At 37.8% G+C, this 144,179-nt stretch overlaps 1 protein-coding gene across 1 annotated transcript; it reads right to left on the reverse strand.

The window, feature by feature from the left end:
• Nucleotides 1-7,518: 7,518 nt before the first annotated feature.
• On the reverse strand, nucleotides 7,519-121,575 carry LOC149159277 (uncharacterized). Its single transcript, XM_089436436.1, has 5 exons — nucleotides 121,055-121,575; nucleotides 106,729-106,790; nucleotides 9,317-9,407; nucleotides 9,051-9,165; nucleotides 7,519-8,918 (listed from the first exon to the last, which is right to left on the reverse strand). Exons 1-5 carry the CDS (start codon nucleotides 121,375-121,377, stop codon nucleotides 8,073-8,075), a joined length of 1,437 nt encoding a protein of 478 aa, XP_089292562.1. The 5' UTR covers nucleotides 121,378-121,575; the 3' UTR covers nucleotides 7,519-8,072.
• Nucleotides 121,576-144,179: the final 22,604 nt, after the last annotated feature.

Raw genomic sequence — 144,179 nt, forward strand, 5'->3', positions numbered from 1 at the left:
AACAAAGGTCAAGTGAGACCACCGTGAGCAACAAGCCTCCTAGATTCAACATTCTAAGAAAGGTTGCTAACTCTGGCAACAGCAGCAACCAACCAGCCAAGCCTGCGCAGAGCTCGAACGTTGTGTTGAATGTTGAGAGTATGGGCATGGATCAATATTGTTCGTTTCATCAAGAGTATCATTCAGAAAAAAACATACCCTCAATGTAACCATAGCATGAATGCTCTTGCTACACACATTATTGATACAGTGCTTTCAGATGAACAGACAGAGTTGGTAGAAGAGAAGGAAGAGAATGTTGTTGCCGAAGAAACCATAAATGTCAGACATGCAATGAATGCATTCAATTGTTTTTTCACAACTGAGAAGAAGAGCACTGAAGAACAGCCACTGAGTAAGGCCCCGGCTCAACAGCAGAACACTTGATACAACCTGAGAAGCTAAGGGTCAGCCTCCGCACAAAATTTGCGAAATAGAAATTGAAAAAACATTTGCTAAGGAAGATCACACCGCTCGTCAACTCATCCCATAACACTCAAAGCAAGTCTAGCAATGCAGCTACAACAAAAAATACTTCGGCGAACAACAAAAGTAAGCCCATCTTTCTGAAAGTAGTAGATAAAGCAAATCCACTAGACACTTTGGCAATGTCTCCAGCACTGGATTATAACATAGTTGATGAGATGAAGAAAGCTCGCACGAATATTTCACTCTTCAAACTGACAAAGATCGTGAGCCAACGGGAACTGCTTGTCCATGCACTCGAACAATCTGCCTCAAGTAATGGTGCTTCTTCATAGAAGGGATTTGGTACGTCCTCTAGTTCCCTCGAATCTGTACTTAATTCTTTAACGTTAGATGCAAACACACTCTGCCCTCCATTTATGTTAATGTTCAAAAATTTTAATTATAATGTGCACAATTGCTTAGTTGATTTCAGTGTATTTGTAAACATAATGCCTTTATCAGTAGCAAAGAAAATCAATGCAAAATGGGATAAAACAGATGCACAAATCATTCAGCTAGACAGGACTCTTGTCCATGCGATTGGTGAACTCATAAATGTGTTTATTCGCTTATCATCTGACCAACAAGTTCACCAATGTATAAATATAGTAATTGTGGACATTCTGAAAGCATACGGTGTATTGTTGAGCAGAGACTGGTCCAGCAAGTTACAAGGGTATTTTGCTACGAACTAGTCACATTTGTGGCTTCTGTACAAAGGCAAGAACAATTAGATCCGAGAACTAAGAGTGGTACATGAAACACATGGTTACTCCCTTCGATGGAAAAAATGAGTCAATGGCTTTTCCAAATCTTATCTTTGGAAATTGCTTTCTTGAAACTTAATCATATTTTCAAATTATCTCCTTATAAGTTTACTCAAATTTCAAGTGTAAACACATATTAGATGCAGAATTAAATTCCACTTCCAAGGGGTACCCAATCTACACGCTTTTGATGGACCCATTAAGATAAATTGAAAAATACATGAATAAACATTTTCATGTATTTTCTAGTTTAAATTTGTTGATCCATCAAAAGTATGTAGTGAATTTTTAGTTTATCTCAATATGGTTCTCTCAAAAGCATACAAAGTGGATATTCCTTGGAAGTGAAATTTAATTATGCATCCAATGAGTGCATACACTTGAAATTTGAATAAACCTACAAGGAGATAACTTGAAAATATAATTTAAAAAATTCCTTCCCTCCAAACCTATTTACCATTATAGTTGATATCAACTTGAATCCTATTAGTTCTTTGAAAGCTAATGTTAATAACACAATTTTTCTTTTGAAACCCATTTTTAACCTCAATTCTCTAATGAAACTATATACATAAAGTTTTGAAATTTATACAAAACATGATTGAGCAACATAAGTCATTTAGTGGTTAACCTAAATACATGATCCAAAATGTAAGGCACTGCAAGTCAAGATTTTGTGCAACCTGCTATTGATATTCAATCTCATCATTTATATTAGTTTCTATCTCATAGATTTTTTTTATTAGTGTTTCCAGAATGACCAACTTGACAATTAGCTCCATTTCAAATCTAAGGTTTTTAAGGGAAAATATATTAACTTTATATATTTTTCATGATTCATCCCCAAGGCATCTACCATGGCATCTTTTTTTCCTCCAATCAAAAGAATTGCTTCTCATCTGGGACAAGTGCCCCAGCATCACATTAGTCTCTTCTTCATCTACTCTAATGTTAAGAAGCAAGGTTGTCTCCATCCACCTCAACAGCTCTTAGCCCCAGCCTCCATTGTTCGAAGCACACCAAGAATGAGCAATAGAGAATTGTTCCTCAAGAAAGTAATTTCCAAAATAAGAAAATGGCATTACATGCACCAATTAATGATGGGTAGAAAATGGCATAATGGTATCCTCTTTTAAATGAACCATCAATCAAATATTTCTTAAGACTATGCTTACAATGTTAAGTAACTTTCTAGTTAGACTTGAATGAAATTAATGAATATATCTTTATTTAAGACAAATTTCAAAGCTCTTAAAATTTCAAAAGACATCCCTTTTTGCCTTTCATCAACTTCTCAATATATATATATTATGTAGGAATTTTCATTTGTAGATCAAGATTGCAGCTTGAATGTTTACACCCAAACCAAAGATCATACCACAATACCATGCTTCAAACAAAATGTCTTAAGAAAATACTATACACCTTTGAAGTAAAGTTTTCGCTTCATGTTGACCACTGTTAACTTTTACTTTAAAAAGATATATACCTAAATGCAATGGTTTACTGCAAAACTATACTTCGATGTTAAATTATTATGAACTTTACCAAACTATAGAATCCAGGCAAAATCTTCACAGAAAGATGAATCACTTCGATGTTAAATTATTATGAACTTTATCAAATTGTAGAATCCATGCAAAATCTTCATAGAAAGATGATTCAAGCAAATTACTTTTATCAAGGTTTCCCGGCCATGAGCAATTGTAAGGTTAACATACTATACAATGAAATTGTACCCAAAGAACTCCATGGGCAAGGATAGCATCTTCCTTTGTTGTAGATCTCTTGCATTGCCAATTTCAAGGCACCAATGTCAAAGTTGGATAAATAGTTTTCTTCAATGCAGTGAACATATTGAGAATATATTTTTGTCACCTTTGGTTGGGCTAAGCATGTCTAACGCACACACATCAATTCAATCGCTGTAGTAAATGTGCATTCCAAAATTATCATGTGCATAAACTCACATAAACAAGCAAGTTTATATTGTTACTTGTTTTGAGAAAACGTTTAGCCATTTCAACAATTTATCTAGGAGCGTGTCTAGATCTCACATAATAAATGAGAAACAAGTCGTAACATTCAATCCAATAAAGCTTGAAGGCACCCAAGCTAATTGTTATTTTTTGGGCTAAATTGTGTCAATTGTTCACACACTTCAATTCAATCACTGTAGTAAATGTGCATTCCAAAATTATCATGTGCATAAACTCACATAAACAAGCAAGTTTATATTTTTATTTGTTTTGAGAAAACGTTTAGCCATTTTAACAATTTATTTAGGAGGGCATCTAGATCTCACATAATAAATGAGAAACAAGTCATAACATTCAATCCAATAAAGCTTGAAGGCACCCAAGCCAAGTTAATTGTTCATCGAGAGGCACTCTACAGCCGAGTATAAAGTAGATGTTTAGTTGTTAGATGTAAATATTTTTTAAATTCATTTTTTTTAATTCTAATTTTATTTTTTTAATAAAATGACTAAGAATGTTATTTACATAGAGAAAATCATAATATGCATAGATAACATGTTATAAATTAACATTCATTTTACCATATAAATTAAACTAATGATACGATATAAATTAAAATAATGATACCATATAAATTATTTTATAAATTAAAATTCATTTAATGATACCATATAAATTATGTTATAAATTAAAATTCGTTTTACCATATCAATTAATTAAAATAATGATTCTGTTTTTTTAAATCTAATGAATAAGCACATAAAAATGTAATATTTACAATAACATTCATTTTACCATAGGTATTACTAACTTCTAAATAGGCACATTTTTAGGCATTGTACCATAGATATTACTAACTTCTAAATAGACACATTTTTAATATTTACAATAATGGTCATTTTACCATAGATATTATTAACTTCTAAATAGGCTTTGTTAGAATACCACTACCATGGCTCATCAATACCACATGTCCAAAACCAAAACTTATTTCAAAACAATTTTTTTATAATAATTTATTTTAATTTAATTTTGAAATATTTTTAAATTAAGACTTAATACTTACAATAAATTTCCAATATAACAAGATTGTTGACATTACTAACTTCTAAATAGGCACATTTTTAAATCTAATGAATAAGCACATAAAATTTTAAAGTTTATAATAACGGTCTTTTTACCATAGATATTATTAACTTCTAAATAGGCTTTGTTAGAATAGCATGGGCCACTACCATGGCTTATCAATACCACATGCCCAAAACCAAAACTCATTTCAAAACAATTTTTTTATAATATTTTATTTTAATTTAATTTTGAAATATTTTTAAATTAAAACTTAATACTTACAGTAAATTTCCAATATATTCATCTCAGGCTTTGTTAGAATACCATGGCTCATCAATACCACATGCCCACAACTATAACTTATTTCAAAATAATTTTTTTTATAATATTTTATTTTAATTTAATTTTGAAATATTTTTAAATTAAAACTTAATACTTACAATAAATTTCCAATACCATGGCTCATCAATACCACATGCCCAAAACTATAACTTATTTCAAAACAATTTTTTTTATAATATTTTATTTTAATTTAATTTTGAAATATTTTTAAATTAAAACTTAATACTTACAATAAATTTCCAATATAACAAGATATTCACATCAGGCCTTGTTAGAATACCATGGGCCACTACCATGGCTCATCAATACCACATGACCAAAACCAAAACTCATTTCAAAACAATTTTGTTTTTATAATATTTTATTTTAATTTAATTTTGAAATATTTTTAAATTAAAACTTAATACTTACAATAAATTTCCCATATAACAAGATTATTGACCAGAGATATATCAATAGCACTTGCACAAAAACCATAATTTATTTCAAAATCTATATATGTTGTTTTGTTTTTATTTTAAGAGATGTTAAATAGGGTTTGTTACAATACCATAATTTATTTCAAAATCAAAATATTTTATTTTAAAAAATGTTGTAGTAGTGTAAATGTATTATTAACTTCTAAATAGGCTTTGTTAGAATACCATGGGCCATAATTTATTTCAAAATCAAAATATTTTAATTTTATTTTATTTTAAGAGATGTTGTGGTGGTGTAAATGTATTATTAACTTCTAAATAGGCTTTGTTAGAATACCATGGACCACTACCATCGCTCATCAATACCACATGCCCAAAACCAAAACTCATTTCAAAACAATTTTTTTATAATATTTTATTTTAACTTAATTTTTAAATATTTTTAAATTAAAACTTAATACTTGCAATAAATTTCCATATAACAAGAGTATTGACCATCGATATTCACCCTCATTTTATCATGAATTTTATTAACTTATAAAGAGTCTTTGTTACAATACCATGGGCCAACACCATGGGTTCCAATATAACAAGATTATTGACCATGGATATTCACCCTCAATTTATCATGAATATTATTACCTTATAAATAGTCTTTGTTACAATAGATGGGCCAACACCATGGGTTATCAATAGCACTTGCACAGAAACCATAATTTATTTCAAAATCAAAATATTTTACAAATATTTTATTTTAAGAGATGTTGTAGTGTTGTAAATGTTTAGGATTCGATTAAGTTATAAAAAGAGTGGTGTAATTGTATTATTAACTTCTAAATAGTCTTTGTTAAAATACCATGGGCCATAATTTATTTCAAAATCAAAATATTTTAATTTTATTTTATTTGAAGAGATGTTGTAGTGGTGTAAATGTATTATTAACTTTTAAATAGGCTTTGTTAGACTACCATGGCTCATCAATACCATATGCCCAAAACCAAAACTCATTTCAAAACAATTTTTTTATAACATTTTATTTTAATCTTATTTTTAAATTAAAACTTAATACTTACAAGAAATTTCCAATATAACAAGATTATTGACCATGGATATTCACCCTCATTTTATCATGAATATTATTAACTTATAAATAGTCTTTGTTACAATACCATGTTGTGGTGGTGTAAATGTATTATTAACTTCTAAATAGGCTTTGTTAGAATACCATGGACCACTACCATAGCTCATCAATACCACATGCCCAAAAACAAAACTCATTTCAAAACAATTTTTTTATAATATTTTATTTTAATTTAATTTTTAAATATTTTTAAATTAAAACTTAATACTTGCAATAAATTTCCAATATAACAAGAGTATTGACCATGGATATTCACCCTCATTTTATCATGAATATTATTAACTTATAAAGAGTCTTTGTTACAATACCATGGGCCAACACCATGGGTTCCAATATAACAAGATTATTGACCATGGATATTCACCCTCAATTTATCATGAATATTATTAACTTATAAATAGTCTTTGTTACAATAGATGGGCCAACACCATGGGTTATCAATAGCACTTGCACAAAAACCATAATTTATTTCAAAATCAAAATATTTTACAAATATTTTATTTTAAGAGACGTTGTAGTGTTGTAAATGTTTAGGATTCGATTAAGTAATAAAAAAAGTGGTGTAAATGTATTATTAACTTCTAAATAGGCTTTGTTAAAATACCATGGGCCATAATTTATTTCAAAATCAAAATATTTTAATTTTATTTTATTTGAAGAGATGTTGTAGTGGTGTAAATGTATTATTAACTTTTAAATAGGCTTTGTTAGACTACCATGGCTCATCAATACCACATGCCCAAAACCAAAACTCATTTCAAAACAATTTTTTTTATAACATTTTATTTTATTTTTATTTTTAAATTAAAACTTAATACTTACAAGAAATTTCCAATATAGCAAGATTATTGACCATGGATATTCATCCTCATTTTATCATGAATATTATTAACTTATAAATAGTCTTTGTTACAATACATTATTGACCATGGATATTCACCCTCATTTTATCATGAATATTATTAACTTATAAATAGTCTTTGTTACAATAGATGGGCCAACACCATGGGTTATCAATAGCACTTGCACAGAAACCATAATTTATTTCAAAATCAAAATATTTTACAAATATTTTATTTTAATTTTATTTTCAGAGATGTTGTAGTGGTGTAAATGTTTAGGATTTGATTAAGTAATAAAAAGTTAAAAGTAATTTCCTCTTCTCTAGCCCAGTATGTAAAGCCAAGTATGTAGAAATGTTGTAATGTCATATAAACATTTTCCTCAGTTAAAATAAAATAATTAATAATGATAATTATCAATATAACATTTTTCCATGATCAAATTACATAGAATTAAAAATAGAAATAAAATAAAATTAATAATTAATAATAAAAACTAGTCTAGCTCCATCTTAACTTTGGAACTATAAGGGAAAGTGAAATGAGATTTGATCCCAGATCCGAGATTAAGATGGATCTAGGCTGATCAGTAAATGGCTTATCCCTAGTATTAAGGACAATGATGATATGTCAAAATACATGTACCCTGGTTCAATCAAAGGGAAAAACAAGATTTCCACAGAGATAGCTTAACTCAGATTATATGAGCAAAATTTACTCCATTCTTGTCCAACATTTCTCTTAAAAATTCATTTCAAATACTTGTGCTCAGGCTTTTGACTTTTCTCAATTTGGAGACTTACCCATTCTAAATAAAAGGGGTTTCAGAGACATGGCAAATTCTGTAGTTGAAGAACATTTTAGTAGTCCAAGAATTTCATCTTTGCATCTTTTAAGGCCTGTATAGCAGCTTTCCGCAACACCGTGAATAGTATTTGATTTCTGCAGAAACCTCTCGTGTCGTTGAGTGAGGATATGATGTTGTAAATGATACAAGTGAATCAGCCTTAGAGTTCTGCTATATCCTTTATTGATAAAAGTTCTTTATGGATATGCTGACTTCTCCCCTCGGAGATATTTATTTCTGTCCAACCTTTTATGTATATCTCTGGATTTGAAAAGAGCTGCATTTGTTGTCCATCAAACAAGCCACCACATTCGGAGCTTCTCTCTTCTCCGACCCATTCCATTGGTGTAGGTTCATTCTCAGGAAGACTTGCCTCAGGCATACCTTCTTGGCCTTGTGAACTGTAAATTTCTTCAGAAATATTGGTGTTAATTGCAGACCCCAATATATCCTTCCCAAATGTATGTTTGTACATCTCAATGCATGCATTTACATCCTCTTGATTCCGAGCTTTACTCATTTTATCAAGAAGTGTACTAATCAAAGAAACCTTTTTCAAACGCTCCCTTCCTATGGCCTTTGGTTTCTTCACCTCAACACAATCACCTAGTGTCACTGCAGAGTTATTTTCATCATCATCAACTAAATTTCCATGGTCACCTCTTTTCAGCTTCTGTAAGCCTTTTTCAATAAGCTTTCTTATCCTTTGTCTGTGTTTCTCTGACCTTTCAGTATTTGATTTCAACCGTACTTTCAGTCCTTCCACAAGCATTTCATCACTATAATCTTCAGATACACTATTGGCCTGTCCTGATAATCTGCATGCTAATGTAACATTGCCATCTTCAGAAAGCCCTTCTAAGGGTTTTGTAGGCAAGGAAAAGACATCCTCAAGTAATGACACATTCTGCATGTACCGTCCAAATGCTTCATCTTCAGCTTCGATCTTACTGTCAGAGTATTCTTTTAACTTCACAAACCTCCAGTTGTTTATTGCTGCAATTTCCTATAAGAAAACAGTAAGCATGTGCACTGTTACTTGTTATTTTAAATTTTTAAGCTGTTTACAGAATTGCTCAGTGTAACACACTAATTTTACAGCAAGCTTTTAAAGGATAGTGAAAAGATCCTAGCGAACCTTCCTTGACAAAGGTCTCTTCACTCTTATGTGAGCCAGAGATCCTGACATGTAAGGATGAGTATGATGCAAAACTGGGGTAGGATATGGCCTCGATGAGCCTGAAGGTGGAAGCCTGTAACAGCAGTAGTATTTCAGTAATAATTGTTATTCATAAGATAAACTCAAAATCATATGGTCTGTAGTAGTATATATTTGCCATAGCCTCGTCCTAAAACTTTAATCACTTGTATATAAACATAAAATTATACAGATCAACTGCATACTTGTTTGACAAGGCATTTGTTCGCTGCTGATCAAACATGGGAGAGCTTTGAGAAGGCACCTTTTCTTGATGGCTGGCACTTTGCTTCAGAACTGAGTAGAACCAAACAATCCAGAAATTTATCATTGAGACAAAAAAAGACATCACTAAACAGCATAATTGAGTATGCTCACAAAAGTAATCCGTAGACAAACATAATGTGAACCAAATCAAATCTGTTATTGTCGTTGATATAGTTACAGAAATAGGACTAGCAAAACACCAGTGAAATACATTTTCTAGACACTTGGAAAACAATGGATGGAAAAATATCTCTATAAGTTATGTATGATTCATGTGACAAAGTAATACAAACGTGAATATCTGTTCAGCAGTAGTGCAATTCTGAAGGTAGATTTAGAAATTATGAGTGAGCATACAGTAATCCCATAAAGTTTACAAAGAACAGAAACTCATTCAAAATGTTGTAGAATGTAACTAGGTTCAGTCTTCATAATAACTTGTAATTATTATTTTATGTAAAGAAGAAACAAATGTATTTATTGTATTCCTTGCATCATGGGTTTAATAAGCAAGAAGTGTTATTCATAGGTCAAAGACTTCTTCTTGATGCTTTTAGGAGTTTGTCGTCTTGTCATAAATATAATTAAGAAGTCATGTATATGAACTCATGTTAGACATAAAAGACATGTCGTTTATGTAAAAGTTGCACTCCAAGACATTGTCACTATCCCTCTTGTGGTCGGCTAAAAGAAGGCAATATTCTCCATGTGAAAAATTCGGCTTATCTCCAAGATCTCACTTCGGCCTAGATAGCAAGGATAAGTCACTATATAAAGAGTGACTTGACCTCATCGTAACACCAAGTATTCGGACACATTTGATCTACAGCAGTGCGGATCTCAGTGCGAAGTGATAAGGGTAATACAGTGAGGAGGAAAGGCTTCAACAGTGCGTAAGTGTCTCAAAAGGTTTCGGACTAAGTCTGTCTCATCTCTGCAATATTAATGAAGGACCAAAGACTGTTCTAGGACAGTAGTAATTCAATTAAGGGCTATATCAAGTGTGGAACAGTGCTGGAAGGAGACCGAAGTCAGGAGACTTGTGAACCAAAGAAAGAGATCAGTGGAGGCCGAGAAGAACTGTGTTAAGGACTGCGAGATAGAGACCGAGACTCTCTAGGTGACAGTGCCATACAGTGCGAAGGACTGAAGTATGAATGCCAAGTGCAAGAGATAGTGACAAGAGGCTTGAAGGTGAACTTGTGTCAAGTGTCTTTGTCAAGGGTCTTGGTATTCATCAATTGAAGTATCTATAAGAAGAGATTTTGTGGGTTTTCCCCTCAAGAGGAGGGGTTTCAGCCCTGGCTTGGAGCCTAACTATTGTGTCACTGATGTTATTGTTTTGATAGTTGTTTGATGTATTGAACACTGTAATAATGATGAACAAAGATAATAAGTAATGACATAACACAAGCAGTTATCATGTAAGAGAATTTGAATTAATCTTTGCCCTACCCAATTCTCAACATGGTATCAGAGCTATGGTTCAGTCAAGGGCATTCAGTTACAGTGACACTCCAAGAAGGGCATCTAATCTAAGGGAACAAGTCTTCAAAATGGCATTATCTCAAAACAGCTTGATGTATCTTTGAAGTTGTGATCTCGGCATACATATCACAATAACTAACTTCGGATTTCTGTCACCCTCTCGGTTCAAGTCACACAGAGTATGGTGCAAATATAATTGATACCACAGTGATATGCCACAGGAATCTTCAAGTCAGTGATAAGCTCGGATCACAGTGCCACAGTTCGGTGAATGCTACTGATAAGAAGAACAGAATTTAAACTGTATTACAGTCACAGAAAAGTGTAATGTTCGGTATCTCATTAACACAGTCTCAACATACTTCATGCTGAAGTTTCAATGGTGACCACACTCTTCCTCAGCTTGATAACTCATACTTGATCTCAATCTCGGATTACCTCAGTCACAATTTGGAGAAATGCTGCAACTAGGACAAATATCCTCGGGCCTCCTCAAGAAAAGTATCTCAATGTTGATCTACTATAACAACACCTCTATCCTGGGCAAGCAGTGCCAGGTCTCGGTGCTATAAAGTGATTATCAGTGTCTACACGATGCTGCTAACTTCTATAGAATGCTACAAGGTTCCATAGTCCACTTGTGTGAAACAGCACCTCTATCCTGGGCAAGCAGTGCCAGGTCTCGGTGCTATAAAGTGATTATCAGTGTCTACACGATGCTGCTAACTTCTATAGAATGCTACAAGGTTCCATAGTCCACTTGTGTGATAGCAATACAGTGCCATCTCAAGTATATCAATAATCACAAGAACCAGATATGAAAGGAGTCAAAGTATCTTGAAGACAAAAAGGCTCAAGTGATGATATGCTATGGTAGTATAAGAAGGTCTCAAAGAAAGTCTGATTTCAGTGGTGTCAAGGAAGTATTAGTTCATCAATCAAATCAAGCAAGGATCTCATCCTTACCCAGTAAAGAAGATCATTCAAGGAAGCATCAAGGTGAAGATTTCATCTTCACTTGCCAAGTAAGTATCTTCCATTCTATAATCAAGTTTGGTTAAATGACTTTGTGTTTGCAAGGAGATCTATAAATTGTTTGGGTCATAGATATAGTCCCCGAAAAAGAAGTCATAGATATCTATGGAAAAGTCTATGAAGTGTTGAAGGAAGTGTAACTAGGTTCGGTCTTCATAAATGTACTCTTGATATTTGTATTTATTCAAGAAAACAAAATATTACTTTTATAATATATGTCAATGAGTTTATTGCTCATTGAAGTAGGTCTAGCACATGTTAAAGTACTATTGGTAAATCAAAAGGTCAAAAGAATTATGTTAAAGACCTTAAGGGTATGTTACATTGTGTAAGAGTCAAGGAAGTCACCTCCAAGCAAAGTCAAGTCCCCTCCTATGCAAAGGCACCATCAAAGAGTCTGCTTCAAGCATGTGACACCACCAAAGAAACCATCTGAAGTAAGCATAACAAGTCGGCCTGCAAACAGTCTACATGTCGGCCTTCTAGTCGACCTAAAAGGAGGGAGAGTCCGTCCACTCCATTACAACATCCACCAAGCAGCTCTGAAATCTGTGAAGAGAAGAGGCTAGAAAAAGGGTAACAAAAGACGAAGAAGTGGTCTTCTAGGGCAGCGAAGGGAGGAAAAAGACTGAAGTGGAAATGACTGTTTTCTAGGGTTAATACAGTCACACGTGGGAGAAAAGATAGGACAGTCTATGGTTATATCAGCAGTAAGGTCACAGTCATATGTTCATCATTGTTTGGGTTAGAAATTAGGCCTTCAATGCCTCTCAAAGCAAGCGAAGAAGACACTCTCTCTATCAAAGGTAAATAGACCCTAATTCTCAAGGGTGCCTCTCTCACATGCGAGTTAGGGCTGCAGTGTTGTCACACTAAGCCTACCACCATACATCAAGAAGAAACTTGGATGATCAAGAGAAGGAATGAGTATCCTTAGGTAAAGGATATCACTAAGTAAAAGTATCTCTTCTAGAAGATCTACTAACAGTGGAAGGAAGAACGAAGTGTCGGAAGGACGAAGTGTCAGGGAATGAAGTGCCAAAAGGAGGTGAACAAAGTACCGAGAAAACATAGTGCAGAGAAAAGGAAGGACTTGACTTGTGCTTGAAGGATCTTCTAGTCAAGGGTCTAGGGTTTGACATTGATCAAAAAAGAAGCTTCAATAAGAGAAAACTTACCAAAGGGTTTTCCTCTCAAGAGAAGAGAGGTTTTGGCCTTGGCAGAGAGCCAACATCTTGTGTTCTTGTTTTTATGTTTTGATAGCAGTTTGATGAAGTACACACACATGCATTAATAATAAGAAGAAGAAGATTAAGCTAACAAGGAAAAGTAAAAAGACTCCACAAATTGTTATCAAGTCAAGAAGAATCACACTACACCTAATTGCCCTAGATTCTTCAACATCGTATCAGAACTAAGGTGACATATCAAGGAAAGGGCAACTCAAGAACACTCATCAAAGAAAGTCATCTACAAGGTTGAAGCATCAAGCCAAATCTACTCAAGGAAAAGAAGGCCTACCATCTATCATTCAACAAGGAAGACTACAAGAAGAAGAACCTTACACAAAGGCACCTACAAAGAAGAGCAGATCAAAGAGGGGCCTACATCATCTACAAGTTACCAAGCAAATCTCATCATCAAGCAAGTCCACTTGGAGAAGGCAACTTGAAGAACATCAAGATCCTAGGAAGGCAAGCCATCAAGTCTTCAAGGAGAAAGCAAATCCACTACATCTCAAAATATATCAAGTATATGTCCCCTTTTGAATATACATCAATGTCTTTTTGCAAGGAAAGCAACAAATTGGTAGGTACCAATAACTTTCTTGCATGGAAAAAGAGGATTGATTTACTTCTCAAGGAGAATGAGCTCCTAGAACATGTCAAAAGGAATATCACTATCCCCGCTAAGGAACAAACTCAAGCCTTAGCCAAGTACAATAAGGATGAGACAAGAGCTCAAAGGATTCTAATAGAATCTATCAAGGACTCGCTCATTCCTTATGTCTCCAAATTTGAAACATCAAAAGAAATTTATGATAAGCTAGTAGAGCTATTCTTGGTATCCACAGCTACAGAAGTGATATCGCTAAGAAATGAATTGTACAAAATGAAGATATCAACGTCATTTCTGACAGAAAAATGACAACTGTGGTACTCAATGCTCTACCTGAGGATTGGGGCAACTTCACATCAAGCATATATGCCAAGAAGGAAGCAACCACACTCAGTGAAATGTGGTCTCTATGCAAGAGAGAGGAAACCAAACTTAAAGCAAAGGAAGATGTGGGATCAAAGGAGCAAGCATTTGCTACCATGGCCAAGAGAAAGGGTAAATTTGGAAAATTTGGTCCACGAAGAACAAACAACAAAGACATGTCCAAAATTCAAAGCTACAGATGTCAAGAATATGGACACTACAAAAGGAATTGTCCTAAGCTTAAGAAGGACAACAACAACAAAAGAAAGAGGGAAGAAGTTCACATGACTCAAGAGGTGAAAGAAGAAGAAAAGAAGCAAAAGAAGGAAGATCCTCCGGATCTCTACTATGACTAAGTCAAACTCTTTACTTCAAGTCTTCTTTCAAGGTTTTGAGTAGGATAGGAGCATGTAGGAATAAAATAAAATTGCATAACTAGAAACATCTTCTAGAATCTAGAAGCATGAAGTACATAGAGTTCTCGATAATCATGAAGAAGTAGCATTTATAATGAGAATAAAATGCATGGTTAAAAATATCCTCTAGAATATAGGAGCATAGTAGACATAGCTCAAGATATTCATGTAGAAGAAGCATACCTAGTATAGGACCTCATCCACGATGAAAGAAAAATCGATCATGATTAAGAATCTTAGAAGACCTCCATCATGAAAAGAAAGGAAACATTTGCAAGGCAGGGGTCTTTAAGATCCTATGATGGAATCTTCAAAAGAAGGTTCATGAACCAAAGAAAAAACTCTCATTGGGAATCCCATTCATGGGATTCAAGAAAAGGATGATATGCAGGCAAGCTAAGATGAAGCAAGAAGGGCCACACCAAGGACAACCAATTGAAGCTAAGCTGATCAAAGCAGAATCAAGATGAGGTATGTATTCATCATAGTTTAGTCATGTTATCATATGTATATTATTGAGTTATGGGAATAGTTCTATAACATGATCAAGTATGAAAGAATCTCTTTCACCGAGGACATGCTCGAAGGCATGTACTACAATGCAATGAAGGTCAACAAAAGGATATGCTCACATAAGGAGTATACGATTGCTAACTAAGCAACAAGAAGAAATGTTGACTAGTCCAAGAAGCAAGCAATGAAGAAGTGCTCTTACAAGGAGCATAAGGTTATTGACAAATCTATCCAAGAAGAAGCAAATGAAGAAAGAGATCAAGCATGTGAAGAACACCATGATCATAAAGAATCACTATCTGACAAAGAACCATTGAAGATATCTCCCGAAAGAAGGCAGGAAAACTCTGACAAAGGTAGGAAGGACCCTTGACACCTATGACGGCCTTGGAGATATGAAAGATGCAGATAACTAATTCTACTTTACGAAGATGTCATGATGAAGAAGCCATCCAGCAAAAACACCATTTAATGTTGAAGCAATATCAAGATGAAGTCATGATGGGATACTAGATCAAAGCATGTAAACAAGCAAGTACAACGAAGCATCCATGGGAAGAGTATTCCGAAGCATGGACAAATGCCAAAGGAGTAGCCAAATGACAAGAAAACCTGATATATGACAAGAAAGCCACTTTCCACGAATAAAGCAATGACATGACAAACCAGGAAGGAAAGTGATCAATGGATGGTGCCCTACCTAAAAGAATTTCGAACAAAGACTTCGTGACATCAAAGAAAGGAAGGAGATCAAGTAGGTGAAGGACCCACGAAGAAGAAATTGTTGATGAATGAAAGAGTCCCTGGTTAAGAGGGAGCTCTAACTAGTCCCTGGTCAAGTGGGAGTTTTGGATCACCCCTGATTACAAAGGAGTGACAATTGTGTCTTTCCATCTCATGTATCATGCACTAGACCAGGACTAACAGTAGTAAGTCTAGATGAAGGCCATGAATGGAAATGTAGACACATATTAGACACGACATTCTTGTCTTCACTTGGGAAGAAAGAATGGGAGGATTGGGTAATCATCTGGCATCCGATACTCTTTGAGGATGTGTAGGGCATCCAATACAAGAGTAGGCAAGAGGATCGATATTCTTTAAAGGGCTGGGAACCCAAAACAAGAATATTCCTAGAAGGTCATACTCAGAGAACACCCAAGTGGGTATGTACCTTGAGAGACAATGATGAAGGTGTCTATAAATCATTGGTCTTGCCAACATTGTAGCTCATGATCTCATGAAGAGATGGAGTTGTTAGTCAAGGCCTTGCACTATGACAATGCTGATTGATATGATGCTATAACAAATGGATTGCAAATTTGGTTTCTCTTATGTGAATTCTTCAAGATTGAAACATAGCCAAACACCTTGTAATGTTGTATGAATACCTCCCTAGTTAAGAGGGAGTGTTGAAGGAAATGTAACTAGGTTCGGTCTTCATAAATGTACTTTTGATATTTGTATTTATTCAAGAAAAATAAATATTATTTTTATAATATATGTCAATGAGTTTCTTGCTCATTGAAGTAGGTCTAGCACATGTTAAAGTGTTATAGGTAAATCAAAAGGTCAAAAGAATTATGTTAAAGACCTTAAGGGTATGTTACATTGTGTAAGAGTCAAGGAAGTCACCTCCAAGCAAAGTCAAGTCCCCTCCTATGCAAAGGCACCATCAAAGAGTCTCCTTCAAGCATGTGACACCACCAAAGAAACCATCCGAAGTAAGCATAACAAGTCGGCCTGCAAATAGTCTACATGTCGGCGTTCTAGTCGGCCTAAAAGGAGGGACAGTCCTCTATAAATAGAGGTTGTCCACTCCATTACAATGTCTACCAAACAGTGTTGAAATCTGCGAAGAGAAGAGGCTAGAAAAAGGGTAACAAAAGACGAAGAAGTGGTCTTTTAGGGCAGCGAAGGAAGGAGGAGAAAATCCGAAGTGGAAAGGATTGTTTTCTAGGGTTAATACAGTCACACATGCGAAAAAAGATAGGACAGTCTGCAGTTATATCAGCAGTAAGGTCACATTCACATGTTCATCATTGTTTGGGTTAGAAATTAGGCCTACAAGACCTCTCAAGGCAAGCGAAGAAGACTCTCTCTCTCTGTTGAAGGTAAAAGGACCCTAATTCTCTAGGGTACCTCTCTCACGTGCGAGAATTAGAGCTGCAGTGTTGTCACACTAAGCCTACCACCATACATCAAGAAGGAACTCGGATGATCAAGTGAAGGAATGATTATCCTTAGGTAAAGGATATCACTAAGTAAAAGTATCTCTTCTAGAAGATCTACTAACAGTGAAAGGAAGGACGAAGTGTCGGAAGAAGGACGAATTGCGGGGGAACGAAGTGCCGGAAGGAGGTGAACAAAGTACCGGGAAAACATAGTGCAGAGAAAAGGAAGGACTTGACTTGTGCTTGGATGATCTTCTAGTCAAGGGTCTAGGGTTTGGCATTGATCAAGAAAGAAGCTTCACTAAGAGAAAACTTACCAAAGGGTTTTCCTCTCAAGACTCAAGAAAAGAGAGGTTTTGGCCCTGGCAAAGAGCCAACATCTTGTGTTCTTGTTTTTATGTTTTGATAGCAGTTTGATGAAGTACACACACATGCATTAAGAAGAAGAAGAAGAAGATTAAGCTAACAAGGAAAAGTAAAAGGACTCCACAAATTGTTATCAAGTCAAGAAGAATCATACTACACCTCATTGCCCTAGATTCTTCAACATGAAGGTCAAGCATTGTTTGAATGCATGGAAAAGGATCAAAGGGACTCATAGGATTCTTATGAGATTAGTCAACGGTCCTCTCATCCCTATGTAGCAGGTGAGGAGACATCAAAAAGATATATGAAATGTTAGAAGATATATTCTTAGACTTGATCTACACAAAATTGAACATATCAAAGGATGAAGGGATATCTTCATAAGATCTCAATTGGGAAATCTGGTAGAGATGATAAGAAGATAATCATCATTGTTCTTAAATGCACTAACTGATAAGCAAGGTAACAAATGTCCATGGACAAGAAAGTTATCCCATTCGACAACTTGTGGTCTTTGTGCTAGATAGAAAAAGAAAAGTTGAGGGGAAAAGTGTTGAAGGTTAAAGGACTTAAACATTTGCAGAAAGGAAAGGGAAGTTTGGTTCTCAAACAAGACAGAAGAGTATAGCTAAGATCCAATGCTAGATGGAAAGAAAGCTCATATCTCCGGAAAGATGGAGAAAGCTAAAGAAAAGGGCCAAGGAAATAGGGAGTAACAGATCTCTACTATGATTGAGACATTATCCCTCACAAAAGGGACTTATCATAAACTCCTAAATCTTTTGTTATAGATATGACCATGATAAATAATAAGATGCATCGTGGCATCATGGAAGCATTAGAAACAAGATCTTGTGACATCACCATGGGAATCATGAAGGACAGAAGGAACAAAATCCATGGCAGTCAAACATGAAGGATATAGCTCTTGGGAACCTCATTGAACATTGAAGGAAAGGATGAAGTCATCCAGGACAAGGCTCATCATACATCAAGTCAATAAAGAAACATCTGCCATATGGGGATATGCAAGATCCTAAGGATTCTCAGGTGGAATCCTCATCGAAGGGTTCACTAATCTAGAGAGGAAGCAAGTGTTTCATTAGGAACTCCAACTTGTGGAATTCATGGATGATGGTATGATGACATAAGAGATGAAGCAGATCAAGGGGTTGAAGACACTTCAATCAAGGAAGTTGTTGAAAGAAGCCTAGATGACCTAAAGATAAATGAGGTATGTATGCTTGTGTTTAATATTATAATGTCATGTCGTATGGTTGCAGGTAACATGGATCACTACTTCTATCTTGAGAAGCATGATCGAAGAAAAGAAATCTCCTTCTCTGAGAAGATGTAGAAAGGAATGAGTCACACCAGACGAAATCAACATAATATGTCCTCATATGAAGTATGAGGTGGCTGACTACAATTAAGGAACTCTATTTGGAAGCTCCTAGGAAGAGATCGTGAGAGATGCAACCATGATGAAGGCGGTCAAAATCCAAAAGGCCAAGAAGATTTGACTAGGAAATCTCTCAGAAAGATATGAAAACTCTGATGGAAGTTTGAAAAAGATGGAGACCCATGACAATGGATATCTTTGGGAGATATGTCAAAATGTATGCAGGATGTTGATACCTACAAGAAGATGTCATGATAGAGAGCCATCTCGTAAGGTACTATTTGATTTAATGTTATGTTTTGATTTCTTGAATAATATCTAGATGGGTTCATGCAGGGCTACTAGAACAAGAGTTGTAAGTGCAAGTACAACTAGCATTCTTGTGGTGGATGGAAATTCCTGAAAGAAGCATGATGAGAAAGAAGTAGCCATATGAAGAAGGTTCCAGTTGTAGGGCATCAACCATCGATCACTTTCCTTCTTGGTTTTTCATGACATCAAGAAAAGAAATTGATCAAGCAGCTGAAGGACCCACGAATAAGAAGTTGTTGATGAAAAGGAGAGTCCCTAGTTGAGAGGGAGCTCTAACAAGTCCCTAATTAAGAGGGACCTTGGGCAAACCCTGGTTAGAGGGAGCTTGGGCATATTCCTTTATAGGAATAGGCATATCTTCACTAGTTGAGAGGGAGAGATAGACACAACATTCTTGTCTTCACTTGGGAAGAAAGAATGGAGGATTGGGTAATCATCTGGCATCCGATGCTCTTTGAGGATGTGTAGGGCATCCAAGATAAGAGTAGGCAAGAGGATCAATATTCTTTAATGGTTGGGAACCCAAGATAAGAATAGCCCTAGGGTCATACTCAGTAAACACCCAAGTGGGAATGTACCTTGAGAGATAATGATGAAGGTGTCGATAGTCATTGATCTCGCCAGAGTTGTAGCTCATGGTCTCGTGGAGAGATGGAGATGTTAGTCAAGGCCTTGCACTGTGACAATGTCGGTTGATATGATTCTATACAGATGGGATTACCAATCAAATTCTTCTTATGAGATTCTTCAGATTGAGAGTGACCATGTACCATAATGAATACCTCCCTAGTTAAGAGGGAGTGTTGTAGAATGTAACTAGGTTCGGTCTTCATAAATTTGTAATTATGATTTTATGTAAAGAAGAAACAAATGTATTTATTGTATTCCTTGCATCATGGGTTTAATGAGCAAAGTGTTATTCATAGGTCAAAGACTTCTTCTTGATGTCTTTAGGAGTTTGTCGTCTTGTCATAAATACAATTAAGAAGTCATGTATATGAAGTCATGTTACACATAAAAGACATGTCATTTATGTAAAAGTTGCACTCCAAGACATTGTCACTATCCCTCTTGTGGTCAGCTAAAAGAAAGGCAATATTCTCCTTGTGAAGAAGTCGGCTTACCTCCAAGATCTCATGTCGGCCTAGATAGCAAGGATAAGTCACTATATAAAGAGTGACTTGACCTCATCGTAGCACCAAGAATTTAGACACATCTGATCTACAACAGTGTGGATCTCAGTGCGAAGTGATAAGGATAATACAGTGAGGAGGAAACGCTTCAACAGTGCGTAAGTGTCTCAAAAGGTTTCGGACTAAGTCTGTCTCATCTCTGCAATATTAACAAAGGACCGAAGACTGTTCTAGGACAATAGCAATTTGATTAAGGGTTATATCAAGAGTGGAATAGCGCTGGAAGGAGACTAAAGTCAAGAGACTCTTGTGAAACCGAAGAAAGAGATCAGTGGAGGCCGAGAAGGACTGTGTTAAGGACTACAAGATAGAGACCGAGGCTCTCTAGGTGACAGTGCCATACAGTGTGAAGAAGGACTAAAGTATGAATGCCGAGGATGCAAGAGATATGACAAGTGTCTTGAAGGTGAACTTGTGTCAAGTGTCTTTGTCAAGGGTCTTGGTATTCATCAATTGAAGTATCTATAAGAAGAGATTTTGCGGGTTTTCCCCTCAAGAGGAGGGGTTTCAGCCTTGGCTTGGAGCCTAAATATTGTGTCACTGATGTTATTGTTTTGATAGTTGTTTGATGTATTAACATTGTAATAATGATGATCAAAGATAATAAGTAATGACATAACACAAGCAGTTTTCATGTAAGAGAATTTGAATTAATCTTTGCCCTACCCAATTCTCAACACAAAATGGTAAGCTTCACTTCAGCTAAGGCCAACCTCATTATTATATTTAGGTTTGGTTAAGGCCAACCTAGTCAACATGGGTTCACAACCCCTCTTGGTGAAAGTGCCCTACCCCTTGAGTTGTGTATATACACTAACTCTTATTTGTATAATTCATATCTTGTGATCAACCATTTATTCTTTAGAAAAGTGATTTAGCCTTCAACCACCATAAGCTATAGCACTCTCTGGTTCTTGCATTATGTTTCTCTCTAGTACTCTTGTACTTGTGTGGTCTTTCTATCTTGTAGGGTTGCACTATTCTATCACTGTCATAGTGCAGTTATTTCTTTTATTTTGAAAAAGACATTGAGTTTGTTGGTTGGTTCATGCTACCCACCACCAGTGGGTGACATCCATAGGAGAACTTTTGCCTAGATTTGACTTCAACCAGCAACCAACAAGCCCTTGTAGCCAGCAGATAGCTCAATGTGCCACCATTCTCCACCACCTGAGCCAGCCATTATGTGCCCTTGCCCATTTGTAATGATCGTATGTTTGAAAGTGGACCTTCCAACCCCAATGGTATGGCTTTTCATTATGTAATTGGATATTTTTGCTTGCTTATCCTGGACACATTTGGACATGGATTAGTGGGGGAATCCGGTGAAAAGAATGGGCTTGGTCTGTACTCTTGTTCCCTTGTCCCAAATTGGTGGTTAATCTTGTATCCTAGACCCGTGGGATCTCCTCTATTGGCTACTAGCTTTAGGAGTGGCACTATATGGGAAGTCTTGATTTTGGTTGTGTGGTCCCGCTTCCTAACATCATATGTACCACTCCCCTCTGCTCATTATACCCCCTTTGCACACTTTTTCCATCTGGGTCCACATTTGTCCATTGGTTCCACAAGGAGTTAGCCTCCCCCTTCCCTTGTCCACACTTTTGGTCGGGCCTGGAACAATGCCCCAGAGGTTGATGCAGCTAAAAAGAAATTTAAAAGCATAATTTGGCCACTTACAATAGGAAATGTACCATAAAATGCAAAAGATGGTCGAGACATAAGAAATTAGCATGTGGACAAAAGCCAAGAATGAGCTCTATCCCCTATCATTATGGCCATCACCCTGGTTCCTAGGGCCCCTGTGTGTGCACCTTGCATCATTAAGGAACCCATGATTGTCCCAACCCCTAGTGGGTAATTAACTGCCCAACCTTAAAGGGGTATTCACTATTTTATCATACACATCATGCTCTCATTCCCTAGAGCCCTGAGCAGTTAAAAGAAAGAAAAATCAATAAAAGGAAAAAGGCATATGAAGAAGGGTGGAAAAACAAAGGTCGGGGGTAACCCATGTACCATGATTGATCCCTCCTACATCTAAACACCCATGTGTGGGCTTCCCTCATTATAGCTACCCTTATACCATGGCATGCGGCTTGGAGGAGCCTTCCCTGCTGCCCCACTTCGTTACATCATTATTTCACATGACACCTACCATTTGATAGATGTACCATGGACCTGTCGCTTCCTTAGAGGTTGAAACCACCTAATAGGGTCATTTATTAACCTCTCTCTTGAGCCTGGGGACACCTGTACATTCTAAAGCCCCTTTGGAAGGGCATGCCACTATGAAGTATCCACTTGGGCCCCTGATTTGTAAACTTATTTACTCAATTGCACTAATAAATTGTTGTACTGGAAGGTGAGGAGACACATTGCATCTTATACAGGATTGTAGGTGGGTTTCCCCTTGGATTTGGCCTCCCTATACGGGATCCAAACCCTCTAGAGGGTCATGACGGAACTTGTAGGGTGAGTGTTGAGAGCCGTGGGCCTCCTCCACAGTGAAGAAGATTGCCACACCATGGGTTACTTCAGCACCACATTATGCTTGTTCGTGACCCACTCATGCAGAGATGATGATGCACTTGGACCACATTGCCTAGTTGGCCACATACTTGCACCAGACACTTGGCATTTGATCCAAGGCCCAGATGGGGTTTTGTCTCACCTAGGGAGACATGGGAAGGCTTGTATCATCATTTTAGCCCTCATGATCGAGTATCGACATGTTTGATCCAGTTGGAAACCCATGTGAGACCATTCGTTGTGCCCCACAACCACTTGGGAGCACCACAAATGTTTTGCTTGGAAACCAAGGGGCCAACCCCTTGGTCATCATTATGAGAGCCCTCCTCTTCATCTTGGCACATGGAGGACTTATCTAGGCCTTCCAACAGCCCTCTTGCACCATTATTCTATCATTTCAGCCTCATTAGGAAGGCGTGTTGAGTACTTTTGAGCTATTTGGTGGGCTTTCAACAATTATATTGTTATTTTGCACATTAGGGTCATATTTAGGGGCTCATTAGGCTAATTATGCCCATTCGAACTATTGAAGGCTCATATAAATTAAAAAGAAGCCTCATTTGTTGAACATCATCATTTGGATTAGATATCTTTTCTCTAAAAGAATTCAAACCTACAATATTGGACGAAATTTGGAGTCTCTTAATGCATTTTGATGTATGGATAAATTTCGCACTTTTTTCTTGGAGCTTCTTTGGCATTTTCATGGTGGATGGATATATTCTCTCTGTGTTGTAAGTGAATTATGTTGCTATTTTCCGTTATAATATATGCCTAATGCATGCTATTTTTTACAAGAGTTTGAGATGCCCTAATTTATGTGAATTTGTTTAGAGCATTGTGTTGAGAAATCTAGGGGCGAAAAGTGTAGGCGATTTCTCTTTCAATGATCATTGTTTGCGATGTACTCTTTCAACGATAATTGCTTGTGATGTACTTTTACTTCACTTAGTTAGTTTCTTTCTTTCTTTTGTTTATTATTAGTGTTCTTTTATCATCAAACAACTATCAAATTATAAATATCAATGAGACAAAGGACACAAGATGTAGGTGATCAGCCAGGGCCAAAAGCTCTCTAATCTTGAAAGGAAAACCCAAACGAATTATTCTTCTTATAGAGACTTCAATTGACGAACTCCAAGACCAAAACCCTTGAAAAAGGATCTCTCCAAGACCATGTCGCCGAGTCTCTTAAGTCAACGATGGTCAAACTAACTTTTGTACCATTGTCCTTAACTTCTCTAGAATTTTGACCTTCTATCATAGACCCACAATCCTAGGCCTTCTTGTAACTATCAAGATGCCACACGTGTGTGCTTAATGGAGCATATTTATAAGTTTTTCCTCCTTTGCTATACTTGCACACTTCTCCTTATGACTTCGGCTAGTAGAAATGCTTCCTTCTTGACCCTTATCTCAACTTCCTTCAAGATCTGGTGTAACCCTACTGCAAAAACCCTAGGCTACTTGTGTGACCTAGAATATGGACAAGACCTTCTCCTCTTTTCTTTGCTTGAATAGAGGCTCCTTTTACACCAACTTGACTTGTATTTCCAATCTTCTTGACCCTTGAAACACCTTCTAAATCTGATTGTGATTTTGTCCTTCTGTAGCTAAAAGTGTGCCCTAACAACAGTCTGCACGTGTGAGAGAGAAGACCCAAAACAGACTCAAATAGTTCTACTTTTCCTTCTTTTATGATTCTCCTTTCTTCACTAGAGTATGAGGCTCTTTCTTGTCCCTTGATCGAACTTCTACAATGCTTGATTGATGATCCGAGAATGAGGTCGAGTCTTCCTACATATAGACTTCCTCATCCATGTCTTGAGGCCGACTTGAAGTTGTCCTTAGGCCGACATGACCTTTGAGAAGGCCAACTTGAAGTTGTCCTTAGGCCAACATGATCTTTGAGAAGGCCAACTTGTGTTTTGCTTTTATGACTTGGTCTTGGAGAGTTCTTTGACTAGACTTTGACTCGAATAAAATTTTCTTACAATATGTAACATGCCCAAATGGGTCTTTTCATATATGACAATGACTCTAATATTGAAAAATGTAACTAGGTTCAGTCTTCATAATGACATATGTAATCATGATTTTATGTAATTGATGTAAAAAAGAAAAAAAAATTATTTTGTAATGCTTGAGTCATGGGTTTCATGCTTAAGGAATTTTGTTTTTAGTTGAAGCTCTCATTGTGAGCTATTAGGTTTGGTCATCAAGTCATAAAAGTCTAGTGAATCAATGTCAAATATTGAAGGCCCATTTGGGCATGTTATATATTGTAAAAGAAAATTTTCTTTGAGTCATTTACCCTCCAAGACCATGTCACAAGCTCTCCTTGAAGTCGGCCTACAAAAACGTATAAGGATGATTCTAGAAAGGCATGTTGGCCTAGGCACAAGGGCAGTCCACTATATATAGAGCAACTCGACATCACTTGAGGTACTAATTCAATCAAGCATCCAAGGCAAGAGAAGAAGCACAAAAATCACAAGGAGAGCAACCTCATAAGCAACAAGAAGAAAGAGAAGAATAACGAAGATCTTAGGCACTGTTTTTGGGTTAGTCTCCTCACACGTGTGACAGAAACTAGGGTTTTTGCAGTAGGGTTACAACATCCCTTAACGAAGTCAAGTAAAGGGTCACCAAACCAGCATTATGTTGAGAAATCTAGGGCATTCGCATTAGGGGATTTCTCTTCCATTAGTGACTACTTGTGAATGCTTTTTACTTCCTTAGATTAGGATCTTCTTTACGTTAGATTATTAGTGTTCTTTTCCATCAAACAGTAACCAATGCATGTACATAGATACACAAGAGACACATCATGTAGGCTATAAGCCAGGGCCAAAACCTCTCACTCTTTGAGAGGAAAACCCACACAAATTCTTCTTCTAGAGATTCCAATTGACGAATACCAAGACCGAGACCCTTGACCTATTAGTTGCTTCCAAGATCAAGACACTAACCCTCTTGACTGTCTTCTCCTTCCTCCTTTCGGTTCCTCTTACAAACTGAGATCATCTTCTTTCATAACACACTTGAGATGACATTGTACTATATCATTGTTTTGTTACCAAACTGTCCTTACTACAACTTTAGTAAGATGTTGTAATACTTCTCTTAATGGAAGCTCTTTCACATCATGGCTTCTATACATCATATTGTCTGAGATTACATACATCATGGCTTCTATACATCATATTGTCTGAGATTAAATACATCATGGCTTCTATACATCATACTATCTAGGATAACATGCATCATGGCTTTTATGGCTTCTATACATCATATTGTCCGAGATATGAACTTCATACCTTCGTTGTCTCTTTGTATGCTGTGATATAGCACCCGAAAACATCCCTCAACACAAAAATCTGAGTATTGTACTTCTCCATCGAGATCATCCGAATTGTTTGACTATAACTAGCACCTAAAATCTCAAAGTTGTCTGAATTCTGAACTTCTGCTACCCAACTGAAATTACCTCAACTTTTCACTATAATTGCTATGCGAAAATCTCAGAGCTGCGAAGTTCTATTCACTGTAATTACCGACCAAAATTGCAGAGGTATCCGAGTTCTGTGTTCTCCTTATGCGAAGATCCTAGCAGGGTATATATAGTGGTTGGTCCTCCATAGATGAGTCAACATGTTGATCCAAATAGGTGTGTCCCTTTAATTGTGAGCCAACATGAGTTCTTTGTTAATCTTGAAGCCAACATGAGGAAGAGAGCTAGTGCTTGTCATTGGAGAGCTGCTAGACATTCCTATAAACTAGAATATTCTTGACATATCTTCATACATGACATTGACTCTTTGACAAATCCTAAAGATCTCAATGGGCGCTGTCTAGAAATAAAAACTCTTGCTCATGAAACCCATGAAGTAAGGCATTACAAAAATAATGTTATTCTTTTATTTCATCATTTACAAAGATCATAATTACATGTCATTATGAAGACTGAACCTAGTTACATTTTACAACACATCATTGCTAGCTGAGATTACAAGGACAAGCCCTCAAGCCAAGCCAAGGAGAAACACATCATAAAGGTCCATAATTCAGCCCACAGATGTGATTTTGCAGAAGTTTCAGGCAGCCGAAATTTGCAGTGCTAGAAGTCAGTTTGACCAGTGTTGAATTTGACAAGAAGGAGAAGCATTGAGAAAGGGTCTTGTGACTTGGTCTTGGAGAGGTCGTTGTGTCAAAGGTCTTAGTCTTGGTATTCGTCACTTGAAGTTTCTATAAGAAGGGGAATTTGTTCGGGTTTTCCTCTCAAGTTGGAGAGGTTTTGGCCCCGTTGATCGCCTACATTCTGTGTCTCTTGTCTCCTTATTGTTTATAATTTGGTATTTGTTTGATGAAGAAGAACATTATACTAATCTAAATCAAGTGAACAACCTAATCTAAAAGAAGTAAAATGCATTCACAAGCAGTTACAATTATAAGATAAATCACCTAATCCTAATGCCCTAGATTTCTGAACATCTAATGACTTGTTGACTCTGACAAATCCTAAGAGCTCTCAATGGGAGCAAAATAAATCTCCTTGAGCATGAAACCCATGCCTCAAGATCAATAATAATAAATTTATTTTTCTCATTACATCAAATACATAAAATCATGATTACATATGTCATTATGAATACTAAACCTAGTTACATATTTCAACGATCCCTCTTAACTAGGGAGGTATTTATAATCTATACAAGGTGCTTGGACATTCTCAATCTGAACAATTCTCATAAGAAGAGTCAGATTGGTAACCCATCTACATAACATCATATCATCCAACATTGTCACATAGCAAGGCCTTGACTAACAACTCTATCTCTCCACAAGATCGGATCACAATGTTGGCGAGACCAATGATTTATAGACACCATCATTGTCTCTCCAAGAGCATACCCCACCCAGGTAGGTGTTCACAAGGCATGTCCTTCCAAGACTATTCTTATCTTGGATTCCCAGTCCTCAAAGAATATCGGTCCTCTACAACTACTCTTATCTTGGATGCCCTACCACATCCTCAAAGAGTATCGAATGCCAGATGCTTACCCAATCCTCCATTCTTTTCTTCCCAAGTGAAGACAAGAATGATATGTCTATCTCTCCCTCTCAACTAGGGAGGATATACCCATTCCAATGAAGGAATGTACCCATTCCTATAAAAGGAATGTACCCAAGCTCCCTCTTAACCAGGGACTTGCTTCCAAGTTTCTACTAAATCAAAAACTTGCTTCCAGGCTCCCTCTTAACTAGGGACCTATTTCCAGTAGCAGTTCTTTCTTCATTGGTGGAGATCATGGGATCTTCAGCTACTTGTAGCGCTCCTCCATTCGATGTCATGAATTTCATTTTTAACATTATGGAGCCTTCATCTTTGGGACTTCTTCGTAGGGCATCGACCATCCATCACCTTCCTTCTCAAATCAGGGTAGTCATGTCTTTCTTCCTTTTATCGGAGAGTGATCCATTAGACCATATCTAGATTTCCTCATATGTATCCTTCAAGATCTTTCATCCCAGCACATGAGTACCAGTTGTAGACGACATCCACACCTTTCTTTCGGTAGCCCTGTATAAGCCCATCCAGATATTGTTCAAAAACTCAGAAATGAACATCAAATCAAAAATTACCTTTTGTGATGGCCCTTCATCATGACATCTGCTAGCTGCAACATCAACATCCTACATTCATATTAACACATCTCCAAGATACTCATTTGTCAAGGGTCTTCTTTCTTTTCAAACTTTTCCAAGGTCTTCATATCTTTTCCATGGAGATATCATAGTCAATTCTTTTAGTCATAGGATGTTGATTGCCTTCTCCATAGTTGCAATTTCCTTTCTCTTTATTCACATATTACTTCCCAGGAACTCCCAATCATAGTTCCTTCATTTTGTCAACTACCTCATATTCCATATGAGAACATATTATGTTGATTTTATCTAGTTAATATGTGACCCATGCTTTTATGTATCCTTTAAATGAAAGGGATCCTTTTCCCTTGATCATGCTCATGCATTCTTACTATCTGCAACTATATAATGACATGACTCATTGAACATATGCATACATACCTCTTTTCTTCTTCTTTAGTCGTCTAGACTTCCTTCAGCAGCTTCTTGTCCTTGATTGAGAGTGCCTCAGTCATCTTTGACCTGCTGCATTCCTTTGTCATCACAACATCATTCTTCTAAACAATGAATCCCATCCTAAGTGGAATTCTTAGCGAAGCATCTTTCAAGAGATGAACCTTCTAATCAAGATTCCAGCAAAGGATCTTGATTATCCTCATCTTGTAGATGCTCCTTCCCAATGATGTATGATGAGTTCTATACTAGATGACTTAATTCTACCCATAAGTGCTACTTATGCTTCTAATGAGGTTACCAAGAGCTACTTCTTTCTAATGATGACTGTCATATAATCCTACTTCAGCTATCTTTCAAGCTTCCTATGATGATGTCATGAGCTCTTGCTTCAGTCATATGCTCTTATGATGCCATCTCCTAAAATGATGCATCCTATCACACTTCTAATGATTCCTACCATGATAGCCATATTTTACAAGAACTGAAAAGAACTAGGTGGAGAAGACTTATCTCAATCATAGTAGAGATCTTTTATTTCTTCCTTCTCAGCGTCTTCCACTTCTTCGGTGACATGGGCTTCTTCTCTTCCTCTTTTGATGTTGTCCTTCTTGAGTTTGGGACAATCTCTCTTGTAGTGCCCATATTCTTGACATCCATAGCATTGAACCTTCGCCATATTATTCTTCCTTTTTGAGGACCAAATTTCCCAAACTTTCCTTTCCTCTTCGCCATGGCAGCATATGATTGTGTTTGTTCGTTTGATCCTACATCACTTTTTGCCTTTAACCTAGTTTCTTCAATTTTTCATAGTGACCATAATTCATTGAATGGAGTAGCTTCCTTCTTCCCATAGATGCTTGATGTGTAGTTACCCCATTCCTCCGGTAGTGCATTTAGTACTATAGTAGTCATTTCCTTGTCAGACATGATTTCTCCCAACTCTTGCAGTTGGTCCCTGTCTGAGACACCCTCATAAAGTATGAGGTTATTCCTTCTTCTTTTGATATCTTCATCTTGTGGAGTTCTTGTCTTAATGAGATCACTTCTCTGTAGTGCTTACGGAGAACAATTCTACAAGTTTTTCATATATTTCTTTTGACGTTTCTAATTTTGATACATAGGAAATGAGGGTATCCTTAATGGATTCTATGAGAATCCTTTGAGCCATTACTTCCCCTTTCATGAATTTTGCATGAGCTTGAGCTTCTTCCCTTGGAGGTTTATTGATTGAGCCCTTAACATGTTCCATATGTTGATCAGTGGTTGTCATTGATGTCAACCCAAGAAGCACCAGGGGTTACCCCGATCTTGCATGGGCATTTTAACTTGACAACTTACTCTATTCTGAGTCAAGGATCTTATAGATGGATTCTACTCGTCGAGATGTTTCCGTTGATATATGGCACGCCAAGTAATTCTTCACAGTTTAAGACATATTCATGTTTGAAGTTAGTAACCTCAGTTGGTGGGCTAAAACCCTATGGGGTTGTGGCATGGCACTCACAATTGGTTGTGGTCATTGAATAGTCAATAATTAATAATAAAGAATTGCTCCTAAAATCCCTCCAACATCCGCTTGTTGAGGACTCTCTCAACTCAAGACATTCATATAAATAATGACCTTCATATCTTCCTCTAGTAGGGATTTTGTGGCTTCAAACAGGTCATCGCGGCATTGTCGCTATAACTTTGTTTCTGCGAAGATTCAGAGGCTGAATTAGAACCCATTTGAGCCGAAATCTTGATGAACCTCGTGACCGAATTTCAAATCTTGGTTCGCTATATTTCGAAGATATGATCTGAGGAAGTTAGGGTTTTTGCAGGCTCCCGAATTCCATGTCAAACAGGTGACGTTGGGAAAATCATCGTAATTTTCTCTCTGAGCATTGGATTCAAATTTCGTAAATAGTCACAGAAAGAAGGATCGACTGTAGTTTGTTGAGTATCATTTTCAGGGTCAAAGGTCGCAATAGTGACACATGGAACTTCATACAAGTTCGCTCTACTGAACTAGGCTATAATGAGGTCATCGTGGGAGATTTGGCATAACTCTTCCTTGAAGAATCCAAGCTTAATCAGACCCCTGGGGTTGATAAGAGGACTCAAAGGGCTACCATAGGACGAAATTTTAGACCCTGGAGATCTGAAATTACATGGATACAACATATTCAATATCGAGCTCCTAGAAGGCAAGAAAAAGCATGCATTCAAGGATCACTGCAGTAAGGACCACACATCAACAGTCAAGGGTAAGTCTCCTACAACAAGGTATGTATGATTAGTGTTTACATTTGAATTTTGAGTATCATCTCTGACATATGTTTTTGCAAGACAACGTAAGTATATACAATGTCTCAGTTATATCTCTATGTCTCTATATGTCACAATTAGTTTTTCGGATGTCCTATTCTTGATACTACACATTTGATGCTACATATTCTTGATGCTACACCAAGTCTGTTAAATCTATATGATGTTGTAAGTTCATGTTACTTGTCTTGTCATAGTTGATAGAATGGTCTCTGTTGTTGTACTTAGAACTTGGTCCATCACAAGTCTAGGGTCTGTCATCAGTTTTTATTGTATATATCTTTAGGTCGGTTTTGGATATAGTCTTGCATAGAGTCCAAGCCTATATCAAGATTGGAAGTCTTTGTCTATTGTTGCAACAAGTCAACAACAAAAGTGACAAGCACACTTCAGGTACGCATTGTAATTTTAATTTGTATTTATTCATTATTATGCACTTACATGTGTTTTGCAGGCAAAGGTAAGTTGAAGGGTATTTTGTTTTGTTTTGGGATTTGGTTTCGCCGGGCAAATTTTGCATGCAAGTAGAAGAAGATTCAAGTACGACTTCAAGCAAGAATTCAAGAGCAGAAGTATCAAATCTGTCAGGCCAGGGTAACTCCAGAATGAGCGGGAGAGAAACTGATATTATTATTCATTAGCTAACTCATATTTATATACATAAATACAACGGATCAGTTCATCTTCCTAATGACTGTCCAGTTCACCCATCCGTTTCGGATTAGGTGTCAACATTCCCCCCCTTAATCTGAAGGGATGTTGGTGAGTCCAAGCATCGTTCTGAATCTTTCAAGCTTTTCTCTTCCAAGCGCTTTGGTGAAGATGTCTGCAATTTGCTCGTTTGTGGAACAATGACGGAGATGGATTGTTTTGGCCTCAACATGATGTCGGATCAGATGATATTTAGTATTGATGTGCTTAGTACGATCATGGAACTTTGGGTTCTTGGCCAACTTTATTGCAGATGTGTTATCAATCATGAGTGGAGTTGATTGTATTTGTTTTACCTGCAAATCTTCAAGAATTTTCCTGAGCCACACAATTTCTTTCGTTGCTTCAGCTGCTGCCACATATTCTGCTTCTGTTGTGGAATCTGCTGGTACTGATTGTTTGCGTGATCTCCAGGAGACAGCTCCTGATCCAAGACTCATAGCATATCCTGAAGTAGATACCCCAGTTTCTTTGTCTCCATCGAAGTCTGAATCAGAGTATCCAATCAAGTTGAAGTCGTCCACCTGTGTATACTTGATTCCAAGGTCTTGAGTTCCCTTCAAGTACCTTAGAACTCTTTTTGCAGCAGACCAATGTCCCTCACAAGGCTTTTGCATAAACCTGGAGAGGATTCCAACAGCAAATGAAATGTCTGGTCTGGTAGTAGTGAGGTAGATGAGACTTCCTACAAGCTGTCTATACTTTGTTGCATCCTCAAATTCCTTTCCTTCAATAGATGTGAGCTTCAAGTTTTGTTCCATTGGAGTACAAAGGGGATTGCACTCTGTCATGCCAAATCTGTTTAACAAATCTCCAATGTATTTCTTTTGGGAAAGAAATATGGACTTTGGATGTTGGGTTACTTCAATGCCAAGATAGTAATGAACATAGCCCAAATCAGTCATTTCAAAAAAATTTCCTAATTCTTTCTTTATGGATGCAATATAGCTTTCATTGTTCCCTGTCATTAAAAGATCATCTACATATACCACAAGATATACAACTGTTTTGCCAACTTTCTTGATAAATAAAGTTGCATCATCAAGATCAAAATGATTGAAGTTGAGTTTCAGAAGATGCTCAGTTAGTTTTTCATACCAGGCTCGTGGTGCTTGTTTGAGGCCATACAAGGACTTCACAAGTTTGCATACTTTATGTTCATGTCCTTTCACAGCAAATCCTTCAGGCTGGGACATAAAAACATTCTCTTTTAGATCTCCATTCAAGAATGCAGTTTTTACATCCATTTGATGGACTTTCCAACCGTTCTGAGCAGCTAGTGCAAAGAGTGTCCGGATGGTGGCCCATTTTGCTGTGGGGGCAAAAGTTTCCTCATAATCGACCCCTTCCTTCTGTGCAAAACCTTTTGCCACAAGCCTAGCTTTGTGCTTGTCAAGTGAGCCATCAGCCTTGTATTTGTTCTTGTAGACCCACTTGCAGCCAATTGGTTTGGTTCCAAATGGAGGATCAACCAGCTTCCAAGTGCCATTCTTTATGAGGGCATCATACTCCTTCTGCATCGCTTCTTTCCATTCATCATGAGAAGCAGCTTCTTTGAAGGAAGTTGGTTCAAAATCTGTAGACAAGTTCAATTCACAATCATAAGTAACATCCATATCAACAAGTGAATTAGAGTTATCTACATCACCTCCATCTTGTCGGTTTGTATTTCTGGTTCCTGTTTTTCCAATTTCATCAGGATGAACACTTTCAAGTGTCTTTGTCAGCCACTTTGGGGGACCTTTCTGAGATGGTCCAGGCTGCTCTGTTGATTGAGTTGGGTCTGAATCAAGATTGAGTCTCCCAATTCTATCAATTACATCACTTAAAGCATCATCCGTTGTTGGAGTGTCATGCAGGGGAGATTGTTCTTCAGAAGAAGATTCCACATGTTGATCTAGTATAGGAATCCCCCCTTCAAGATGTGGAATCTGATTATCAAACTCTTGAAATGATTTCGGTTTTGTGAATTTATCCAAGCGATCAAGTTACCGCTCAACAACACTGTCAGATTTGGATGATTCAAGAAAAATGACATCTCTAGATAAAACAAACTTTTTATTTACTTCATCATAGAGGCGGTATGCTTTAGATGTGTTTGAATACCCTAGGAAGATACACTTACGACTTCTAGCACCAATTTTGTTTCTATGTACCTTTGGTATTAAAGCATAACAGGTGGAACCAAAGATCCTGAGATGTTTTACCGAAGGAACATGTCCATACCACAATTCATAAGGAGTCTTGTTTCTTATAGCACTAGATGGACATCTATTCTTTATATACGCAGCACATAGAACAGCATCAGCCCAAAACATTGTCTTTACATTTTTGAAGAAAAGCATGGATCGTACCATATTCAAGATTGTGCTATTCATTCTTTCTGCTACACCATTCTGTTGAGGATTATAAGGCACAGTTGTTTGATGTTTAATCCCATGTTCGCGAAGATAGTGTTCAAATTCATTTGATGTATATTCTTTTCCATTATCAGTGCGAATAGACCCAATATGAGATTGTGCATCATTTTCAATCCACTTATGAAAATTCTTGAATGTTTGAAAAGCATCAGATTTGTTCTTCAATAAATAAACCCAACACATTCTGGTGTAATCATCAATAAATGTCATGATATATTTATTTCCATTTGCAGAAGAAACAGGCATTGGACCACATAAATCTGAATGAATGAGTTCAAGCTTCCTATGTGCTCTTGAATGTGAATCATGAAAAGACTGTTTGCTATGCTTTCCTAGAATGCAAGCATCACATTGCTTATGTTTTCTAGGAATTGTAGGCAAACCAGCAACACCATTTTTCTTCAACAAGCGGAGACTATCATAGTTTAAATGTCCAAATCTAGCATGCCATAATAAACTTGATGGAAGTGTACCTTCTTCATGATGAGAAATATATGAGAAATATTGTGCATGAGCAGAAGTTCCTTGCAGTTTAAGAAGTCTTTCTTCTTCTATACCCCTCATGACAAGTGAGTGGTCAGATGCCTTTCTTACCTCAAGCTTTCCATCAAACATATGAATGGAGTGACCTTGCTGGCGGATGTGGACCAGGGACAGCAAGTTTCTCTTGAGTTGTGGGAGATATAGAACATGATCCAGAAGAAAGTCTGGAAGACCAGGCAGTTTAAGCCTGACTGTGCCAAGCCCTGATGGCTTGATTTTTGACTGATCTGCAAAGTATACTGCTCCATCAACATTATCAGTGAAATCCTCAAAAAAATCTTTCCTATGAGTCATATGACAGGTTGCTCCTGAATCAAGCAACCAGTCATTTTTCGAAGAAGCAAGTGAAGCATTAAACAAGTCTTCATTTACTCCAATGTTACATTGTGCCTCAATATAGTGAGCGGATTCAGGTGCTTTACCTTTGTCTGTGTCATCAGTTTTACCTTTCTGCTGGTTTCTTCTCTGCTCAACCTTGTCCCATGGTAGCTTGCATGTAGAAGCATCATGTGATCCATTTCGTTTGCAGCGAATGCAATGCAGATCTGCCTTTTCTGCTTGAGAATGTCTGCCCCCCTGCCTCTGAAGTATCTTCCTCTTCCTCTTCGTCCACCTCTTCCTCTTGTAGAATCTTGCGCAGGATGCTTTTCTTTGTGAGCAAGGCAAACAGTCTCTTCAGAAGATTCAGGCACTGTTTTCTTTCCAAAGGCTTTCTCTCTTTCAGCAAACTTTTTCACAAGAGACTCAAAGGTTATGTCTTTAAGATTTCCATTTGCTTGTAAAGACTCAAGATAATTAGAGTAGGTAGGATAGAGTGGTTTGAGAAAGGCAATAAGAGAGATATCCAGCTCAACCTTAGTGGATTTAATATCATGCATTATAGACTTTATTTCAGATGCAAGAGCAAGGGGATCATTATTTTTCAGTTCAAGAGTGAAGAGTTTAATCATGAGTTGAACAACTTCAAGTGCAAAATGTGAGTCATAGAGTTCTTTCAGCTTTTGTAAAGCTTCAAAGGCAGTGGAATAGGATGAAATATGACGACTTACTTCTTCATTTACAGATGCTGCGATCAATGCATAGGCTTTGCTGTTCTTGTTTTCCCAAATGACAAGTTCTTTATCTGATGTAGGCTGCACAGGGTCTTTGTCTTCTTCTCCAACACACACTCCTTTCCACAGCTCATTGTAGATGAGGGTGTGTTTTACCATCCGAGACCATTCAGAATAGTTCTCCTTGCCAGTGAGAACTATTCCGACCATAGAGATGATTGAATGCATTCTGTAAAAAAATACTTCTGCTTGATAAAAAAAAACTTCCTTACAGCCTTATGCACTATATTTTCTACAAATCCCTCTAATGTGTGACAAAAGGCATCAGAATTTCATTGAAATATTATATCACTTTATGCTTCAATACAGCATTACCAAAAATAAAAAACTGTGCAATATCACTATATCACCTCCACAAATGCTTTGATATATAAAATGCTCTGACTGATATGACTTTGAATGCTTTTGAAAACTGCTTATATAAACCCTTTGAAAAATGCTGACAACACAATACTCAAAACTGCCCTCATAAATACATATCAACAGCACAACATTATACCGCCATTAAAATCATCTCTCTTGTCATTCTCAAAGAGTATGTCAAGCAGCATTGAAAACTTATTGGAAAGAACAGGCAGCGTTTAAGATTTATTTGAAATAGCATGACAGGCAGCATTCAAAACTTATTTGAAAGAGCAGGAGCTTTCATAACCATTTCGCTGAGACCTGGGCACACACACCATTCCGCTGCGCACTCTGGTCTTTGAATCCAGCGAATCAAACACCGTTTAACGCATTCTTCAGCAGCATTACTATACCACTCAAATATTTTCCTCACTAGAGCCACGATCAAAAACAAGACATTTGTTTACACTAAACCACGATCACGATCCCCACCGATAACTATAATAAGCACAGTCCCTTGCCAACAACAGAACAATTAGAGCCACGGAAAATATAAGAACCAAAGAAAATCAAGCCCTAAACACTACGCTTATCTCTCGGTTCTCTTACACCAATGCCACAGCTCTTACCCCGTCCTCAACCTCTGCACTTTCTTCCACAAGTTGGCTTTGGGATACACGGAATATCTCTCAGAGCCAAACATTGCAGATGCAATGCCGGAAGCCAGAAGTATACTTCATCCGCAGTTGACGAATATCATAAATCGATTTTAGAAGTCAAAGAACGACTAGAAAGAGAGCATGAGAACCTACCCATAGGATGCTCGACTATTCAGTTTCTGATGCTCGACTATTCAGTTTCTGATGTGGTCAGATACAAGAGCATCATAGAGAGCGTTATAGAGAGCGTTATGAAGAGATTGCAGTGGCGTTTCATGAATCAAAAACGATGCGTTTCATGTATTCATGCGCAGAGAGGGGCAGCGTTGACAGTGTCAGGGAGCGCAGAGCCAGGGAATCAATGTCAGAGTAGCGCTCAGGACTGAGCAGCTCTCAGGACAGCAGGAGTTACAACTATTTCTGGGACCTGTGCTCTGATACCATGTCAGGCCAGGGTAACTCCAGAATGAGCGGGAGAGAAACTGATATTATTATTCATTAGCTAACTCATATTTATATACATAAATACAACGGATCAGTTCATCTTCCTGATGACTGTCCAGTTCACCCATCCGTTTCGGATTAGGTGTCAACAAAATCAAAGGAAGCATTGCAGCGGGACATCCATTCGTATATTGCGAAGAAGTGTTAAGGCCAAGAGTCATCATTGTAAAGTTGTAAAAGAGTTATTTGTATAAGTGTCATCATTGGAAGAGTCATTATTGTAAAAGAGTCAATCTACCTAGAGTCGAAAAGGCATTATTAAGAGGTATATGAGTCTTTGTTGGGATGATGTCATGGTTGGGTTGCAGGTCATAGTGTGATTGAGTGTTTAGTCAAAATCATTGTAAATCATATTGTATCGTATATCGTTGTCCCTGGTACAGGAATCCACAGTCTTGTCTTATTTCAGTCATTATAGGGTGGCAGGGAGGTGCTAGGTAGGTTTATGAAGTCGCCTACAGGTTGGGGTCTGTGAACACTTCAGGGTGGTAGGGTGGTGCTAGGGTGAGTTGTGGCTCGCTAGGATGTTGGGGCATCCATTCAATGGACTACTGAAAAAACTAGGGCGTTGGGGCGTCCTTCCAATGGGAGTTGGAGAAGAATGCTTTTCTATAATTCTAGGAAGTTGTTGCTTTCATTTCAGTTAGGGCTAAAGATTAAAGAATTTATTAGAAAAGCGTTCAGTGGTTTTTGACCCGAAGGGGGTTTTCCACCTAAAATTCTTGTGTCTACTGTGTTCTTTTATTTACTGTTATTACTGCATAAACATTAATAATAATTGAAGATTAACTAATGCTCTGACAAGATTTAAAAGTGCTAATTGCTAAGGAATACTAATTCACCCCCCTTCTCAGTATTTCCAACACCATAACTTCATTTTCTATGAGGTTCAAGTCTATCATTTTCTTCCATGCAAGAAAGTTTGAAGCCCCAACCAATTTGTTCTTTTCCTTGCAAAAAGACATTTTGATAGATTCTGATGTGGACATTAAGGATACTTACTTGAGTAGATACATCTTGATGACAATATCTTCAACCTGTTGCCTTCTTGATCTTGATGACTTCTTGATGGAGATGTCTTCCTTCAAAAGATGATTCTTGCCTTCTTGATGGAGATGTCTTCCTTCAAAAGATGATTCTTCATGGAGAGGGAGATCACCTTGGATCCTGATGATGATGTCAATGCCTTGTTCTTGAAGTGTCCTTGAGACGATAGGTCTTGTTGACCACAGGAATGCCCCCTGAATATTTTCTTATGACTCCATGACCAAGGATGTACAAAAAGTTGCTTGTACCATCAAAGATCATCATATTTCCAAAGTTTTTCAACTCTAGTTTCTTCTTCAGTCCTCAAATTTCGCAACCCTACGAGGACACTGTATAAATGTCACTAGCGCGATGAATAAAGCCATGTAACAGGCCTAGGGTGTTGGGACTCGATCAACAAGCAAGTACACCTTGGAGTGTTTTTTCTACTTGGTTAATTATTCCTGTTTTTAGCAGCAAATAATTTTCTAAGTTATTTCACTCATTGCATTACCCCAAAGTTGGGGTGATGGCTTGAAGGTTGAGCCCCTAACACATCTTAGTGTCTAGAGTCAATGTATATTATCATTCTAGGTCATCTCTAAAATTTCGTGGAATTTGACTAGATTTAAGTAAGATTTTTAATAATTAAAAAAAAAATCCGCAAAACAAAATTTTCTAATTTATGTAATGATGTAAATAAGTAGTCTTCAGAAATGTCTAGGGCATTTGACTACTCGAAATTCATCTTCAGATGCCTAGCATTATCCAAGGACCCACTTGAGGGTCAAAAAATGACTTAGAGACCCTCAAAAGCCAATTTTTCTAATGTCAGTGGCAAAACTGAGGAAAAAATTCAAAAAAATTAATAGTTCGAAAAATTTACAAATTTTTCCAAAGTCAAAATAAGTCAAATTTTGACGTGGAAAATAAGTTGAGAATCAAAGATGATTTGTCAAGCCATGTGGGGCCCAATGGGCAAGGTACAACTAAAAAAAAGAAAAATCAAAGGACAAGACAAAGGCAGTCAACAAACCTTCACATTGATTTCATAATACAACGTATGGCCAAAAGTTCAAGTGTGATTTAATAAAGGATTTAAAGTATGGGTGATGTGAATAGGTGGAAAGTGGACCCCACCTCATTCCTTATCTACGTAAGGTAATCCAAACAGTAATTATTCACATGACAATTAAAATACCACGCTGGACAGTCAAATATTCAATGCTGCAGCAAAGGGAATCAGTGTATCGCATGGAGAATAGTTGTTAAATTTGGTCAAGATGTTTATAAAGATATGTCTCCACTTTATTCCACCTCCTTTACATATGTACGCATCACTTGAGTTCAACGTGTACGCAGTTTAGAATCAGCTACATGCACAGCAGTCTACTCTCACTTGGCAGTGACACGCACAGCAGTCTACTCTCACTCTTGGCAGCCAACGTACAGCAGTTTAAACAGCAGATTGGGGTTTTATTTGCAGTGTTGTCCACACCACAAGTATTTGGCATCTTCTTGTTGAGAATTTCAAGGTGTTTGTTGCCCATTTCACCCACCATTTGGCATCTACAGCAAGGAAAACAATTTTTGCACATGGGCATGATGAAATTTGGCTTCTACACTTGGCATTTGGAGCTCCTATCAACAAATTCGAATTTTCCTTGTGATCTCCTCCCTCTCACCACTTGGCATTTGGTTCTTCATTGGGATTTGCTCCCATTCTCTTATATAATTGAGCTTTGGGTTCTCATTTGGAATCATGTTATGAGCTATTGGGCTGGAGAAAACTCTGCCATTTTGTACTTGCAACTTAATAATATAATCAAAGACTTTGGGGCAGTTTTGGCGGTGTTCTCTTGGCATTTTGAGGTGATATCCTTCCATAATCTTGTTATTATGCTTTAGTTTTCTTGCATAATTGAATGTTGTTAGTTTATATTTGCCAAATATTTTGGATTGATATGTGCAAGCTATTTTACACATATCTTTGATTTAGAGTAGCATTCTAGGAATGAGCTTGCCAATTTCTTTTTGGCAGAATATTTGGTCTATCTTATTTATTATGTTGCTCTAATCCATTTGCAAACTAATACTTGTTTCAACTGTGTAGGGAAAAATCTATTTGAATTTGTGTGAAGGAATCCATTTGGGCGTGGGAAAAATCTCAATTAGATCAACCCACTCATAGATTCAAGGTGACTCAAGACATCGATTTTTCACTCCAAGTCTTTCATCTAAAGAATAGCAAGAGGGGAGTTTTTCTTACTCATTATCTACTTGATCATCTAAATTTCATATTTCTTTGATTTTAGAGCTTTCAAGGTTATATAAGTTATTCAAAAGCATTTCCTAAGCTAAACAAGTATGGGGGGTCACTCCCATTATTTGATATAGTGTCTTGTATATTAATTTGTAATTTATTTTTGTTTACTTTGCTCCTTTTTTACACTAACATTTTGTTTTGTCTTGCATCCCACAGTTGGAGCTTTGACCAACATGAGTGTTGCAGATAAATATTGGAAAACTTCTAACCATTTTTTCCAGGACCTCCAACACACTGGAAGATCAAATTCAAGGATGTCGTGAGCCTTAGAGGACAGTAGCAATTTGGCTAGGTTGTGAGCCTTTTGGGGCTTGTAGATTTTGGACTTTGAGAGTTTTTCATTCGCCATTTGGTTGGCATTGTTTAGGAGACTCTAGCTTTGCTAAGCTCTTACTTTGTAAAGAGCTCCTTCATCTTTGGGCAGCCCTCTTAGAGGTTTTTCTACTCATTATAACCATTAACAAAAGATCAAATTTTTTGCTTGTGGGAGCTTGGGATTTGTCCCATGGCATCACCCTTCCTCATTTAGAGGGAGGACCTTTATGGGTGGATTGATTTTGCTTCTCATTTTTCTAGCTTTTTCACACTTAATCTCATTTGCATGCTTAAGTTAAAATAACCTCACTTCAAATTTCATTTTGCTAATTCTGATATCTAAGTTCTTGCATGTCTAAGTTTCAAAATTTGCAATCTTGAACAATCTCATTTATGTATAAGCACTTTATTTTTGTTGGCAAGCTTTGATCTATTTGCACTTAACTTGTTTAATGGTTTCATAGATGCTTCATTATTTTGTCAACTTATGCTACATGTTTTATTGAAGCATTACACTTGGAGCAATTTTATCTTAAGCAATTTATGTGTCTCATTTCATTTAACTTGCCTACTTTATGTCAATTGGTGAAACACATGCAAAGCTAATTTCCATTTTATTTTCTCAAATTTAATTCATTATTGCAATTTTATGATGAACACTATCTTGAAGCATTGCAATTAGCATTTAATTGGGAAATTAACACAACTTGCATCTCATTTAGGCATATTAGCATAGAAGGCCCCAAGCCTCACTAAAATTAACCTCCAACCTAAGTTGGTTGAATAGACATTTTAGGGACCCTCTAACTCTATGGACTCCTCAATGTGAGACTCAAAGCCTTAGGCAAAGGTGAGGTCTGAGGATTAGGAGTTCAGATTGAAATCTTGTTTTAGAGTTAACTAATAAAATTAACCAAGAGCACTATTTCATCACATTTACTTTACTTGCAAAGTATTCAAATTTTTGCTATCTTGATATGTTAAAATTGGCAACTAGGGCCAAACTCCATATGAGTCACCTTATTTATGGCAGATATTTTTCTTGGATTCCTCTCTTTGAGAGGTGTAATATTGATCTAAAGATCATCCGATTCCGACATGTATTTATGGATATATGAATTTATTTATCTTATTCACAATTTGTCAAGATCGGCCAGCAAGTTAAACAAGCACTTTTACCCCCAACTCATCCTCAACGTTGCATTTAAATAGAGGAGACCTCAAGTCATTTGAAGAGCACATCATCTCAAGATCTCTCTCAACACTTGTTTGGGTTTTTCTTCTCACAAGGAGGACATGGTGGAAAGCAAGATCAGAGGAGCCCTATCCGCAGCGAAATAAGGCCTTAATCCACAGCAAGAAGGAGCCCTAGCCGCAGCAAGAGAAGGAGCCCTAGCCATAGCAAAGGAGCCTTAGCCGCAACAAAGAGAGCAAGCCCTAGCCACAGCAAAGAGTAAGCCCTAGCCGCAGCAAGGAGAGGTCAAGGGACAGCGTGGAAGAAGGTTTGCTTCAAGAAAGCATGGACAGGTTTGTTTGGAGGCCGAGTGCTAGACAGGAGTTAAGATTGGGTTGAGGGAATGTTTTGTGGTCAAAACAAGTCTGAAGATAGTTGTTTCTAGGGCCAAGCTTGCTGGGCAGTAGGCCGAGTTTAGGAGAGGGCAAGATATTGTTGTTTGGGGTGACTGTTTGGGCCTGTTGGAGGAGACCGTAGCTACAACTAGCTGCTTTGCTAGGCTGCAGGCCATAGAAAGCAGCTAAGGTTGTTCCAAGGCAGCGTTGAGGTGAACAATGTTTGCAGGAGGCAGCATGGCATAAGGGGAGACTCTCCTAGGTGGACCGCAGCCCTAGAAGGGCTTAGTTTGTTGACAGTGTGGAGGGTTAAGGGCTGCATATTGTGCCCTAACCAGAATTGCAGGAGCAGCAAGCAAACAGTGGAGGACAGCAGCATTTTGTGGAGGAGTGTTGGGTCAAAGTGTTGACCGGATTGGATCGTGATTGTAGCAGCCTGTTGTTGCCATGTGGAGGATCTTCTGAAGAGTTGAAGGATCTTCCTAGGAGCATAACCAACAGTGTAGTTTTTGGATGCATTGAGCTTACTGTTGAAGGCCGATGTTGGCTAGGTTTGTTCAAGCCATTTAGATGAAGATTTCCATCCTGTTTGACCAGCATTGACTTCTCTGGTCAAGGCTTTACTGCTGCTGTCATAAAATATCAAATTTATATATTTGTACTATCTCTCTCTCTCTCTCTCTCTGCTAAACTATTGAAAAATATAAGAAGAATTAATGAAGGGTTTCCCCACATTGGGGTTTGTCCCTCGCTGGTGCCACATCTTATGTCCTCTTGTCTTAGCTTGTCTTCTACTGTTTATGTTTATGTTCTATCTGCATTTTACTATCATGCTGATGCGATTGCTAATCTAGATATTGATATTGGGCTAATAAGAAAATTGAAGTAAATTGCTCTTAAGCATAGAACATACCAAAAATTAACATGGTATCAGAGTTGAGGTGAAGACAAAGCCCAAGCAAGAGTGATAGCGCAGTCACCGAAAACAGTTGGACAAGGAGAAAGGCTCAATGGGTTCCTCATCCCACTTCCCGACTGAAGACAAGCTCCATGAAAAGTCTAACTATCACGGATGGAAGATGTCTCTTGATCTAACATTGGAAGAACAAGAAGTATTGGATTATGTGAAGGGTAAAATCCCTGAGCCTCCATCAAATGCACCGGCTGCTACTAAAAGCAAGTATAACAAGGCCTAAGTCAAAGAAAAGAAGATTATCAGAGATTCCATTGACAAGCGTCTGATGGCCTACATCTCTGATTTGAACACCTCCAAGGAGATCTATGAGAGATTGGTAGGCATGTTCAAGGTTAGTGATGCAAATCAAATTTTATTTCTCAAAAATAAGTTTAAGGATATTAAGAAGGGCAAGGACGAGGATATTCAATCCTACTTCCTAAGAATCATCAAGATCAAAAATGATCTTGCGATTGGAAAAATCATATCTAACGGGGAACTGACTATCACTACTCTTGGAGGGCTCCCACCCGAATGGTATATATTTAGAACCACTATTCTCAATAATGATCGAATTCCAGGGTTTGAAGAACTGATGTTGAGATGCATTCAAAAAAGAATGGTGGAGCAAGAAATGCCTTTTAATAAAGGAAACCCTACTTCATTCTCTGCTCATGCCAAAAGGAGAAACAATGCAGGATCTAAAGGTCATTTCCATGGAAAGCCTGGATCTAAGGGAGGAAGGAAAGGCAGATGCTTTGTTTGCAATAGGTTTGGCCACTATGCAAGGGGGTGTCCAAATAGAAGGGACACATCACATGATGATGATCACAATCATTCCAAGGGCAACTTCAACAACAACGATCGAAGGAATGGCAAGTAAAATGGCAAAGGAAAAAGGAATGCAGGACATCAAGGAAATGGTCGACCCTCCAAGAAAGCAAGGAACTCCAGGTATGAAGAATCAAATATCGTTAACAATAAGCATAAGGAGTATTATCTTATATTGGCCCTCTCCACTACCTCTCCTCCGGACACTTTGGGGAATTGGCTTATTGATAGTGGTGCTTCAAGGCACTTCACTAGATACAAGGAAGCTCTCTCTAATCTGATAAAGAAGTAAACAAACTTGACGATGATGCCACCTATCCCGTAAAGGGTGTAGGGAATGTTACTCTTCAATTGAAGCAAGGTAACATGATTCATTTACAAGAAGTCCTTTATGTACCTAATCTCAAGAAGAACCTGGTGTCCATTTCGGCAATGGAAGGCAAAGGTTAAAAAGTGGCATTCATCGATGAAAGGTACGTGTTTGGAAAAGAAATTTTAAAGATGCTTTTACTCTTGGGTTCAGGGTTGGCACTTTGTATCAAGTTGCAAGAAGTCCATTGGGGGCCATGTCTTGTGACACATCTCTACAATCTGAACTATGGCACCGGAGGTTTGCACATCTTCATTACAAGGCCCTACCCGATGTGAGACAGATGGTGATAGGGATGCCCAAGTTCAAAGTAGAGCATGAAGGTGTATATGTCGAAGGAAAACTTACAAGGGGACCATTCCCCTCAAGTAATAGCAATACCACAGATATATTGCAGTGGGCCCACTTCGACATATCTGGTATGATGCCCGTAAGCTCTCGGAAGGATGAAGTAAACACCTGGTTCCGTCAGTTCAAAGACTATGTGGAACAACCCGAGGGATTTGAGGTTCATGACCGGGAATCTCATGTATGCAGGTTGAAGAAAGCTCTCTATGGTTTGAAGCAAGCACCCTAGGCTTGGTATGAGAGGATTGATAGCTATCTGATAACGCTGAGGAGTGAAGCCAATCCAAACCTTTACCTTAAGGTTGTGGATGATAAACCTCTCATACTAGTACTTTATGAGGACAACCTCTTTTTGACAAGTGCAGACCCTCTCACTCACAAACGTAAGAGGGAGTTGGATTCTGAATTTGAGATGAAGGACCTAGGACTGATGCACTACTTCCTAGGGTTGGAGGTCTGGCAAAAGCCAGGAGAAATTTTCCTATCTCAAGGAAAATATTTTGTGAAGATATTGGAAAGATTTGGGATGGTGGACTACAATCCTATGACTACCCCGAGGGAGCTTACTTCAAGAAGTTAGGTGGTAGTGCTGTCGGGCCCGAATTGGGAAATGCTTCTGAGTATCATCAACTCATAGGAGCACCACTGTTCTTGGTGAACTCTCGTCCGAATATATGTTTTGCAGTTAACACGTTGAGCCAATATATGGTTGAGCCTCATCACTCACATTAGATTGGTGCCAAGAATCTTCTGAGATATCTTCGGGGCACAATCACTCATGGACTGAGATACACTACCGGAGATGTGAGGCTACTTGGCTATTCTGATGTTGATTGGGCAGGCAGTGTGGTGGATCGCAAGAGCACTTCTGGGTGTTGTTTCTCTTTGGGTTTTGCTTCGATATCCTAGATGAGTAGGAAGCAGAAGTCATTTGCTTTAAGCACCGTTGAGGCTGACTACATAACTACAAGTATGGCCTCTTATGAAGTTGTCTGGTTGAGGAAGCTCTTCAGTGAGCTATTTGGACATGTTTTGGATACCACCATGATCGTTTGGACAACCAGAGTGGGATCTGATTATCAGAGAATCCCATATTTCATGATCGCTCCAAGCACATAGACATCAGTACCACTTTATCCAGGATATGGTACAACGATGAGCAATAAGGCTCCATCACATTGGAACTAATGAGCAGGTCGCCGATATTCTAACGAAGCCCTTGGGAAAGGTCAAATTCTTGACTTTTCGAGAACGACTAGGAGTCGTGGAGAGACCCTCTCCTGAGGGTCCTGTATGATATGAATATTGAGCTCTGGGAGCTTCGAGGGGCATTGGGTACTTCTTGGAACGATGCGCAACCATAGGGTGAGTGGTTCAGCCTTCCCCTAGTGGTTTGCTATGTAGGCAAGATGAGTGGTTCATCCTTCTCTTGCTGAGACACAATCATAGGGTGAGTGGTACAGCGTTCCCCTAGTAATTTGTTGTGCACAGGGTGAGTGGTTCAGCCTTCCCCTAGTGGTTTTCTATGTAGGCAGGATGAGTGGTTCATCCTTCTCCTGATGAGACACAATCATAGGGTGAGTGGTCCAGCCTTCCCCTGGTGATTTGTTGTGTACAGGGTGAGTGGTTCAACCTTCCCCTGTGATACCCCATGGCGACATGTAGGAAGGATGAGTGGTTCATCCTTCTCCTGCTGAGACATCCCACCCATGCAATCTGGGACTCATGGGAAGTACCTCTCATCTCGCCAATGAGTAGGGAAATGAGGATAGGGACCATAGTAATACTGATGGGCGCATCGTGTACTATCGTACTTCCTATGCTAGGATGACCTATATTGATCTGGGATTAATTGGAACTAACTTCGGGTCAATAAGAGTGGTATGAGACACTCTCTTTTATCTGAAACTGACTTTGGGTCAGTAAGAGTGGTATGAGACACTCTCTTTATATGGCACTGACTTCGGGTTAGTAGAGAATGGTATGATACATTCTCGATCACTTCTTCTTCAGAGCAGAGCAGCGCAAAACAGTGCATTGATGGCAGAGATAATACCAACTAACAGATGGATTAGCAGATGGAGTTCTCCCTAGTTGAGAGGGAGTGTTACAATTGGCAACTAGGCCTAAACTCCATATGGGTCACCTTATTTATAGCAGTTGATACTTTTCTTGGATTCCTCTCTCCAAGAGGTGTAGGATTGATCTAAAGATCACTTGATTCCGACATGTATTTATGGAGATATGAATTTATTTATATTATTGACAATTTGTCAAGGTCAGCCAGGAAGCTAAACAAACACTTTTACCCCCAGCTCATCCTCAACGTTACATTTAAATAGAGGAGACCTCAATTCATTTGAGGAGCACATCATCTCATGATCTCTCTCTCATGGTGGAAAGACAGATCAGAGGAGCCCTATCCGCAGCAAAAGAAGGCCTTAATCCACAGCAAGAAGGAGCCTGAGCCGCAACAAGAGAAGGAGCCCTAGCCGCAACAAAGAGAGCAAGCCCTAGCCGCAGCAAGGAGAGGTCAAGGGACAGGGTAGAAGAAGGTCTGCTTCAGGAAAGCATGGACAGGTCTGTTTGGAGGACGAGTGCTAGACAAGAGTTAAGATTGGGTTGAGGGACAATTTTGTGGTCAAAACAGGTCCGAAGTTAGTTGTTTCTAGGGCCAAGTTTGCTGGGCAATAGGGCGAGTTTAGGGGAGGGCAAGATATTGTTGTTTGGGGTCACTGTTTGGGCCTGTTGGAAGAGACTGCAGCTACAGCTAGCTGCTTTGCTAGGCTGCAAGCCATAGCAAGCAGCTAAGGTTGTTCCAAGGCAGCGTTAAGGTGAACAATGCTTGCAAGAGGCAGCGTGGCATAAGGGGAGACTCTCCTAGGTGGACCGCAGCCCTAGGAGGGCTTAGTTTGCTGACAACGTGGAGGGTTAAGGGCTGCATATTGTGCCCTAACCAGAATTGCAGGAGAAGCAAGCAAACAGTGGAGGACAGCAGCGTTTTTTGGAGTGTTGGGTCAAAGTGTTGACCGGATTAGATCGTGATTGTAGCAGCCTGTTGTTGCCATGTGGAGGACCTGCCGAAGAGTTGAAGGATCTTCCTAGGAGCAGAACCAGCAGTGTAGTTTTTGGATGCATTAAGCTTACTATTGAAGGCCGATGTTGGCTAGGTTTGATCAAGCCATTTAGAGGAAGATTTCCATCCTGTTTGACCGACATTGACTTCTTTGGGCAAGGCTTTACTATTGCTGTCATAAAATATCAAATTTCTATATTTGTATTATCTCTCTCTCTGCTGAACTATTGAAGAATATAAGAAGAATTGATCAAGGGTTTCCCCACATTGGGGTTTGTCCCTCGCTGGTGCCACATCTTGTGTCCTCTTGTCTTGGCTTGTCTTCTACTATTTATGTTTATGTTCTATCTGCATTTTACTATCATGCTATTGTGATTGCTAATCTAGATATTAATATTGGGCTATTAAGAAAATTGAAGTAAATTGCTCTTAAGCATAGAACATACCAAAAATGAACATGATAGTTTGAGTTTTCATATGCAAATTCTATTTCAAGAAGCATTTTAAAGGCAAGTATTGTGTTTCTTTCAATTTTGCAACAAGTAATTTTTTTGTACTTGAAAATTCGCTTACCCCTTTACAATTTCATTTGTATGTATCATCTTGATGGTCATTATGCTTGTGGATGATATATATATATATATATTAGTTCATTTTCAAGTGCTTTCATTTTCATGTTGCAAATCTAATTTCATATTGTTAGCTTGGTTTAGCATTTAAGTTTTTCTTTCCAAAGTAGATTACTAATTGTTTGAACTATGGCAAGATAGTTTCACATGCTTTGATTCATAGATTTGTTTATCTCAAAAGCATTTTTTGTATCTTGCAATATCTTGTGCTAACACTCTTTTGTTTCACTTTTCAGGGTTATTCTTGCTTTCTATTTTGGAAGCATTTCATTTACTTTGAGCAAATATAGTTTCATTTTAGAGAAATACTATTTGAAAGCACTGGTTGAATGTTCATCTTATGTATTGACGATTGTCATAATTATTTGATGTCATATTGCTCATAGCACATTTGCTTATAAATCTCTAAGAGTAATCCATAACACTATAACACTCTCCTAGAAACTCACATCTTTAACTTGATTTTCCATTAGGGACCACCCCCCTTAGCTAACCTAGGAGATAGCTTAAACGGAGAGAGTCGAGATTAGTGTGACAACCCCTATGTTCCTTGCCATCAACCACACCTTGTGGCGTTAAAGGTTTTCTCACTAACTGTAGATAGGTGTAGGCGGCAAGGGCAACAGGTCCCCTTTGATGGTTGATGTTTTTGATGATCTTCTAGGGCTTTGTTCCTTAAGGGTCCTTTGAGCTTCCTTTTCCGTTGAAGAATGTAACTAGGTTCGGTTTCATTATAGTACTTGAGACAAAATGAAATGTATTTGTCAAAAGAAAGCAAAAGAGATTTTTATTACTAATTTAATTGACTTATTAAAGCATGGGTTTAATGCTTGGGTCTATTGTCATAGGTCAAGCCTCCATTGTAGGCTTTAGGGTTGTTTGTTTGAGTCAAAGTCTATCTTGTCACGTTAATCTCCTCCTCCATCAAAGTCTCCTTGATGTCGGCCTCAAAAGAAATCATCATCAAGTCAGCTTCCCTCCACAAACTCAAGTCGGCCTATAGACACTTCTCTTTATTAAACTCATGTCGACGCATTTCAAAGGGAAACAACTATATATAGGAGTATGACCTTCGCTCAAATCACAATACAGCAATTCGATGATCTCAGAGATAGAGTTCGGTCCTATTACACTGCACAAGTTCAAATAAATCACAATGATATTTTCGATATACGTTTCTGAGATACAAATGCGGATTACAGTGGAGAATAAAGACAGAATTTCAGTGATATGTCACATTGAATAGTTCGATGCTATTTCAGTGGAGAAATTTCGATGCTACCACAGCAAAATGATTTCGGTGCTACCACAGTGAATAATTTCAGTGATAGTGCAAACACAGTGATGAAGTCTCGGTGCAAACATAGTGATAAGGGTTCGATGCAAGCACAGTGATGAGGTTTCAGTGCTATCACAATGGACAAGTTTTGGTGCTAACTCGGTGAGTAAACTCAATGTTATCACAGTATAGATGGTTCGGTGCTCGGTGTTATCTCAAGATACAAGTTCGGTGCCATTGCAAGGACCGAAGTGTGAAGAAAGATGACTGCTACAGGAGCGAAGAATGATAAAGCTGAAGAATGACATGACAAAGTTGACTTGATGGATGGAGGTACTCTTGAGTCTATGTTATGAGCGTCTTGGTCGTCTCATCTTGAATCTACTAAAGGAAGAATTTTGACCGAGTTATCCCCTAGAGAGGGGTTTTGCCCTGGCTGCGTGCCTACATTTTGTGTTCTCTTCTATTTGTTGCTTGGCATTATTCTTGATGATAAGAAAAGATAATTCGAAAGAACAAATAATAATAATGAAAAATATCACAAGATAATGGCACAATAAGAGAAATCATTTAACTACCACACTTTGGATTTCTCAACACTATCTTGACTGTCACCTTAGCTCTGAAACCATGTTGAGAAATCTAGGGGCAGCAAGTGTAGGCGGTTTCTCTTTCAATGATAACTGCTTGTGATGTATTTTACTTCACTTAGTTAGCTTATTTCATTCTTTTGTTTATTATTAGTGTTCTTTTATCATCAAACAGCTATCAAATCATAAATATCAATGAGACAGAGGACACAAGATGTAGGCGATCAGCGAAGGCCAAAACCTCTCCAAACTTGACAGGAAAACCCAAACGAATTCTTCTTCTTATAGAGACTTCAATTGACGAACTCCAAGACCAAAACCCTTGAACAAGGATCTCTCCAAGACCAAGTCACAACAACTCTTCATCTTTTGTAAGTGAACGATGGTCAAACTGACTTTTGTACCACTGTCCTTGACTTCTCTAGAATTTTGACCTTCTATCACAGACCTGCAATCCTCGACCTTCTTGTAACTGTCAAGATGCCACACATGTGTGCTTAATGGAGCAGATTTATAAGGTTTTCCTCCTTCGCTATACTTGCACACTTCTCCTTGTGACTTCGGCTAGTAGAAATGCTTCCTTCTTGACCCTTATCTCGACTTCCTTCAAGATCTGGTGTAACCCTACTGAAAAACCAAATTAACAAATAAAATAAAATAAAACCTAGGTTACTTGTGTGACCTAGAAGATGGACAAGACCACCTCCTTTTTTCTTTGCTTGAATAGAGGCTCCTTTTACACCAACTCGACTTGTATTTCCAATCTTCTTGACCCTTGAAACTGCGGAAAAATGTGTAACTAGGTTCGATCCTATGTCACAGGGTTTGGCGAACTTAAACCTTCAGGTTCGAAATTCAGCGAACCTCAATAAAATTTTGAAATTCGTTCAGGTTCACCGAACCTGAAAGTCGAACATGTTCGAACTCGAACCTAAAAGCGAACCTTAAGCCAAATTTAATCAAATTCGAAAAAAATTTGTTAAGGTTCGAATTAGGTTTCGCGGTTGGTTTTCAGCAATCTTCCCACCAAAATTGCACGGAGAATTGGCACCAAAAATCATCCCTGATATGCGCGTTTTCTGTCAATTTATACGAGTGATATATCTTTGTAATCTCCGCACAACATGCAGATTATCTCTCGTTGTGCGAAATATTCATGTGATACACGAATTATCAACCCTAGATATGCGAGTTATCAGATGTTACGCGATTTATCACCAGAATACGTGAATTATCATCTAATAAATGAGTTATCAGTGGATACGCGGATTATCATAGCAAGATAAGCAGTTCAATTTGAATACGTTGATAAACGTGTTATCTCAGTTATTTATGCGAGTATTTTCAGCCCGAAATGCTATTAATCATTGCGTATCTCCCGGATATGGAGATTATCTGGCAAGTGTGCGAGTGACCAATGTCCATTTTGCTGGTTTTTCCACTGTGCCAATTCTCCGTGCAATTTATGCGAGCGATCTACAATGAGTTCTTAATATAGTTGTATTGTAATGTGTATGATTAAATTTTGATTATGTTTTAATTATGTGATTTTTTAAAAGATTACTAGTATTTGACATTCATTTAAATTTTGAAGACTGAAATTATGTCATTTCCTTTTGCAAACTACTATTGTGTATGTTTACATTTAACTGGATGTCAGAATGATTACATTATTCATATATGTTTACTAATAAGAATTTGTATTCATGTGTTTATGGATCGATTTTTGAATTTTTTATTGTATTGTAGGATCGATTTTTGAATTTTTTATTGTTTTGTCATATATATATATATATATATATATATATATATATATATGTTGAAAAATATGTATAGTCGAACCTAATGTCGAACCTCATTCGAACCTGATCGAAAAATTCAAATTCGAATCGAACTTAATAGTTGTCGAACTCGAATTCAAACTCGAACCGTGTGACATTGGTTCGATCTTCATAAGTATGAAATGTATTCTCGTAAATTATAAAATGATATGACATTATTATTGGAGCATGGGTTTCATGCTCAAGTTCTTTTATTTTATAGGTCAAGCACCCATTGAGTGCTACTAGGGTTTGTCCTAGGTCTAAGAGTCATTGTCATATATTGAAGACCCCAATGGGCACAGTATATCTTGTAAAGAAAAATTATTTGTCTTTAAAGTGTCGAAATACTCTCTAAGATCAAGTCGGCCTAGAAGTTGTCAAGTCGGCCTAATTGAAGAGCCACGTCTACCACTTGAAGAGGCCTATATAAAGAGAGGAACTCGTCCTCCAAAGGATCACTCTCGTCTCTCATTCTATGCGAAGAAGAGGATGAAGAAGAAGGACGAAGAAGAGGTCGAAGAAAGTCGAAGTGTTTGGGCTAGTTCTCTCTCCCACGTGCAAGACGAAGCTAGGGTTTGTGTGCAAGGGTTATATTTGGTTCGATTTTGGAAGGAAGAGAGGAAAGAAGGCAAGTGAAAGTCACTAAGGGTATCTCTCTAGCCCTAAGTCACAAGGAAAGACATGTGAAGGGAAGAAGAGGCTCTAAGAAGAAGATCGAAGACTTCGAGTGTGGTAGCAGCACTTGTTGGGCAGACAAAATTTCAGATCTGCAATAGGAGTTCGAAGTTCTTGCAAATCATTAAGTATGACCCGATGACTCTTCTTGCCCGATGTTTATTGATGAAGGCAAGTCATGGCCGTTGATTATGATGACTCTAGTGATGCCTTGATATATCCCTGTTACTTGAGAGGTTGCATGGAAGCTGCATGATTATGATTGATGACTTTGGCACATGGACCTAAGGATCTATAGCAAGAAAAGGGACAAGTTACAGGTGGCTCGATGATTATGTTTTGGCAAGGTTACTTTCCCTATATTTAGAGGGAGTTATGGACAAGCCATGTGGATTGGATTGTAAGGATGCAGTTATTGATGATGTATGATTGATGAACCTCATGTTTATCAATGTAAGAGGGAGTCGACTTTTGAAGTCAAGATGGAAGACCTATCCTTGATTCATTATTCCCTGCACTTAAAGGACTAATGAGATCTCCTCTATAGTGAAGAATTTCATCAAGAAGATAGCAAGCCATATCAAGAAAGATATCAAGGAAGCATGGAGTCTCTTATTTCCTTCAAAGAAGGTATCAATCAAGGAAAAGGATGAAGGTCTCTTCTCAGCTCTCTCTAGCACATTCCAAGATGAAAACATTTGGGTAATTGATAGTGGTGCATCAAGACACATAACTGGTCATTCCAAACAATTGAAGACCTTATCAAAGGGAAAATCCACTTATTCAATGGAACTTGGAGATAACAAGACCTATCCCGTAAAGGGTATTGGATGGACCTCTATAAAGCTGGAGAATGGAAGCAACATCCACTTCAACAACATTCTATTTGTTCCAAGTTTGCATAAGAACTTACTTTCCATTTCAAGCTTAGAAGATAAGGGAGATAGAGTAGCTTTCACTGATGGAAAGGTTGTTGTATAGAGTAAAGGCTCAAGTATAGAACAAGCTAAAGTCATTGGCATTCGAGAAGTAATACTTTACAGATTGATATCTCCTTTGGCCCAAGCCCTAGTTCACATTGAAATTAGCCCGTGTGAACTCTCGCATAGAAGATTTGGTCATCTACATTTCAAGATCCTTCCAACTCTAAGTTCCATAGTAGATGGAATACCTGAACTGAAGGAAGATCATGAAGGAGTATGTAAAGGATGTGCATTGGGCATGAATACCAAGAGACCATTTGGAAGCAGTGCTTCATGGTCAAGATAAATCTTGGATCTCATTCACTCTAATGTATGTGGCCCTATGACTCCTAAATCGCTTGGAGGTCATCTATATTATGTCACATTTATAGATGATCATTCAAGAAAGACTTGGGTTTACTTAATGAAAACCAAGGACAAAGTATTTACTAAATTTCAAGAATTCAAAGCTAAAGTGGAGAACCTTACAAAAAGAAGAATCAAGATACTAAGATATGATAATGGAGGAGAATATACATCCAAAGAGATTATAGCATTTTGTAAGGAGTATGGGATTAAGAGGGCGCTGATAGTTCCATATAATCCCGAGCAAAATGGAGTTGCGGAACGGAAGAATAGATCCATTGAAGAAAGTGTAAATGCAATGTTACACGATTAGGATCTACCTAAGTTTCTATGGGGAGAAGCCACGAAGACAATTGTTTACATTCAGAATCAAAGTCCCCACAAGTCCCTAGACCACAAAACTCCGGAGGAAGTGTTCATTGGAAAGAAGCCATTTGTAGATCATCTTCGGATCTTTGGGTGTCCTGTATATATCCATATACCAAAGGACAAAAGAAAGAAGTTGGATCCACCAAGCATGAAGGGCACGTTTGTTGGGTACAACTCATCGAAAGCCTATAGGATCTACATAAAAAAACATCACACAGAAGTTAGTCAAGATGTCATATTTGAAGAAAGCATAGCATTCAAGAAATCAAAGGAACTTTCCATAGACTTTGATGATGAAGAACTTCTGGTGTTCGAGGAAGAAGTTGACAAGAGAGAAGAAGAATCACACCATGAAGAAGAAGGTCCTAGTGAACTTGTTCAACTTGTGGTCATCCCTGAAACAAGGAAAAGACCTTATTGGTTGAAATCTACACTACTTGATGTAGAAGGTCATGGGGCAGCGAAAGGCTCATTTAGAGAAAGCAAGAAACCCAAGAGATATTCTAAGTATGTTGCATACATGACAAAACTCATAGAAGTAGAATCATCCACTTTTGAAGAGGTTGCATATAATCAGGGATGGAAAGATGCCATGAATGAAGAGTATCAATCTATAATGAAGAATGGAGTCTAGATACCGAGGCCGAAGGTAAATCTCTAGTAACTTTCAAATGGATCTATAAGATCAAACATGTGGCAGATGGAAGTATAGATAAGTATAAGGCAAGATTTGTGGCTAGGGGCTTCTCTCAACTAGAAGGCATCGACTACAAAGAGACATTTGCTCCAACAGCTAGATACACAATGATTCGTTCATTAGTCTCTCTGGCAACATCGATGGGATGGAACATCCATCAAATGGATGTCAAGACTGCTTTTCTAAGTGGCACAATAGATGAAGAAATCTATATAGAGCAACCCTTGGGATTTGAAGTTAAAGATAGGAAGGCATATGTTTGCAGGTTGAAGAAAGCATTATATGGCCTCAAGCAAGCACCAGGGGCATGGTATGCTAGAATGGATACATACCTGCAAAGAATAGGCTTCACAAAAAGTTTTGAGGATATGAACCTTTATATCAAGGTTGTAGATGGAGAACTTGTAATCATTCTTCTATATGTAAATGATCTTCTCTTGACAGGTGTAGAAGGTCGAATTGAAGAATGTAAGAAGAAACTAGTAGCAGAATTTGACATGAAGGATCTTGGGCTGATGCATTACTATTTGGGACTAGAAGTCTGGCAAGGACCTGATGAAGTTTATTTGGGTCAAGGAAAGTATGTGATCAAGACGTTGAAAAGGTTTGACATGATGGACTGCAAACCTATGACCACTCTGATGATCACAAACTTGAAGAGACTAAGGAGTTCTGAATCAAGCCCTATGGATCCTTAAAAGAATAGACAACTTATTGGCTCACTGATGTACTTGGTGAATACTCAACCAAACATATGCTTTGCAGTAAATGTTCTTAGCCAATTCCAAGTGGAGCCAAAGCATGATCATTGGATAGCAGCAAAACATATTCTAAGATATCTGCAAGGAACCATCCACTACTGTCTGAAGTATGATAGAAGAAATGATGTCCAACTGATTGGATATACAGATTCCAACTGGGGAGGTAGTGAGCAAGATGGAAGGAGCACTACAAGAGGATGTTTCAGTTTGGGATCCTCCATGGTCTCATGGATGAGCAGAAAGCAAGACACAGTTGCTTTGAGTAGTGTTGAGGTTGAATATGTTGCAGCTTGTGAAGTAAGTAGAGAAGCAGTATGGTTAAGGAAGTTGTTATCCGACCTGTTTGAAGGACCGATGAACCCTACAGTGATACTTTGTGATAACACCAGTTGTATACGTTTGTTTGAAGATCCAGTGTTTCATGGAAAGACAAAGCATATAAACAACAAATATCACTATATTCGAGAGCTAGTACAAAATGGTGTGCTGCAGCTACAGTATATCTCCATTGATGAGCAGGTAGCTGACATATTGACAAAGTCACTTCCGAACAAGAAGCTTGTGTACTTAAGAGACAAGCTTGGTTTGGTTGATGTATCCTCCCTAATTGAGAGGGAGAGATAGACACTACATTCTTGTGTTCACTTGGGAAGAAAGGATGGAGGATTAGGTAACGATCTAGCATTCGATACTCTTTGAGAATGTGGTAGGGCATTCAAGACAAGATTCGTCATGGACTGATATTCTTTGAGGACTAGCTATCCAAGATAACAATAGTCCAAAGAAGGTCATACTCGGTGAACACCCGAGTGGAATATGTACCTTAAGAGACAATGATGATGGTGTCTATAAATCATTGATCTCGCTAGCATTGTGCTATGATCTTGTCGAGAGATAGAGTTGTTAGTCAAGCCCTTGCTATGTGACAATGCTAGTTAATATGATGCTAGACAGATGGGTTACCAATCCGACTCCTTTTATGAAATCTCTTCAAATTGAGAATGACCATGTACCTCTTATGAATACCTCCCTAGTTAAGAGGGAGTGTTGAAAAATGTGTAACTAGGTTCGGTCTTCATAAGTATGAAATGTATTCTTGTAAATTATAAAATGAAAAGAAATTATTATTGGAGCATGGGTTTCATGCTCAAGTTCTTTTATTTTATAGGTCAAGCAACCATTGAGTGCTTCTAGGGTTTGTCCTAGGTCTAAGAGTCATTGTCATATATTGAAGACCCAAATGAGCACATCGTATCTTGTAAAGAAAATTTATTTTTGTCTTTAAAGTGTCGAAATGCCCTCCAAGATCAAGTCAGCCTAGAAGCTATCAATTCGGCCTAATTGAAGAGCCATGTCTACCCCTTGAAGAGGCCTATATAAAGAGAAGAACTCGTCCTCCGAAGGACCACTCCTGTCTCTCATTCTATGCGAAGAAGAGGATGAAGAAGAGGTCGAAGAAGAAGGACGAAGAAGAGGTCGAAGAAAATTGAAGTGTTTGGGCTATTTCTTTCTCCCACGTGCAAGACGAAGATAGAGTTTTTATGCAAGGGTTATATCTGGTTCGATCTTGGAAGGAAGAGAGGAAAGAAGGCAAGCGAAGGTCACTAAGGGTATCCCTCTAGCCCTAAGTCACAAGGAAAGGCAAGCGAAGGGTAGAAGAGGCTCTAAGAAGAAGATCAAAGTCTTCAAGTGTTGCAGCAGCAGTTGTTAGGCAGATAAAAATTTCGGATCTGAAGTAGGAGGTCAAAGACCTTGCAACAAGAGGCCAAGTTGGTGGTTGATCTTGATCTTGGAGGGTATTTGTCTGAGTCACAAGGTCTTGGTATTCGTCAATTGAAGGATCTATAAGAAAAGAAGAGATTTAAGGGTTTTCCCCTCAAGAGGAGGGGTTATGGCCCTGGCTTGTAACCTATATACTGCATCACTGTTCTTATTGTTTTGGTAGTTGTTTGATGTATCTCACATTATAATAATAAGGAACAAAGCTAATAAGGAAAAAGGAAACACAAACAGTTATCAAGTTAAAGAGAATTAACATATTCATTGCCCTATTGAATTCTCAACAGAAACACCTTCTATATCTGATTGTGATTTCATCCTTCTATAGCTAAAAGTTTGCCCTAACAACAGTTCGCACGTGTGAGAGAGAAGACCCAAACAATTTGTTTTTCCTTCTTCTATGATTCTTCGTTCTTCGCTGGAGTATGAAGCTCTTTCTTGTCCCTTGATCGAACTTCTGCAATGCTTGATTAATGATCCTAGAATGAGGTCGAGTCTTCCTATATATAGACTTCCTCATCCATGATTTGAGGCCGACTTGAAGTTGTCCCTAGGTCAACATGATCTTTGAGAAGGTCGACTTGTGTTTTGCTCTTACGACTTGGTCTTGGAAAGTTCTTTGACTAGACTTTGACTCAAATAATTTTTTCTTACAATATGTAACATGCCCAAATGGGTCTTTTCATATATGACAATGACCCTAATGACTTGATGACTCAATGACAAATCCTAAGAGCTCTCATTGGGAACTTGACCTAAAAATAAATCCTCTTGAAAACTAGGTGCAATTTTGCATATGTTACTCATTGGAAGACATTGAAGAATGAATGTTCCTAGGGGAATAATGTGCAATAAATTCCTTGAAACTCCACCTTGTTTTTGTCCTCAAAGAATAAAGTTTCCTGAGAGTGCTTGGTTGTTGCCTTGGATAGGGCAGCGAAGTCCCTCTAGGCATCCTTGAAATATCGAATTTTTCTTCATCAAGATTATTTTCACTCCAACTTTTCCCAAGGAATAGGCATTGGTCTAATCCTAGGTGGTCACCTCCACTTCTTGTTTCTTTTTCGGCTTTTTTTTGGATTCTGCCCTAACCCTAGAAGTTGCCTAGGGCTCCCTGCGAAATGCATTAGAGGGAGCCTCTTCCAGAGCAAACTGGCAAGCAACTACATTGGTGACTCTCCTAGAAGCCCTCAAGTTTTGAGGCCAATCTCATGGTTGGATTGGGAGTTATACCAAGCCCTAGCTATAAGACCGAATTTGTCCAAGTTCCTTCTAGGTAGTGTTAGAATCAAGGGTCCCTTGCACTTAAAAGCTCAACGGAAGTTCATCAATTTAAGACCCTTATTTTCCCTTTGTGTTTGACCTTGTGTGCTCATTAAAGAAGATACATATTTTAAACCCTAGGTCTAACTTGGAGTGTCCTTTAGGTCTCCCTAGTAGGGCTAGAACCTTATATAGATTCCATCTTTGAAACCATTCTAGATTGACATAATCTAGGGCAATTAGCGTTAGATAGATTCTTCTATACTTGATAACAATTTGTGAAATTATTTTACTATTTATCAGTATCTTATCTTGATCTTCTTCTTATTATGATTATGTGTGTTTACTTCATCAAACTGCTACCAAAACAAAGAGACAAGGACACAACGAGTTGGCATTCTGCCAGGGCCAAAACCTCTCCCTCTTGGAGAGGAAAACCCGCACATAATTCTTCTTATAGAGATTCTAATTGACGAACACCAAGACCATTATACTTGACCCTCTATGCCACTCCAAGACCAAGACACCAATCCTATTCCTTTGTTACTACTGAGATCATCATCATCGCTGCTTCAAGACTGCTCCTTCATCAAAATCTTCAACGAGGTTTCCACATATATCACTGATGTCTGTCCTTAACTTCACCGAGATCATGATTGTCTCATCATTGCACCCTTAACTGAGATTATAGTCTTATCACTGTGTCTTCATTGAGATCATATTACTGCACTCTTGAGACAGAGTATCTTCCCATCATGTTTATGCCGAGGATGTTTAACACTGTAATGCCTATCCGAAAATCACAGTGACCCGAGTTTGTTGCACCATTGTACCTTGTCCAAAATTTTGTTCTTCCTGCACCACTATAACCTTGTTAGAAATTTTGTTCTTCCTGCACCACTGTACCTTGTCCGAAATTTTGTTCTCCCTGCACCACTATACCATCTGAAATTCGGTCATGCACCCACCCGAGATTACAGTCCTGCACCCACTCGAAATTACAGTGCTGCACCCATACAAAATTGCAGTCCAACACCCATCCAAAATTCAGAGGAATCCGAGTTCCTGCACCTCATACGAAATTTCAGAGATGTCCGAAATTTTGTTATGTAGGTTTGCGGATACCCTAGCTGGGTATTTATAGTAGCCCGTCCTCCATAATTAGTCAACGTGTCCAGGTGAATCGTTGTGTCTTTTATATGAGCCAACATTACATTAATATACATATTTTGAGGCCGACATGATGCTCTCTTCATTTTTTTGCTTGCAGTCTTCTTCTTTTAAGGATGGTGCTTGTCTTAGAGGGTTGTTAGACACTAGGTTGACCCATTTTCATTACATAGATGCTCAAGTAGATCTCTTCAATATAATTTTGACTCTTTGACTTTCCTACACCTATGGAATGACCAAGAAACTCATTCATATTATTTATAAAAATAATAATTATTTTTCTTGACAAGTACAAAGATCAAAATTACATTGATAAATATCGAACCTAGTTACACTTTTCCTCAACATATTGGACTTAAAAGCTCAATGGAAGTTCATCAATTTAAGACCCTTATTTTCCCTCTGTGTTTGACCTTGTGTGCTCATTAAAGAAGATACATATTTTAAACCGTAGGTCTAACTTGGAGTGTCCTTTAGGTCTCCCTAGTAGGGCTAGAACCTTATATAGATTCCATCTTTGAAACCACTCTAGATTGACATAATCTATTATAGGATCCCTTAGGTCTAGGATAGTTGCTATCATAGAATATCTTTCTCTCCTCTTAGGTCTAGGTATCCTTATAAGCTAAGTTGCACGAAACGGGGAAACGGGCACGAGTATGAAACGTGACCCCCCCCAAATTTTGGAAATGGGGAAACACTATATATATATATATATATATGAGGACATTTGAGAAATATGTGAAATCATAAAGCATATATGATACATTCTAATTTATTACATTATGATTAAATTGTCAATTGTCAATGCATAAAATCCAAGTCTCTAAATTTACATCACATTTACTCATGAATGATCACATAATGAAAATAGCAATATCCAAAATCAGTCACGAGAAATTTCTAATTTCTTGTCTCGTGCTTGATTGGGAGTCTCCTCCTACATAGTCGAACGACCTTAGTGCTCTTGATTAAATACAAGTTCCATACCCTAGTACCCTACGTGCTCTTGATTATTGGGAGTCTCCCCTACATAGAGGGCTTGGTACTACAAGTTCCATACCCTAGTACATGACAAAATCCAATGGAAACATTGTAATCCCCCCAATCCTGAAATCCTAAAAAACAGATAAGTCTGCTGGATTTTGAGTGAGATCTAAAATTCTACTTTCTCCATGTGAAATCCAATGAGGGCAAAACCACTCTCAAACATCCTAAGTCATTTCATGGTAATGTTAAAAATTTAAGTAAAAGGATGAAAATGAAAAATAAAGGAGAATGTCACTTTTATTTTAAGAATTTAAGTTTTAACATTACCATGAACTGCATATCAACATTAGGGCCATAGGCTTGAACATTAAGCTACCCCACTCAAAAAATCCTCTTTTTTATAACTTGAGAGGCATCTACAAGCATCCAAAAGATCTTTTTGTCGCCCAATAAAAAATTAGAACCAAAAAAAATTTAAAAAAAAAAATACAAGAAAAAGTCAGGTTAGAAGAGGAAACTCCACGTACGGCCGGGAAACGCGTTTCCTGTCGTACTGGCCACGTTTCCTCCTCGAGAAACAAGCCAGTACGGCCGGAAACGAGTTTCCAGGCCGTACGGTGCGAGTTTCCTCGTTTCCGACCGAAAACAGAACTTTCTCCAATGTTTCCTGCAACTTAGCTTATAGGTCTTTCTCGAAGAGCTATTCTAGCTTCTTTGAAGCAGTTGTGCCCATTATTGAGTCTCTCCCTAAATGGGCCTTGGAAATCATGTTGTACCTCGATGTTAATGTTATCTTCCTAGTGATTTCCTCTATATCGGGACTCCTCCAATCGGTGAAAGCCCGTAAAGAGCAGGGGACATCGACTGAGGTGATAATGGGTCCTTGTCCCATTGTTGCCATTTGGTCTAGTAGTTGTCCTTTAGGTACCCCTCCTGAGACCCCTGCTAGATTGTGTGGTAATAGTTTCTTAAAATTGGCAACTAGGGACAAATTCCACTTTGGACAACTCATTTGATGGAGATGATGATTGCATTGAATTCCTTCAAGGGGACCAAAATCGACCTAAAGATCATCAAATTTGGACAAGCAAAATATGTCTTTGAATTTATGCCCACACGCGCAAATTGTCAAGGTCGGCGACATCATCATGTAGGCTCATGAAGCCCAATGGACGTGTCTCTTGAGCCCCAACGACTTGTGTAACTATAAAAGACCTCAAACCTCGTTTGGCATCATCTCATCACACAATCTTTTCTCTCCTCTCATTGGTTCGTACAACTTATCGGGCAGGCTACTTTCTCTCACACGTGTGGCAAGAAGGACAAATTTCAGGTCAGATTACAAGACCGAATTTTAAGAACAATTGTATATTTGACTAGCATTGACCAGGGCCATATTAACCTCCTTTGACTGCAGTTTTCATGTCAAAATTTCGATTTTGGATAGCTGCTTCTGCTGGCACAAAAACCAAGATATTCTGGGCATATTGACCGAGGCTGACCGCAGGGTTGACTATAGAGTTGAGGCAGAATTCAAGTGTTGAATTTGACCAAGTTTGACCACTGATTTAGTAATTGTTTTGGGCTGACTTTGACCACTTCAAAGGGCCAAGTTTGACTGCCTTTGACCGAGCTCCAAAGAGGATTGTTTGTTTGTTGCATTGACCATCGTTGACTTTCTAATTAGGGCAGATTTTCTCTGTTGTTGACTGCAGATTTGACAAGGTTCTTTTGACTCTGATTTGGCAAGTCAATTTTGACTTTCGTAATCTCTCTCTCTGTTGAACATTTGATATAATAATAAGAAGAATTGATCAAAGAGTTTTTCCCTGGCATCCGCCAAATCTGGTGTCCTCTTGTCTTGGCTTGTCTTTTGCATTTATATTTGATGTTCTATCATTAGTTATTGTCATATGATAATGGTTAATGTGATTTATAATGGATTAATGCAATTAATATTGGGCTAATGGATTAATGAAGTAATTGACCTAAGCAAAGAACATGTTAACTCAAAAATTAACATGGTATCAGAGCTAGGTGAGGTCAAGCCCAAGCAAGAGGAGGAATGCAATCACAAGAAATGTTGTCAAGTTTCCCTGAAGTCAAGATAAAGCAGTGGACTGCTAATGCATTCGAAGTATCTTGCTGCAAAGCCCTACAAAACATGAGAGGTCTCGAAAAATAATGCAAGTTTGGATATGTTCAAGAGTTGGGCTAAATAGCTCATGAAGGCATTAATCAAATTTGAAGATGCTAAAGTTCTCCTTCAACAATATTGCGTCCCTGTGGAGTAGCGAATCTATTGTGGAAGATTGGCATTTTTTCTCTTGTTTTTTGTTTAAATCACTCGCTGAAGGAGCGAACTATATGAGACTACTCGGCCTCAACCAAGGTCATCTGTGGCACAATTTTGTCATTTTTGTTGGCTTAGGGCTACGCTAGTTGTGGGATCCGAACCTTTGATTGGCCACCAAGGAAGGATTCTCAGCCCAATGGTAGGGTAGTAATCTAGGCAGAGTATTCGCACTATTCTATGGTTTATGGCATGCATCAAGGTTGCAAACACTTGAGACTAGTGCAGCTCCTTTTGACAAGACTTCGGCCCTCTAGGAGGCCTGTGGTAATTCAAGGCATATAAAGAACCATGGACTAAACCTATAGTGTTAAGTTTTGTGACCTGATTGGAGAGGGTTTCACTGTGTTATTCTTCAAAGTGAAAGCATTTGTAATTGAGCCACAACAGCCTTCAGACCGAGTCATTAAGTTCCCTGTCTACGCTGAGGAATTTAATGTGGATCAATTCATGGCATCTTTGTACATTACTTTGAAGGCTTGATTCTAAGTATAAACAAGGTATTTCTGCCCTTTGTCTGAAGCAATTCTGGAGGACTTCTTTGCACAAGTAGAATTGAAGGGTATTTTGCTTCTGCTGCTCTTGACAGTGCATCCTTGTTATCAATTTGTTATTCTCATTGTTCTGAAGAAAGTTAAATGCCCTAATCTAAAGAAAAAATCGGCAATTGTGTGGACTTTGATACATTGTGGTCACTGGACTATGAGGCCCTAAAAGGTGACTTCATTTACAGCTAGAAGGGTGGTATCCTATCAATCATCTTGAGGAGGACTTGTCCTGGAATTAGAGGCACAACATTATAAAGGACTATTCAAAGGCCCTCCATAATTTAAGAACGTTGAGTTTTTGTATGCATATATTTGCAAGGTATGAATTGTAGCCTTGAAAAGACAATCAGTAGGCATCCTATGTCATCCATATCAGTAAAATCAAGGAACCCTATTTTGTGTATTGAAGAAGAGGCTAAGTCCTTATCACTATTACAAGCGGAGAGAGATATATATATATATATACACACACACAAGTGTTATAAGTCAGTTCCATTGAAGCCGACTTGCAAATCAATAAGGAATACATATTCATGTCTTTGAAGCCTTCATAAAAGGTCCCCTGAAATCAATGAAAATAGAGGATGCGGTTATGAGAAGGGATGGTCTCTTTAGACATCAATTTGAAAATGATTTTTTGAAGAATAGTAAAAGCCCTTGTGTCAGGATCTTATGGAGAATGGTCTTATGAATATGGATGCTTGGATGCAAAGGACCCCTCCTCATCATGGATTGGGTGATTTAATGTGTTGGTTGCAGTCATCTAGCAATGAAGGATAATGCAATTGTTTTGGGACAATCTCATGGGAGGATTTCTTCACTCTGGTTGAAGAAGGACCATGATGATTCTTTAGAGTTTACTCTTTGATCTAAAGCAAGCTTTCTAGAAGTTTGTTGTTGCAGTTGCCTCATGGAAAGTCTCATCCCTTGTATGAGAAGCTCATGATTGAAAGCTAGATGATCACATAAAGCAAGGCTTCAAAGGTAGCTATAGAATCCATGGCAGTATGACCCGATGACTCTTCTTGCCCGATGTTTATTGATGAAGGCAAGTCATGGCCGTCGATTATGATTATGATGACTCTGGTGATGCCTTGATATATCCCTGTTACTTGAGAGGTTGCATGGAAGTTGCATGATTATGATTGATGACTTTGGCACATGGACCTAAGGATCTATAGCAAGAAAAGGGTCAAGTTACAGGTAGCTCGATGATTATGTTTTGGCAAGGTCACTTTACCTATATTTAGAGGGAGTTATGGACAAGCCATGTGGATTGGATTGTAAGGATGCAGTTATTGATGATGTCTGATTGATGACCCTCATGTTTATCAATGTAAGAGGGAGTTGACTTTTGAAGTCAAGATGGAAGACCTGGCCTTGATGCAATGTTCCTTGCACTTAAAGAATTGATGAGATGGAAAACTTGTTGGTCTACTTATGTATATCTTGTGGGATCCCTGGTGTTATTGATAAACAACCTATCTGTCATATACCTCACTATGAAGACTCTAAGTCGATCTATGGATGAGATTCACATATTGGGTAGCTATTTATTAAGATATCTTTGTGAATCTATTATCTATAATATGAGGTACACTACTAGAATCTAATATTCGATGAATATTTTGATGTTGGCTTGAAAGAGCACATCTAGTGCTATATCTCTTGATTCAATTGCTCTGGAAGTACTATTGAGGCTAAATGTATATAGCAACAAGTATGGCTTAGTATGAAGCCAGTTGGTTGAGGAAGCTATTCAATGAGCCATTTGAGCACATGCTGGTAACCAATGTTGTATATTGCAATATTCTTTAGTGGGATTCATTTTTCAGAGAATCCATGTTCAAAGACAACTCCAAGTATTGGGCACCACTTTATTTTGATATGGTACATTGAAAAGCTACCAAGCTCCATCATTATTGGTTGGATGAGCAGATTATTGTCATCCTTACATAGCCTCTTGGTAAGGTCAAGATTATCTTTCTTCAGGGAGAGGCTGGGAGTCGTGGATATACCCTACTAGGAGGGTCTCGATTGAACATTAAGCTCTGGGAGCTCCTGCAGGCTTGGGGTACTTCTCAAAGCTATGAGTGACCATAGGGTGAGTGGTTCACCTTCCCCTATAGGTGTGTTGTGTACAAAGTGAGTGGTTCACCTTCCCCTGTGATACCCCATGATGGTTGACATGTGCATAGGGTGAGTGGTTCACCTTACCCTACGATTGATAATATATGCATAGGATGAGTGGTTCACCTTCTCCTATGGCATATGAATAGGATGAGTGGTTCACCTTCTCCTGCAGATACCCCAGTGAGAGATGCATATAAGCGTCTGTCATTAGTCACATCTGGACATGTCGATGGGACGCGGTTCATCCTTTTCCCACATGTAAGATGCTCATTGCCTACAATCATTGGTTGACATGTCAATGGGATGTGGTTCATCCTTTCCCCACGTGTAGGATCCTTCCTATGATTGTTGGTTGGCATGCATGTAGGACGTGGTTCATCCTTTCCCTATTCTTAGTGGTTTGCATGCACATAGTATGTGGTTTATCCTTTCCTTACAATGGTCGTGACATGTGACGGTAGGATGTGGTTTAACCTTTCCCTACGTGTGGTTGTAAGCAGGATGTGATTTATTCTTTCCCTGTTGTTGCCCCAACATCATCCTACCCATGTAATCTGGGACACATGGAAAATACCTCTCATCTAGCCAATGAGTTGGGAAAAGTGGTTAGGGACTAGAGCACTACGATGGACACATAGTGTATTGTCGTACTCCTGATGACTAGGATGCATGGTGTTCAACAACTTGATCTAGGATCAAATCCGATTGTGGTTCTACCCCTGGACTGACTTTTGTCAATGGAGAGTGGCAAGGTCTTGTGACTCACTCTCAATCAATTCTTCTTCATTATTACATCAGTGTTCAATAGAGTAGAGACGAGATGCAAAGATGGTATATGATGACAGGATGGCATGATGATGGATGGATTGGCAAGTGGAATTCTCCCTAGTTTAGAGTGAGTGTTAAAATTGGCAACTAGGGCCAAATTCCACTTTAGACAGCTCATTTGATGGAGATGATTATTGCATTGAATTCCTCTTTTTGAGAGGACCAAAATCGACCTAAAGATCATCAAATTTGAACAAGCAGAAATATGTTTTTGAATTTATGCCCACACGTGTGCAAATTGTCAAGGTCGGCCACATCATCATGTAGACTCATGAAGCCAAATGGACATTTCTCTTGAGCTGCAACTTGTATAAATATAAGAGACCTCAAACCTCATTTGGCATCATCTCATCACACACAATCTTCTCTCTCCTTCTCTGATTGGTTTGTAACTTTGTATAGCTTATTGGGCAATTATTTTCTCTCACATGTGTGGCAACAAGAAGGAAGAATTTTAGGTCAGATTACAGGGCCAAATTTCAGGAATAGTTGCAGGTTTGACTAGCGTTGACCAAGGCCATATTGACCTCCTTTGACTGCAGTTTTCATATCAAAATTTCGGTTTTGGAGAGTTGCTTCTGCTGGCACAAAAACCGAGATATTCCAGGCACATTAACCGACGCTGACTACAGGGTTGACTGTAGAGTTGACCGCAGAATTCAAGTGCAAAATTTGACCAATATTGGCCACTAATTAAGTGTTTTGGGTTGACTTTGACCACTTCAAAAGGTCGAGTTTGATTGCCTTTGACCGAGCTCCAAAGAGGACTATTATTCTATTTGTTGATACATTGACCATCGTTGACTTTCTAATTAAGGCAGATTTTGTCTACTATTGACTGCAGATTTGATAGGTTTGTTTCGACTCTAATTTGGCAAGTCAATTTTGACTCTTGTACTCTCTCTCTCTCTCTCTACTGAACATTTGACATAATAATAAGAAGAATTAATCAAAGGGTTTTCCTCATCTTGGGGTTTTTCCCTGGCATCTGCCAAATTGGGTGTCCTCTTGTCTTGGCTTGTCTTCTGCATTTATGTTTGATGTTCTTTCATCAGTTACTGTCATATGATAAAGGTTAATGTGATTGCTAATGGATTAATGGAATTAATAATGGGCTAATGGATAAATGAAGTAACTAACCTAAGCCAAGAACATGTTAACTCAAAAATTAACACAGTTCCATTTGATCCTCAATATTTCTTTTAAAACTCAACACAATATCAGCGCAGATTCAACCTCCCTTAATAAAGCTACTAGTAAAAAGTGTCACTTTTGTGTTGATCACATTGGTGCTTTGGTGACCAGACTTTGCATGTAGAAGGGTGCCTAACTTGAAGAGTTTTAACTTTTGGTCTATTTTCATAAAGTTATTATTGGCTAGAGAAGAATGCCTTATTTGAGACAACACTTGAACCTGGTTTATTTGCTTATTGTTGGAGGTATTTGGAGCAGCCAGCATGAGGGTTTCCTTGCTAGATTATTCCAGATGCTTATTACGAGGATTTTTCATGTTGTTCCAAAACTCTCTTTTGGGATGATTTGGGGCTATATGGCTAATAGCATCACCATGTTTTTTTATGACTATGGAACTAGGGTTTTATCACCTTTTATTCAATTCAACGAGTTGATCCAATGTTAATTGGTTGATGGCATAAATGTTTTCTTTGTGACTGCATAATCAGGGCTTTAAGTTATCTTCTTCACCCAACTTAGCAGTTGATCGAAAGACATTTGGCTGGTAATATTGCCTAAGGGCTGCAGAACTAGGGTTTGGGGATCATCCAAGTTTTTAGGGGTCAAAATGGAAAATGACAGTAAACACTCTTCTTCACCAAATTTTTATACGTGTTTTCATATTATTGTAGCTAACACATCTTGGTTTCAAAATTGAAACTTAACTCAATGGAAAAAATATTTGATCTCTCAAGTACTTCTAGGTCAAGCATTTAGTATATCCTCTACGCTGAAAAAACAATCTAGATTTTCAATACCTAAATAACTATCATTCAAAATAAGGAAAACTACAACATATTGAAATCATTGTAATCAATATTCTAGGCTGAATACTTATGCAAGCTAGAGATGCCTCTATTGTTGGGAGTGGACCACAACTCACTACTAAGCACAGTCTTCGTTATTGCCACACTACATGACCTTTTAAATGATGTTTCAGGATTGGCCGCATTCTGGGTTTTGACATTGCCTCTCAACAAGACTTTAACCATGTCACATTCTAATCTAAACAATATTGTCATCTAGGGTACTGTAGACATCCTTTGTTGCATTCAAACTTTTATGATTGTGGGATTACAAGTATCACATTCAATTTTTCAAACTCCACTTTATTTGCGAAAAAAATGTTGATTTTTGTGTAGCATAGGGAGATTGTGGGATTACAAGTATCACATTCAATTTTTCAAACTCCACTTTATTTGGGAAAATTTGTTGATTTTGTGTAGCATAGGGAGGTATTCCTATATGGCTAAATGGTTTTCTAGTCAGTCTAGAAGAATTATGAAAAAATTAATATTTGAAGTGACAAGTCAACTCAAGAAAGTCAAGTCGGCCCGACCTATGAAGGGGTGTGTCCATTGGGTTATTGTTAAAATTTGACAGCTAGGGGATGAATTTCTCCTAGAAGAAATCATATCTTTCAGTTCTGTTTGAACCGCCTATAATAAAATTTCATTTCTAACAATTCTAATATGACTTTCCAACAATAGTAAGTCACATCTCAATTTGGAAGTGACTTTCCAAAAATAGAAAGGCATGTCTAAATGATCAAGGATGACCTCGACATATGGAATCCACTTTAAAATCAAATCAATCATGATTATACAAGTCAAGAATTAATATTTTAACCTTACTAGTATTATTATTATTATAATACTATTATTTATAAAATAGTCGAAAGTCATTCACCTTTAATGGATTAATAAAAACAAATTCTCTCATGGAATAAGTAAATTAAAATGAGAATCTCTTACTTGGAAAATCCAACCTCTCTTTTGGAATAATATAGTAACTCTACACTTAGGAGAATGTAACTCTCCCTCTCTAATTCAATGTATGGCAAAAGTGTAACTCCTCCTCATTAAATGCACTTGTAACTCCCTCATTCAATTCAATTTGTAACTCTCACCAAATATTCTCTCATGTTTAAGTGTAACTCTCTCTCTCCCTAATTCGAATTGTAACTCTTCAAGACAAGTGTACCTCTCTCTCTATTCTTGGGATGAGTTACACTTCTCCTCAAGTAACTCCTCCCTCATGGAATTTGATTCTCCTATTATTGGCTCAAGGCATGAATTCATTTTGTAACTCCTCTCATTTCTCATCTATTTAAGCAAGAGCAAGTGAGAGTTGAGAGTAGCATGTTCATTGTGAAGAAGGAGAGCTAGTGTTGAGTGTGTGCAAGAGAAGTGTGAGAGCAAGTGAAGAGTAAGAGCAAGGGAAGAGCTAGAGCAAGTGTGAAGGACAAGATCTGATCAAGAGAAAGAGATCTTCAAGCAAAGAGCAAGAGCACTTCAATGGCAAGTTGATTAGGCATTGGTGACTTTATTCATTATCATTCTCTCTCTCTCTCTCTGCACTCTGTTGAACAATTGAAGAAATCTAATAGAAGAAGAATCATTTTGGTTTTCCCCTGGTGGGTTTTCCCCTGGTCATTGGACCTAACTCTCTGTGTCTTATATTTGTGCTTGGATGTCTTCGTATGATTCTTAAGTTTATGTTCTATCTACAATTACTGATCTGAAAGTTTTGAAGAAGAAATCTACATTCTAAGTAATTGCAACAGCATAGAAAAAATTCATTTTTCTGCAAAGTAAATTTAGTTTTCCGCAAAGTACATTCAGTTTTCTGCAAAGTACATTCAGTTTTCTGCATAGAACTTTCAAGTTTCTACAAAGAATTTTTAAATTTCTGCATATAACTTTCAGATTATAACATGGTATCAGAGCCATCGTGTAAGCAAGTCTAAGGAGACCAAAGATCACCTAAAAAGACCCCACTTGCTACCTAATTTTTTTGATCAAGATGACTTCGCCCTACTTCAAAATAGAGGAGAAGTTGAATGATGTTTCAAACTTTGGTCCATGGAAATCAAGGCTAGATAATACTCTTGAAGAACACGAAGTTTTGGAGCATGTTGAAGGCACAGTAGCTGATCCACCAGAAAATTCAAGTGTTGTTGTCAAATCCAAACATAAAAAGGGTGAAATCAAAGATAGAAAAATTATCCTCGATTCTCTTAGCGATCATCTCATTACTTGTGTTTCTGGTTTGAAGAAAGCTAAAGAATGTATGACAAACTAATTGGCATGTTTGCAATTAGTAACTTGAACCAAATTATTGCCTTCAAGAATCAACTGAAAGACATCAAGATGAATAGAGGAGAGACGGTTCAAGCATACTTCCTGAGAATGACTAAAATCGGGAAACAATTGTCAACAGTTGGTGAAGTTGCACCCAACAAAGAAATGGTATCGATTTCGCTTGGAGGCCTTTATCCTGTTTGGGAGACTTTTATCACCACCATCAGCAACATCAACATTATTCCCACATTTGATGAACTCTTGGGAAAGTGTATCCAAGAGGAGGCCAGAATGATCTTGAGAGGGATAATTTCACGTCATGAAGAAGGAGAACCTACTGCTTTTACAGCCTACGACAAGAGAAAGAAAGGTAATAAAAAGAAATATGTTTTCAAATCAAATAAAGGGAATCTAGAAATGTCAAAAGTTGGATGTTTTAACTGTCAAAATGTTAAAATTGGCAACTAGGGCCAAATTCCACTTTGGGCAGCTCATCTGATGAAGATAATCATTGCATTAAATTCCTCTTCTCAAGAGGATCAAAATCGACCTAAAGATCACCAAATTTGGATAAGGAAAAATATTTATTTATTCAAAAGAAATTCTATAAGGTATAACCTTATCAAGGCAGGAAAAATTGAAATTTTGAAATTTTGAATTTGCCTCCAAGTGTCAAGGTCAGCTTCTCCTCCGTAAGGACAAATAGTCTGTCAAATTGTATATAAGGGCATCCTCATTTCTCACATCCAAGGGCTCCAAAATATGTATGTGCTAGCCTAGCACTAGAAGAAGGACGAAGGGCTGACTTGTTTGAGTTATTCTTCTACCATAGGGCCGAGATGTCTCAGATGGGACAGTCGTCGGTCTTGAGAAGTCTTATGGTCACGTTGTATGGGTAATCTTGTCATTTCAAGTTTGTTATCAAGATCAGATTGATACGCTGAATTTGTAGGTTGTCTAGAGGATTGTGTAAGGTCGAATCTCCCTCTTAGTGAAGTTTCACTTCAATCCTGTTATTTCAATGAGTGCCACAAGCATATACGAGGATAGACAAGGAGGCTGACATGTATAACAATGTTCAGATCATCCTTTAAAGCCAGTGAAGGGAATCACCATGCTTGTCTAGGAAGGCACAATTGAATTAAAGAACTTTGGATCAGTCAAGTGGGACAACAGTGATTTACAAAAAGCCCTAACCAGACTTCACTTCATATGCCATTTGATCACTGAAACAGAATTACAGTGTTTGTTTGAGCCATTTACTTGTTTGGGGTTGTGATATTGAATCTACAAAATTGGCAAGCCATTTTGACTTTAAGTTATTGTACTCTCTCTCTCTGTTGAATATTTGATATTAATAATAAGATTTGATCAAGGGTTTTACCCATCGTGGGGTTTTTCCTTGGCTTGAGCCATATCCTTGTGTTCTCTTGTCTTGGCTTGTCTTCTGCTTCGATCGTTAATGTTCTTAAGTTACTACCAATGTGATAATGGTTCATGTGACTGAGATGAAATCGATTATCAAATGGGCTAATATGGAATTTGAAGTAACCATCCTAAGCAAAGAACATGTTAACTAAAAATTAACACGATATCAAAGCTCAGTTGAGGACAAGCCCAACCATGAGAAAAAGTAATTACTAAGAATCATCTGAGGAATTTCATTTAAGTCTTCTGCCCTTTGTGGTAGAGCAAGACCAAGTTCAAGAATGGCAAATCTATGATATTTTCTTAAGGCCTTCTACAAGCCCTAATCAATGAATGTGGACACCAAATCTATGAGAAACTCAAGCATTGCGGGTAGAGGTTAGAAGTCATTAAGGTATCTAATGTTGAAGAAAACGTGACTAGGTTTGGTTTTCATTATGACTTGTAATTATAATTTTATGTAAAGAAGAATTTTATTACTCCTTGCATCATGGGTTTCATGAGCAAGATGTGTTTATCATAGATCAAAGACTTCTTGATGTCTTTAGGATTGTCTTGTCATAAATATTCTAGAAGTCAAAGTCAAAGTCTACGCTCCAAAACAGTTGTCACTATCCCTCTTGCAGTCGGCTAAAATATAGGCAGTGATCTCCTCAAGGTAATGTTGGCCTAATATGATAACGCTAGTCACTATATATATGGAGTGACTTCACCTCACAATCATCAAGAAATTTCGGACTTCTCTGATCAATACAGCGAAGAAGGAAGAACACATTACAAGAAGGTAATACATGTCTTAAGAAGTTTTCAGGTGAAGTCTGTCCTATCTTTGCCATCTCAGCGAAGGTTTGAAGATTGCTATAAGACAATGTCACAACACTATAGTGATACTCTCATCGTTGAACTGTAGAAGCCGAGGAAGAAGAGAATTCTAGAAGCCGACGATTGTACCTAGACAGTGAAGAAAAAAAAAAGACCGAGGTCTAAAGTAACACAGTAATATAACAATGCAAAGGAAGAGTTTTGAAGCAACACAATGCAAAGATAGAACTCTATAACTTGAAGGTCAAAGACTGCAGGGGATAGTGACAAGACTCTTGGAAGTAATCTTGAGTCAAACACTTTTGTCAAGGGTCTTGGTATTCGTCAAATGGAATCTCTATAAGAAGAATTTTGAGCGGGTTTTCTTCTCCAAGAGGGAAAGGTTTTGGCCCTGGCAGAAAGCCAACATCTTCTGTTCTTGTCTCTTGTATTTTGGTAATTGTTTGATGAAGTAAGAAATACACACACTAATGATATCAAGAGAAGATTGTGCTATTAAGAAAAAGTTAAAATACCTCACAAATAGTTATCATGCTAAAGAAGAATCGCATTAACTCTAATTGCCCTAGATTCTTCAACATGGTATCAGAGCTATGGTTGCAATCTAAGAAAGGGCAGAAAAGAGACATTGGAGGAACAAGTCTACAACAAGAAATCTACAAACAGCAAAATCTTGTGTCTCTACAGTGATCATCAAAGAGTCATCACAGTAAAATAGAACCTCGGATCACTCTGAAATTTCGGATGGTACAGGAAGGTACAGGCTCTCAGTGATGCAGAACAGTGACATATTCGAACTCCTCTATTAGTCTTGATGAGCACAGCAAAGTATAATATCTTGGTATATGAACTCGGTGGATACTCTGTCTCGGTGAAAGAAGAGAATACCCTGTCTCGGCACTCTTATGATTTTTGTCTCAATGAAAACACTGTCTTGGCATCAACGCAATCACTGTCTCGATCTCCTCATAATCGAAGTCTTCAACGCAGTCACTAAGTAATATATTCTCGGCATGATCATGATGGAAAGAAACACTAACAAACTTAACATGTTCATCTTGGTATCTCTGTTTTGGTAATTTCTTGGCATAAGAATAATGGTCTCGAAGATCCTACAGGAAGCACACAGTCTCGGATAAGAAACTCAGTACTACTACAGTAATATATATATATATATATATATATATTCTCTGCACAGCCATGATAAGTAAGATCTCGGTGATCACAATTACATTCTCGGTCAAGGTACAGTCATCATCCTAACATAGGTTATGATCTCGGTAAAGTCTATGATGAGACAGTCATGATCTCGATGGATCAAAATCTCCAATACATATCTCAACTTGAAGATCTAGTTGATGAAGACCTCGAGATGAAACAACAATCAAGATCTTGGTGGTACAACAAAAGATGATCTCAATAAAAACACAGTCATGAATTCGGTGACAAGTTCAGGCTCAAAACACAGTGTCTCTCTACACAACTCGTATGTACAGTGCTCATAGATATCATTGTCTTGGTACAATGTCATAACAATATGTAGAAATTTCTCTATAGATCAGCTAGCTCTGTACCATGTAGAAATTCCCACTGTAGATCAACAGATTATGCAATATACTAAAACACAATACAAGATCTACTTCTACAACACTTTGCGGAAGCTTAATCGAATTGAGCAAGATCAATTGAACACATATAACTGATAAGGAGAAATCAATCACACATAACACAGAAGAAATAACCAGGGGAAAGCCTCAGCCTAAAACCCCAACTCTATATTATCATACAAGTGGAAATATAGTCTGGATTACAAAAAGAATCAGCTCACAAGTTATCCCGCTCTCTCTGCAATCCCTCTGCTGCTCATAGACAGTCAAAGGTCTCTCTCAAACCTTCTCCTCTGCCCTCCAAGCCTCCTATTTCTTTGCGCAATTTTCCTTGGGGTCCAGTGCAGCCACTTGTGTGAATTGGCCTCTTCACACACTCACTAACCTTTGATCTAACTGCGCAATCCTGAAGGAGATAAATCCTTCTCCATGGATGAGCTTCCTTTATAGGAAAAATCCATCCAACTGATAGTACATTGTCCCTCCTTTGATCTCAATTGGGTCTCTGTCTGAACTGACATGCATGAGTTATTCATGAGAGAATATTCAGTTATCTGAAGTGCAGCGGTTATATGCAAGCATGCATTAACTAACTGAACTCACATTAATTTAAACAAACTGTTTAAATCAATCTAACTGGACTTGACTCAGTTAATTGAGCCAACTAATTACAACTCAAATTAGAACTCATCCTTGTCTCTTTAACTGATGGATAAATTCCTCAATTAATGGAGAAACTGTTGCATGTCCTCACATAGACTTCATGTTTGATTTTTCACAACTAATTAACTCATGGTGAATTAATTAATTTATTTTCAAACAGCTGTTATGTTCAAATTCGAATTTTACTTCCTATTATAGTTTAGGGACTGACTAAAATAGGAATCCATCCCGAACGGCTAAAAATAGCAATTCTATTTTTAGCAATGCTATGCTATTTTTAGCACTTCCATTTTTCATTCTCTGTTGCTCAATCCAACACTGGTACCCAAACTACTATTTATAGCAGTGCTATGTTTAGCACTTCTATTTTTAGCATTTCTTGTTGCCATTTTCAACACTCCCTCTCAACAAGAAAGACATTTAACTCGAACCCGATCCTGTACCTTTGGAATGTTCTACATGCAACACTTCTACCAAGTGTGGTTGCTCCAGCAACTCTAGAAACAAAAAAAAATTCGCAACTGACCTCTCTGTTGGGCTAGAAACATACTTTGATGCTGAAGCTCTACCTGCTGCTGACAAGTGCTCCCTCTCTGACCTCTGAGCTGCTACAACACTCCATGTATCTCGCACCATTGCACACCTCTCTGTGCCATCTTGCACTGGTGCAACACTCCAGTGCCTCTCACATTGTTGCAGCCTACTAGCTCTACACTGTCTTGGGACTCCTGCACTGTAGCACTCTCTGCCGCTCCATCCGCATCTGTCTCTACCCAATCAGCCAGTCCTACTACTCCTCGTCGGGGCTCCTGTAGCAAAGTCGAATCAAAGAGGTTGGGTACCTCAAGGACCCTGCCCCTATTCCAACCTTCTCGGAACGATCATTCCACATCGCCCCACCTCCTACATGGAGGTATGGATGCATGTGATCCCTCTGCCCACCTGGCTTGAAATTTCCCCCTACTGGAGGTCTCTACATGAGTGGATGCCTCCACTCTATCTCCTCTTGGCTTCCCCAGTTATGGCTGCTCCACAACCTCCTGAAGCTGCTTCATTAATCGTGGCTCCTCCATAATTGTCTCAGACTTCTTCTGGCGCTGCATGTTGAGAGGTAATATACTCTCCTTCTCAACCACCAAGTCTCCATCAGTTGCCTTGCTCCTCAAGGCTTTGCATGCATCTTGAACTTCAAGAGCATACAGGTTCTTGACCCGTGAACCGATCTGCTTCACCTGTCTAGAGGTGATGTGTCGAAGGAAAACCTTTCTCTTACTAAAGACCACATCATAGCCTCTGTCTTCCAGCATCGCAATCGACACCAAATTTCTCTTCAATCCTGGTACATACTTGACATCAGTCAAGGTAATGCGAGCTCCATGCTCTCTCTGAAAAACAACCGTGCCTACACCTGAGACACTATACTTTTCATCATTACCCATCGCTATGAGTATCTGGAGATCTTTCTCCTCCAAAGTATTGAACAAACTCTTGTCGTCGGTCATGTGGAAAGAAGCTTCGCTGTCAAGAAACCAACCACTTCCCACCATGGATGAAACCATGCATGCGAACAGTGTGAAATCCAACTCGAAGTATGAGGCCAGTGCCTCACCTTCTGATCCTTCCATGGATCCCTTCTTGGATTTCCTCAGTGGACAATTTGTAGCAAAATGGCCCACCTCATGACAACAAAAGCATGGCACTTTCGATTTGTCAAACTTCTTCCCACCATAGGAAAAACTAGATTTGGGATGAGAATCCTTCTCCTTCCCTTTCTTTGCCTTACTCACTAAGGCGCAATTTTCTTCATCTTCCTTGGATGAAGAAGATCCATCTCCGATGCTTCTCCGTATCTCCTCCTGCATCAGATCCGACCAAAGTCGCTCCCAATTTAGCAGTTTCTCTCTTTCGTTTACCGAGTCTTGGTAGCTATGCCAGCTCTTAGGAAGACTGACGAGTGCAAGACTCGCCATGTCATCATCAGCAGTCGAGATCCCTACACTTCCAAGCTCATCCCTGCAGGTGGTAAGCTTGTTCAGATATGTAGAGATCGTGTCGCCCATTTCACACTTAATTTTCCGAAGTTTGTCTTTTAGCGCCAGCTTCCTCTTATCGTTGTTATTCTGATATAGATCTTTCAATGTTTTCCACATTGAAAACGGTGTCTCCTTCCCATGGAGACTCGAGACTATGTGATCTCGAACTCCCTCCAAAAGGATTCTCCTTGCTCTAGCCACACATTTCTTCCATTCAGCCAATTCAGTAGCACCAGTCGGCTTGGGGACTTCTTGATCAATGAAGTCCTTTAGACCGTTATCCTCTAGTACTGCTTCCATGCGATCCTTCCAGGCTATATAATTCGAACTGCCATCAAGGGCATATTCGAGTCTTAAACCATTGAACGCCATAGGTGAAATAGAGATGTGATAAGAACTCGATTTCTATATTCAGGAATCACAAACTTCAAACTTCTCCCTTCTTGTATACTATTCTTCCTTGATCACCTTTGCTCTGATACCATGTAGAAATTTCTCTATAGATCAGCTAGCTCTGATACCATGTAGAAATTCCCACTGTAGATCAACAGATTATGCAATATACTAAAACACAATACAAGATCTACTTCTACAACACTTTGCAGAAGCTTAATCGAATTGAGCAAGATCAATTGAACACATATAACTGATAAGAAGAAATCAATCACACATAACACAGAAGAAATAACCAGGGGAAAGCCTCAGCCTAAAACCCCAACTCTATATTATCATACAAGTGGAAATATAGTTTGGATTACAAAAAGAATCATCTCACAAGCTATCCTGCTCTCTCTGCAATCCCTCTGCTGCTCATAGACAGTCAAAGGCCTCTCTCAAACCTTCTCCTCTGCCCTCCAAGCCTCCTATTTCTTTGCGCAATTTTCCTTGGGGTCCAATGCAGCCACTTGTGTGAATTGGCCTCTTCACACACAAACTAACCTCTGATCTAACTATGCAATCTTGAAGGAGATAAATCCTTCTCCATGGATGAGCTTCCTTTATAGGAAAAATCCATCCAATTGATAGTACATTGTCCATCCTCTAATCTCAACTGGGTCTCTGTTTGAACTGACATGCATGAGTTATTCATGAGAGAATATTCAGTTATCTGAAGTGCAGCAGTTATATGCAAGCATGCATTAACTAACTGAACTCACATTAATTTAAACAAACTGTTTAAATCAATCTAACTGGACTTGACTTAGTTAACTGAGCCAACTAATTACAACTCAAATTAGAACTCATCCTTATCTCTTTAACTGATGGATAAATTCCTCAATTAATGGAGAAACTGTTGCATGTCCTCACATAGACTTCATGTTTGATTTTTCACAACTAATTAACTCATGGTGAATTAATTTATTTATTTTCAAGCAGTTGTTAAATTCAAATTCGAATTTTACTTCCTATTATAGTTTAGGAACTGACTAAAATAGGAATCCATCTCGAACTGCTAAAAATAGCAATGCTATTTTTAGCACTTCCATTTTTCATTCCCTGTTGCTCAATCTAGCACTGGTACCCAAACTACTATTTATAGCAGTGCTATTTTTAGCATTTTTTGTTGCCATTTTCAACACAATATACTTGTCATGATCTCGGATCTTGTCTATAAACATGATCTCAATAGCATGGTGTTCGAATCAGCACATGAGTCCTATATTACTATCATCGTTTGGATAATGCTCGATATAGGTGTTTGCTAATGCACTCCTAGGAATGTTGAGAATGATAAAGTCCACTTGTGGGACAACAATATCACTAGCATGTCAACAATGTTTTCAAATGTAGGAGTCAAAAGCACCTTAAAGTTGAAATAGAATTCAAGAGGATCTCAAGATCATAAAGCAGTTTCGGTGATGTCATGATGCTAGAAGGTCTCCAAAGAAGTTTTGGTAAAAGGATACTAGTGGTTCATGATGGGAAGCTCAAGCAAAGGAAGCATCAAGGTGAAGATCTCCTCTTCACATGCCAAGTAAGTATCTTTCATGTTTTTGGTTTAATGACTTTGTTTTGCAAGGAAATAAAAATATTGGAGGATATTCATAGTTCTCATGAAAAAGGTCCTTCATAGAATGAGAAGGATAGTCTTAGTCCTCATAGATGAGTAAATTCATTGAATAAGGTCTCCTTTGAATTCATAAGGTAGACATTAGGGAAGCTAGAAAAGGAATTACGAACAGTATGGTTCTTAAAAGAACACTGATAGAAGGAAAAGAAAATTCATGTCACTAGATGGAAGAAGCTGAATGCAACCCATGGTAAGAGAGAGTAGAATTCTTTAAGTCATTCTCTCTCTATAAGTCTCCTTTTGGGCTCCTAGATCCTCTGAAGAATGTGACTACAATATATTATCGGATATGATGTTACATTACGGAAGTATTAGAAACAAGATCTCTTGACATCATCACAAGGGTGACTATAATCACAAGGATAAGTAAGATACCTCTATCAACAACTTAGGGTTTCTATGAAAGAAGGCAAGTTGTAGGCAACAACTCAAACATTTGAAGAATGCTCATCATGCAATAAAAGGGAAACATCTACTAGATAGGGATCTTTAAGATCCTCAAGACTCTCTAACGGAATCTTCACAAGAACATTCATTGATCTAGGGATGAAGCAAGTGTTTCAATAGAAACCCCAACCTATGGAGTTCATGAATAATGATTTGATGACATAAGAGCAGTTCAAGGGGTTGAAGATCTTTCAATCAAGGAAGCTGTTGAAAGAAGCCTGGACAACCTAAAGGTAAAATGAGGTATGTATACTTGTTTAAGTTTTATATTGTCATGTCGTATGGTTGCAGATCAATACGTCTATCTTAAGAAGCATGATCGAAGGAAAAGGATCTCCTCCTCTGAAAGGATGCAAAAAGACATAAGTTACACCAGATGAAATCAACATAATATGTCCTCGTATGAAATATGAGGTGGTTGACTACAATTACATAACTATGATTAGAAAACCCCTGGAATGGAATGTGTGAGGAAGGAAGAGATCGTAAGATATGCAATCATGATAAAGACAATCAACATCCAAGGACCAAGAAGAGTTGACTAGGAAATCTCCTGGAAAGATACAAAGACTCTGATGGAAGTCTGGAAAAGATAGAGACCCTTGACAATATATATCTTTGGGAAATGTGTCAACATGTATGCAGGATGTTGATACCTACAAAAAGATGTCATGATAAAGAGCCATCTCAAAAGGTACGATTTGATTTAATGTTATGCCTTGATTTCTTGAATAATGTCTGGATGAGTTCATGTAGGGCTACTAGAACAAGAAGCACAAGGACAACTAGCATTCATGTGGTGGATGGAAATTCCTGAAAGAAGCATGAAGAGAAAGAAGTAGCCATGTACCAAGAAGGCCACTTTCCATGAAGAAAGAAATGACATGACGAACCAAGAAGGAAAGTGATCGATGGCCAATGCGCTACAAGGAAGAAGCTCAACTAAATTTCATGACATCAAGGAAAGAAGTTGATCAAGCAATTGAAGGACCCACGAAGAAGAAGCTGCTAATGGAAAGGAGATTCCCCTGTTAAGAGGGAGATTTGGCAAGTCCCTGGTCATAGGGAGCTTGGATGCATTTCTTTACAGGAATGGGCATATCTTCCCTAGTTGAGAGGGAGAGATAGACACAACATTCTTGTCTTCACTTTGGAAGAAAGAATGGAGGATTGGGTAATCATCTGGCATCTGATGCTCTTTGAGGATGTGTAGGGCATCCAAGACAAGAGTAGGCAAGAGGACAGATATTCTTTAAGGGTTGGGAACCCAAGAGAAGAATAGTCCTAGAAGGGCATACTCAATGAACACCTGGGTGGGTATGTACCGTGAGAGACAATGATGAAGGTGTCTATAGTCATTGGTCTCGCCAACATTGTGCTCTGATCTAATGAGAGATAGAGTTGCCAGTCAAGGCCTTGCTATGGAAACAATGTTGGTTACTATGATGCTATACAGATGGGTTACCAATCTGATTCTTCTTATGAGAAATTCTTCAAATTGAGAATGACCAAGTACCATTATGAATACCTCCCTAGTTAAGAGGGAGTGTTGAAGAAAATGTAACTAGGTTCGGTTTTCATTATGACTTGTAATTATAATTTTATGTAAAGAAGAATCAAATGAATTTATTATTCCTTGCATCATGGGTTTCATGAGCAAGATGTGTTTACCATAGGTCAAAGACTTCTTCTTGATGTCTTTAGGATTTATTGTCTTATCATAAATATTCTAGAAGTTAAAGTCAAAATCTACGATCCAAAACAATTATCACTATCCCTCTTGCAGTTGGCTAAAATATAGATAGTGATCTCCTCAAGGTAATGTCGGCCTAGTTCCAGATTCATATGTCGACCTAATATGATAACGCTAGTCAATATATATATGGAGTGACTTCACCTCACAATCATCAAGAAATCTCGAACTTCTCTAATCAATACAGCGAAGAAGGAAGAACACATTACAAGAAGCAAGAAGGTGATACATGTCTTAAGAAGTTTTCGGGTGAAGTTTGTCCTATCTCTATCATCTCAGCGAAGGTTTGAAGATTGCTATAAGACATTGTCACAATAGTATAGTGATACTCTCATCGTTGAACTGTAGAAGCCAAGGAAGAAGAGAATACTAGAAGTCGAGGACTGTACCTAGACAACAAAGAAAAAAAGGACACCGAGGTCTGAAGTAACACAGTGATACAACAGTGCGAAGGAAGAGTTCTGAAGCAACACAGTGTGAAGATAGAAGTCTGTAACTTGAAGGTCGAAGATTGCAGGGGATTGTGACAAGAATCTTGGAGGTAATCTTGAGTCAAACACTTTTGTCAAGGGTCTTGGTATTTGTCAATTGGAATCTCTATAAGAAGAATTTTGAGCAGGTTTTCCTCTCCAAGAGGGAAAGGTTTTGGCCCTCTGGCAGAAAGCCAAAATCTTGTGTTCTTGTCTCTTGTATTTTGGTAATTGTTTGATGACGTAAGAAATACACACACTAATGATATCAAGAGAAGATTATGCTAATAAGCAAAAGTTAAAATACCTCACAAATAGTTATCATGCTAAAGAAGAATCACATTAACTCTAACTGCCCTAGATTCTTCAACATGTAAGGTGTGTATTTTTGTAGACCTAACCAACCAATCTTAAGTCTGTATAATCGTTAGTTTCTAAGAAATATCTTAGAATTTATCCGAGAATTTATGGACAAACTTTTGTGCTAAGTTCGACGTTGACCTAAAGCATCTTTGTGGACTATTCTAAGGAAATTTCACACGTTCTCTGAAGATCAATTCTAGTCTTGTCAAGCTTCAATCATTCCTAGACTATCTCTATATTCCAAACAATGTAATATCTTTGTCAATCCTTAAATAATTTATGAAGATGCATAAAGAGTGAGCAATGAGATTCGATCCACAGTGATGTATTTTGGCATCCTATTTCTACATTGTACTCGTCTCCGTGTCTATCAAGAGGGTGAAGCTGACTGTAAGGACCTATATGTATATACTATACGCTTGGTCCTAAATTTTGCAGAGGAAGTTTTCTTTTAACATAAAGACAATGTTGAGGCATGTCTCAATAAACAGTGTTCCATCTCTCATAAATTGGAAGCCTAGTCATCCAAGAGGTATGAAGCATGGTCCTGAATGAGAATCTCCTTCAAGCAAGAATAATGTTTTGAAGATACATTACTACCTTCCTTCCAGTATTCTAATCTTGTTCTATTACTACTAACCTAAGTTTGGTATTTGACCTTCAATAGCAAGAGTTTTTAATCAGGAAGTATGGATTCCATCTACTGTTGTCAAGATAGTATAAGGGTTTCTGATGTATCATTGACATTATACTGTAGCAGTAAGGTTCAAGTACAGCAATGAGGATTTCATTTTTAAATAGTACATTAATAAGGGTTTTCGAAGGTCAGAAGTTGTACTGACCCACTTCAAGACATCAAGAACATGGAAATATTAGCATGCATACGAGACATGCATATGATAGCTACATATGCATGTATCGCATGCACGGCATTAGTATACATACTAACTAATTATGGGAAATATCCAATTATAAGGTAATAAATTAATTATCTAAGTGGTAAGTAGATAACAACCTATTTATGAAATACTTGATTATACCACCATTTTAATACTGCTAGTATATTATTCAAAATATATATACTTACAAGGGATTTTAGTAACTAAAAGAAGAGTATATATATTGTTTATTATACATCAAATAAAATGTTAAGGAAATAAGATAAATGATAATAAGGAAGATGAATTATAAGGAGAATAGTAAGTAGAAAATGTAATGTATAATAAAATGCATAAAAGAAGAAACAGAAAAAAAGAGTAAAATAGATAGTGATTAAAAAATAATAATATAATGAATAATGATAGAAGAAAATATAAAAAAAAAGTGAATTGTGCAAAATATATATATATATATATATAGAATAAGTAAGTAAAATAGGTTAGAAGAGAATAAAGAATAAATAAGATAAAGTATAAAGATAAAGCTATAAGAATAAAATGAAATAATTATATAAATCTTTAATGTTCTAAAATTAAATTATTAAACTTAATGGAACTAATTATAAAAAGAACTACAAAGAAATTAACCGTGTAAATTTTAAATTAAAGATTAAAAAGGTTAAAAGGTAGAGATTAATAAAATATTAAAAAGGGAAAATCACTCAACACAATGAAAGAGATATTAAATGAGTATTCATATTTACCGCTAACATATGACCGCCTCTAAAATAAAAGGAGGAGCACCCTAGACACAAGAGTACGCTCCACCAGTGACAGACTCAAAGCCCTTATGTGGGAAAGGCTGTTAGGCCCCTATACTACTAGTAACCCCTTATTGTTATTAGTACAACCCTCTTATTATATTGTTGTACCCATGTAGTCCCGATATTGTTACTATTGTGCCCCATAGAAGCCCACTACTGTTATTATTGTGCCCTTACATTATTATTGTTATGTCGGCTCAGATTATATTATGACCCCTTAGACTCCTATATATAGAAAGGAGGTCTTGTCATTTGTATCATCTGAGAATTGTTCATTTGTGTAATGTAAAGGAGGTTTCCCCCTCGAAGAGGCTTATTTCTAAGGCATTCATCTATCTTTTCTATCTTTTTGTGAGCTGGTTTATAACATTTGGTATCAGATCTTTGGATTCTGGAGTTTCGCTGCTCCAAACAAGTCATCGTGCCATTTTCGCTATAACTTTTTTTCTGCGACGTTTCAGAAGCTAAAAAAAAAACCATTTGGGCCGAAATAGTTTTAAACTTTGGGTCCAAATTTCAGAGCTTTTCTCACTATATTTGCGGAGATATGATCTGAGGAAATTGGCGTTTTTGCAGACTCCCGAATTACATTCCAAACAGGTGACTTGGGAAACTCATCATAACTTTTGTTTTGAGCATAAGATTGAATTCTCGTAAGAAGTTTCAGAAAGAGGACGGCCTCTACTTTTCTGTGTATCAGTTTCAAGTACTAAAGTCGAAACAGTGACACATGGAACGTCGTACAAGTTCGCTCTACTGAACTAGTCTATAATCAGGTCATCGTGGGAGATTTGGCATAACTCTTCCTTGGAGAATCCAATTTTGATCAGACTGGTGGCATTAGAAAGAGGACACAAAGGGCTACTGCAGGTCACGATTTCAGAACTGGGAGATCCAAAATTACAGAGGTACATCAAATTCAATATCGAGCTCCTACAAGTGAAAAAAGGTGTGTATTTTTTAAATTTTTGCATAAGCTTGGTTTGAAAAATTAGTTTGAAGGAATTCAAAGGGCATAGTGAAGCATTATTATCAGTACTCGATACCCCAAAGAAAGAAAATGGAAACACCTAATATGCAACCTAAAAGCTCTAGCATGAATCATGAAGAAGAGGAAGAAATGCAACATGATATATCAATATTACGAAACCAAGTGCAACAAATTTCACTCACACAAAAGGTAATAGAAAATAAGATGGATGGTTTAAAGAAAGACGTAGAAGCTAAGATGGGTGGTTTAAAAAAAGGCGTAGAAGCTAAGATGAATGACTTGGAAGCTAAAATGGACGGTGTGTAAACTAAGATGGACGGCGTGGAAGTTAAGATGGATGGCATGGACGCTAAGATGGAAGCTAAGATGAATGGCATGGACGCTAAGATGAATGGCATGGACGATAAGATGGAAGAATTGAAGATAAATTTGAATAAGTCGCTACAAGAAATGGTCACTAATGGTGAAAGGGTAGTAAAGGAAACTCATGACGAGAACAAAATAAATGTTAATCATGATTTCATAGACTCTAATGTTGGATTGAAGGCCCACAATGTTCCAAAAATCGATATGAGGAAGTTTGATGGCAAGGATCCCGGAACATGGATACTACAGATGGAGCAATTTTTCGATCTCCATAATGTGCAAAACACACAAAAGGTACATATTGCAACTTTATATTTGGAACCAAATCAGTTTGTATGGTATAGATGGCTTTGGTCTCGTAAACAAATTGTCACTTGAACAATTTTTACAGAAGAAATGATAGCACATTATGAATATACAAAAAACAACACTTTTTTTAGCCAATTAATAAATCTCAAACAAAAGGGTTCAATGATGGAGCACATTGAAGACTTCCAAAAATTGAACATACGGGTAAAAGATATTCCAGAGGAGCATAGGATTGATGTGTTCATAGGGACTTTAAAAGATAATATCCAACATGAGGTTCGCCTTTGGGAACCTGATTCATTGGAGAAGGCATTCAGGTTAGCAAGAAAAATGGAAAGCAAAATGATGGCAACTAGGAAGCCTACCACTCACAACTATAAAGATGGAAGTGTTGCTGCCCCTAGCCTTCCACAACCTACAAAGTTGACACCACAACAATTGGAAGAAAAAAGAGCAAAAGGGCTTTGTTACAGTTGTGATAGAAAATACACTAAAGGTCATAAGTGTGCTGAGAAGAAATTATTCTACATAGATTGTGAAGAGAAGGAAGAAAAGGAACAAGAAATGTCAAAAGAAGAGGATATACTCCAGGAATAAACCCTAGATGAAGAAGAAATGAATCCGACCATATCTTGTAATGCATTGGCTGGAATTACCACTCCTCAAACTATCAAGATAGAAGGACATATCAAGAAGAAAAAGGTAATAGTGTTGATTGATTCGGGAAGTACCCATAATTTTATTCATTGTAAGATAGCAAAAGAATTGAATTGCTTCCTATATCCAGCACCAGAGTGTCAAGTGATGGTTGCAAGTGGAGGAACCATAAATTGCTCTGGAAAGTGCCATAATATCAAGTTATCCATGGGAGAATATGTATTGAATAGCCCAATGCTTTCCATTCCAATGGGTGGTGCTGATGTTGTACTAGGAGTCCAATGGCTACAATCCTTGGGTACAATAGCTTTTAATTTTCAAGAACTTTTCATGAAATTTTCTGCGGAAGGAAAAGAAGTTGAATTAAGGGGTATTGCAGAGAAACTGGGAAAGATAATCAACTCTAACGGTATGACAAAGCTTCTAAAGAAGGAACAATGAGGTGTAATTGCACAATTATGTTCGCTAGAGGTTCCCACATCGAAATCATCTATTTCTCCAGATCTCCAAAAAGTCTTCGACAATCATTCCAAGGTATTTGAGACTCCCAAATGTCTCCCACCTATTCGAAATCATGATCATGCTATTCATTTGATTCCAGGAAGTGTTCCTCCAAACAACAGGCCGTACAGATATCCCTATGCCCAAAAGAGTGAAATTGAACATATGGTTGCAGAAATGCTAGAGGCTAGTATAATTCAACCTAGTCAAATTTCTTTCTCTACTCTAGTAGTATTAATTCACAAGAAGGATGGATCATGGCGCATGTGTCCAAATTATAGGGAGCTCAACGATCTCACTATTAAAGATAAATTTCCCATTCCTGTCATTGATGAATTGCATGGATCAATTTACTTCACCAAGTTGGATCTTCGTTCAGGATATCATCAAATCATAATGAAGACTGAAGACATTCCAAAAACAGCGTTTAGAACTCATGAGGGTCATTATGAATTTTTGGTCATGCCTTTTGGCCTTACTAATGCACCTTCTACATTTCAAGGTTTGATGAATTCCATTTTCAAACACTTAGAAAATTTGTGTTAGTATTTTTTGATGATATACTAATCTACAGCAAGTCTTGGAAGGATCATGTCCAACATGTTGACAGGGTGCTCAAACTATTGGAGGAGAAACAATTATATGCAAAAATCTCCAAATGTTTCTTTGGAGTACAAGAGGTGGAATATCTAGGTCATATTGTATCTCATGAAGGTGTTAAGGTAGACCCTAGCAAAATGAAAACCATTAAGGAATGGAAAATCCCCACATCCATAAAGCATCTACAAGGATTTCTCGAGTTGATAGGGTATTATCGCAAGTTTGTTAAGAATTATGGGAGAATAGCAGCACCTCTAACAACATTATTGAAGAAAGATGCATTTTCATGGACTCCAGAAGCAACGAAGGCCTTTGAACATCTTAAAGAGGCAATGTGCCAAGCACCAGTCTTAGCTACACCAGACTTCACAAAAACCTTTATTGTGGAATGTGATGCCTCAGGAAATGGAATCGGTGTTATTTTAATGCAAGAAGAAAGACCCATTTCTTTTGAAAGTCGTCCAATCAAAGGAAAGTATTTACACAAAGCTATTTATGAGAAGCAAACGTTGGCAATACTACATGCACTTGAGAAATGGCGACCCTACCTAATGGGAAGACACTTCAAGGTAAAAACAGATCATGATAGTCTTAAATACTTTTTAGAACAAAGATTATCTTCAGAAGAGCAACAAAAAAGGGTCACAAAGATGTTGGGTTATGACTTTGAAATCATCTACAAAAAAGGGAAGCAAAATGTTGTGGCAGATGCACTCTCAAGAAAGGATGAGGATGTGGAAGGATTTCTTTGCACCATTTCTATTATCCAACCAGATTGGATAAATGAAGCAAGGGATGAATGGAAGAAGGACGAAGAAGTGTGGCGACTCATTCAAAAGTTGCAGAAGATCCCAATTCAAACAATATTGCCAAAACTTGAAGAGGAAGGAAAAAACATATTGGAACCTGGAGCAATCACATAAACAAGAACCCAACAACTACAAAATCAATCAATTTCAGAGTATCTCATAAGTGGAAGAACTTACCGTTGAAGATTCCACATGGGAGGACAAGAATTTTATACAAAAGCATCAAGAACTACTCAAGCGTTGAGGACAACACTTTTTGAAGGAGAGGGGCATGTTAGGCCCCTATACTACTAGTGTAACCCCTTATTGTTATTAGTACAACCCCCTTATTATATTGTTGTACCCATGTAGTCCCCATATTGTTACTATTGTGCCCCATAGAAGCCCACTATTGTTATTATTGTTCCCTTACATTATTATTGTTATGTTGGCTCTGATTATATTATGACCCCTTAGACTCCTATATATAGAAAGGAGTTCTTGTCATTTGTATCATCTGAGAATTGTTCATTTGTGTAATGTAAAGGAAGTTTCCCCCTCGAAGAGGCTTATTTCTAAGGTGTTCATCTATCTTTTCTATATTTTTGTGAGCCGGTTTCATAACAACGGCGGTGAAAGGGAGATGTTATAAGAGAATGGAGGAGGACAGAAGGAAGTTCTCAAGGGGGAGACAGAGAAGGCAATAGAAAGAAAGCCATAGACATTGAGGAAAATTGAGCAGTTGTTCTTGAATCTTTTGGGCATGGGGGCCAAATTATTTCAAATTGGAAGTATTTTGGAGCTGGGTACCAAGATTGTGCCCAATTTGGTAGGGAGGTTTTGGTCGTTTAGTAACGGGAGAAAATCGGAGCTACAACAGCAAGGGATCGACTTCAAACTCGAAAGCCAAGTATGTATCTGTGTATCAAATTGATAAGTTCCTGTGAAAAATTACAATTGTCAGATTTAAGTAGAATTTACAGGATTTAAGTTGTGGTAAGGGCGTTACATAAGTACAGTGGCCTCAGTATTAAACTCTTGTGTTAAGCATCATCCTCTGAATCAAAATAAGGTCATATGTAGTTTTCTCTTGTGTGAAATCATCCTCGTACTGTTCTGGCATCTATTCAAGCCTCTGATTGTTTAAGGGTCAGAGGTCTTCAAGGTCAAGGGTTCATCTTCATCAAGTATCAGTTCTTAAAGTAAAGACCGAAGTATGTACTATAGTTTTACATCATGATCCCTGATCCGAATCATCATATGGCTTAGGGCTTATTCCTGAGCATCATTTTTATGTGGCAAATAAGTTAGGGCAATGACCTATTTCTTGTAAAATGGTAAGGGTAATATTTCAGCATATGAAGGTTTCAGTTTCAATTTCTTTTTTGTGGCAGACTTGAGTCAATGACTAGAGAAGAAGTCTAGAGCATGTTCTGAGCAAAAGGAGACCTTCATTTATTATTGTTTACCTAAGCAGTTCAAAATACATGTTTAAAGCTCTTGTAAGGAACACTACCTTAAAAAATTATTCTTGTATCAGAGGGGCTCATTTTTGCAACAATTAGAATTCAACTTTGCAGAAGTTCTGTAGAGGCATTATGTCATCTTTGGCAAAAGATCTCTTGAGTCAGTCTCCCTAGTAACTTGTAGACCTGAAGCTATCATTAAAGAAATTGTCTAAAGCAAGTAGACCATTCTAAGAAAAGCATAAATGTCATCTTTCGAATGTTGATCCTCTATGAAGAAGCCTCAGGGATCTATCCCTGTACCTTTGTCTTTGGTATCTTACATAAGGAATAATGTACCTTGAAGTCTTCAGTCTTAAAAAAAAAACAATTATAAGTGCTTAGCATCCCATTTCAAGCCTTTGATGAAGTATAGAGGTGGTTGTGCATGTCTTGATCGCAATGACCCAATCTATGACAACAAAGAGAAACCTTTATATGGAGTATAAGTGCTTAGCATCCCATTCCAGGGCTTTGATGAAGTATAGAGGTGGTTGTGCATATCTTGATCGCAATGACCCAATCTATGACAACAAAGAGAAACCTTTCTATGGAGTCTATGAATACAACATAAATGAATATCTTGATTCTAACGATATGGCCCCAACAGCCACTGATCTTTCTAATCTGGGTTGTCCGAACTATCACTATTATTTATCTCCATGACCAGAGATAGGCATGACTGCACTACTCTTGTCCCTGAGAAGGTTAGCAAAGGTTTTGGTAAATTGCCCAACTCAGCAGATGATTTGGCCCTGGACATCCCTGATGTAGCAGCATTATTTGTTCCTCGTGCAGGAGTTGATGTTATACTTCCTCTGGCCTGAGAATTTGAAGGAAGATGATATAACTACTTATCAGCTTCTCTTCATATAGAAATGGTCATATGTATATAGATGCCTGGTTGAGAAGATCATCCTTATAATGGATTGAGTAGTTTAATGCACCTGGCAGAAATCATTTAGCAAGCTCATCGTTGAAAGCTAGATGACCAACTGTCGTAAGGCTTCAGAGGGAGCTATAGAATATTTCAAGAAAGATAACCATGTCAAAGGGCGTTGACTGAGGCAATTCATGACAGCTGATTATGATATGATGTCTAATGATCACATCTTTGTTACTTGAGAAGCAGCATGATTGGCTGACCTTGGTGCATGGACCAAAGTATTAATAGCAGGGTGCAGATACCTTGATGGATATGTTCTGAGCAAGCATATTTTCCCGATGTTCAGAGGGAGATATGATGCTTATCAATGATGTCTGATTAATGACCCTCTCATTTATCAGTATTAGAGGAAGTTATTTTAAAATCAAAGATGGAAGAACCAACCCTGCTACACTATTCCCTGTGAAGGTCTGATGAAATGGTCAAGCTATTGGTTTGTATATGAGTTTCCTAGTGTTCTCAATAAACACCCTATTAGTCATATGTCTCGCTATGAAGACTTTGAGTCAATCTATGGATAAACCTCATATATTTATACCTGTCTATTGAGATATTTTGTGATTTTATGGTCAAATATACACTGCCAGAATCTAAGATCACATGGATATTTTGGCAATACGGTGGGTGGAAAGAGCACATCTATATTTCTGTTGAGCACTATTGAGGCTGCATGCATGGTTTACTATAGTAAATCCGATTGGTTGAGGATGTTTCCTTTGTTCCACTTCTGCTCTCATCATTGGCAACAAGCACCACTATATATATGGTACAGTAGGGAACTATCAAGCCCCATCATTGCAGGATGGATGTATAGGTTACCATCCTCCTCTCAAAGTCTTTTGGTAAGAACAATATCTTCCTTCAGAGAAAGGTTGGGAGTCGTGGAAAGACCCTTTTATGAGGGTCTCGGTTGAACATTGAGCTCTAAGAGCTCCTGGGGGCTTGAGGTACTTTTTGGAGCTATGAGCGACCATAGGGTGAGTGGTTCACCTTCCCCTATGATTGAGGGCCTATGCATAGGATGAGTGGTTCACCTTCTCCTATGGCATATTAGCAGGATGAGTGGTTCACCTTCTCCTACGGACAACCCAGTGAGAGATGCATATAAGCATTTGTTGGTTGTCACGTGTGGACATGTCAGTGGGACATGATTCATCCTTTCCCCACATATAGGATGCTCATTCCCTACGATAAATGGTTGACATATCGATGGGACATGGTTCATCCTTCAACCACAAGTAGTATCCTTCCTACGATTGATTGATTAGCATGCACGTAGAAAGTAGTTCATCCTTTCCCTACTCTCGGTGATTTGCATGCATATAGGATATGGTTTATCCTTTCCCTACAATGATTGTGATATATGATTGTAGGATGTGGTTTATCCTTTCCCTACAATGGTTGTGATATGTGACTATAGTATGTGGTTCATCCTTTCCCTACGTATGGTTGTAAGCAGGATGTGATATATTCTTTCCCTGTTATTGCTTCAGTATCATCCTACCCATGTAGTCAGGGACACATGGGAACTACCTCTCATCTGGCCAATGAGTTGGGAAAAGTGGATAAGGACCATAGCACTACCAATGGACACATCGTGTACTGCAATACTCCCTATGTCTAGGATGCATGATGTTCAAACAAGTTAATCAGCTTGGATCAAGTCCGATTGGGGTTTGACCCCTGGTTATAAGAACTGACTTTTGTTAGTGGAGAGTGGCAAGGTCTTGTGACTCACTCTCGATCAGTTCTTCTTCATTATCTATATCAGTATTCAACAGAGTTGAGATGAGATGCAGAGATCGTGTATGAAGTCAAGATGGCATAATGATGGATGGATTGGCAGGTGGAATTCTTCCTAGTTGAGAGGGAGTGTTAAAATTGGCAACTAGGGCCAAATTCCACTTTGGGCAGCTCATCTGATGAAGATAATCATTGCATTAAGTTCCTCTTCTCGAAAGGATCAAAATCGACCTAAAGATCACCAAATTTGGATAAGGAAAAATATTTATTTATTCAAAAGAAATTCTACAAGTCATAACCTTATCAAGGCGGGAAAATTGAAAATTTGAAATTTTGAATTTGCCTCCAAGTGTCAAGGTCGACTTCACCTCCATAAGGACAAATTGTCATCTCAAATTGTAGATAAGGGCATCCTCCATCCTCATTTCTCACATCCAAGGGCTCCAAAATATGTCTGCACTAGCCTAGCACTAGAAGAAGGACGAAGGGCTAACTTGTTTGGGTTATTCTTCTACCACAGGGCCAAGATGTCTCAAATAGGACAATCACTGGTCTTGAGAAGTCTTTTGGTCATGTTGTATGGGTAATCTTATCATTTCAGGTTTGTTATCAAGATCAGATTGATAGACCAAATTTGTAGGTTGTCTAGAGCACTGTGTAAGGCTGAATCTCCCTCTTGGTGAACCCGCACTTCAGTCTTGTTATTTCAAGAAGGGTCGCAAGCATATACAAGGACAAACAAGGAGGTCGAGATGTATAACAACGTTTAGATCATCCTCTAAAGCCAGTGAAGGGCATCACAATGCTTGTCTAGGAAGGCCGCAATTGAATTAAAGAACTTTGGATCAGTCAAGTAGGGCAATAGTGATTTACAAAAAGCCCTAACCAAACTTCACTACAGATGTCATCTGATCACTGAAACAGAATGCTAGAATTACAGTATTTGATTGAGCCATTTACTTGTGGAGCAGCGACATTGGATCTACAAAATTGGAAAGTCATTTTGACTTTAAGTTATGGTTTCTCTCTCCTTGATGAATATTTGATATTAATAATAAGAAGATTTTATGAACAGTTTTCCCCATCGTGGGGTTTTTCCCTGGCTTGAGCCATATCCTTGTGTTCTCTTGTCTTGGCTTGTCTTCTGCTTCGAACGTTTATGTTCTTTCTTAAGTTACTACCAATGTGATAACGGTTCATGTGACTGAAATGAAATGGATTATCAAATGGGCTACTATGGAAGCTGAAATAATTGTCCTAAGCAAAGAACATGTTAACTAAAAATTAACACAAAAGCATGGTCATTTTGCACGTGACTGTAAAGAAAGAAGAAGAACACCTAGATTTAAAAACAAATCTGATTATAGAAAAAACTCTTCTAAAAATCAAAGAAAAGGGCATCCTAAAAACAAAAAATCCAAGATATAGAAATAATGCAGCAGAAACTCAATCAGAATATTTTCTTGTTTCTGCTCTTTCCAGTTCTTCTTCTGCAGATTCATTTGATAGTTGGTTAGTTGATAGTGGTGCTTCCAAACATTTTACTGGTTACAAAGAAGCACTCTCTAATCTAGTTGAGAGGGAGACTAATTTAAATGTTATCCTTGGAGATAATTCTACTCACCAAGTTAAAGGTTATGGTTCAATTTCATTTCAATTAGATGATGGAAAATCTATTTTTCTGCAAGAATTTTTGTATGTACTTGGTTTGAAAAAGAATCTTGTATCCATATCTGCTCTAGAAGATAAAGGAATGAAAGTTGTTTTTATTAATGGAAAGGTTCGAGAAGCCTTCACTCTTGGATCAAGATGTGAAGGGATTTACAAAGTCAATGGTAAACCCATTCATGCACTAGTCCATGATACCGATCTTCAGTGTGAGCTATGGCACAGAAGATTTGCTCACCTACACTACAAATCCTTACCTCATGTAAGGAAGATGGTTTCTGGAATGTCTGAGATCATAATGGATCATGAAGGAGTTTGCCCAAGATGTGCAAGTGGAAAGCATATAAAGGGACCATTCCCTTCAAGCAGAACAAAAACTAGTCAGGTACTTCAGCTCATACATTCTGATTTATGTGGACCTATGCCTGTTACTTCTCTTGGTGGCTACTTGTATTTCATGATTTTTGTTGATGATTTTTCTCACAAGACATGGATATTCTTTTTGAAAAAGAAAGGGGAAGCATTTGACATGTTCAGAGATTTCAAGGCTCTGATTGAAAATCAAACTAGAAAGTTGATCAAAGCTCTCAAATTTGATAATGGAGGAGAGTTCACCTCCAACGATTTTAATGATCTTTGCAAAGACGCTGAAATAAAAAAAGAAACCACTATGCCATACAATCCACAACAAAATGGCGTGGATGAGAGGAAGAATAGAGCTATTATGGAAGCGGTTAGAGCCATGTTGCACGATTAAAAGCTACCAAAGTTTATGTGGGGAGAAGCTGCAAATATCGTTGTTTATGTGCAAAACATAACTCCTCATCAAGCCTTAAACAATAAGACTCCTGAAGAAGTCTTCACTGGTAAAAGGCCTGAGGTGAGTCATTTGAGAATCTTTGGTTGTCCTGTATACTTCCATGTGCCAAAAGAGAAAAGGAACAAACTGGAAGCTTCAGGTAAGAAAGGTACATTTGTTGGTTATTGTGATAATTCAAAAGCTTATAGAATTTATGTACCTAGTCAAAGAACTATAGAGTTTAGCAAAGACGTAACATTTGATGAAGATGCAGCTCTTAGAAAAGTAAGAGACTCTCCTCCTCCTGCCATTGCTAAAAGACAAGTTGTTAATGAAAAAGAGGTTGCATCTGAGTCTGAACCAGAACTTGAGAATGAGCTTGTTAATAATCCAATGGGTTCCATGGATCCTCTAGATCCTCCACCACATGATCCTCCTACCAGAAAGAGACCACGATGACTGCGAGATACCTTGCAAGACATTGAACAACATGCTGCCCCAAGAGGAATGTTCAGAGAAAGTAAGAAGCCAAGTTGGTTTCAAGGGTATGTCGCTGCCATGAGCAACATCATTCAGGTAGAACCATGCACCTTTGAAGAAGCAGCGAAAGAACAAGTCTGGAAAGATACCATGACTGAAGAATACGATTCCATCATCCAGAATGATGTCTAGGAAGTGGTTCCTAGACCTCAAGGTAAATCTGTTGTCACTTCCAAATGGTTGTTTAAGATTAAACATGGTGCAGATAGTAGTATTGAAAAATATAAGGCTAGATTTGTAGCTAGAGGTTTCTCTCAGAAAGAGGGAATAGATTATGATGATATTTTTGCACTTGTAGCTCGATATACTACTATTCGATTTGTTGTCGCCTTAACTGCAAGCCAGGGATGGACTCTTCACCAAATGGATGTGAAAATTGCTTTATTGCATGGCTTCCTCAAGGAAGAGGTATTTGTGGAATAGCCACAAGACTTTGAAGAGCATGACAAGGAAACTCATGTATGCAGACTAAAGAAAGCCTTATATGGGTTGAATCAAGTTGCAAGAGCTTGGTATGCTCGCATTGATAGCTACCTGATAAAGCTTGGTTTCATAAAAAGCAGTGCAGACCCAAACCTCTACTTCAAGACAGTCCAAGGGATACCTTTGATTTTGATTTTGTATATTGATAATTTATTCTTGACAGGAGGAGAACCTTTTATCCTCCAGTGTAAGACGGAGTTAGCTTTTGAATTTGAAATGAAAGACCTTGGTTTGATGCATTACTTTCTAGGTCTAGAGGTCTAGCAAGACCTGGTGAAATTTATCTTTCTCAAATAAAATATGTTGTTAAGCTTCTTGAAAGATTTGCTATGGTCGAATGTAAGTCCATGCATACTACTATGGAAATGAACTTTAAGAATTTATGTAGCAAAGTTGCAGGACCTAATCTAGCAAATCCCACAAAGTATAGACAACTCATTGGTGCTTTGATGTTTTTGGTAAACACTGGGCCTGACATATGCTTTGTTGTAAACACTTTAAGTCAGCATATGATTGATCCCTTTCATGCCCACTGGATTGCTACAAAACATGTACTCAGATACTTGCATGGAACTATCAATCTAGGATTGAAATATACTGCTAAAAATGTAAGACTTCATGGATATACTGATGTTGATTGGGTAAGTAACTATGTTGATAGAAAGAGCACTTTTGGGTGTTGCTTTAGCTCGGGATCTACCATGATCTCTTGGATAAGTAGAAAGCATAAATTTGTTGCACTGAATAGTTGTAAACACTTTAATTCAGCATATCACTGATCCCTTTCATGTCCACTGGATTGTTGCAAAACATGTACTCAGATACTTGCATGGAACTATCAATCTAGGATTGAAATATATTGTTAAAAATGTAAGACTTCATGGATATACTGATGTTGATTGGGCAGGTAACTTTGTTGATAGAAAGAGCACTTTTGGGTGTTGCTTTAGCTTGGGATCTACCATGATCTCTTGGATGAGTAGAAAGCAGAAGTTTGTTGCACTGAGTACAGTTGAAGCTGAGTACATTGCTGCTAGCATGGCTAGTTGTGAGGCAGTTTGGTTGAGAAAATATTTTGGGGAACTATTTGAGCAAGTTCCAAACACAACAGTTATATATTGTGACAATAAGAGTGGGATTCGTCTTGCAGAAAATCTTGTGTTTCATGACAAGTCCAAGCATATTGAGATCAAGTATCACTATATCCGGGATATGGTGCAGAGAGGAGCAGTGAGGCTCCATCACATCTCCACTGATGATCAGATAGTTGACATTCTTACCAAGCCTTTACCGAAAGGAAAGTTCTTGGTTTTTAGAGAGCAGCTTGGACTTATGGACGTGACCCTTCCGGAAAGTGGTCACAGCTAATCGAGAACATATGGAATCCACTTTAAAATCAAATCAATCATGATTATGTAAGTAAAGAATTAATATTTTTATCCTTACTGGTATTATTATTATTATGATACTACTATTTATAAAACAAAGTCTAAAATCATTCACCTTTAATGGATTAATAAAAACGATTTCTCTCATGGAATAAGTAAATTAAATTGAGAATCTCTTACTTGGAAAATTGAACCTCTCTTGGAATAAAATAGTAACTCCACACTTAAGAGAATGTAACTCTCCCTCTCTAATTCAATGTATAGCAAAAGTCTAACTCCTCCTCATTAAATGCACTTGTAACTCCCTCATTCAATTCAATTTGTAACTCTCACCAAATATTCTCTCATGTTTAAGTGTAGCTCTCAATCCCTAATTCGAATTGTAACTCCTCAAGACAAGTGTACCTCTCTCTCTATTCTCGGGATGAGTTACACTTCTCCTCAAATAACTCCTCCCTCATGGAATTCAATTCTCCTATTATTGGCTCAAGGCATGAATTCATTTTGTAACTCCTATCCTTTCTCATCTATTTAAGCAAAAGCAAGTGAGAGTTGAGAGAAGCATGTTCATTGTGAAGAAAGAGGGCTAGTGTTGAGTTTGTGCAAGAGAAGTGTGAGAGCAAGTGAAGAGTAAGAACAAGAGAAGAGCTAGAGCAAGTGTGAAGGACAAGATTTGATCAAGAGAATGAGATCTTAAAGAAAAGAGCAAGAGCACTTCAGTTGCAAGTTGATTAAGCATTGGTGACTTTAGTTCATTATCATTCTCTCTCTCTATCTCTTTGTACTCTGCTGAACAATTGAAAAAATCTAATAGAAGATGAATCATTTGGGTTTTCCCCTTGTGGATTTTTCATTGGTCATTGGACCTAACTCTCTGTGTCTTATATTTGTGTTTGGTTGTCTTCATATGATTCTTAAGTTATGTTCTATCTACAATTGCTAATCTAAAAAAATTTGAAGAAGAAATCTGCATTCTAAGTAATTGCAACAGCATAGAAAATTCAGTTTTCTGCGAAGTACATTCAATTTTCTACAAAGTACATTCAGTTCCATTCAAATTTCTGCAAAGTACATTTAGTTTTCTACATAAAACTTACAAGTTTCTACAAAGAATTTTTAAATTTCTGCATGGAACTTTCAGATTGTAACAGTTATTTCACCTCATTTGACATGTATAAATAGAGGGTGTGATGTCTCATTTTCTCCACCAAGCAAGAGCAAGTTTCTTCTCTCTCTATCATTTCTCTTACTCCTCTTGGACAATTGCACGTGTGGATCAGGAAGGTCGCAACAGCAGCAAAAAGGCCATAGAAGTTGCAGGAAGGCCACTGGTTGTAGGTGAAACAAGGCTAAAGAAGGGCTAAAGGAGCTGACCTCAAAGGACAGCAAGTTGGCCAAGTTTGACTAGAATTTTGACTTGGATATTAGCACAGATTTCTGGACAAATATCTGATTTGTAAACCTTGCTAAAGAATAATTTCTCCTAAGAAAAGTTGTTGGGTTTTCTCCCAAGGTTGGGTTTCCCAGGGTAAAATTATTGTCTCTATTGTGCATGGTTGTCTTTCTGTGATCTTTACTGTTTCCATTGCATTTACAATTGATATTTTTTTAAGCGCAATTATTAAATGATAGTAGTGGCATAAAATATTGGTTGAATATCATTAGGAAAAAAATGAATCTACCGCAATATTGCATAGAAATTCAACAAAAATTTGGAACATTTTGGTTAGGCATTTCAATAATTTGGCACAAAATTCTATTCATGTAGCATTCGCTGCATTCACCTTATCAATTTTTGTTTTTACTTTCCCCTGATGTTCACCTTTAATTTTTCTAAGGACCAAACATTATAGCTATTATCTTCTCAGCAATTTTGTATGGGTGTCATTCGGCTTCATTGTTATTTAGCATTTGTGTTGATTTGTGTAGCTTGGGAGGTACTCCCACAACCCCTAGGGTACTAGGTTTGTGAGGATTTGACCCACAAAAATGGTTTGTGGACAGTGTACCCAAGCAGTGTGCTTTATACTCAAAGTTGTGGGTGCAAGACCATGTGGAAAACTTGATTGTTTATTCATTGGATGCATGAGGGGCACCCTTGAAGGGCTATAGGGCACCTAAGGCTTCGATGATGTGGTGAAAGAACCAACGAAAGAATCTCATTTCTTATGATAGTTGGGGTTTTTTCAAGATAGTTCAAGTCGACTTGGGCTTAAGTCATTCCCCTTGAGGGCTAATCATTACCCTCATAGAAACCTAAAAGAAGAGATAAGGAGTTCGTTGGAGATCAATCCAAATACATTCTCTCATGTGATTTGCTCAAGAACAAGTGTGAATTATCTCAGGTTGACACAGAACTTAAGGAGGACGAAATGTGCGCAAGAGTGGTGTGTCTTATGTCTATTGAGAAGTCCGAGTTTCCACAAGATTGATGGAGAAGCGTCTCTGTAATTTCCAGTGTTGCGAAAATCGCGATATTATTGCAATATAATTAGAAAATCACAATTTTTTGACTTTGGCGATATTATCGCCCGATTTTTATGTTAAATTTTTTTTTTTTGCGAAAAAATTGCAACAACTTGAAAAAATCGCGATTTTTTCGTAAAAATCGCGACTTTTTGGGAAAACCCTTAAAAAAAAACAAAAAAAAAACTTCGATTTTTTTATGAGGAGGAGCAACAGGAGGAGGAGGTGACACAACCTACCCAGGCTACCCCTGTCACCAGTAGAGGACGTGGTCTACATCCTGTAGCTCCTAGTTCTTCAGCTTCTAGAGCACAACAGCGTCCACTGCCAACTCCACCAGCATCTACATCTAGACGGAAAGGGAAAGCTATTGCATTTTCTTGAAAGAGGTGCAGAGGAAATCAGTAGCATTAGACTTTAGTTATTCGGTTCATTTCATTGTATATGACATTATGACTCATGATATGAGATACATTATTATATTTTTTGTTGATATTTTGAGGCTGAGTTGGGACTCAGGAGTCAGGACTTACTATTCAGGACATGATTCACTGTTATGTGTGATGTAGCACTAGAAATGATATTACACATCTTATTTATTAGTTCTTTTATCATATTTATGTGTCAATGTATTTATTTTATGTTGTACATGCTTTAGATATTAAAAAAATTGAAAAAAAATAATATTTTTGTATTTTACAATTATTTCCCGATTTTTACCGATTTTTTCCCAATTTTTTCCGATTTTTTCCCCTCGCCGATAATATCCCAATAATGATAACTGCAACATTGGTAATTTCAGCCTCAAGTAACTTGTTTTCTGTGCATGGTTTGAGGGGTAATTCTCCGTGGTTTGTGCCGTAGATTAGGGCTCTTTCTATGCATGTTCAGCCAGCCGTGTAAGTGCCCTAATAGTCTATCCCAAGTTCTGTGATTTTCGCTTTGTTTCTGTTCATAGAAAAGAGGGCCAAGACCCTAGAAAAGTGAGGTGAAGTCTGGTTTTAAGGCAACAGATCCTGAAGATTATAGAGCAGGGTTTAGGTGCGTTGACTGATCCTCTAGAGGAGCCAAGATACTCTCTTGTGTGGACAGAAGAGTATGAGCTAAAGGTTACAGTGTGAGGAGGCACGCTGAAGGTAGTGTGGCTGACTTGAAGTGAAGAGATGTGGGCAGAATCGTTGGAGAGAAGTGCTGAAGTGGACTGGTTGAATGTCTGTCCATAGGAGTTTGGACAGCATGTCATCTAGCTCTAGTTCAGTCATCCTATAAGTTGTTAAGGGGCCGAGTGAGGGCTGATCTGTGTAAGCCCTAAGTTCTGTGGTTGGTGTGACAAATTGCAGATGTGTCGGCAGATTTTCTAGATGCCCTAAGGACAGTAAAGCAATGGACATTCGTTGTTAAGTGGGCTGTGCAGGAAGCCCTAAGTCTGTCATCTTTGGATGAGCAATGAAGATAGTGTGAGGACAGAATTGTATACCCTAAGGACTGATATTTTGGAGCAACTAGAATTCAGTCAAGAGGGTCATTTGGTGATGCCCTGGTTTGGTGAATGCAAGTGGGCATATCACTGATATGTGGGAAGATTTGTGAAAACCCAAAGTGCATTGAATGCAGGAGGTTATTCAGTGTTGTGTGGGAAGTTGACAAGAAGCGCTAAGTTCTGTCATCCTAGGAGCAGAAAGGAGACAGTTAGTGGGCAGATCCTTGAAGCCCTATTTCAGTGATTTGATGTGTGACAAATCAGTGATAAGAGGGCTCCGTATGGAGCAGCCCTGTCATTGTTAGAGGGCAGAAGTTGAAGTCCCTAAGAGCAGGCATCTTGGAGGAGCAAGAGGGTTGCTAGAGGGCGCTTTGTTGAGCCTATGTTCATTCATTCTAGAAGCAGCTAGAAGATTGATAGAGGCAGATTTGTCAGCTGAAGATGCAAGCATTATATAGTTGCAGAAGTCTTGTGAGCAGTAGAAGAGGTGGCAAAGGACCTGCCAGAATTGTTCAAGGTACATGGACTGAAAGGGCTGAGTTGAGCGCTCCTTCAGCAAGTAAGTCAAGTGTATCTTGTTCAACGGTGGTTTGATAGTTGTTGACATCAAGCCCAGTTGATCTTGTATCAGGGCTAATTGTAAGGGCCATGATCCCTAGTACAAGAGCCCTAGCTTGTTGTATTAAAGATTGTAATATAACAAGTTTCAGGTTAAAAATTGTCTTGTGTACTACATTGATTCAGTGTTGTACATTTAAAATCGTGCAAAGTGCTTGTGTTGTGGCATTTTAGTGTGTTTGTGTTCGTGATCTTAGACATAGACCTGATTCTGAAGTGTTGAGGAAAAATCAACAATTTGAACTTGTGGGTTTGCCCGGTGTTGTTTGAACACATAGGCCTTCATGATGTTGTTTTGTTGCCCAGACAATGTCTGAGTGATTTGATCCCTCTCTGTGTTTGATATATCTAGGGTTAAGATGGATCTAGGTTGGTTATGATTAAAGCACATATATTTTTTTTAAATAAATTTTAATGTAAAAAGTTGACATGATGTGAACATTAACTCGCTCATGACTATCACCACCCCACTAGAGGTAGAATGCACCACAAAACACACATCTAAGCTCCTACAATTATATTTTCCATGTTCCACACCCATGTATCAATACCCCCACATCATATCATTCAATGCATGTCTTTTTCAATAAATTCATGAAATAAATGTTTATGTTCAGATATTTTTTTAGCTCTAATATAAGAAAACCATTTAAAATTAACCTAAGCTTTAATCCTTACCAAACAATTGTTCATACCATTTTTATTCTTGCTCTCAACTAATGTCCGTGAAAGCTTCTGAACTGCAAGCACTCAACTACTGAGTTGCTTATTTCGTGAATGGTTCACCTGATTCAACCTAACTTTTAATCTCTATATAACAACTGTTCATACCAATTTTATTCTCGCTCAAGCAACACCAGCAGCAGCTTCTGAACTCTGAGTACACAACTACTGATTTGCTTATTTCATCAACAATGAAATCTTCAGTCTGAACTCCATGAAACCTGCACTCTGAACTCTCTTAAATCTGCTGCACCCTGAACGATGTGAAATCTTCACTCTGAACACCATGACAGTCATCCCGAATTCCATGAGGAATGCCAGGCACAGCGTGTTTGCCACACACCCACACACAGCAATGTCAGGCTCGGTGTGCTTACACAAGAGTTCCAAGCTCTTCTCTTTGAAGTTTGAACTTAATGACAAATTTTATGAGACCTTTTTGCACTGACAATTTTTCCAAATTTTATCTGTACAAATCTAAACTTGAATTTGAGCCACCTGACTTTGGTCCTAATCATGGTACACATTAAGTTGGGATCATTTGCTAAAAGTGTCTCATCATAATATCATATAATATAAAGTTACCAATGTGGAAAAAGTCGAAGTCGGGATTAAATCGGCAAGGGTCCAGAAGTTGAAAAAGTCGTTAAAGTCGGGAGTTTTTTGAAAAAGTCAGCAAAATTAAAAAAATACAAAAATATTCATTTTTAAAAAATCCCGACTTTTTCAATAAAATCCCAATTTTTTCAAAAAAAAAAAAAAAAACGTTAAAGAAACTACCTCATTCACGACTTTTTGGAAAAAGTCCCAATTTAATCCCGACTTTTTCGATTTAATCCTGACTTTTTCAACTGGGAAAAAACAGCAAAAAATCGGCCAGCCAAAAAAATCGCATTTTGGGGATTTAATGCTGATTTTTTCCCGACTTTTTCCACACTAAACTAACTGGTGTAAGCGTTCAGTTTTGCATCTCATTTGTCTAAGACTAGAAAATGATATATTACAATTATTTCCATCCTTATTGGCCCAGCCATATTCTAGAGCAAACTCTGATACCTTTACAAGTTGTAATCTTAGTTTTGGGTATAAGGCATACAAGAATAGTAGTTTTGACAATAAGGACAAATTATCTTCCTTCCCTCTATCAATCAGCTAGAGTACAGATTTGAAATCCATTTAAACTAGGTTGGCATTTGGCAATCAACCATTATCACAGAATAATGACATGCCTTGCTTGAAATCATTGTGCATTGAATTCAAGACTTAGGGCTTGGGGAATTATCTTTTCATCTTTTTGGTCTACTTTGCAAAAAAAAATTATAGTTTTACAGCTAGATGGAAAGTTGCATTGTGATAATCCCGCTTAGCAATATTGCTAAGGGAAATATAAATCTTGCCCAATTTTGTCTTATTTCATGTTCGCACTTAGGAGATGTAAGTTTGGAGGGCCCACATGAATTTTGGGATTAAGTGGGGGCCCGATCATTAGGAAGGAAGGGAAATATTGCGGCTCTAGTGGAGCGTGGGGGCCACCCCATGGAGAATTATGGCCCACATGTGGAGTACGCTCGCATTGGAGTGAAGTTGGTGGGTGAAAGTCGAGTTGGACCCACATGGGCATCTTGGAGGCTCTTTGATAAAAGAACACGAGGCACTCATTTTGGTCATTTATTCATCTATTCAGAAATCTTGTATTTGACATAGCACATTTGAGCTGAAGGCAAGTCTGCAAGTGTTATTTAGCACATGAGTGTCTCCGAGCAGAGAGCTCAACCCTTGCTTCAGTGGAATTCAAGTACCAGTGCAAGGAGGGAGTTTCATGCAGTTATGATTGTTCCAGCAGTGGGAGTGCGAGTTTGTGGGGAGCAGACACTAGCAATAGCGCGGGGCCTGCGTAGTGCTTGGAGGAGGCACACTTGGAAGTTGCGGAGTGAAGGAAGTTTGGGCCTGAGATTTGAGGAGGAGTCTGGAAGAGCCCTTGATTGGAGTTTGCAATTATTTTGGGGAACTTTCCAGCGCTTTCGAAGAACAAAAAAACACAGTTGCAAGTTACATCTTCTGCTTGTGGAGAACGGGCCAAGCATTTGGTGGCAATTTTAGAGTGTCAAAACTAGGACAAACCCTTTCTGGGTTTTTTTAGGTTTTTGACAAGAACCTCAGAATTAATTTGGCAGAATTTTCTGGGCAAATTTGAGGGGTCAAACAGGGGTCCCAATTCAGCCAGTAACTAGAGGAACTAGGGAAATTTGGGCGAAATTCCAGGGTCAATAGTTGGCCAATTCCTTCGTGGGTTTTTGTGGGTTATTGGTGGAGAGCCCGGGGTTAAATTCTCGGAATTTTCAGAGCACCAGAGGAGGCCCTAGCAACCATTCTACATAGCCAACAGCACACTTTCTGGGCATTTCAGCGTAGAGCCAAGGAGAACCAGCTAGCACTCTTGGAGGAGATCTCATATTCATCACTTGGGCTTAGCTAGCTTGCCTAGGGCAAGCCCAGGTGCATACTTTCCAGGCACCTATTGTACTTCATGATTTATTAATAAAATGGCTCAGCAACGCAGTTTTTGGCTTTAAAATGGTGTTTTGATGGTTTGAGTAATTTTCTGTGTTTTTGCTATGTTTGCTTTGTGTATCATTGTAAATTTCCATTAGGAATATTACATGCATATACATGTATTGGTGGAGAACTACTCCTTTAACTAATTCAGCTTTATAACAATGATGAATGCATACCATGTATATGGCATGGATTTCTGGCTTTCACACAGCAACTCTTGCATGCTTGGAATGGACACCTGCATATAAATAAACATAAGAAAAACTATATTCATCAAGTCAGATATCATTCTTACTGAACTTGCAAACATGTATAAAACATAATTTTTAAAGTTTGCTACAATCACTGCATTGCTTTCTATTAGAAGGCACACGTTGTATTAAAAAAATACCATGGAGTCATAACAAAAATATCAAACTCACATTCAGAACAGCAACTTGTGTGTAGCAGCATAGTATATTTCATTGTACCATGGAGTCATAATAAAAATATCAAACTCACATTCAGAACAGCAACTTCTATGTAGCAGCATAGCATATTTCATCAAAATGCCTCAGCAAGACTTTCTCAATATTTCTGCCAAGGCACTCGTGCCTTCAAACAATATAAATAAAAAAAGCAATAACCTTTTAAAGAACATCCATTTCTGGATATACTAATAACTGGATAGAGATTAACAGGCAGTTATAGGCGATATGGATCTTTACCTTGTCTAGGAAAGAATATTAGTTTTTGATGCTCAAACACGGTACTCCAAATGATTTCCATCTCCTAGACATTAGGGTTTCCTATTTTCTAAGACCTATTTTTAGATTTTCAATGGATTAGTGATTAGCCATCGGTTCTTTTATTTCCTACTTTTAGGGACTCTCTGTTTTAGACTGTCTATTTTTAATGGTTCCATTTTTACATTGCGGTTGACTGTTTGACTGGTGATCAGTTGTCAATGAGTTATTTGCAATTAATAATGAGATTAACACTTTAATTAGAGAGAATATTCTCTCCACTATTGTGCCTCACTCCTCATGCAAAAGTTAGCCTATCTGGAGAGGGAAAGTCAGATTTTTACCAGTTTGCTTGAAAGTTGACATACACTAGTGAAACCTTAGGGAGATGTTCTTTAATGGGAGACCTTCCTTGTATTAGAGTGTCAATTTAAGAGAGTTAAGCATGTCATTTGTTATCTTCTTTATCTGCCAGTTGTCTTCTTCCGCTACTTTGTTGCTTGAGATGAGCACGTGGTGGATTAAAGGGCAAGTTGACTTCAGAAGACTGCCCATGTCGAGTGCCTACATTCTAAGGGTGCTTCTATCTTGTTTTGTATTATTGTAATCATTCTTTTGAAGTTAATGACACATTATGTGATTGCCATTACAGATTTTGAGTACATCAATTTGATCTACAGCACCAGTATTGCCCGTTACTTGGTGGAATGATCTGAAATTCAGATAAATTCTGTTTCTACACCTGATCGATACCTCTATGGTCTTAGCTAATGAAGTTTTGATTGTTGTTTCATAAGATTTTAAGTTTCAACTTTCACTTAAATATTTGAGTTTGGATACCCATATCATGAATTGAAATTTTAACATGATATGAAACTCTTCATCCAGTGAATGGAAATAGCAGCGACCTGTGAGAGGGAGTTGACTCTGCAGAGGATTCAACAAGTGTGAGGCCCAACAAGTTTTAATGTCTGGAGCAACCCATGCCTGACAAAGACACGCAGCCCTGTGAGAGGTTGAATTGTTTCGTATGACTGTGAATGACTGATATCATGTGTTGGAAGTTGCAGATTTATTTTGGCTGAACTGTATTGTTTAAGTTGAGATCCAACAAATTGCATAAATGGCAAACTTCAGAATATCAGGGCTCGGAGAATGTGACATGTTGACCATTGAAGTGTACTTGAAGACTCCATGCCCAAGGATATGTCAGAGGATTCTTGTACCTGCAGAGTTCAGATATCATCAGAGCTTCTAAATTCTTTCTTTTCTCTTTGCTTCTCTATTGTACTCAGATTCTACAAGCCCTACAGGGATATTGTAAAGTGATGCTAGCATGATGAAATCGAGTCATGTAACAGGCCTAGGTAGCTTAAGACTTTGATATCAAGTGAGTTCGCTCTAGGAGTTTTTTTTACTTGGTTATATATTTGTGCTTTTCAGCACTTAATTAACTGAGTTTTTTCTCCTAGACAGAACCCCAAAGCTGGAGTGTGGCTCGATAGCGAAGCCTTAAGTGAATCCTAGTGTCTAAAGTCAATGTATATTACCATGTTAGATCACACAAAGTTTCGCATAATTTTATTAGGTCTAGGGGTCAATTTTAAAATTTTTCAAATTTCCTGTCGAACAGAAATTTTAAATTGTCCATGTAAATTGTAATAATTGATGTCTAGAGAAGTTGTGGGGGGTGTGAGTGGTAAAATTGGATCTATCCCTCAACTTTCTACTAAGACACGCTTAGAGGGGTAAAAAATAAATTATAGACCCTCAAAACCCACTTTTCCTAAATTTTGGGGAAAATGTGGCAATAAAATAGCCCAGAAATAAATAAAATGGAGAAAAATAAGAAAACTCCATAAGACAAAATGACTTGGAAATTATCTCAAGTCAAAAGGTAACTCAAGAGGCAATTAAATGGTGATTGGGCACATGACATCATCCAAGAGATTAAGCACATGAGGAAAATCGAATTCTTTGCTAGAAATATGGAAGTCGAATCTCCTAGGTGGCAGCATGAAAGGGTCAACGAATTAATGGCAGATTTGATTGCTACTTTTGTGGAGATATGTCTCCACTTCACTACAGTCCACTATCCACATGTGGCAGTCGTACTTCACACCAGCCTCAAACGCATATCTCCAAGGCAGCTCCACGCATTCCATGACAGCGTGTACACATCACATATTGGGGTCAGCCTTGGGAGGTGTCATCCACATGACGAGTTGATGAGATTTGATGAGGAGTTAGCTCCTTTCTTCACAAATAAAATCCTACACATGGCAGCATGAGTTCTACACAAAGGAAATACATTGGGCAGCAAGAGGATTTCAACTTGCACATGTGTCATAGCAGCTCTCTCTTGGGATTTGATTTTCCTTTCCTTGGGATCATCTCCATCTACACTTGTCACATAGTTTCTCTCTTGGGATTGGCTCCCATTTCTCTATTTAAATGAGACTTGTACTCTAATTTTGTATTCTTGATACGAAATCTTGTGCTTGTGGAAGCTTTGCTCTTCTATATTCTTAATACAATAAAGACTTTGGGGTTACATTTGAGGTGTTGTTCTTCTTGAGCAAGGTAATATCTTGATCATTGCTTCAATTCTTCTACTTATGTTGTTATGCTACTATTTCCATTATGCTTCTAGAGTTATGTTAATGTAGAGTTAGCTTACATTGGCATGAGGTTAAGAGATTTGCTTTAGATAGAGAAGACTTTAGTTGATTTTCCTATAAATCTCTACAATTTTATTATCATTGCATGTTGCTAAACCCATAATAAGCTTGTGTGAAGTTGTGTTGAAGACATTTATGAATCATACTTCAAGAGTGAGGGGAAGTTCTAGGAGGAACCATCCCACTTTTGAGAATGCTTATGGAAGTTCCCGCATTTGCCTAATCTCAAATTCTCATCATTTGAAATTGTTTTGCAAGGATCCTAGTCTTGGCTCGTAGTCAAGTCGCATTTATTTAAATCATTTACTTCAGACTATTGTCCTTACAATTGTTTCATTTTGTTATTAAGAGCATGAAGATGGCTAGACAAGGTGAAGAGTTCCACTCGCATCCCTTGGTCTAGCCCTTTGTAGGATTCGGGGATTCGAGTGTCAGATTCAGACACGTTGACCTGCTGGAACAGGACACGTAGGATTCGTTATATATTATTTTATTAAAAAATATATATATATATATATATATATATTAAAAATTAGATATTTCTTACACAAATTCTAATTAATCATACAAATTCATTGATTTCAAACATAGATCTTCATTTATAGCATGCATAGTACATACAAAATTCAAATACATGTCAGTAGTTACATAAATCATGATTCATAATTCATAAATGGAAGACAACTTACAACTACAAGATAGTAAGATAAAGACACTGACAACTGTAGTTTTCTCATTAAGTCATCAAATCAAAATGTGTTACATAGGTAGTGTTGGTGCAATGCCAATGGCAAATAGAAATAGAAAATATAAAACAACTACATGTATACAAGCCTCAAGGCAATAGGTATCCATCAATCCTCAGAGTCATCATCAGAATCAGCATCAATGTCCTCATCATCATGGTCACCACTGCTCTCCTCTGCATCCTCCTCCTCCCCTGTATCCATAGTCGCCTCTACATCTGCTGGTGTGGAGGATGACCCCTCTAAGTCATCAAATCTAACAGGCTCTAGCACTGGATCATTGAGATCCGTTTTGGCCAATGCCAACTCAACACTGTTGTCCAGACCCATATCATCAAGAAAGACATCCCACATCTTTGTCTTTCCCCTCAACCACTCTTCCCTCTGCTTGTAAATAAGACAAAGGTTGGTGTGCACATACACCATTGTCTCTGCCCTGGACTGCTCAAGCCTACTCTTCTTCACACTATACAAATTCCCATATGTGCTCCAATTCCTCTCGCAACAAGAGGATGAAGTCACCTGAGAGAGGAACCTCATGGCTAACTGCTGAAGAGGAGGGCTTGTTGCCCCATGATTTGCCCACCAAGAATAGGGCTTCTTAGCCCCCCTGTCTCTAATCACATCATATCCTGCAAATCGACCAGTGCCAGTGGAAAACTCTGCAAAGGCATCCTCCACCTCATCAAGCAATGCACTATCCTGAAAAACCCACCTGAATGCCTCTTTCCTCCCCTGTGAGATTTCACCATCCTTGTGAGGAGGGAATCTGCAGGAAGGTCCACCATTCAGCCTCTCATGGCTGTAGTATTTTGGGTTCAATAAGTGACCCAAACAATGTAAAGGTGCACAATTTTTGTCCCATCTGCTGACAAGAATATCCTGTATAGTATCACAGAAGGCCTCTGGTGATGTCTCATACTCAGGGCACTCACTCTGTAGAATAATGCTCCTCACAGACTCAATCATGGAATCCCATCCCTCATAAACCTCTCCTAGGATGGGTTTGTCTGTATCTGCAAATCGAAGCAAAGAAATGATAGGGTCCATGATCTGAATAATTAGATCTACCCTCTCCCACCAAGCATCATCTAGCACTGTGTCCTTTACTCTTTTAGAGGCTACCTGATCTGTCTTTCTCCAAAAAGACCAAAACCCAGAAATAACCATGGACCCAAGAGCGGTCTTGACCTCCCTCAACCTCTTCAACATCATGAATGAAGAGGCAAACCGCGTATCAGCAATCTTCAACAGTGATAGATTGGTGTACTCCTTGTAGATAGTGAGGGAATTTGTATGATTTTGCACAAAGTTATGGATATGTCGTGCATCCTCAATAATGTTACCAATCCAAAGCACATTAGAAGCAATGGATTTCAGTTCTAAGTTCAATGAATGGACAATGCAATGCGTCCAAAACACTTGTGGATATTTAGCTTCCACAATCATGCCAACAGCCTTGCAAACAGGTGCATTATCTGTAATGATTTGCACACAAGAATCAACACCTACATCTTCAATAACTTTAATAAATAACTCACCAATAAATTGTGCATCCTTGTATTCTCCAAGTGTATCCACTGCTTTCAAGAAAGCTGAACCATTCAAGGAAGACACCATGAAGTTGATGATTGGGTGTCGTGCTGGATCTGTCCATCCATCATAAACAATGCTAACCCCAGATGCTGGCCATGATGCTACAATAGGCTCAAGCATTTTTTGCACCTCTTTTTTTGCCTTCGTCAACAATGTGGTTCTAAGCTTCTCTGAACCAGGAGGCACATACCATGATGGAGACCCGTGAGTTAGAGCTCGACACATCTCAATAAATAAAGGTGAGCGTGCAACATTAAATGATATGAAGTTTTGATAGAAAAAGAAAGCAATGGTGAGATCAAGCTCTTCCCGTTTCTCTTTTTGAAAAATCTTGTCCATTGGACCAAGTGTAATTGCTCTTCTTTTTGCTGCTTGTACTCCAATAGAACTCTCAAATGGAAATTTGGTGGTGCCTTTCCTCAAAAATGGAAGGGGTCTTCATTCTTGGTTTTTCTTGATTTTGCAGCCACATTTTCCATACCAATAGTGGACTCCTTTTCCATTTCTTTCCTCTTTTGTAAAGGAACAGCTTTACAAGCTCCAATTCCACAAGCCGGTAAAGCCAACAAATGGCCTTTCACACGGAAATATGTGCTTTTGAAAGCAATGTGACAAAAGTTGCATCTCCATTGCACATTGCCTCCTCCCTTCCCCTTGGTGGTTGTCCCATCCTCTCTTCTAACATATTTCCACAAGGGATATTTCTCAATGTTGTCTTTAGGTCCTCCTCTTCCCTCAACAGTACTTGCAACAGACTCTGATGATATTGGGGGAGGAGGGGCATCTCCAATGGAGACATTCTTCCCCTTCTTTTGCCCCCTAACTGCTGCCTTTGATTGAGCCATGAATATTGTAAAAAAAATTAAACAAAACATGCACAAATTTGTAAAAAAAAATCATATACAAACTGTTGTAATAGAATAATAAATGCAAAAAAATGGAGCGGAAATGCACTTACCTAGTGCTTGAATCTCCTTGCCAAACACTCTACTCCCTTAGCTCCTTGCTCCAAACCCTTAGCTCCTTGCCCACAGCTCAAACTATGCAAAAGTGAATGAGAAATAAGGTGAAAACAAAAAAGAACAGCACATTTTTAAGTCCACGGAAGTCATATTTAGGGGATTCGAATCCCAGAATCGGGATTCGATGTGCCAGTACGAGATTCGTACGAATCCGGACACGTCGAATCCTATTCTGAGATTCGAATTCCTAGCGAATCGTATCCGATTCGAATTCCTAGCGAATCGTATCCGATTCGCAGGATTCAGATTCGCAGAGGGGTTTGGACAAATCCAGTTACTTAGGTTGAAAGTTTGGCAGCTCGGGGATGAATTTCTAAAAATAGAAAGTCTCAAGTATGACTTTCGAAAAATGGTAAATCACCTTGCATCTATTGGTAATCAAGTATTGTTAATGGAAAATCCCTTCTGACCATCAATCAATCCTAATATTTCAATTTCAACTTAATCATCAATATTATCATTAATATTATTATTATTAAAAAGAAATTGAAGTCACTCAATCATGGCTCTCAGTAATGTTCTCTTACACCCTCATTATTAGCATGGCATATTCCTCTTACACTCTCATTAATGCTCTTACATTCTCTTACTCTCAATAAAAGCTCGTCATAAAAGATTCCTCTTACACTCTCTTACGCTCTCATTAAAGCATGTCATGAAAGATTCCTCTTACACACTCTTTAATGCATATGTTACGCTCTCTCTTAAAAGCATAAGTTACAAAGGCATGTGTACCTCCATAATGGCATGAGTTACATTTCCTAAATGGGCATGACTTACACTCCTCTTGGCATGCGAGTTACTCCTCTTTTATGGCATGGATTCGTTGCTCCTCCTATATATATATATATGCCTCACTCTTTATCCCCTCACTACTTGTGCATTGTGAAATGTTAAAATTAGCAACTAGGGCCAAATTCCACTTTGGACAACTCATTTGACCTAGGGCAAACCCTACAAGTGCGCAATGGGTGCTTGACCTCTAAAATAAAAGACCTTGAGCATGAAATCCATGCTTCAAAAATAATAATAATAATAATTTTTCTTTCATTTTACAATATACAAGATTAAGCACCGATCCATAAACCCTTTGCCACTAGTTATGTTAGCGTCCATCAATACACCCTATACCACTAGTTATGTAAGTGATACACCCTAGAATATCAAATTGACTAAGCAGAGATGGACTAAAGATTAGTCTTAAAATTGGAAGATAGGAGCATACAAAAACTTAAAAGCCAAGCATTATGATGTACTGATTCCCGAGATTGACTAGTAGCACTAGTAGGGGGGATACAAGTAAATTCAACTTTCAAAAAATTGACAAGGAGCAGTTCAGGTAAAAACGGAAAGATCAGACCAGCATGTTTAGCACAATTTTGCAAGACAACCAGGAAGCAAAACATGTGATACCAGAAGTCAAAACACCAGAGGCAGACTCTATGTGGACAGGTGTAATGTTCCTTTCAAGGATTTTCAGATTTGTAAATGAATTTTCTGAGTTGTGTTTGGTCCAGTCTTTGAGAGATTTAGTCAAACAGTTTGAAAGATAACTGTTGTAGGTGTCTATTTAAAATCAGATCTCAAGTTAATGTGCACTATACCCCAAAAATACCAAAATGAAGCATCCCAGACATTAGGACTAATTTATGTAATGATTACATTTGTGAGCACTTTTGTCAAATAGTTTGTGAATAGGTTGCTGAAGGTGTTTTTCTTGTCATGTCACATTAATATTGACGTACAGTGCTAAATAAAGACTTGGGGAAACAACCCAGTTCAGTAGTAATAATCATGAGCACCAATGATGAATTTAACGCTGGAAAGTAATTGTTAAAGCCATCGAAAATCATTGAAATCTCTGATATTTAACCAAGAAATATATATTCCAAATATGCACCATGAGTACCAATGATGAATTTAACGCTGGAAAGTAAATGTTACAGCCATCAAAAATCACTGAAATGTCTGATATATAAACCAAGAAATATATATTCCAAATATGCACATCTTACACAGTCATTAGACATGAACACAAGGAAGAAAACTTATAGAGGAACCTAGTTGTTTAATTACAGCAGACATATAACCAACTTCAGCCCACAAATACTAGTGAATCTGCTACAACAGAGATACTACAGCAATAATATGCCCCGGTGATGTCACTTTCTGCTCCATTGAAAGATGAACTCGGCCCTCAGGTAGTGAGAGAAATTTGGCCACCTTATAGAATCACTGTACCTGTGTTGCTTGGGAGCGGGAGCGAAAGCGGGGAGCAGGAGCGAAAACGGGTGCGGGAGCAACATTTTCAGAAGCTCCTGGTTTGGGAGCGAATCCCGGAGCGTTTTATATATATATATATATATATATTATTTTGATACATATATGTCAACAAAAACATGTAAAATGATGAATTATATATAAAAAAACATAGATTGAACCATATAACAACAATCATCTAGAAGTTATAATCTTCATCAACCACGTCCACAAGTTAGTAACGTAGTAACATACAACAGTCTCATGATTCATCAATCTTAAAGTTTCAAGCTTTCAAAATTCAATATATAACATTTATCATCATTAATCACCAAAGTTGTACTTGTAAGCTAAGTGTAACCATTACAACAAATAATATCTAACATGAAATGAAATGTTATAAAATGAAATGAAACAACTTTCAACTTTCATGAAGCATCATATTCATAATTCATTACTAATGAGTTATAATTGCCAACTTCAAACTTAAATTGTCATATATTATTTAAAAAAATATCATAATAAATATGAAAGAGTCAATAGTTATAAAACTACTAGAAACTAGAAAAGACAAGTAAATCTATTATCTATTGCTTATGCTTGGGCCTCTTGCCACCATGAGAAATGTATAATTTTTTAGTCTTGTTGGAAAATCAGGATCTTTGTCATTAATATCACCCTCTAAGCATTAATATCCAGAGGTATCTTTGTCATTACCTCTGTATCTATATAGGGATTTTTGTCATTAATATCACCCTCTAAGCATTAACATAAGATAGAAAAAGCATAGCATGTCAAGTCAAGATTTTGTTTGAGTGATGTGTACATTTTTAGGAGGGTCATGATAGAGGAGTTTGACAACCAATGTCACTGACATCAAGGTACATGGAGGCATTGGTGCTCTTGATTAAATACGAGTTCCATACCCTAATACATGACAAAATTCAATGGAAACATTGCAATCTTGAAATCCTGAAAAACTGATAAGTCTGTTGGATTTTGAATGAAATCTAAAATTCTACTTTCTCCATATGAAATCCAATGAGGTCGGAACCACTCTCAAACATCCTGAGTCATTTCATGGTAATGTTAAAAATTTAAGTAAAAGGATGAAAATGAAGATTAAGGACAATGTCACTTTTACTTTAAGAATTATTCTTAACATTACCATGAATCGCATATCAATACTAGGGCCATAGGCTTGATCATTAAGCTGCCCACTCAAAACTTATTTGTTTCTTTGAAAAAAAAAATTGCATTTGGAACATTACTGCAAAAAAGGCTAAACGCTCCCCGCAACACTGCACTGTAATGTGCCAATAATTTGATGCTCCTCCTCCTCACTGCCCATACAAAATGATTAGGCCTCTTTCCCTGTGTAACAAGTCGGCCTCTTAAACTTCACTGCTGATGCAAAATTGATTCGGCCTCTCTCCTTGCGTATAACTCGGTCTCCTTGTTGACAGAGTTCTAGAAATTACGTTGAGGAATGGCACTTGAATCCTTGGTCTTTTTGAAGAAGAAATACAGCCTCAAGCCAGAGTAACCAATCTCCAAGATGGATGTTGGATTCAGCCTCTAAATCTGGGAAGAGATGGATATTGGGCCCCTCTAAATGTGTCCTCCCTTTTTGCACCTAAATGAAATACTCGGCCCCCTGGAATGTGGAAGTAGTCCTGCATACAAATAATAGTCACAATGTTGGAGATTCTCTGCAATAAGCACAATTGGAAGATCAGACATAATCTTCCCTGAGAGCTAACTAGGGTGTCACTCGAAGTCCACTATATAGCTATTGAGTTTCACTTGAAACTCTTGAAACTTGCTTGAGCTTCTTCTCAAATTCAAATAGAAATGATAGGAATAGAATGATTTGCAATTGAGCCCATCCTCCTTTTATAATTATCCATTGAGTCTTCCTCTAGCTTCTAGACTCTCCTTTTTCCCTATTATTTTATTGGTGGGGCCCATTTTCCACAAGGAGACCTTTTGCCGTCATTTTAAATAAAATAATAATTCGCCTCCTTTCTCAATAAAATATTATTTTGCCACCATTCTCCAATAAAATAATGATTTTCCTCCATTCTCCAATAATATATTATTTTGTCGTCATTCTCCAATAAAATAATGATTTTCCTCCATTCTCTAATAAGATATTATTTTGCCACCATTCTCCCTCAACATAATATTTTCTCTTTTTATTTAATATCACCAAAAATTGGTAAAACTCCTTAGTGATTTTTGCGCTCACAAAATTGGGAACATTATAGTCCTCAAGCAATATGTTGTTGCTCCACAAGTTGGCCTAGTTAATGCCATGGTCCCAAATGTGCCACTAAACCACTCCTCGTTGTTGCGCCATCACGACATGAATAAATACTATGACACTAGGGTCCCAAACCATCTTGATCCATGTGAAGCTCCCTTTCGCTCCTCTCACCATGCAACAAGATAGATTCACCAAAAGCCCTATGCATATCTCTAGTAAGTAGAGCACCCTAGTGAGGTAAGATCCTGATCAACTACTCGAGAAGCTGCCCTACTGAGTAACTAGTTTCATGCACTTCAAGAGTAGACTCCTAAAGATATAGTCCAACCCCTGTGGAGATGAATCCTTACCTGCATGTGCTCCCCCTGATCTCTCCCTGCCATATTGGTGAAGTACCCCATGTCATCAGCGAATCACTAAAACCCAATGGAAAATTTGAATGATCTCCCCATATAAGAACCAGCTCATCCCTAAGGGTAGTTGAACCGCCAATTCCTGTGATGCCAGGATCCCATGCTAGTCTCAAAAGGGTACCATCATGTTGTTGTTGCGCCACTCTGACTATGACAGATTGTCCATCGTGCACGTCTTGTATCCTCCTCGCCTAGAACATGATGGCAAAATATCGGTGAAGGTCAAGCTCGTGCTGCCCAGGCACCTCCATGATGTCAACATCTGCCCATCCAATGCTAATCCTGATCCTGAGCAAAAATAGGGAAAATTTGCCTCGCCATACAAAGGAGGTCTCAGTGATCCCCCATTTGTCAACCCCAAAGTGAGCTAGATCACCCTCTGCCATGATCCTACTCATCATGAAATGGAGTGACCTGTCAACCAACTAGATCCCATAACCAAATTTGTTGTGGCATAGTCCTAACAACTGTTGCAATCCACTTGTTCCACGTCTTTGGTCCCTGCATTTGCAATCAATATATAGACTCCACATATCATGAATCAATCTAGTACATGCGAAATTAACTTGCGTCTGCCATACCACACCGTAAGATCTACTATCTTGTCTCTTGAGGGTGCACCCCAATACTGCCTGGAGTCTAAACATTTGCTATGATAAAGGTCCACCATCCGTTGTGCATGCTCTTATGACGCCTCAGAATGTCTCACCTAAAGTGTGTCATGCATCTCCATAAGTGTGGTCTCAAGGGTGGAGCACGTGCTACCTTTATAGCAGGTCGAGCCAAACCCAAGTCTGCATCTGCCAACTCACACCCTAACCATATGCCACTGTTGGGTAATCTCTCTCGACACACTAAGTTCCATCAAACTATCTCAGGTGAGCTCCTCACACCCTACTATTAATTTTTCTTAGGGATATATTGTTCTTTGCTTTGATAATTGCATTTATTCATTAACACATTAAATTCACCCCATGACATCATAACATTATTCAAATTTACGTCATTATTCAGCAACATATGCAACTATGTACAAAGAACAATATCATCATCATCAATGCAATGGAACATAAAAGAAGAAAAGAAGAAAAGCATTCACACATAGAGACACCAAGATGGATCAGAGACCAAGGCAAAACCCACTATGGGGGAAACCCTTTCAAATTCTTCTTCTTATTAGATTGTCATTGAATGATTCAGCAAAAGAGAGTACATTGATCCATATCTTCATACATACAACTATTCAACAAAAATCAACTAACAACATCCATGAAATGAACCCAACAATGCTCATACTCAAAACCATGATTCAGAAGCCTGTAATGAATTGTCATTGTCTGCGGTCAATTGTTGAACACTACGTTCAAATGTCGAAAACTTTGGACAACTAAAATTTTGACATTTAGGTCTTAGTCGCATGGAGGAGGAGGAGGTACGCGAGCGACTGAGAGGATCCAGTCACTCCCTTGAGCCTGTAAGCCAGCGACAGCAGTCAAAATCGACATTTGGAGAACCTGTGACTTAGAAAGCCTAAATTCCAGTCGCATGGAGGACGTGTTGTGCATGCGACTGAAAAGATTCAGTCGCGTGGATGAGTCGGTCAGCGAGCAACTGCAATCGAGATCTCTCTATGTCATGCCTACCACTGAGGCTCAAAACCCTAAAACAGAAATGTGAGTTTTGGACCCTACAATTTCTTCTTCGTGCGAACCAATTCTTCGTGGACGTGCCTCAGACCTATGCGAGCCAAAACCAAGAAAGAGAATAGAAGAATGTCTCATGAAAACCAAGAAATAGAATAGAAGAATGTCTCATGATGGTGTCCAAATGAGGTGGAGGTCACTTTTATTTATAGCCTTCCAAGGTTGTCTAAGTTGCTTTAGGGCGGACCTGATCAAATATGCACATGTGGGCTCATAATTCAAAAATATATTTTCCCTTGTCCAAATTAGATGATCTTTAGGTCGATTATGGTCCTCTCGAAAAGAGGAATTCAATGCAATCATCATCTCCATAAAATGAGTTGTCCACAGTGGATACCAAGAAATAGTGTTTCTATGGTGTTCACAGTATGCACCATGTGATAAAATAAATATTAACTTTGCAACAAGAACCAATGCACTTCTTGTCCAAGGCAATTTGACTTGACCGTTAAGTCAGTTCTCTTAGGGGCAGTCACTACTCTGCCAGACGAAACTGGGTGTGAATCCAATGAGGTACTCAAACCTGAGTTCCAATTAGGGTAGTTTCAATAGTGCATGGGTACACAGAGACACAAAACAAAGTATAGTAAAGCCTCCTATTGTCAAATTGGAACACTATGGGGAATGAACTTGTGATCTAACCGCAAAGTGGAGAATTCACTCGAAGCAGGCCTCGGTTTCCATCCTCGCTGGGGACAGAAGCACTCTTGGGATCGTCGATAGCCAGGCTGGATCTCGTGTTTGAAAGAAATAGCGATCTTCCAGGGTAGCCCCTGCTGAATTAGGTTGCCTGGGTGTACTTCAGCTGTGTTCTTAACTACTGTTGTAGTGGCACCTAGTGGTACCGGGCAATGAATGCTAAAATTCACTAAAGAGCAGATTATGAATTATCTGAGAAGTGGGTTTCCTACCATAAAAATGAAATGAGAGAGACATTTCAATGTTATCATACAACAGAATTCCCAAATATAAATTCTATTATCTGTAGAAAGTAAAACAAATTACATACACCAAAACGTGCAAATACATTACATATAACATTAACTTAGCGACAAGAAGAAAAAAAACATAGCGAATAAGAAAGTGACCTGGAACGAGCGACATTGCCACATTCTGAACATTTGGGTTTGTTGAGGCCTCTGAGACTCTTGGGTGCGTCCGCTGACGCGCTGTTGTGATTACTGCGTGCAGTGTTGGTAGTGGTGGACGGGCTGGGGGTTGCGGCGTTTGCGCCAATCAAGAGCGTGTTTGTTGGAGGGGACACCATGCCCTCTGGCGGTAAATTTGATGGTGGTGGCGGCTGCGGCTTGGGGAGCGTAGCCGCAGCGGCGGAGGACGGGGCAGAGGCTGTGCTTGGACTTGGACATGGTGTGGAGGTGTCTTTAGTATCGCTGGTAGTTATAACCTCCATTTCTTTGGGCTTTCTCCAAAACGAAATGTTTGCAGAGTTCAATAAGTATTGTTCTGAACAGTCATAAAATATACTTTATAGATTCAAATGAGGATGTGGGGAATGGGGATTTGGAGAGAATGATCACCAGTACATGTAAATTAATTGTGGGGAAAGGGGATTTGGAGAGAATGATAGCCAGTGAATGTAAAGTAATTGGCGACGCAGCAGTTGAGGTTATTCAAAGTGGGTATGATGTATTGGAAGGGCATGTGATCCTAAGCTTTTTAGCAGAAATTCCTGTTGGCGTATGGGGTTGGATTTCGTTGCAACGATTGGTTTACCTCAGTTACTATTTATGGGTTGTAGGTTGTTTTTTGGGGTTAGGTTTTGTTGAAGGCTTGAGGGTTTATTATGTTTAGCATTTTTGGATTATGGAAGTAAATAAAGTAGAATTTCAAAATCTGATAATCAAACTTTTCAATTTAAATAATCTCCTTACTCATTTTCACAACTTCAACGAGCAAATCTTTAATAAATTTAGCCATATTTAAATCACTTTGCTTCATGAAATTCTATCCCACATTTTAATCGTATTTATGGATAAGTCACTCTTCTCCATCCCTATGTAGAGATGTATGCGTGCAACTTTGTTCGAGGGAAAAAATATTTTATGGAAAATTTAATTTAATTTTAAGAAACATCATGATATTATATTAAGGGAATATAATGGGCAAAATACATATATTAAATTAATATTTTTTAAGTATTTAATGTTATTTGATAATATTTTGGAAGTATATAAAATGAATTTTTATTTTTAAAAAAATTATAAAATTTTAATTTTTAGTTAATTAATAATTTAAAATAATGTAAATTTTAACTTTAATTAATTAATAATTTAAAATAATGTAAAAAGATGGAATGTAAATGTTTATTTTTTAAAAGAATTTATATTTTTCTTGTTTTTTGACTCTTGAGAATGAGATTTAATATTTTTACACCAATAGGCATTTTTCTGGGGGGTTGGGGTTGCGGTGGGCAGACATTGTTCACCCTAGCTAATAGCAAGTGTTTATTTTTATCCTCCTCACTCTTATCAAAAATCGGACACATGGTTGTTTCTCATTGTTTGATCCATGTTTATGTTCGTCTTCTTCTCTTATTGAACGACTTGTGTCAAGCTCAACTTTGAAGACTCCACTAACCTCCATTGGCTTCCGCGGCAAGCGACATTGTGTAACCTCAACTTCCTTGCTCAATGGTCTTTGGGTATTGTTCGCCCTTCGATACCAACAAATTCTAATGCACTAAGCTAGGGTCAAACTCAACACTATGTTTCTTTGTAAAAGTGAGCTTTACTTCCTCTACAAAATGTGTTTTTGTTGTACTCCCTAATGTCGTGAACAATAGGTAAATTCTTGTTCCCTACTTCTTAATTTTCATAAGGGTTTTTTTCCTCAGGTTTGATTTGTGCATTCTTGGGTCGCAAAGACAAAAAGTTTATTTATTTTGTCTTAATCCTTTTTGGTTATGAATTCTCTACATGTTTTGCGGGTCTTTAAATTTGGTTTGGCAGAATTCCAATTTCTTTCTTACGAAGGTGGTTTTTCCCCTTCCGCTCAGGCTATATCATTTCCCATTGATACTTGACAAGGTGTTTCATTCTCCATGGGGAAAGAAACACCCAATGTTTGGTTCAAATTATGGTTGCAGCCATTCCCTTTTTTAGATTGAACTTGACGGTAATCTCCCTTCCTGACGATAGTAACTCGATTGCTACAACAAGTAAGACTGATTACAATATGTTTAAGAACTTCATTACCATAAAGGGTTTTTAACATGAGGCTTTTTAGAGTGATTGTGTGTTTTTACCCCTGCCCGCAATTTTTCTTATGTGTCTCAGGCGGCAAGGCTTTTTTGACTTCCTTCTGGTTTTGTTGTTCCAACCTTTACTCGTGCTATTAGTTTTGTTTTTTTTTTTTTTTTCACTCTAATTGTTTTGGTAGTTAATGGGTTTTTAGACCCCACTTATTTACTGTAGGGGGTTTTCCCTCTACGTATTATTTCTACAGGGGTTCGTAAAGGTTTTTGGGGTGTTGACCTTTATATGACCAACTTGAGCTCCATCTGAGCGACTTCTGCTCTTCTCAGGTAAGACCCTTGCCCATTTTGGTTATGATTTCAATTGTTTTATTTATCGATCTTACCTAATCGAGCTCTTTATGTTTTCAAAAACTTTTTATCTCCTTCTCGGTTCCTAGGGTTATAATACTAACTAGAATCCTTTTGTCCCTATGTTTATGAGCCGTGGAGCTCTTTCTAGGTAGAATTTATAATTTATCTTCTTTGATTCGATTTCAGGGTTTCATGCAAAATTTAGTTAAAACTGTTTAACTCAGAACCCTTGTCTCTAGTTATTTAAGGTTCATTTCTCAACACTCTTTTGTTGGATTTATTGTATGTAAACCTACCTCACAGGTACATAAATGGCTAGGAAACTCTTCGTCTTCTCTCTTTCATGCAAGGTTCACCAAAACCAGAATGGTGATGGGGTTAAGACCATCTTAATTATTATGTCTCCCATTGTGTTTGGTCATAGGATTCAGCCTCAAATATTATAATTGTTTGTTTTTTATTCCACTCAGTTCTATAACTATAAACAGTGTTTCTAGCTGAGGTTATAATACCTAGTGCCAATTGCAAGATTTATATATAACTGGGATCAGCGAGTCGCAGCTTCAAGGATCATAATTTATTCTCAATTCTTTGTAAATCACTAATTGAACCGTCTGATAAATATGTTGTTGATATTCTTTTGAGTGGCAATCTATTAGATCAAGTGGGTACATTTTCTTAGTTTTTTCGTACTAAAGATTAAAAATTAGATAACATGTTGTATTTTTTCAGTGTAAATTTGTTTTCAGTAATTTCATTTGATTGTTGTGTGATTCATTTTTAGTTGTGTGATCTCTACAGGAATGGGATTCAACTCCGTAATCAGCGAAGACAACTAAAAATAACCTTCAACACTCCAAGGGCATAATTCATGTTATTAGTCACGGTACATCCATACCCTCATTGCATTATTATCATTATCAATAATAAAAAATAGGCAAACATTGAACATATTTAAGATTGTTGCAAATCCATGTTACAACCAAGCTTTGTTGTGATGTCAAGATTCAACAACACATTTGTATTGGGGTGTTAAGGAATCATAATGGTTTCCTTGGGATGGGCTGGAGGTGTCATGGGATTTATAGTATCAAACTTAATATCTCTTTATGCAAATCTCCTCCTTTCACACCTCCACCAACGGGAGGCATTCCACAACTTCAATACCCAAAACTCGTTGGTTACATTTACGATATGTACTCCTTAGCCATTTTCTCAGTTTGTATACATTCTTTAATTATAATTTGTTATATCATAATTTACTGGGCACTTTTCCCAAATCTGCAATTAAACTAAATTATGTTTTTCTTGTCCATGGGGTCTTGGATAAACGGTGATCAGGTGCATTGTTAAGGCACTCCTAGATGCTAAGTCACTGGTTCAATTCCCCATGCTATTCGGGTGTTATTCTTAGACATGACCATGATGTATCCTCACTAATGCTGAACTTACAAAAAACAAAAAATATATATACATTTTTTAAATTACATATGTTGTATCATATTTTGATGCATCGTCCTTTTCCTTTAACTTTCACCTTCATCCTATAATTGAGACTGTCTTTGTTTCACTGTTGTCATAAGATTGAAACTGTCTATGTTGTATCATATTTTTGTGCATCATCCTTTTCCTTTGGCTTTCACATTTGTCCTCGAATTGGAAGTGAAATTGTACATGTTAGTTCAATTTTTGTCTTAGCCACTTGATCCAAACTTACATTTATGAAGGCAATCTTGATATTATACATGTTATGATAGTGAAAAAAATGTCTTTGCCATTGGTCCAAACTGACATTTATGAAGGGAAGGTTGTGCATCGTACATGTGTTATCATGGTGACTAGGGTTGCCATTTGTCATTTTCAAAAGTATGGGATCTAGCACGAAGAGCTTTAGCATTCAATTACATAACTCCCTTTTATCATAAAGAAAAATATTTTAATATGTGACATGGTCAAGGATTAGGATCACAAAAAAAAATGTAATTTCACTATGTAGAGTGTCAAATGATTGCAACACACAAAAAGTCCTAGGTTTACATGACTAACCAAATTATCAACTCAAAGTATTTTTTCATGTTTGTTAATTCACAAAACAAAACATTTATAATGTTTAATTCCTAGCATGGGTGGAAACACCAAGGAAGTCCAATCGGCTCAACACAAGGATCCGATAAAGCTCCTTAATATGATTTTCCAGAGGACTCATACCTTTCTGCAAGACCTCAACATATCTCTGCAATTGCCTAATGGATTGCCTTACCTTGTCTTGGCATGGAATTTTCATTGAGTTCCTATGAAATTGTATCTGGAGTTTCTAGTGCAATTTTTTCAACTAGATTCTACATTAATCCATATTCTGGAATCTTATGGGTCATTTTCTATGGTTTTATGCTAGTTTCTGCTAGGAATAGTCCATTTTTTTAACTCTTCATTTTTTATTTTTTTTGGTGTAATGCAGGTGACAGTATGAATCACATGCCTTTCTTGGGGAGGATTATTAAGGATTATTTATGCTAAATTGGGGCTTTATCCATGGGACAAGAAGGTCCGTGAATGTTTTGTAAGCATTGATAGTTCATTTGTAATTTTTTAAGTGTCGACAGAATCAACCAACTAATGCACCTGAACAAGGTTCTATGCTTGTTGGGGTTTAAACCTAGAACATTATTAAGGTGACACCTTGTCTCAACCACTAGACCACGACCTTAATAGGTGTAGAAAAGCATTAGCTTTGAAGTAGGAATCCTTTAAAGCTGCCAAGTTGTCTCCTACAACCTCATGTCAAAGCTTGGAATTTTCATTGAATTCCTACGAATTTGTATCCGGAGTTTCTATTGCAATTGTTCCAACTTAATTCTAAGTTAATCCATAGTTATGGAATCTTATGGGTCATCTTCTATGGTTTTATGTCAGTTTCTGTCGAGAATGGTCCCTTTTTTAACTCTTTACTTTTTCCTGTTTTAATGTAATGCACGTGACAATATGAATCACATGCCTTTCTTAGGGAGCATTGTTAAGGATTGTTTATGCCAATCTAAGGCTTTATCCATGGGACAGAAGGCCCATGAATATTTTGTAAGCATTGAAAGTTTATATGCAACTTTTTTCTTTTATGTTAGTTTGGTCAATTAAAGAGCTACTAGGAATAGACTCTGTTTTTTTTACTCTCTTTTTTTTTTAATGTAATGCCTGGGACAATATGAATCATATGCCTTTTCTTGGGGAGTTAAGGACTATTTATGCCAAACTAGGGCTTTATTCATTGGATAGGAAGGCCCATTAATATTTTGTAAGCATTGAAAGCACATATGTAATTCTTGTTCAAACAATGCATAAAATAGTTTTTTGTTTTCTTGAAAAAAAACATTAGAAATAGGAATCCTTTAAAGCTACCAAGTAAACATTAGAAATAGGAATCCATTGAAGCTACCAAGTTATTTCCTACAACTTTATGAGAAAGCTTGGAATTTTCATTAAACTCATATGATAGTGTAGGCAGAGTTGTTTTGATAAAATGATTGAATTTTCTCTTTGGAAGACGTTATTTTATTCTTTTAGATATAGAATTGTTTGTATTAGTGCAACTTTAAATATTTCGTGCAAGTTAATTGACTTTTAATTCTTGGGTTTACATACAACTTGGAATTTATTAAATGTCTATGTTCTCTTTATGGTCGGGGAGGTCCAAACATTAATGGTATCATCTAATTTCATCTCAAAAATAAGCCTCAAGTTTCACAACAAATGACCACACATTATTGCACTTCCCTAGGGCATCATGACCCCTGTGAATTCATTCAATACATTGATCCAAATCCTTGCATTTTGGGGGCTCGTGCTTCCAATATCAATAAGCATAGAGGCCTCTAACATACTTAGGGGCTACTGGGCACAAATGATTTTGTGGGAAATTTGGGGTTTTGTTTCCATTTATACTCCCACCGTGTACAAGTACGATCGGACATAGTCATATCCATTTTCAGAGGAGAATGATTTGCACGCCAATGTGGGTTGTTCGGTGAAGTTTCTCATCTTTTGGAGGTCATCGAAACCAACATTGCTTGAAAATATTCTGCATCAAAATTAGTAGCCATCCATTCTCTTCCATGTTCAAAATTTGTATTTGGGTTGTTGATTGTTTTTTGTTTCCTTTCTTATACTGAGTAATGTGTGTGAGATCTAATGCATGTGTTGCTTACAATGAAGGGTAATGGGAATGCTTTTGAGCCCGCTATCTCTAGGTACTTACAACTTACTAGCAACAATCTTAATGGTTCTATTCTGAAAATCATTGGTAAGAGGGTTACTTGAGCCTCTTCCTGAAGAGATCGTCAATCCCCCACTTGTTAGTCTTAATGTTGTTTTCAATAATTTCAGTGAGTTAGGTGGTATAAAGTGTCTCCAGAGCCTAGATCTTTCCCACAATAATTTCACATGGCAAATATCAAACTCATTTACCAATCTGAATGAGCTCACAAAATTCAACATTTCATATAATCCATTATTGACAGGAATTACTCCATGTGGAGGGAAATTTAGCATGTTTGAAGAAGATTCTTACATTCGAGATTATCAACTTTATTTTCAGAACCTTCCAATTGTTGTGCCAACCAACCAATTAGTCCATGTTAATTCTCAGAGGCTAAGGACTATATTGTTGGTTGTATCCATTATGGCCAGTGTTGTTATTCTATGTGGACTTCTCACCTTGTATATGAGGAAGAAGGTCTCTAAAAGTAACCCAATGGAAGTGGAATTTATTATCCGGAAAGAAAATAGAAGTTGCAAGCTCTCTCCAGGCTTCAAAACAATGAGTTTCTTCAAACGAATGTAGTTTACCTTCAAAGACATTCTCTTAACAACATCAAATTTCTCTGAATCACATGTTATCGGTAATGGAGGTTTTGGAATGGTCTACAAAAGTAAACTAAGAAATGGATCAATAGTGGTTGTCAAAAAATTACAGCAAAAGGGCCCTGAAGGCAAGGAATCATTTTTAGCATAATTGCAGACTTTAGGAAACGATGAATTCCATGAGAATCTGGTTCCTCTACTCGGTTGTCGTTTATTTACGACAGAGAAAATTCGTGTATATGAGTTAATGTCCAACAGTGGCTTGGAGGATTGGCTCCATGAAAAACATGATGGACCCAAACAATAGATTGACCTACAAGGTATAAAATCGTTGTGGGGATTGCCAAGGGGCTCAAGTTTTTACATCATGATTTCTCTCTTATAATCATACATAGAGATATGAAGGCAAGCAATATCCTTTTCGACGACAACTTTAATCCCCATGTCACAGATTTAGGCCTTGCCCAACATTTGGATGTTGGGTGAAGCCATGTCAATACAATTGTTGCAGGGACTATTGGGTATGTTCCACCATAGTATTCACAATCTTGGAGAGCCACCACTAAGGGGGATGTTTACAGTTATAGGGTGGTCCTAATTGAGTTGGTCACTGGGAAAATACCACTCTTTGTGAATGTGAACAGTGATGGTAATTTGGTTGAATGGGTGAATATGTTGATTTCAAGTGGTCGAGTCGTTAAGGCTATTGATCCAGTTCCAATTGTAAAGCAAGGTGAAGGAAGTGGTCAATCATCAACCCATACATATCCATCTCCATGTTCATCTATAAGTTCATCTCCTTCTTCTAGCCCTGTTTCTACTAGGTACCTCCAACCAAATTAGCTCATAAACTTCCTTCAATTGGCCCATATTTGTACAAATGAATCAGTAGACTGCAAACCCAACATAAAACATGTTCTAACCATACTTCGGTCCATTGGGGATGCATATTTTTTTTCCATACAACATTTCTTTAAACCATTCCATCCCCCATTTTGTAGTGTACATGGCACATCTTCTCTCCCTCTTTGATTTGTCTTGTCATTGGCTTCTTGAGCTGAAGATATTAAAAGAAGTTTAATTTGGCATTTCAATATATCTAGTCTAGATAATGAATGGTTGATATCACATATCATCTATTCATATCGTGGGCTAGAAAAATAATCTGTTATAACAATTTTTAGGCTTTTGTAGGCAAACAGAGAGAATATATTTTTTTTATTTAATCTTTATGTGCGTGAAAACACTAAAACTAGTAACTTGCTAAATCACGATAATCAAATCGTTTACTTCATTGTAAGATAATTTTTTTTAATAATTTCATTACAATACAACTTTTATTACTAAATGATTGATTCACAATGTAACTTGCACAATTATTTATTATTTTTAATCTATTTTATAAAATTTAAATTTAAAATTAAATTTATATAAATTAATTAATTTATCTTTTATAAAAAAAATAATAACATATTAAAAAATATTAAATTAAAAAAAAAAATCACAATAACCAAAAAAAATGAAATGTACACAATGTGGACAAATATGGGTCTATTTCTTGCTCTCGGTTTCTTAGATTTCAATCCTTTTATCACAGTACCCCTGTGAAATCACTTTTTAGTTATTGATGATCGTTTGATAGTAGTTTTAGCTAGATATCATTTTGGGATTCAACTGCGTTAAGTAAGTCATTCACGTATGACCATTTCCATGAGAGGTAGTCGTAACTGACTAATTTCTCATTATTTTTGAATAGTTCACTTAGCACTCATTGTATCAAGTGATGCTCACAGGGGTGAAGAAGTGGGATTGAAACTAGTGAAATGAATTACATAGTGTCAATCATCACTTCCTAGGCTTGCACCTGGTAACCAGGACTTCCCGAGAGGTCACCCATCCCAGATCGCCTCTGGCTCAAGCGCACCTAACTGTGGAGTTTTCCCCACAATCAAGCCCACTTAGCTTTCTACCCCATTTGCAAAACCTTAGCAAGTATTGTGCCTCATGAACCATTCAAGTAGAGGTCCCTTCACTCTTTTTGAATTTAACTATTAGGGGGTTTACGCAGTGCATTATATTAGATATCATTTTGGGATTCAACTGCGTTAAGTAAGTCATTCACGTATGACCATTTCCATGAGAGGTAGGCGTAATTGACTAATTTCTCATGATTTTTGAATATTTCACTTAGCATTCATTGCATCGGGTGATGCTCACATGGGTGAAGAAGTGGGATTGAAACTAGTGAAATGAATCACATAGCATCAATCATCACTTCCAGGGCTTGCACCCGATAACCAGGACTTCCCGAGAGGTCACCCATCCCATATCGCCTTTGGCTCAAGCACGCTTAACTATGGAGTTTTCCCCACAATCAAGCCCACTTAGCTTGCTACCCCATTTGCAAAACCTTAGCAAGTATTGTGCCTCATGAACCATTCAAGTAGAGATCCCTTCACTCTTTTTGAATTTAAGTATTAGAGGGTTTACGCAGTGCATTATATTAGATATCATTTTGGGATTCAACTGCGTTAAGTAAGTCATTCACATATGACCATTTCCATGAGAGATAGTCATAACTGACTAATTTCTCATGATTTTTGAATAGTTCACTTAGCACTCATTGCATCGGATGATGCTCACATGAGTGAAGAAGTGGGATTGAAACTAGTGAAATGAATCACATAGCGTCAATCATCACTTCTGGGGCTTGCACCCGGTAACTAGGACTTCCCGGGAGGTCACCCATCCCAGATCGCCTCTGGCTCAAGCGCGCTTAACTATGGATTTTTCCTCGCAATCAAGCCCACTTAGCTTGCTACCCCATTTGCAAAACCTTAGCAAGTATTGTGCCTCGTGAACCATTCAAGTAGAGATCCCTTCACTCTTTTTGAATTTAAGTATTAGGGGGTTTAAGCAGTGCATTATATTAGATATCATTTTGGGATTCAACTGCGTTAAGTAAGTCATTCACGTATGACCATTTCCATGAGAGGTAGTCGTAACTGACTAATTTCTCATGATTTTTGAATAGTTCACTTAGCACTCATTGCATCGGGTGATGTTCACTAAGTTCACTTAGTAGTTTTAGTTTTTAATATTGGAAACCTATTAATTAAATTTGTTAAAATAGATTTGGCATAGATGTAAATAAGGTATTTATAAATTTATACTTTTAATATGTTTTAAATCTATTTAAAAGGGAGTAGTTTGTAGATGATAATAGAGATTTTTTTAAGAAAGATTGAGAAAACATTTTTGGGAATTTTGGAAATTTTCGAAATTGCACAAGTTCGTCTAACTTTTGGGAATTTAAGACAAAACGATTTGTTATGATGCTATGATGTCACATGGTATGAAACAACATTCATAAGAATGACATGCTCCATTACTAGAATACCACTATCGATTGAGGCAACTACAAACATGACAACAATATTCACAACATCAACTTTATGAACATCACCTCCAACAACAACATCGAGCTCTTATTATTGCCTTCCACATTCTCCCCTCTCCTCATATTGGCATTCCTTTGCACCTCTTGGTGTAATTGCTAGTTTTAACTATCAATTATAAATGTTTGGTGATATTTTTGTAAAATGATCAATTTTTTAGTGAATTTATCTAATTTTTAGAAAATTTGGTGATTTTTCAAATAAAATAGTTTTATTGTGTAAAAAATTGGATAAATGGTTTCATTAGAGTAAAAACAATGTTAGCATCAACTCAAGGAGCTTGATCATATGCAAATTATATCCAATATGAGTCATTTGTAGGTGAAGGAAATCATGGTAAAGGCTTACCCCATTGTGTTCTCGGAGTACAAGGTTGTCATTGATAAATGCAAGAGAAAAAACTTATCTCTCATCATAGAGAAGATTATGTGATGATTAGGGTTCAAATCATATGACATAGCATTGGGCTTTACAATGTTTGAATCAATACCAATTGGCCCTTCAGGAAGATGGGAAATCAATGATGGCATTCCCATGGTTCTAACAACAACCTAGATAATGCCATCAAGCTCTTGGAATCACTAGGGAACAATTTTCTATAATGACTAATGTTACCTTCTATCAATGGGCCCATGTGGTGATTCTTGAAGTTACCAAAGGGCCTATCATTTTGTTCCATACTAATAGAGGTGACAAACTTGAGGCTTCATTAAAGGGTTGTCTTTATAATGATACAAAAGGATCTAACCATCATAGAGTTATTTTGGTTACATGCAACTAAATAATAAGAAAATGGTGGCATTATGTAATGCCCACGCCTTAGAGAAATGTCACGAGGAGAGATATAGGTTTGGAGGACCATGGTTCTCTAATATTCTACTCCTTATACCTCTCATTTGCCAATATTGTATCACCATTGTTGGCACAACAATTGTTTGTTGAAGTGTCTAAATGCAGAGTGTTTGGCACATTTCATTTACAAGACAACATTAGGTCATTGTGCTCACAAAATTTACAATCTACTAATGCATGCCAAGTTTTTATGAAGGGATTACAAATAAATTGCTCAAAGAAATCCTTGCTCCATAAACATGTTTTAAAATTACTCACAAGGAAAATCTTGTTATTGCGGATAAATTATGGAGATTTTGTGGCATGTATGAAGCACAAACTAGTGCATATATAGTGGAAACCCATGGATTAATGATGCTTTTGTTTATTTAGAAACAAATAAATGACTAGTCTTTGTTATCATCATTGAAGGGTAGCTATGGTCAGTCTTTTCATTGTAAAATAATGGAGACAAATCATATTTTTTACTTTGACCAAGTATGCCTCATGAAGGACAAGTCGGCCTATATGTGTCAAAAGGCACCTCCTCACACACACATATATATATGACTTCGTTGGAGCCCATTTTGGCATCATCTTATCACACATTCATATGAAAATCATAGAGGCTAATCAACACTTTCAAAGGAGTCAAAGGAGGATTTTATGAGTAATGTTGACCAACTTCTTTCCATCTATTTTGACTTGCTTTGACTTGGCTTATTTTGGATTTGTTTGACCGAGGGCTTTACTGTGCTTGGAGACCAAAGATGGCAGACTTGTCTTGACCTAGTTTTTACCTTTGTTCTAAATTGTTGACCGCAATTCAACTCTCTCTCCTTTGACCAAGAATTGTAGGACAGTTTGACTGAGGCCTTGATCGAATTTCGACCTCCTGTTCAAAGCTTCCACAAGCCGAAATTCGACCCTACTGTTGCAGATCAAACTTTAACTAAAATTTGACTTTCTCTCTCTTCATTGACTAGTTTTGACTTGGATAAATTGAGGTCATATTTGGAATCTTGTTGAAATATTATTTAATGTATTATTTGTTGAGAAATGGCAACAACAAATTCCAGTTTAATTTGTCCTTGAATTAAACTGTGAATTAAATTTGAATTCTATTCTCATAGCAACTTAAAATAGTTAAATTAAGTTTATTAAACTTACTTAACTTAGAAAATTCGAGTTGGAAGTCATGTATATGTTCTTCCTACTTTGTAAAAGTCCAGTGTGACTTAATTGTGAGTTGTAAAATAGAAGACTCAGTTTCATGAGTCAGTTCAATTAAATTAGTTCTCAAATTGATTGAGAGAACTAATAGTGAATAGTCAATGGTGACACTAATGTACTCCACCAGTGCTACTCTAGTTAACTAAATATTTACTTATCAGAAACTAATGCATGTCGATTTTGAGAAAGACCTAGTTGAAACTAGAGTGCAGGGACAACGTGTTATTTGTTTTAGATTTTTCTGAGTTGCACTGATAGTGCATGCAATCGGGAATTGATCCTTGAGGGATTGCACTATTTTTAGAGGCTTTATTTCCCTTTAAATATAAGATATCCTTCATAGGAATTACACATTGGAATATAGACTTAGAGAGCTTATGAAGAGGCTTGCCTTTGAGCTTGCTTATGAGTTGGAGATTGAATCTGCTCAGTGCTGGGATTATTCTAGAGAGAACAATCATTGTAATTTCATCTTGATTTTCTGGTTAATACAAAACAAATAGTGGGGTTTTGAGTTGTGGCTTTCCCTGGATATTTGTTGTGTTATGTGCCTTTGATTCTCTTCCTCTATTGATTATTATTTTCTCGATGTTAATGGGCTTCCGTTGTAAAGAGTAGAAGTAGATTCTTGTCTCTTGCTTTAGCAAATTGCAGTAGCTTTTGAATCTACATGGTATCAGAGCAATATTATTTTTTGGGTCGAGAGTTTGTAGAGCAGATCTAAGAATTTTTGTGCAAAATTTTCAGAAAAAAAATTGCAAATATTGATTCCTTGGGAAAATATACCCAAATTCAAAAAACAAAATCGGCCGAATCGGAGTTCGGATCAGGGAGATATCACTGATTTAAAATCAACTCTCTATAGGAGATTTCGAAGTTTTGAGTTTCTGGGTTACATGTGAAAGTCAAATTTGCAATACATACTTCAGGATCGGCATATGGCGTTCCATGGGTTGAGGCTTGAGTATTCCTTGGAAGGCAGCTCGAATTTCATAGCCTAGAGGGACAAGATGGAGGTTGTGCTAGAAGATAATGGCTTGAAGGAATTCATTGATCAAGAAGTCCCCAAGAGAACAGCTACAGATGCACAGAACTTGGCCGAATGGAAGAAGTGTGTGGCGAAGGCAAGGAGGATAATCCTTGAGGGAGTTCGAGACCACATTGTCTTGAGCCTCCATGGCAAGGAAACTCCACATGTTATGTGAAAAACATTGACGGACTTGTATCAAAATAAAAATGATCAAAGGAAGTTGACACTTAAGGATAAACTTCGTAAAATCAAGATGGACAAAGGCGAGACGATTCCAAAGTACTTTACCAAGTTCACTCAATTTTGGGATGAACTTGGAAGTGTTGGAATCACAGTTGCCGAGGAGGATATGGTGAGCCTTGCTCTTCTTGGACTCCTTAAGAGTTGGCATAGTTATCAGGACTCTATTAATGGTCGGGAGAAGCTGCCATATTGGGAACGACTATGGTGGGATTTGATGCAGGATGAGATCAGGAAGAATAAGAGGGATGGCTCTTCATCAAAGACTAATGATGAAGAGAACTGTGCCTTAGTGATTAAGGAAAGGAAGGGGAAAGGTAAAAGTTCTCGTTCCAAATTAGATTCTTATCATGGAGGTAAGAAGAAGGACATGACGAAAGTTAAATGCTTTCATTGGCACATGATGGGTCACTTTGCTACAAATTTTCCTTTAAATAAGTCCTCAAGCGGAGCAACAGGTGAGACTTTGGCCTCCGAATTTGAATTGGACTTTTCCCTCATTGCATGCATGGTGTCTTCAACGATGGGAAGTGTCTGGTACTTAGACAGTGGAGCTTCTTTCCACATGACTGGCGACAAAGAGTTATTCAGTGAACTGGAGGAGAAAGATCTCAAGATGCATATCGAGATGGATGATGACGGTAAGTATAATGTTACTAGTGTGGGCACTATTACTTTTCAGAGGGAGCATGCGGCTCCACTCACCTTGAAGAATGTTATGCATGTACTTGGACTGACAAAGAACTTGGTATCTGTTACCATGCTTGAGGATAGAGGCTATGATGTGATCTTTTTGAAAGGAAAGGCATTCCTTCGACAGATAGCCACAGGTCAAGTAAAGAAGATAGGGGTTTGAGTTCAGAATCTTTATAAGATAGAGGTAGAGGATTATGTTGCTTTGAGTTTAAAAGTGGAAAATATGTTGAATCGAGACATTGACGTGTTGTGGCACAGGTGATTGGGTCACTTGCATCATGGGGCTTTGAAGATATTGCAACAAATCTCTATTGGTCTTCCCAAAGGTACACTTGAGCAAGTTGATACATGCAAGGGTTGTACTTTGGGAAAATACACCAAGTCTTCCTTTGGAGATAGAGACAGTTGAACAAAGTCTATTTTGGAGAGATTCCATTCAGATGTGTGTGGACCATTCTTGACAACATCCACGACCAAACACATGTATTATGTTATATTTGTTGATGACTATTCTCATAAATGTTGGGTATTTGTTATGCGGAAAAAGGATCAAATTTCACAAATTTTTGTGAGTTCAAAGCATTGGTAGAGAAAGAGTTGGCAAGAAGGTTAAAGCTCTACGGAGTGATAATAGTGGTGGGTATGTCTCCAATGAGTTTAAGAACTTTTGTGCAACGAAAGGGATTAAACGAGAGTTGATGGCACCCCATAATCCTCAACAAAATGGGGTTGTCGAGAGGAAGAATAGGAGCATAGTAGGGGTAGCAAGGGCGATTTTGCATGATCATGGCCTACCACTACACTTGTGGGCTGAGGCATGCAACATAATGGTTTATGTTCAAAACTGTAGCCCACATCGGATAATTGAGATGAAGACACCAAAGGAGGCTTATTTCGGTAAGATGCCAAATGTTGGTCACTTTAGGATTTTTCGGTCATCGGTTTATTGCCATGTGACCAAATATGCAAAAAAGAAGCTTGAGCCAACATCAGATTTGGGGATATTTGTGGGGTACATTGATACACCCCACAACTATTGGGTGTACATACCAACCAGTTGAATGACAGTGGTTTAAAGGGATATCAGGTTCGATGAGGAGAAGGCCATGTGAGTATCCCTAGAGAGGGCGCTTGAGCTACATGTGGATGAGGAGCTTTTAGATCCTAAGGTTAAGGGGCCTCAGATTGATGTGGAGCAGCCACATGCAGAGGTTCAGCGAGTGGAGACATCCACTCAGGCAGAGTCTTCCAGAGAGGGAATAAAGCGCACTAGAGAGGCTGACAGATTGTTGGATGATGCAAGGGAGAATGTGGGAGCACCCTCTTCCCAGCGTAGACAGAGGAGGTCACCAGAGACGTACACTTGATACATGGCACTTATGCGTGCATGTGTTGTGACAGAGCAATCTTCCTTTCAGGAAGCAGTTCAACATCTAGTTTGGGTTGATGTGATGGTGGAGGAGTATGACTCCATAGTTCGAAACAGTGTTTGGGGTGTGGTCTCAAGACTGGAGGACAAGTCCGTTGTGAGCTCCCATTGGCTTTACGACATAAAGAAAGCTGCAGATGGTAGTGTGGAGAAGCATAAGGCAAGATTTGTGACTTGTGGCTTTTCACAAGTAGAGGGGATTGACTAATAATGAGACTTTTGCTCCTGTTGCAAGGTACTCCTCAATAAGATCTATTTTGGCAGTATCAACACAAATGGGTTGGAAGATCCATCAAATGGATGTGAAGACTGCTTTCCTCAATGGCATAATTGAGGAAGAGGTGTACATACAGCAGCCCGAAGGTTTTGAAACCTTGGACTGTGAGTCACATGTGTGCCGACTCAAGAGAGCATTATATGGGTTAATCAACCACCCGATGCTTGGTATACCAGGATAGATAGCTACTTCATTGGGTTAGGCTTCACGAAGAGTGAAGCAGATGCGAACCTGTATCACATAGCGGTGGAAGGTAAGTTGTTGATCATTGTACTTTATGTAGATGATCTCATACTGACAGGTGATGAGAAGCTCCTCAAATCTTGCGAGGAGGACCTTGCAAGAGAGTTTGAGATGAAGGACATGGGGCTCGTGCATTACTTTCTTGGCATGGAGGTATGGTAGGGAGATGGGGAGTTATTTGTATCTCAGGGAAAGTATGCCAACAAGATACTCAGGAGATTTCTTATGGAGAGAAGTAAACCCATGGAGACTCCTCTAGCTGGTAACTGGAGGAAGGAGGTTGTTACTTTAGGGGAAGTAGGGGAAGCTATTGTTTACAGGCAACTTGTGGGTTCACCCATGTACTTGGTGAACACACGACCATATATGTGTTATGCAGTTAAACAACTTAGTCAAGCGATGGTTAGGCCTACCAAGTAGTATTGGAAGGCAGCAAAGCATGTGTTGAGATACCTCAGAGGCACTACTTAGTTTGGGTTATGTTATAGACGGACAAAGGGAGTGAAGATTCAAGACTTCACTGATGCAGATTGGGCAGGGAGTCCATCCGATAGGAAGAGCACATCAGGAGGGATCTTTAGTATTGGGTCAGTGATAGTTTCTTGGTACAACAGGAAACAAAGATCGGTTGCACTCAGTTCAGCAGAGGCAGAGTACATGGCTGCAAGTCAGGCAACATGTGAGGTTATCTGGATGAGGAAGATCCTGGTTGGTTTGTTTGGTCAGCAGATGGATCCGAAAATGATTTATTGTGATAATCAGAGTTGTATCAAACTTTTTGAAAATCTAGTATTTCATGATTGGTCCAAGCATATTGATATCTAATATCATCATCTCAAATATTGCGTATTGAGGCGGATCATGTTGTTAGATTACATTCACACATAGGAGCAAGATGTTGACATCTTGACAAAGGCATTGTTAAGATGTAAATTCGAGTTTCACAGAGACAAGATCGGGGTAGTTGATAATCCCTTTCTTGTTGAGAGGGAGTGTTGAGAAATGGAAACAAGAAATTCCAGTTTAATTTGTCCTTGAATTAAACTGTGAATTAAATTTGAATTCTATTCTCATAACAACTTAAAATAGTTAAATTAAGTTTATTAAACTTACTTAACTTAGGAAATTCGAGTTGGAAGTCTTTTGGATGTCATGTATATGTTCTCCTTACTTTGTAGGAGTCCAGTGTGAGTTAATTGTGAGTTGTAAAATAGAAGACTCAGTGTCATGAGTCAGTTCAGTTAAATTAGTTCTCAAATTGATTAAGAGAACTAATAGTGAATTAACAGTCAATGGTGACACTAATGAACTCCACCAATGTTACTCTAGTTAACTAAATATTTACTCATCGGAAACTCATGCATGTCGATTATGAGAAAGACCCAGTTGAGACTACAGTGCAAGGACAATGTGCTATTTGTTTTAGATTTTTCAGAGTTGCGCTGATAGTGCATGCAATCAGGAACTGATCCTTGAGGGATTGTGCTATTTTTAGAGGCTTTATTTCCCTTTAAATACAAGCTATCCTTCATAGGAATTACACATTGGAATAGAGACTTGGAGAGCTTGTGAAGAGGCTAAGCTTTGGCCTTTGAGCTTGCTTATGAGTTGGAGATTGAATTTGTTGAGTGAAGGGATTGTTCTAGAGAGAGCAGGCATTGTAATTTCATCTTGATTTTCTAGATTAATACAAAACAGATAGTGGGGTTTTGAGCTGTGGCTTTCCCCGGATATTTATTGTGTTATGTGCCTTTGATTCTCTTCCTCTATTGATTATTGTTTGCTCAATGTTTATGGGCTTCCACTGTAAAGAGTAGAAGTAGATTCTTGTCTCTTGCTTTAGCAAATTGCATTAACTTGTGAATATACAAGAATTTCTACACTATTGATGAACAAAATTTCTTTCATAAGGAAAGAGTGGTTGGTTTTTCCCCTTGCGGGTTTTTCCCTAGATTTAAGCCTAATTTCTAGTGTTTCTTGTCTCTTGCTTGTTGTTTATTGTGATCTTTGTTGTTTTATTGATGAAATTGAATGGTTAAAGTTTTTCATAGATAACTACTTTATGGTTGGAATACTAGAAGAAGTCTAATTATATCATTGGAAGTAGTCATCAATTGTGAAAAACTATATTGGTCTTGAGTGCATTATAAAATCAACATGGTTTTAGAGCTTTGGTGAAGGGAAAGAGTTGTGAGATCACCTTGAAGAGCATTGAAAGAACCTCGAAGAATCTTGGGATCTGTGATTTTTGGTTGATCGTCTTCATCTTCACCATGAATTCCTTCATGAAGGTAGAGGACAAGCTTGAAGGAACTACTAATTATAGGGCACGGAAGGCTAGGATTGATCTAGTTCTTGCAAGGCATAAAGTTTTGTGCATTATTACAAGTAAAGTTATTGAACCAACTAATCAAGTAGGGAAAGAAAATTTTCAAGAAGATGGCATCTTGACAAGAAGCATCATTATAGAATTACTAGGGATAATATAATTCCCTATATTGTTGATCACCAAACATCCAAGGGAATCTATGATGCCATCATTGATTTGTACACAATCAATAACACCAACCAATCTATAAGTTTTAGAGGTCAACTTCACAATATAAATATGACAAAGAGTGATATTGTGGCATCATATTTTGAAAGGATATCTCAAATAAGAGACCTTGGGTGGTTTGCCTAGATCTTGGGATCCTTTTGTAGCAAGAATTGTTGCAAGATAAAATGTGCCTTCATTTGATAAGTTGTGGACCGCCTGCACACAAGAAGAGTCAAGAATCCATTTTAGAGACCCAACTGTATATCCAAGTGAAGAAGCTTTTGCAACTTATTCTAAGAGTTTCAAAAGAAATCCTAATTTTGGAAGATATCAAATAAGCACTTGTAGAAGACAAAATGCAATACTTGCTCCAAGATTCTCCAAGAAGGGAACCTTGTCCACAAAGAGGACCTCCTCCTCCCTCTCAAGATAGAAGAGGTAGAATATATCTGACAAATGTGCAATGTTATTGTTGCCAAGCTTATGGTCACTATCAAGATTAGTATCCTCAAATAAATTGAAGGGGTGATTATCAAAGGAATGGAGATCGAAAGAGAAAAAGGAAACATTTGCCTCTACTGCCGAAATTGATGAACCGTCTCATAAGAGAAGGCCTAATGTTGACGGTGTTGGAAATCTAACAACCAAGGGGTCTTCCTGGTATGAAGTCCCAAATAGACCTCACACCATTTGGAGTAGGAGCCCCAACCGGGAAATTAGGTCGGTTGTCATTATTCTTAGGAATTTACATTGGATGCAATTATCAACATTAGAGATAATGCAAACAATCTTTGAAACAAGCAAGTTGATACTATGAGGCATACAATTGTGATGCATATAAGGTACTTTCAAGGAAGGGAAAAGAGAGATAGCACCTCTAGAAGAAAACTAATAGTACTATCCTAAAAGAGACACACAAGAGCATGAAAGAATAATTGATTAACTTGCAAAGTAGTTCAGAAGATAACAATGATCATAAAAGTAAGTAACAACACACATTCAACAGATGCATACCAAAGCCAAAAAAATAGTTCATTTTCTTTAGTATGTGTTAACATAAACATACACTGTAAATAATAAAAGAATAGTTTCACAATCATTCAAGACATATGCATAAAGTGTTTCAACTCCGATAGCTTCATTTATTAAGTGAAAGTCCCAAGATGTACAATTACAATGCTGCCACATTAGTCCCAATAGTGAAACATTAGGGCATCACTTGCTCCCCTAAAGAAAGGTCTCCTCTCATATGCCAAACTAGATAAGCCAAGGTGAAAAGTCCAAAGTCCCTTTGCTTGAGATACGAGGGTGTATTTATAATAAATGAGGTGACTCTCCATCGCCCATGTGACTCTTGACCTCCCTCATGACTGTTGAGCTTCTACTATGACTTTTTGAATTCCTATGTAACCTTTGAGCTTCTACATGGCTTCATAACTTTATAGCTACTTTTCACATCCCATGTGGGAACCTTCGGCTTCGACACATTTACATTTCCTCTTTTTGGAAAATTACATAATTATATCCACAAATGATGTGACAAAATACAATGACACATAAGACTCCTACAGTGACACTTGGATAAATCATGACTTGGCCATGATGACATGGAACTTCATTGTGATATGTCAATGTCAAGCTTTCCTCCTTGATTCCATATGTGTATCTTCTTGATAGATTTTGCAAGTACTCCATATTTACCCTCTAAAGGATTTAAATGAGTGTTGAAACCTTCCAAACCAACACGAGTTTCCATTTATTTGTCTTGGTATAAGATTCCTTCATGTCCTTCATGATGGTTCTTTCTTCTGCTCCTTCTTTATAAGTGCTCTTTTGTAGCCTCTCCTTGATGAATCCCCTTAAGTATCACCTTGCCATGTTAAAATGATATCACCTGCAGATGAAGTCCACTCATGATAAGCCAAAATCATTCAGGAAACCACCTATTCTACCTTTGCTTGCTCATGGAAGGTGTTAAATGTGATGAGGCAATGGGCAAGGGTTTTAAAAGAAAGAATCTAAAAATTGTGTAATTGAGGAATATAGGGACCCAGGGATGACCACCCTATGCTCTGGAATTGTGCAATGTGCAATTAGGGAAGGCTTGTGAAGGTTTTGTGCAATGGGGAAATCTAGGAGACAAGGTGATTAGCTTATTGACTAAGGATGCGCAGTGCGTAGTGCTCAAGGAAGAGGAGGCAAATATTATGTAGTTGAGCGTTACAAGGACTGAGGCATGACCTCATTGTCCACTAGAACCATGCAAGATGGGACAAGGTACTATGAAGTGAGGGATTTCAGTCAGTAAGAGGGACAAGACTAGCCAACATAATTGCGTTGTGATTGAAATAATTATACAGTAGGGGATCTCAATGACCTAGTGGTGACCCATTGTTCACAAGGACTATGCATTGCACATTGGGGGCAAGATTTGATCAAGGCATTGCACAATTGAGCACTGTAGGAGACAAGAGTGACATGCTTGGGTACCGTGATTATGCAGTGCATAGTTAAGGATGGGAGGCGTCCAAGGATGACTCGACTGTCCACTAGAAGTGCACAGTGTGAAACACTAGGAAAGTTTGGTCAAGGGCTGCACATTGAGTGACTAAGCTATGGGATTGCGAAATGCGCAGTTGAAGGAGGTTGTACTTTATGATTACACAGTGCGCAGTTCCAGGAGGTAATACTTCATCATTGTGGCTTAGGAATGCATAGTACAAAGTTTTAGGAGGTAAGACTTCATCATTATGGCCTAGGAATGCGTAGTGTATAGTTGGAGGAGGTTGAGGGATCATTCATGAATTACATAATTTGAGAGGACCAAGAAAACTCCAAAATTGACTAAGTGTGGGATTAGTGAAACAAAAGAGAGAGACTAAGAGCATATTACAAATCGTAAAAAATGATCACACACACACAATCCAAAAAATGACCAAAAGATGCTCAATACCCAAAATCAGCATGCATACCTTGAAATGAAACCAAAGCGACACTTATTTCTGAGTGTGAGACTTGAAACGTAGCTTTGCGACACTGAGAATACAAGTTATGACACAAGTTTCGACTGTAACCAGAAAGTGCACTAAGATATGGGAGAGTGTCTAGCGCATATTCTTGTGATATATAATATCAACTAATGCAGAAGAGTGTGCTAGAGATTCCTCTAGTGGTACACCAAAGTGCGACAGATGAAGGAGTGAAAACAATCAAAAGTGACACTTGCGATCGTGAGAAAAAGTGAAAACGACACTTGCAAAAGCTAAAGAAAGTGAAAAAGACACATGCTAGAGTGGAGAAAAAGAAAAAACGACACTTGTTAAAGTGAAAGTAAGCAAAAATGACAATTTCAAAGGTCAGAACAACACGTGAAAGCAAAGGTGCACAAAAAAAATAGTTGAGAAAATTCACTTGAATGATGATACAATTGCAACTAAGAGTGAGAGATATTGTCAGATGATGTTGTGCACTAATTGTCGACATGGATTATGCACTGCACTTTCCTTATGGCTACATAGGGCCTATGAGTTGCGCAATGCCTATTATTAAGGAATGCACAATCACTGTTACTTGTGATTGTGTGCATTTTATCTCTAGACGATGTGCAAGTATTATTTTTAAGGACTGTTCAATGTTTGTCCACAAAGGTAAACATTGACTACTGAGCTTGCAAGAAAGAGTTGCACTTGTGAATGCATCGAAAGTTAAGAATGTGTAAGCAAGTGACTTCAATAATCTGAATCTCAAAAGAAGACTTAAACACTTAGAAAATCACCAACTAGCCATAAAGCGAGTATGATCAACTTGGAACAACA

This window comes from Pinus tabuliformis, chromosome 5_2 (genome assembly GCF_031772625.1).
Source record: "Pinus tabuliformis cultivar Carrire ecotype Pingquan chromosome 5_2, CPIR1, whole genome shotgun sequence".
NCBI lineage: Eukaryota > Viridiplantae > Streptophyta > Pinopsida > Pinales > Pinaceae > Pinus > Pinus tabuliformis.

Coding starts and splice junctions, on each gene's coding strand:
- LOC149159277 (XM_089436436.1), bottom strand. CDS start 121,377: ATGGAGGTTATAACTACCAGCGATACTAAAGACACCTCCACACCATGT. Junction 106,791..121,054: donor GGCAATGTCGCTCGTTCCAG/GTCACTTTCTTA, acceptor ATTTATATGCAG/GTGTCCATTCCAAGCATGCA. Junction 8,919..9,050: donor AGAGACCTTTGTCAAGGAAG/GTTCGCTAGGAT, acceptor GTTTTCTTATAG/GAAATTGCAGCAATAAACAA.